Here is a 134,952-nt window from a genome sequence, read left to right on the forward strand (position 1 = left end):
TGGTTTCCGTTTCTCCTTAGTCTTTTAACCAGCTTGTATATTTGGCAGACGTGTTCCTGGCCTGACTGTTGTTGCGGGTTCCTCAGTGTGAGTGCGGCTGCTTTGTTGCTCGTGAGCAGCGTGATTCTGTAAAGTTTCGGTACCGGTAGCATCTTCAATACGTGTGCTATTGCTGCCAGCTCCCCTGAGTATGGGTTCTGCTCTGCTCTTATGCCGAGTGTGACGGAGAAGGACTTCAGTTTCGGCTTTCTATACTTGGGCGGCTGCTTCTGGATCATTCCGCCACACCCTACCAACTCATTCCGCGCCGAGCTGCTTACTGCGATCTGCATTGATCCACCGGTTTCTGTCTGTGTCTCTGGGGTTTCCCCAATATCGGCCTGCACTCGTTCCTCCCACGGTGCTAATGTAAATGGGTTGATAGTTTCCAGTGTTTCCATCTCTGCGTCCTTCAGCGCATCTGCCACCTGATATAACGGCGAGCGGTGGAATCTTCTGAATTTCTTAATACGAGCCGTATTCCTTCGGAGTGGGTTAGTTTCTGGTAGGGTGTGGATGTCCGTCCACATCTTCACTGCCCGTTTCCAGAACCGACTTTGTGCAGTGGCAATGTGAGCCTCTGCTTCTACCACGCTTGTTGCAACTGTGAGGAATGTTCCCACAATCGCTTGAGCTCCTACCCTTTGCACTCGGTTGATGGGTCCGATGGCCTTATCTTTGACAGCGTGCATCCACACATTAGAGGCGTAGTCCACCACTGGAGTAACAGTCGATGTGAATAACTGCCGCGCTGTTGACGGGGACAGACAGACCTCTGAGTCGTCTGAGCTCCATTGCTGCTTCTAGTCCCTTGGACGCTGCCCTCGCTATGTGTTCCTTGTATTTGAGTCTAGCGTCCATCAATACTCCAAGAATCTTGACATGGTCTTTGGGTTCAACGGCCTGTCCCTTGATGGTGAAAGTCTCCTGTTCTGATTTGTATGCTTTGGGGGTGAAGTGTATAATAGCTGTTTTCTCTGCTTCAGAAGTCGCTCCACTCCTCCTCTCCCAGTCGAGCGCTTCATTGATAATTGCTTCGATACCTTCCCGGTTACTCTGCGCAGTTGGCCCTGTCACCCATGCTGTAAAGTCATCCACAAAAGCAATCGCTCCTCCCTGGCTATCGATCTGTCGTTGGACTAGGTCTGCGTTGAAGAAGAGGAATAAGATCGGGGATAGGGGAGAGCCCTGAGGTAGTCCCGCCTGAGGGAGGCTTTGGGCCTCAGACGCTTGCCCATTAATTTGGATGATCGCCGTTCGTTCCGAGCAGAATGCCTCGAGCAGCTTCTCTGGTATGCCTCGCGCTTTCATCCTCTGGAGCAGTCTTTATTTGCAGACCCCATTGTAGGCTCCTTTGACATCGAAGCTAATCAAGCTCATGACCCGGCGGCCACGCCAGGCCGTGTAGATTTGCTCCTGCAGGAGCAGGAGGGCCTGTTCCGCTGATCGCTGTTTTCGGGCTCCAAAGTGGCTAGTTGGGAGCAGACCGTATGTCTCCACTGCGTGGGAGATCCTTTTTGCAACCACGGATTCTAGTATCTTGCCAAGTGTCGCGAGAAGTGAGATCGGCCTCCAGGCTTTTGCAGTGGTGTAGTTCTCTTTATTCGGCTTTTTGAGTGGTATGATCTTTGCATGTCTCCACTAACTTGGTAACGTGCCCTCTTCCAGCGACGCGTGGAATAGGTCAAGAACCCTGTGCTTGACAGCGGGCCAAGTCATCTTCCAAACTACCGCCGGTAGGCCGTCTTCTCCAGGTGCCTTCCATGATTTTACTGCGAACAGCTGTCGCTCTACTTCCTCCAAGGTGATGGCAGGCATCTCTACTGGCGCTCTTTGCGGTTTGGCCCCTTCTTCCTCAATATCGTCCGGTAGAGGAGGAAAGAATTTGGCTAGTAGTTCTTCGGCTTGTTCCTTGTGATCGGTGGGGGTGGTCCCATCTGCTCTGACGAGCTGCAGTACCTTCCCGAATGCTGCATCCTCTCCAGACTTCAGGTACTTGGTGGCCTTCCATATATTGTTATTGTCTGCAAGGGATTCTTTCCAGTGCTTTTTCTTTTGTTGCCGGATAGCATCGTGATATTGCTTACCTGCGCTTTTGGCTGTCTCTTCCAGATTTGCTGTGACTCGGCCTGCCCGTCGCTCTGAGCGAGCGTGGTTTCTCCAGTATGTGTATATATGACGGAGCTGTGTTAAGTCCGTTGTCCACCATCTTTTTGCGTATGGTGACGGTTTGGCCTTTGGAGTCAAAGTATAAACTGCTTCCAACACCGCAGCCATTAGTCGGTCGGTTCTCTGCTGCACCGTGCCTTCCGACAGAGTGGCGTCTAGGTTTCTCGCGATTCTGGCGTTGATCTCCTTCCATGGCGCGTTTTTGAGCAGAAGTCGCCCCGGGTGTTTTGAAACCGGCCTCGGGGCTTCAAACACAGTCTCAATTGTGTGGTGGTCAGAGCCGTGTTCTGTCTCATGTATTGCACACTTTACCATAGAATCTGTCAGATTCTCAGAGGCAAGGACAAGGTCAAATCGTGGATTCATAATCTCCACCCTGTCCTCCACCATGCCATGTCTTTGTGCCTCGTTTAAGTAGACTGTTGAGAGCAAATTCATTTATGAAGTCAATGATTGGATCCGCTTCTCCCTGTCTTTCCAAAGGCACGCCGTCTCCTCCCCAGAGTTGATCATGTCGGTTAAAGTCCCCCACAATTATTACCTCCACCACTGTGCCCGTGTCTCGCCTTACCTTTGTAATTGCCTTGCGTAAGCTATTGCACGTGTCATGCAGAGCCTGGGCGTCTCCCCCTTCTACATAGACTGATGCCATAAAAATCAGACGCTCCGGAAGCCGGATGACGGCTGCTGTCAGATCCGGGGATTCTATTGGCACTTGTTCCGCTTCCACATCCTTATTCACCCAGAGCATGCTTCGAATTGCCCATCTCCCTTCCCTCCATGTAGACGGGACTATCTTTGTCCATTTGTGATGTCCCATTGGCGTTGTCAAGAGTCGGCCTTCAATTCTTCTCGCTTGAGGTTCTTGGATTGCTATTGCCACTGCATCCTGAATTTCTTTGTCGTTCATTAAGCTGTCATGTACTGCGCCCTGTTTCCTTACATTTAGCTGAATTATTCGGAGTGCTTTATTCATGTTGTACGGGATAGAGCTTCCGATAGTTTTTGCTATACGATTCATGTGGGCCTCCGCACGAAACGCACTGAAGGACCGTTTCGTTGCAAATACTATGGTGGTGGCCTTCCTTGGCGCATTTCGCGCACTTCTGGGCGTTCTTGCATTGGAATGCCTTATGGCCAATCTCTTGACAGTTATAGCATTGTGCCGGCCGTGGTCGATATTCGAAGGCTGGTTACGCCAGATTCTCCCCCGGCGTGAAAGAACCCATCGGCCAGGAGTCTCCATGCGTCCGTGCCTTTGGTTAGATACACGACCATGGATCCGTAGGCCTTCATACTCTCTTTTCTGCTGAGCCATGAGATTTTGGCGACCGTGGTCTCGTTCTCCTCGCTAAAGGCTGCTGCGGCTCCAGCTCTGATCGCATCTTTTTCGTCTAGCACTGCGGCCTTCTTGACGCTGTCAACTTTGATCGGGTAAAGCTCGTCCCGCAGCACCCGGGCTCCCGCGCCAATCTTTGCTTCCGCAACTTTCTTAACTAGTTGGTGTTCAGCTTCATCCCGGCACGCAATTCTAATCCGATTGGTGTTCCTTGGGTCCACAGTGACCGCGCGGCATCGCCAGTTCATGTGGTTTTCCATTGTCCGGATCTCTGTCTCCACTGCTGCCCTGATTGGGCCTGCGGACATCTTATCATTTTCGTTGTCTGCCATTCTTGAGGTATCTATCGTGCAATACAATGTATCGGTGAAGGTGGTCGGTGTCGTGTTAAACGATAAGAGAGTCCGTATATTGCTCGGTTGACTGGTTGGAGGGGTGCGGGCAACATCTGCATAGGACGGGTTGTTTGTGAGACCTGCGGAGGTGATTGAGGTGCGCAGGGATTGGATTTCGCGAAGAATTTCTTCGTGACAGTTTTGTGAGCATGACTCGGACTGGGATTGCAGTGTCAGAGTTTGTAGCTCATGTCGGACCTCTGCCAGCGCAGCACTAAATTCTTCCTTAACTCTCTTTAGTTCATCCCTGTGCATGTCATCTCGTCGTCTGATCTCTCTCCTGAGTTTGGTAAGCTCTTCCACCAGTTTGACGGTGTCCAGGTCTTCGCTCTCCGTCGAGGGATCATCCGAAGTTGGTTCGTCATGCTGAGTAGCTGGCCTGCCTTGCTTTTCCTTCCTCTGTTGGGGGCGCGTATTTTTCTGCTCGATTTCTTTCTCTTGTTCTCGAGCATACTTGTTGGGTGGTTTAATGGTCCGTTTCGGTCTTGACAGCCGCGGTGGTGAGTCTTCGTGTTCGTCGCGGTCCGGTGGTTCAGGGGTTCGCGTCGCGGCTCGTCCCGTTGGGAAGTGGCCCGGAGGCATTTTTCGCGCAATCGGTCCGAAGACTTACAGTTGGATGCAAAAATGGTCCAAAGTCCTTACAGTAGATTAATCCCCGCCTGTACACGCTCTCTCAGCAACACATACACTGTGCTTTAAAAAAAGCCTTTCGCGATTAAATTGCGATGTATTTGGTTGAGTATGTACAGATATACAGTACAGTACTGTTCTATACATATGTGGTAACGACGCAGTAAAGCGACAGCTTCCGCAACTCTCCGCGTGTCAAAAACCGGAACCTCAGTTGACGAGTGACAATGGGCCGTCTCCAGAATCCATTGGAGGTGCGGTTGTTTTGTTTCTTTTTTTTCTGTTTGGGGGGGTTATAAACTTTCCAAGCTGTCTTTTATGCCATGCTGGCGATTTTGCCCTTTGCAAGGCCCATTTTAGCCGCCAATACATCTGCTATATCTCTTGCGAAACCCTTATCGTTAACATCCCGCTCATCTTCAACAATCTCCACACCGCTGCCCTCAATCCCCTTTCTGATTACGCCAAAAAGCGCATCATCTGCCTCTGCATCCGCAAACGGTTGCCCAGGCGTCGCTAGCATGCTAACACCGCCCTTTGGAATCCACAGCTGCGTCACGCCAGGATTCTTAGCGTTTCGGATCTTTCGGGCAATAAACTCCCCAATTTGCCTGCAGTCATCCGGCAACGTCCTAACAAGCGTAACAATGGGATTGTGCTTAACAATATTGCGATGCTTGAACTCATCAGGCAGAGTGCCTCGAGCGCCAAAGTTGACCACGTCTGTTGCGCCGAGTGATAAAATGTTTGGTATACCTGCCTCGATGGCGGCATCCAGGCGATCTTGCTCGGCGGGAAACACACCTCCGACGACGAGGTCAGCAATCTCCGTCGTAGTTAGGTCAATGACGCCGTCTAGCGTTCCTTCGCGAATGAGTCGCTCCATGGCTTTGCCGCCTCTGCCTGTTGCGTGAAAGACGTAGGTTTCTACTGGGTAGTTTGCTTCCAGATGTGACCGTATCGCATCGGCGCCTGGCGTGGTTACCCCGAACATAGTGATGCCGACTCGCTTCTTCTGTGATGATTTCGGCTCAGCAGTTGCGCTCTTTTTGCGATCTGCGTATGAAAGTGCAGCTGCGGCGATAGATGCCCCCGCATTGCTGAGAATGTTCCTCAGAACGTGGTTGAGCCCTGCCACGTCCACGACAGAGTACATTAAAGTAATGTCCGTCTCCCCGATAACGGGTCCCGTGTCGCCACTTGCAACAGTCGAGACAATCAGCTTCGGGAACCCAATAGGGAGGACTTGTCGCATAACGGCAGAAACAAGCGACGTCCCCCCAGAGCCTCCAGCCGATACTATGGCGTCGATTGAGCCGCTCTCATAGAGGCGCCGGACTTCTTTTGCCACGCATTGTGAAATGAATTCAATAAACTGACCACGGCTCAAGTCGGCTATATTTTGGCCGGAGCCATGCTGGGAGATGAGACGCACTTGCGGTACTGTTATGGCTTCGTGCTCCGTAGCCTTCCATCCCACGTCAAGCAGGATTGCGGAAACCGACGGATTCTCCTCAATGCGGTCTTTGAGAAAGAGAAGCTCTTGCAGTTTTGTGTCACAGGTACCAATGATTGCTACCGTTGCCATGGTTATTAGGTTAAGAAAGCCCGAATAATGAACTGAATCACCAGTAAAAAGTCAACGCAATTCTGCAGGAGGCTTCGGTCACAACTTCCACAGAATTGTCTTGTCCCGATGTCCGGGTAGGTAAGTGAGTGCTTCAGTTACGCCATATCACATGACCGTTGACGTCACATTTTGGCCCGGCAATCTGGCCTACAATCGACGGCGGCATCGGCGGGTCACAACGAACAGCACTGAGTCATATCATGAGGCTGCAAAACTTGTTCAGAACATCTGATTTTGTCATATTATATCTTCACAGGAGCTTGTTTTGGTATCAAGTCTTCCCATGGGAATATCCTATTCACTGACACCGTTGTCATCTCACCGCACGCGCTACACTATTACTCCTCGTCCCAGCTCCGCTCACAAACAAGTATCTACGCATCATGGCTCCCCCAACGGACCGAAAGCAAATTCTTGCCAACTTGAACGCTCAGGTCTCGGCCAGGAAGTCCATAGTAGGCGCTGGTGCTGGAATCGGCCTGTCTGCTAAGTTCATCGAGGCTGGCGGCGGCGACTTGATCATCATCTACAACAGCGGCCGTTTTCGCATGGCGGGCCGCGGCTCGCTGGCTGGTCTTATGCCGTACGGAAACGCCAACGACGTGGTTGTCGACATGGTGAGACTAGTTTTTTCTCTTCTTTCGTTTTCTCTTGACCCTCTAACTGACCATCATTTACCAGTCGAAGGAAATCCTCCCCGTTGTCAAGCACACCCCCGTCATCGCCGGCGTCTGCGGTACGGATCCATTCCTCAACATGCGCCATTTCCTGGGCAAGCTACGTGATCTCGGCTTCGCGGGCATCCAAAACTTCCCCACCGTTGGCCTCGTTGACGGACAGTTCCGCGCCAACCTAGAGGAGACGGGTATGTCGTACGACCTTGAGGTGGAAATGGTGCGTGCGGCGCATGATATGGGCTTGCTCACAACTCCCTACGTTTTCAATGTTGCAGAGAGCAAAAAATGGCGCAGGCTGGTGCGGATATCCTCGTTGCCCATATGGGCCTGACGACCAGTGGGTCGATTGGCGCGTCTACTGGCAAGACGTTGGATGAGTGCGTTCAGCTTATTCAGGAGATTCGCGATACGGCTGTCGCTATTAACCCAGATGTTCTTGTGCTGTGCCATGGTGGACCGATTGCTGCGCCGGAAGATGCGGAGTATGTGCTGGGCCATACAAAGGGTGTCCACGGATTCTACGGCGCGAGCTCAATGGAGAGGTTGCCGGTGGAGGGGGCCATTACAAACATTACCAAGAGTTTCAAAGATTTGAAGCCTACTGCGTAGATGGATATAAGTAGCATATCTACTTCTTGCTTTTTGGTGGGCCGTGTTGTCATAGTGACTCGGCGGCTGATACACGGGCGCCCGGGCGCCAATTGAGGAACCAGTACTTAAATCTTAACAAACTGATATCATAAGACAGCTGTTGCTGGAATGGTCGCCATAACGGATGAGGAAAAGGATACCATTGCAATTCAAGAAGCGACATGGGTCGGGACACGTACAAACGTTGTCGACTCCAAGTAGGAATAACTTTAGCTAGAAATTAGAGTTTTACTTGTGGCGCGTGGTGTTGTAGCAGTGGAATGCCGTGTCACCAGCTGCAAAATTGTTGTTCTCTTAAACTGAGATCTTAACACACATAGGAACGAAAGTAGTCCCACCATTGCATAACTGTCATGCCCATTCCACTCTCATATGTATTGGCCTTCCTTCCTATAAACTCTGAACTGTGAAGTAACCGCATCCTGATCTATATAAAGTAACAATACTATCGTTCAAGCTCTCCCGTCCATTGCCCGGGCATTCTGGCGAGCCTTTTACCGTACAAAAGTGTGCCAACGATCACCTTGGCTCATATTTTTCCTGTTTTGGCCTATTGACAAGGAGCCGATCATTTAGTTTTCGGCTGGTGATTTGCACTATTCAGACTATGGAAGGGTGGCTATTTGCTGCGCATTGTTTTACTCCCTGGGCGTCTGCCCAAATACCCTCTCCATGTCGTTGCGCGTGTACTAGGGACAGGTCAGGGAGCACATTCGTGCGCGACATGGCCAGCCAGTACAACGAAAGTGACTTGCCATCGCCCAATTTTTCTTTTGTTTTTTTATATTTTTTCTTGGGGTTACATACATAGTGGGCAATGCTTACGCTTAAAGCGCCTCCAGGGAGAAGACCCAATGTACAAATTATACAAATTTGGCCGTCATCCTGACGATATTGTAGATGCAGTGCTCCTAAATGTCTACAAATATAACTGATTTATTGGAACCGAAACAGGGTGTAAAGCGGATCTTAGCTTCCTCAAGCATTCGTAGACGACTGGAGACGTCTTGGTTTGGATTTTCTCCCTATTGGGCGATTTATCAATAGTTCACCTCCAATAAAAGCCAATTTGACCGGCGGGAAGAATGAGTTAACCTTTTATTGGCTAGTGCCGGGAGCTGAAGCGCCAACACTCAGCAGAAACCACATTCTGATTTGAATCGAAATCGTCTCGGAACACAACGGAATTAGGGAATGATACGGTCACATTATTATAATCCATGCCTCATACGTCGCTTCTCGCGCTCAAAACAGTCAAGGCGCTTGTTTGGACTCTTCTCCCAGGAGCAGAACCCCCGTTTGCGTTTCTGATTAGGTGAAATGCCACCCAGTGGTATTCGTCGGGTTTGCAACGTTGCTCGCTCAAAATCAATGAACATCACCCGTCCATTTTCCTCAACCATATTGCTGGGTATTGGATCACCCTGAAGCACACGTAGATCGTGAATCGCCTGCAAGGATTTCTCGGCTTGTTGAATTAGTCGACCGTGATCGAGATCATGTCTGCTTGCAAGCGTCCTTCCAGCGTAACCCATGAACATCAGATGGACCATCTCAGCAATACCATCATAATAGAATGGGCGGCGAAGTCGTAGGCTACCAAGTAGCACTGGCACGGATACCCCTTGGATTGGAGAGAGATGTGAATACATGAGCTCTTCGTGCTTCGAGCCCCCCAAAAACTCGACTGGCGCACCTTTACCTACAAAGGTATATCCGTGTGACCATAGTATGATTTTAAAAAGAGCCCCGCAAGTCCCATGAACATGCAGCGATTCGCACCCCAGCTGCGAATCAAGCTGCAAATTATCCCTTGAGAGCTGCCGGTCCAGCCGATGAATAAGAGTTGTCTGATTTAGTCGGTGTCGATTAATTCCATGGTCTAACACGTTGGGACATTTCTGATCTAATTCCCATCCCTTAATTAGGCCTAGGAGGCACTGCTGTGTGCAATACTGCCGAGACTTGCCTTTGGAGCGTGAACCTTGCGATTTTTCCACTGCCGTTAATGACGAGGAAGCCGACGGTTGAGGAAGGCGGGGTTTTTGGGGTCGTCGACTAGGCGTGTTAGGATCAAAGCCATCCCCGGCGTCATCATCATGACTAAACAACCTCGATTTTTTGCGAAGAACTACAGGACGCAACGGTAGCAGACTTTGACCTGGTCTTTACTGGGGATGCACGACAGTATTCGTTCCGACTCTGTGTCGATGGTTTAAAGTCGGAAGAAGGAATGTCCTTCTCTGCGATTTCATCCAAAAGATCGTCGTATACCATCTCCCAGGTCTTGAGTCTGCGTACTGCCGAGGTTGTCAAGCGATGTCCCGTGTCGGTACTCGTAAAGCGCGGAGAGTGAAAGCAAGTACCTGACCGAGCGCAGTTAAATGCAGACGGTTAGCGCCGCTCGGATCGCCTGTCCATCCTGTTGTTTGTCCAACATCTTCTTCTGGCACTGACAAGTAGTAATATACGGTGGAAGGGTTATCATAAAGCACACGAAGAAATATAAACGCTTCACCACCAGTACACGCATAGCCATACTCCAGGCCTCCATGAATCATGTAAGAAAATGTTTGGGTGATCACTGCCGCCACAACACGTCGGCAGATGTCTTCTGGTGATTCCTCTTTTTGTAAGCGGAGTACTTCATCAAGATCCATGTCTTGAAGTCCAGACTTAATATGGGCGAGAGAAACTTTATGGGGTGCCTTGTATTCAATAATAAACACCGGGACCTTTCCTTCTGGGCCCTTATTATAAACACAAATCTGGTCGGCTCGGGGTCGGGACTCCTCGGCTGTATAGCGTTCTTGCTTCTTCCTATCAGCTGAGCTGAGAGCCTAGCACTGCCCGGTTTTACGGCCAAGCGACCAGAGCGTCGTGGCTGCCTTTGAGTTAGGCTCAGAGAATCCATGTCTGCCACTATGTTTGACTCGTCTGTTAGGGTATTGGCGTGATTTTCAAAGGTGACGTCTCCATTCAGACAAAATGTTTGTCAAAGTCGTGGATTCGCGTAGTAGCTGCTTGATGACTGAAGCGACGCGTGATTCAACGGTCTGTCGTTGAAAGTAGCCCAAATCCAGCTCCGAACTTACCATCCTCTCTCGGGCCTCTTTTCCAAATTCCTTCAATGCCAATAATGGTGTAAAATGGCGTTTGGTCACGAACTCGGTATTCATTAGGTCCTCCCATATTGAAGTCTGTTCGTTTGGAAAGTTGGTCCACTCTCGAATCTTGGTCGGTCGGAGTTTACGGTCGGCGTTTGCCGGGTCGCCTTTGTGGACGAGTCTTTGTCTTTCTGGATGGAGAGACCGAGAAATAAGTGCACATGGCAGGCGTCGAGAAATTCGGGAAGCGTTGTTTCTTGTGTCTGGAGCTTCAGTTGTTCCTCAGCTTGCTCTCGGAGTCGCTGTTCTTCTATCTGTGATCGCTCAGCTTGCTCACGTAGTCGCTGCTCTTCTTCACGTCGTTGCTGCTCTTCTTCTCGATGTCGCTGCTCTTCTATCTGTGACCGTTCGGCTTGCTCACGTAGTCGCTGCTCTTCTTGTCTGAGTCACTGCTCTTCTTCAAGGCGCCGGCGTAACTCCTGTATCTCCTGGAGGGACATTCTTGCTGCCGTCAGCTGAGTGTCCATCAAACTGGTTGTGATGGGATATTATTTGTTTGGGTGGCTGCCCACGAAACTTTAATAAGAATGGTCTGTGGACTACAGCCAATGATTTTGTTTGATCTACCGCCTATTAGTGGCGGACCCACCGCTGGGGCGTTGCTATTGGGATTTGCACACCATAGCTCAATATTTGCACATGTCACTAAACCTAAATAGGAATAGTGTTAAATATAATGTCTTGGCAAATATTATTTACACATGTGCATTAGTCATATCCCAAATAGGAAATGGTTATCTTATCGCAGCAGGGTGTGAGAAACAAGATTAGCGGCCTTACAAGCGCCGAGACTGTTAGGGACCTACCATATGTCCGATATTCGGCTAGTACCGAATAGGAAAGTAGACACTATTCTTGAAAAGGTGCTTAAATGATTGCTTTAGATGGTTTCTTGATTATATTGATCAACATATGATCATTCTTGTGATTATTATTATGGATCATTAGGTTGCTTCTTCTGCTAGGTGTAGGGGAGTTCGTTTTACCCCTCTTTTATGACCTTGTTTACGTCACTATTACCACCAACTTATTTGACAGGGCCAATGGCCCAAAGGGCCAACAGGGCCAAAAGGGACAGTAGGGACAGTAGGGGCAACGGGGACAGTAGGGACAATAGGGACAATAGGGACAATAGGGACAACGGGGACAGTAGGGACAATAGGGACAACGGGGACAACGGGGACAGTAGGGACAGTAGGGACATTGGCCCGAGAGGTCAAACGGGCTCTAGCCCTTTACAAATAGGGGGCCACTTGGAAAGCTTCACAATATTGTGACATATATTCGTGGTTCAGCTAGTTATACAAAGAAGTTTAAAGATCTGGCTGGGAGATTAATTCCACTTGACAACCGTACAAGATGGAATAGCTGGTATCATATGCTTTCTGTGGCTCTACAGTATGAAGGTGCTGTAGATAGCTATACAAAAAAGAACTTTGATACTCTTCAAACAGAATACCTAACTCCAGTAGACTGGGACAAGCTTCGCACAACAAATAAATTCCTAAGTCTTTTTAACCGAGCAACGCTGCAAACTCAAGGAAATCAAGCAACAATTGACAATGTGCTTTTTATTATGGATGTTATTATAAAGCACTTTAAAAAGGCTTTGGTAAGTCTACTTTCTATAAACTACATTGATTAGTATATAAGAAGATTATTTTAATATATATGGCAGGTTGAACATGCATTAGATAAGGAATTCTGTACTTAGATTTAAAATAGCTGGGATATGTCACGGCTCAGTCTAGGCCAGGAGATCTTCATATAACAAATGAATCTATTCCCGCTAACTAGGCAGCTCTTCGACGAGAATATCAAACATGGAGAGGAAGAAGAGATAAATCTGAATGACAACATCAGTTGCGGGGAAACCAGCAGATCACATGACCCAAGGTGACAAGGTCGTCACAATGACAGGGCAGGTTTATCTTATATATAGTCACTTATTTACTAATTTTTGGTGTTGTTTAGAAAAAACCTCTCGTACGCTGCAAATACTGCCAGAATAAGCCCTTTTGCGCCAATACTACTCGTCAGCGAGATCATCTGAAGCAGTGCCACCGATTCCTCATGGCAACACGAGGAGGTTTATTAATAACACCAGCCGGTACACCAGGCGGTGTCGAGTCAACGCCTTATAACCAACCGAAGCTAGATTTCTCAAAGGCGCATAAGCAACAGATAGACTTTCTGCTTGGGATGATGATATTCGCCGGTGCAAGGCCATTCTCAATGGTTGAAGATGAGCCTATGAAACAATTTATCCATGCACTTAATCCTCAATATTCTATCCCCTCACGCTGCACCGTGAGTGAATCAATTCTTGCAGATTGCTACAAATCAACGCTTGACCAACTCCTTAATGTCCTTGCCAAATCTCGCTATATTAATATCTCGGTGGACGAGTCTACCAATATCTCAAAACACCGGATTATAAACCTTTCCGTTACCGATGGCGTGAAGCGGTATTATTGGTGTTCTAAAGAAATACCAGGAACGAAAATGACTGCAATGGCTATGACAGATTGGATTGTTGAACAGGTATAATTTCTCTATTTTAACCTATAAATACACCTGACCCTGAGTATTATAGGCTGGAATCCTTGTTAATCATCGATATGGGAGATTAAACGCCCTGATTACTGATACATGTTCAACAATGAGATCTACCTGGGTCGAACTGCAAAAACGGCCTTCAATTCTCTCACCTTTTAATAGTGGGGTGCGATTCGCACGGCTTGCAATTATTAGTTAAAGACCTTCTCACTTTGCCATCGATCAGCACTGTATTTAAAAAGTGCCAGGCTATTATCACCCACTTTAACCACTCGCCTCTTCAGCTAGCTCTCCTAAGAGAGATCCAGGTTGAGGAGTACAGGCAGGAAAGATCATTTTTAAATGCAGTTGTTACAAGATGGGGCTCCCAATATGCCATGTTACAAAGTGTCAAGCGATCTGAGGTGGCATTATCCAAATTGTCACTGCGACTAGACATTGACATGAGTGATACGCTTAGGACGATCCTGCGAGATAATCTTTTTTGGGCGCACTTGGGCAAATTAGTCCAGATATTTAAGCCTGTAGACGAAGCTATTAAAATGTCTGAGTCTGCTCAATCAGACCTGTCCAAGGTTGTGCGCGTTGGTTCTCAATAATGCATTTATTAATTGCCAGCGATTAAAGCATTTGACGAGGATCTAACTCTATTTAAACCACAACTTTTACCAACGAATAAACAAACAGGTGAGTGAGGTCCATTGGCAATATTCTACCTAGCCCGAAAATTGCAACACCAAGATGCTTCCCCTCTTGCAAAGAAAAGTTAAAATATTATTTTAATACTGCCCGAACCCGGCTGCTGCACTTGAGGAATTCACCGGTTCCGAGCAAAGACGGTCCCTTCTTTGAGGCACCGTGTTGGGAACACATAAATAACCCGGAACTGTTCTGGAAGATACAGGTGAGCATATTAACCGGGATAAGGTCTTTGCTAATAATTTACTAGCGATCTATCTCTGGGTCGTCAAGCTGTCTGCTGATCTGGCTCTTCGACTGCTAAACACAACAGCCAATTAGTAGCCTGCGAACAGGCTTTCTCGGTACAGAATCTCCAGATTACCAAAACCAGGAATCGAGTCTCTGTTGAGATGGGGATAAGTTATCTTTATCAATTAATAGCCGGGCGTTAGCGAATGTTGCACACAACCAACCAAGTATAGAGGAGGTGAAATGCAGGAAATCCAGGCAGAGAATAACCTAATGGAGACCTGGAGCCGTGGCAGGTCTATTCTGGAGTTGCGATATCACGATGAGGAAGATAAAATTGAGGATACTGGCCCTACTCCTGTTACTCCGCTTCTTTTATTAAGTTAGTGGCAAGATATTGTAGTGGAGGAACTAGGGGGATTGGTATGTGACAGTTGTATGGATAACTATTATCTTAAGTCCTTGTTCAAAGAGGAAATAGACAATCAACAACCTTCTTGCAGACCTCGGAGCGCAGTTGCGTAAAGGGAATGTTGTCTTCTCTCCTTCTAGGAAGTTGTGGGCCCTGAGCCCACAACTTCCAAACTGTTTAAGAGTGTCTCCTTGACCTACTCCTTTGGAGTGTAAAGGGCTGGAGCCTATTTAACCTCTCGGGCCAATGTCCCTATTATCCCTATTCCCTACTGTCCCTTTTGGCCCTGTTGGCACCTTTGGCCCATCGGCCCTCGATCTGTCTGGGGGAAATTTTTTGATAAATATTAATCACGTGATTAAAAATCTTTCAGAAAAATAAAAAAGTTTTCAAAAAATTTCAAATTTGGCCGAAAATTTCGAAATTTGAAATTTTTTTTCACATCTCTAGTCCGACTCGCTTTCCGATTACGTTAGTAACTAGTTAACTAGCGGCCACCCCGGCCACCCATTCAATAGAACAAGCAATCGCTTCCAACAATCTCTTCGAGGTCGTGGGCCCCGGGCCCACGACTTGACCTTGCCGTGACAAAGGCAGAGTCTCATCTCACTCCACCATCGTTAGGTAACATAGAGCATTCAGATGAAGAGTCTACCAAGTCATAATCTGTCTCATCGACCTCGGGAATCGCTTATTGCAGCCCCACTGGAAACCTGGGCCGCTGAGGTAAGGTTAGAAGCTTAACTTAATCGAAAGACTTGAGAATTGTTCTGACTAGTATTTCTAGTGACCAGTCGAATGGCAGCATAAAAAGGACTGAAACTAATGGTTGTACAGGTGCCCCACCGCAGACAGTATGCATTTTACACCAGTGCTACGGCCTACACGCATGCTTCCGGGTCAATTATGCTTGAGCAGACCGTGGACCATGGTTCCTCCACACGCGTGGAAATGTTTACGCCTCGCGATTGGCCACGTACGAATTGTACGTATAGTTTCGCTGGAGGCAGATGCCGTAGGAACCAACAAAATGGTCCGCAGAGACTGCACTTCTCAATTGCGCAGATCCTGCTAGTCCATACAACTATGCAAAGCCACCTGTAGTGTCCATGATAACAAAGGCAAACAGACCTCCCTGGGGCGGTAGATAACAGGCCGCCCTACTGGGTCAGGGAGTGGAACACCCGAAGACCTACGTTATATATTGGGGTGACGCGCGCTCTGCAAGCTCGCCAAGCAGTTACCCTGAAACGTAAGCCGGAAAGACAAAAGTGAAAACTTGTGGGCATTACTTTCACTTCGTTTGTTTCAGGGAAGGGAAGGGCATGGGGGTGATTCTGGTACTACGGTAACACAAAACCAGTATCTTGTTTTGATCTTTATGACGCGTTGATTTATCATTTATGACCTCACGACTATTATCTTAATCTTATCTATGGATTTTCTATATATTATCTTGACCTAGTCCAAGGAGAGATGAAAAGTTAGTCCAACATACAGTACTTTTTACTATCTTACCTGGCTGACCGGTAGTTCTATCCGGCCAAATAGATTCATCACGCGTTCATTATCATACCACACCCGTCACTCTAGAGGCTAAAAATTCCAAGTCTCGCAACAGCCCGCATACTTCATAACCCAGAATCCTTTGTTTTGGCAACCATGGTTCAAAAACAACGAATGGGATTCTTACTCGCGGTCATTGGCTTAATTTCCGTGATTGCTTTTGCTGAAGATAGTGTTGGCCGAGATGCATCATACAAGAGCAAGAGTTGGGATAGTAGGAAAGCAAAGGGCATTGTTGTCGAGGAACTTGTTCAGGGAATGCAATTGGGACCTGTGAATGTGCATGTCGATGGAGGCGGGGTTCAAGTTAACATCCGAAAAATCACCATTCCACCAAATGGAACCACTGGCCTACACTGTCACTACGGGCAGGTGATTGGAGTTGTGCAGCAGGGAACGCTAACCCTACGCGCTCCCATATTTCCTACTAGGGTCCATGAATACAGGGCCGGCGAATCAATCGTGGAAGGAAGGGGTTATATACATGAAGGGCGAAACGAAGACGCAAGTGTTGACGTCGTGCTCTGGGCGGTATACATAACACCAGCTGGAAAGCCGCTCGCCGAAACGGATCACTCTAGATGCAAGCAAACCGATGTATTTGGTAACAATTAGGAGGCCTACACCACCGGTTTGAGCACTTCAAAAAGCATATACATTTGCATTTCCAGATTAATTTACTGTGATTTTAGCCAAGAAAGTTGCTAAATCTAATTGCCAGGGCGGCAGGCAGGCTATTAGGTACTAACCTTAGGACAGGCAGGATAATAGGGAGATTTAGAGAAAACAAGTCAGCTAAGAATACAAGACGTAACTCGAGGTTCAGAACTAGGATTAAACAGTGTAAGCCTCCAATTAATGACGTCTTCTGCGGGGAGCTTAATTTGTATCTGTTTTGCCTTTTTTTATTTTCTTTTTTTTTTTTTTAACCATCCAGTTATGGCGGCAGACGCGGGATAGAAAACATATCGACACATGTTCAATGGACTCGTGGAATACCACACAAGAGCTCTTGGCCGAGATCTCTCGAATCAGGAGACGGCTCGAACCATGTACCTACGCCACTGGAGTCTGTCCTACACCAGCTAGAGCGGCCGTGGACATTAATCTCGGTGCAAGAACCGGCAGGTGTATCCTACGAGGCAGACTGAATAAATTGGTTGTTCATGAACATAGCAGGGAAAGATATTTCGCCCCCCAATAGCTAGATATGCTGGTATAACATTATATGCGTACAGGACTTCAGCAGCATATCTTCTACTTGATGGCTGTCTGGTTCTGGTACAGGTCGCACGCGTGAGGATGCTGAAGACAGTATTTGGGCACCAAAACAGTTGCCATAATCCCATTCGCAACGAGATACTCGCGGAAATTGATAATGCGCTGCGTCATTTCAGTCGTGCGCTTCCGACCCTTCGCATCCCGGTTGCCAGACCACACCAGCTCCGCCAGCGCCGCCGCGCGTGGCCAAAGGAGGCTGGAAACGGTCACGTCGTCGGCCTGCTCCGTCCATAGGGGCGCCGTGGCCCCGATAATATGCTTCGCCTGCGCATCAGTGAGATTGAGGGTGAAGTCGTAGTTGTAGATGCGCTGCCACGCCTTGTACGGGGCGCACCACGATCCTCCATTTCCCAAGTAGTTGGAGTTGGGTGTGTTCGCGTCTGGGTTGTTCATCACGTTGTACCGAGGGTCGTTAGTCACCCAGCCACCGTGCCCGCAGTCGAGGTACATGAAATCGGCCGAGGAGACAATCACGTCGTATCCCCGGGCTGTCAAATTGGAGATGTACTCCAGGCCATTGTTCCAGCTCTGCATCACAATGTCCTTGGGCACCTCATGCGCATGCTCTGCGGACAGGACGACATCTCCCACATGATCAGCCGACGGCGGTCGCTGTAGCTGCGGAAGATTGGGGCCGCGCGGTCAACCCAGTGCTGAAGAAGGTCGTGGTAGGTGCGCTTGGGGTCCTCGGCAAACCATTCCCTAACATGGCTGCTGAAGTTGAAACAGTTAGGCTGGATCTCGCCCCCCCCAACATGGAACCAGTGATCGGGGAAAATGTCGGAAAGCTCGTTGTAGACATCCCGCACCACCTCGTACGTCCCGTCGTAGATGATGTCGAGCTGACCCGGGTTCGGCTCGACAGCGGTATGCAGCTCCCACACGTCGTTTGACCACCACGAATCCGTGCAGGTTACCATCTCGGGGTCCACTTGCCTCCAGCCCGCGGACGCGTGGCTCGGCATGTCTATCTCGGGAATGATTCGGATGCCACGAGCGCGCGCATACGCGGTGATCTTGTGCAGATCGGCGTGAGAATAAATCTCGTGGGCGGAGTAAGCTGCTTGTATTATACTCGCACGGCCGGCGTCATCCTCGCTTGGTGGCGGTAGAGCTGTTGATGTGGGCTTCGGATTTGGAGTAGGTGTACTTGAAAGGGGCGATTGACTGCGTTGAATTAGCTCCATTATTTGCTGCATTTGAGTTTGCATTTGACTCTGCAGTTGCGTTTAGAAATCCCTAAATTGATCCCTTGACACATAATCCATGCGATCATCCTCTTCCTCCTTCGACGCAGTATCTCGTGGTAATGGTCGTGTTATCGCAGGAGAGGATGGCCCAGGTGTACAGTATGGAGATTCATCCCTAGCAGGCGCTTTTCCCTTCTTCGGGCCCATTTTAATTGAAGTTATTATCAATTCCTCGAGGGGCAATTGAATAGACAAAACAGGTGGTTTAACACCACGTAATATCGGCTCTAAAAGGAAGATATAGAGGGTCTCATAACCTGTTCGCGAGGCACAATTCTCTTCAACAAGCCTTAAAACCCTCGCTTCGCTCGGCGGCTTGAAGTCTGCCCGACGCTATTCCTATTATGGTCTACACATGACATTAATTCGGACCGTATTAACACGAACACAAAGAACTGTGGACAATGAAGCTGTAAACAGGCCGTAATTAGGGCGAAGAATAATAGGAGTAGTGGATTTATATATAAAAAAAACCTATCCAATAACATGCAAAGGGCTTATTCAGAGGCTTATAGATCGGTAGAACAATAGAAAGGCCCGAAATATATAAAGAACTATAATCCCCCTGTAGATTTAGAACTCGGATCCGCAAAATTTTTGAGTCAAATATTTTAATTTTTTTACGGACCCAACTATGGCCCACCGAGTTAATGGACCTGCCCCCGGGTTGCTGGCGGCCAGGCACCTCGACCTTAGTAATTTTACGGGCCAGACCTTCTCTGCCATGCGGTAATTATTAACCTTCCCTGCTGTCCGCGAGCCGCAATTCTAGGCCGCTGGGGCCAGACCAAACTTCCGCAAAGCCGTGAATGTAGAAGCAGTTATGGGCCAGGCAACTAGTACTTTAAATACGACCTAATGCACGCATTGTGCGCGGGGATATAGGCCCTTTACCCTGTGCATTTCGTCCACGGGCTGCTTTGGTGGTAGTTGTATAAATTGCCACTACAACAGTAGTGGAAATTGTTGTTCCCTGTGCCGTTTATAAACCCTATTCAGTCTGTAAGGATATCAGCTAACGACCGTAACAGCCTAGCCGGAGGAAGAAGAAGTGGAAGAAGAAGAGGAGGAAAAGAAAAAGAAAGAGGAGGCAGAGGAGGGAAACTGGGGGGGAGTAGGCTGTTTAGGGGTGTATATAGTTTATTGCGCTGCTCCTGCTACTAATATCTTCAATGCCCGCTGGCTACACCGGCTTTTTATTATAGCCGCAACAAATTTCGACGCGGCTGCGGCTGGCCTTGCAGCCGTTGCCCGGGCGTGCATGTTAATTACGGACAATTTTATAAAGAACACCGGTTTCAAGCCGGTGGGGGATCTAGACCTTGATAGTCTGGACTGTGAGATCCTAGGGGATGATAAAGACGGGAGTGAGTAGGGGGGTTTTAGGTAGGGTTTTACAGCCTGTAATTAGTATTTTATAAAGGCTGCGGCCTGGGGCTGGTCCCTAAAGTTAACAGTGCAGAGGAAATACTAACCGTAGAATCTTATAAATATAGAACTTTAGGCTATACTATATTTTCAGTTGTCCTTGCGTACGGTGACAATAGGATGCTTAGATTTTTAATATCTATAACTCTGGAGAGGGCCACATACAGCTAACCGTGGGAGAAAGTAAAAACCTGTAGATTAATTCCTATAGTCTGCAGTAACTAGCCCTGTGACTTATTTACAGTAATTGCAAAGTATAGACAGACTGGAAACTATGTACGCGATAGTTTAAACAGCAGCTTATTAGTATTTAAATAAAGTATAATACACGGGATTACATACTTTATCCCATAGTAGTTGTGTTATGCGTGGGGGTCGGTAACGAGCTGAATGGGGCGCTACGGTGCGAAAGGGAGTGTCTATATGGGAGAGAAGATAGGACCACGTATATTACAGAACTAATCGCTGCCTTCAGGAGTTCAGGCGGTGCGAATATAACTAAACACTTCGCACCTGACTAAGCATCTTAGCTAAGGATCTGTCAGATATACCACTAAACCACAAAAAGTAGCGCTGATTCCAGTTTGCATATAATAATGGTATATCTGCTTATCCGACACACCCCCTCAGCATGTACATATTTGTACATGCTGAACATATTTTTATGCCTTTTCTAGTCTAGCCATCTGGATGCCTCGGGGATTGTTTCCTCTTCGGGCTTATTACACCTCGGGGATTCTTTCCATCTTCGGGCTTATCATCTGGGTCTAGTTCGTTAGAAAAGTAAGGTGGTCAGACCTGGATTCGAACACTCGACCTCCAGAGCGAATGAGACTCTTAATTGTCAGATATACCACTAACTTAAACCACAAAAAGTAGCGCTGATTCCAGTTTGCATATAATAATGGTATATCTGCTTATCCGACAGGATCTAGCTATCGCGCTTCCGAGCGCTCCTAACAGCTCCTAACAGTTATCCTGATAGCGTTCTTTCTCGCTATACAACTGCTATTGATGCTGCACGCAAACGAGCCGATTCCTTATCAAAGTATGCCTTATACTTTGACTATCTACACCTTAAGCTAGAGAAATAGGACGTACAGCCGGAGAATATATACAATATGGATGAGAAGGGATTTCTTATCGGAATACTCTCTAAAGGCAAAAGAATCTTTTCAAAGCAAGTATATGAGAAAGAAGGCTTCAGGTACAGCTTGCAAGATGGTAATTAAGAGTGGATAACTACAATTGCCTGTATCTGCGCCGACGGAACTGCTCTACCACCAGGTTTAATATATTAAGCAGTATCTGGCAAAGTACAAGATACCTGGCTGCAAGACTTTAATCCAGCGATGCATGACGCTTATATTACCTCTTCTCCTTCTGGCTGGACCAACGATGAGCTAGGATTTGCATGGCTTCGGGATATTTTTGATAAAAGGACAAAGGCTAAAGCCGGGCGGGGATACAGGCTTTTAGTCCTTGATGGCCATGGATCTCATTTCACTATAAAGTATCTTAACTACTGTGATGCTAATAGGATTTTACTGGCTACTTATCCTCCTCACTCTACGCTTTCTCTACAGCCGCCTGATGTTGGGATCTTTGGACCGCTTTCCATGGTCTACAGCAGTCGTTTGGAGGAATTTTTGCATCAATCTCAAGGCCTAAGCGCTATTAGCAAGCGGGACTTCTTTGCCATGTTCTATCCAGCTTGGGAAAAGGCTTTATCTGTGAAAAACATCACAGGAGCTTGGAAAGCAGTTGGTTTATATCATTTTAATCCTGACATCGTTCTGGCGCGTTTTATAAATAAGGAGGAGAAAAGACCTACCTCAAGCGGTTCAGCCCACTCTGTTCTACGCGCAGAACGATGGAGAAGGATTAGAGCGCTTGTAAACGATGCTGTCGATGATATTATTGATGAAAAGGTCGGAAAGTTGAATGAAACGATATACGCACTCTCTACAGAGAATATCTTGCAAAAATCAAGTGCGAAGGCCTAGAATTCGCCCTCCAGAATGAGAAGAGAAAGCGACAACGTGGGAAAGCTCTTACAATCGATTTCCGCGAGCTAGAACATGGTGGTGCAATATTCTTTTTCTCCTGCGCGGGTACAGCAAGCTCGGGACATTCAGCAACAAAAGGATGAAGAACTACGGCTTGCTAAGACCTTAAAGCTAGAGGAAAAGCTTCGTCGGTAGCAAGAGAAGGAGGAAAAGCAACGGCAGCTTGAAGAGAGACAAAAAATAAAAGATATACTAATAAAGAAATACGCCGTCAGGAAGCGGAGGCAAAGAAGCGCCAAAAGGAGGAAGAGCAGCTAGCAAAGGCCGCCTCTCTGCAGCTTCAAAATGATTTCAAATCGGGCAAGAAAGGCAAGAAGAAGACCTCTACGCCTTGTACAGCCCAAAATAATGAAGTTGCGGTTGTACAGACAGGGTGGTTTTCAACAAGTCGATACAAATCGACACAATTCAACAAATTGCAACAACACCATGTTGATTCATATCGATTAGTTATTATTGTATTTGTAAAGGGGCGAAATGCCTTGCTATCTAACAACTAGATATACACAAAGAGGAATCGCTGAAAGGGAGAAAGTAAAGGGGAGGAAGTGTGCGTTCTCATACTACAAGGAGTCATGTGACTACGATAAGCGGACCAATCATATGTGTCAATCGCAGCGAAGGTGAAGCCGAGCAACATACAGGCGTAGCCCGTGACAAGAAATGATGAATAGTGGTATAAAAACTATTGATAAGGTAGATTTTTTATCTATCTTTTTATTAGTTTACTCAAAAGCAATGTCATCGGCAAATATATTAAGTGGATTTAAGGCTACTGGCCTTATTCCTCTTGATTCTTCAACAGTGATATCAAAGTTGAAAATCAAGTTGAAAACACCAAGTCCACCATCTTCTTCAGGCAGTAACCAGTCATTTTACTTGGGAAAAACACCTTATAATCTCTACCAATTAAATCGACAAAAAGAGCAACTTCTTGAGATTCAAAACCAATGCTTTTTTCCATCGATTGCTGATACTTTGCTTGAGAAAGCTATGAAAGGCAATGAGATTGCTATGTAGCAAATGTCTTTGTTAAAGGATGAACTTCATTGACATCAGGCAGGTGATGAGTACCAAGAGCAAAAAAAGGAAGAGCCTAGACAGTTTATTCAAGATGGAGGCAGTCTAACTGCTGATACAGCACATCAAATAATCAGCGAGAAGGAGGCAACGATTCAGGCCGAGGCCCAGGCACCTAGGCAGCGAAGGCCTCCCACATGCAGCAATTGCAATATTCAGGGCCATAATCGATTAAAATGTCCTACCAGATAGTTCTACTGTGTATTTTTTATAATATATTTCGTTTGTACGGAGATAAATGGTATGAATATTATCTAAAGTAAGATGGAGGTGAGGGAGAGCCGGAGCGGTGAGCGGCGCGCCGCTCGGTGTCCAACTGCTTTATATCAAGAATACTAAAGATGGGGAGGAAAGGAAGAAGGCAGAAGGGCGTTGTCATGGCGAGCGAGGATATGGTGGGAAGCTTCCCAGCCCTAGCCCTGTGCCCTCAGCCCTTCCTTATCCCAATACGGCCTACGTGCAAACCATATAAACATCACGTCACCGCGTTAACCTGAGCGCGGTGTTCAAGGCCAGGTCGTCACAAACATTACGTTATTTACGGTTGGCATTGGAATATCATAAAATATGTCTTTTGCGTACTAATTTGCCAATGAATAAACTCAACACCGTGCCTCTGCGTTGGCACCAATAGTGCCCTAGGTAGATACGGCGCAACAGCATTAGAAAAAACCCCACATCATGGCTGGCAAGGAGTGCGATAAACCGTCCAAACAATAACGCATAGATCAGCGGATAAAAAGCAGAGTAGTTGGCAAGGTTGTTGCACTGGCAATGATGTAGAAGTGGATAAACCCTGTAACCGGTGCAACATCCCCATTTACCGAGATCAATGATTGGGGTGGCTTTTCCATGCCATCAGTAGGATGATGTTCAGCTCAAGAATAGTAAACAAAGGTTAAAGCAAGAAAGAGCAAAAACAATAGAAGGTAAGGGGCCTTGAGGAATATGTATTGTAACTTGGCCTTGTTGAGCCGGAGCTGATGGTCACCGTGCCTTACTATAAGCGAATTCACATTAACAAAGTGGTTAGAAGGTTGACCGCCAGCCTTTATATGCAAGTAGATTGTGGACCTAGCCATTATCACTTACCAGCTCATTTACCATACGCATTTGCCTTTCCAGGCTTGCTGGCATGCCACTGACTGTCGTCCAGGTTCCATGTTTTGCGCGGTTGAGGTTCCGAGGACGGGGCGATCCATTCATTTATTGACTCATATTGCACATTATTGTACGAAACACCACGTTCGTTGTCGGTGGCGATCAGGACAACTCCTAGTGCAGTTGTTAATGTCTGGCTATATTTCACAAGCTAGAATATGCCGTACCTTCTAACTCAAACTTCAATCCTTCGAAAGCGTCAAAAGCGTGACCATTATGGTAAGCGTAGATCTTCAACTCTTTTAGATCCGTCAGGCTGATTTTCTCTGCTCCAAAGTAATCTGCAGCTTTTAATGTGATAGTTTGATGCGCATTAACGCTCGGGCTAACGTCGCCTTTAAATGCTGGAACCCTTTTCTTATCGTTAACTGTAATGGTGATATCGACATCTGAATTGGTTCCAGCCCAATCTTTATTAGCCAATTTTAGGCTAACCGATAGGGTGTCAAATTGCGCTGGAAATTCCCTAGCCCGAAGGCAATGGCTTGGGGGCCTTTCGGCGCGTTTCATCGCAGCTGAGGGCGCTGAAAAGGATGTGCCCAAAGATTGCGAATCTTTATTTGGGAATAAAGGATGGACGGGAGGTATCTTCTGTGATATTTTAAAAGCATCCCGCTGTACGTCCATTTGCATTGGGGCTTTATCTTGGGCTGACACCATGGCAAGGGACAAGACCCCTATTTAGGCCAGTCAGTCTTGAATACCAGCAATTGTTCTTTTAAAACAGAGGCTCTTACAGAGGACAAAATGTAGAGGCTTCATTTTGAACTCCCAGGTGGGTGGAGGAGAAGTTGTAAAGTCTAGAATTAAGAGGTGTAAGGTACTTCTACCCTAGTTGGCTTCTGTCTAGATATGTATAATAATTTTCTACTACAGACTGGGTTATATTTATATTCCTTTCTATACCCCTTCTGCATTTCAAAAGTGCCGTAAACTTGGTTATCCACCTATCATGCCCTAAAGCCACAGATCCATGGAATAACCGCTACAAATATTAGGCCACGCCACCACTGTGGAGCCACGAGATACGTGTAACTTGCTAAGTAGTATTCCATAGGGAGTAAACCTCTTAACAATTACATACTATTGCTGTACCTGGGTGTCAAGCCATCACAGCAATCGTGGCAGTCCAGAACGTTCTGTAGTGTTTGGCAAGTAAAGAAGCTGGGTGAAGACCATGCATGGCCAAGGGCTTGGGAAACCTTGGGACTGCTCCACAGGGCTGTGTAAACAACATAGTTGGCTTGCGGAGGTATAAAAGGTATGAATCACATAACTCTACTTTAAATTTAGCTTGACTCTCAGTTTAATTAGCCTTGGCACAAATGTTATGATAACTATAGATAGACATAAGATTTAAAATCTAAGTCAGACGAAGAAAACATCATCCATTTTGGTCTGCGTTTAATTAGTCTTGGCACAAATGTTATGATAACTATAGATAGACATAAGATTTAAAATCTAAGTGAGATGAATAAAACATTATCTGTTTTGGTCTGTGTTTAATTAGCCTTAGCCATGTCTACACGGCAATTCAAATTAATTGCATTGGTGTGTGTGAGTATTTGACTACAATATTTGTTACAGATTTCGCCAGAATCGCATCTATCGGTCTTGGCTTTTTAATAGCCGGTGGGCCCAGAATCGCCAACGTTTTCCAAGGACCAGGAGTATGATGGACACCAAGAGCATTAGCATCCAAATGTATTCTATTGAAACGTAAATTCCTCGTCTGCATATAAAAACCCCTAAAACTCCAGGTGTTCGGATCAGGCTTATCTGCTATCTGTCGATTCAGTCTTTCGGCAGAACCCTCGCTGAATCGTTAGCTGAATCATTAGCTGAATCATTAATCTACTAGTTTCATTGGCGTCAACATTGTATTTGGTTTACAATTTAACCATGAAGCCTTTTGTTGGACTCCAAACTGCACTTCTCGTGCTGGCGGTCCAGAGCACTTCCGCGGCTCCTCACCCCCCCCAGAAGATGCACGACTGACGGAGTCCACTGGACTCTTATCGTATGAACCTGCTGTAGCTAGTATGTTGTATACAGATACAGCTGTACCGGTAAGGACCAAATTACTCAGTGACCTATTGTACATAAAATCCTTACTATATATTGAGCAGGAAGTGCCACATGGAAGCCCAGAAAAACGTTCTACTTCTAAGGTCGCTGTTAACCCATACTACAAAGGTAAAGGGATTGCTATTGATCTCCTGCCGATTGCCCAGTCCCAGATGCTTCTTGGTGGACAAATGAGGAATTAAGAGAAGAAGAAATAAAGAAGGATTCTAAAGAGACGGCTAACCCGCTTAAGGTGAGGTTTATCCGGGATTATACTTTGATAGAGACCCCTGGTTAACTGAAATAGGAGTTCCTCGATGTCATAGAAGCACCGTTCGAGGTCGTGGAAGAAACGGTAAAGACGTTTCTACAGGGAATAATGAACTTAGCCAAGGGCAACACCTGTGAAGGGGTGTCGGAGACGTTAATGCCGGTTATACACGCAATGGTCAAAGAATTCATCAAGGTATCGGATGAGACTGGTTTCAAATCTATTCTTAACGAAATCGGAGCCGAAATAACCAAGTTCTTAAACTACCCAGTTATACGAGAAGGATGGAAGTTCCTGAACACACGCCTGGAAGACATTCCAGTGGTAGGACTGTGGTTTAAAACAGTCGGGAAGGCAGAGGGTTGGACCTACGAGCATTTGGTGCCCAAGTCTATAAGGGATTCCTTGCAAACTTGTGCCGATGACGGCATCAGGCATCCGGCTCAAAATCCTCTTGGATTTTTTATTGGCCCTAGGCATCGATACAATAGAGCACCCAACCATTCTCGATATTCTGTTGGCCATTCCAGGAGTGGGAGAGTTTGCTGAAGCTGCCAAGGCTGCCGAAGAAGGCATTAAATTCGCAGAAAAAGCAGCCAGAACTGCAGAAAGTTTAGCCAGTATTACAGGAGAGAATAGAGCCTTGGCCGAAATTGAAGCAATCGCCAAATATGCAGATAAAGCAGATGCTGCAGCAGATGCAGCAGATGCTGCCGCTAACTCAGCCAAAGGCACCGAATATGAAGCCAAAGCTTTGAAGCAAGCAGTTAAAGCTGACAAAGCATCTAAGGCTGCGGACAAAGAATTCAGTGACGAAGTGGAGAAAGCCAAGAAGCTTTGCCGACGTGGACCAGTTGTGTCTTGGGTCTGCACGGGCGAAAATGCTTCGGGCGAAGAAGCTCCCGGAGAAGGTGCTAACCGGAGCCAGGCACGCCGAAACAGGAAGGAGAGAAGGACCAGGCGCATGAATAAGAAAGCAGAGACGGAGTCAGAGACGAATCTGGCTAAGCCCCAGGGGCAGAACAAACCCACAGGAGATGGCTACGAGAACACGGGCAACAACCCTACAGGAGATGGCCACGTGAACACGGACAATAAACCCACTGGAGATGGGTACGAGAACACGGGCTTCAACCCCACTGGAGATGGCTATGAGAACACCAAAACCCCCACTGGAACTTCTATAAGTAGCGCTGCTGAGAAGGTTGACTTTCATCGGTTTAAGTTGGTGGATGAACATACCGACCCAAACCACATACTCGCCCGCTCCTCGGCACCGAGCTACATTGATGAGCTAGAAAAAGACGGGACGCAGGAATTGAGCGTCCGCCAAGCCGATTTCCTCAAGGAAAATGGCTTCGATAACATTATTAGCCTAAATTCGCAACGTTTGTCAGAAGCGGAGGAGGACCTCCTGAAGAAACGGGGAATAGATTATACCCATCTTCCTGTTAAGGACTTCCATCCTCCTACACTTGATGATTTACGTACAGGGGTGGCTGAATACAATAATCATAGAGCTACACTTGTCTGGTGTGGCTTTGGGCATGGAAGGACAGGAACAATGATCAGTGCAATCCAGATCGAAGTCAACGCTAAGAGTGGGTTAGAAAGGTTAACAGAAGACCTCTTCAAGAAGAACCACGTTGAGAAAGAGAGCCAATTCAAAATACTCGAAAAGTTCCAGGAGGAACGGTTCAGAGCCGGACGTGTGTTTTAAAAGTCATGAGCTGGCACCAGTATTTTTGCTGTCTTGGCGGTAAGGGTGTTTACAGTAATTTATATGGGAAAGCTCTTAGATTCATGACAGGTTATAAAGCCATATTTCCCAACAAAAAATGCCTTTTTGCCTTCCTGCCTGCTCACATACCTACCTACCCCGGACATCTAAGACCGTGCAGGGAAAATATTATTTAGTTGTGTAGTGAAGAGTCTAAACCACGATATGCAGTGAACCGAAGAGGAGTTATGCCTGCCCTCCGGATGTTGCCTCGACAAGTTCGGATTGGTGCCTTGTCAGGTGGCGGAAGTAGACTCTCTTTCCCCATTTCCTGACACGATCCTAACCTAGAATGAATGAAACGAGATCTATTCAGAATGTAGGGCAACTCATATTCGGTGTGACGACCTGGCCTTGGACACCGCGCTCAGGTTAACACGGTGACGTGATGTTTATATGGTTTGCATGTATCAGTGGCGGTTCCGACCACCCACCGCCTTCCGCCGGTGGGTGGTCGGCAGCGTAAAGGAATTTTCACCGTAAAGGAAGAAAATGAAGCAATTCGCATTATTATCACTAAACGCCTGTAGAATCAATAAAATAAAGTTGATCGCCCGATTCCTCTGCCAATACTGTATTTGAATCTGCAGTTTTATTTTCTATATAGGGCGCTGGTGGGGGTGACCGTACGCCTTCAAATACGCCTTATTCGCCGCTTTCCTATTCTTTTCATCATCTTTGGCCTTCCTGTCCGCGATAGACCGATTCGCATCCTTTACGCGTAGTATGCCACTATCCCCGAGGCGTTGAACCTCTCGCTTAGTCTTTTTGCGCTTTCGAGGTGCTTGCGCGGCCTCAATTCGCTCAAGAGTTGAATTCATAACGGCAAGCTGTTCGGATTGAAGTTTTTGCTGATGAAATAAGCGCCCGAGATAGCGCTCAACGCGAGGATTAATCGGTGTATCGCTATTTAAGAGTTTAAATAGCTTCTTCTGATTCTTTTCGACTTGCTGAGCGCTTTTTGAGGCGTATTCTCGCTATACGCGCGAAGATCGGGTGCAGAGATTTCTGGTAGCGGTGGTAAAGCATTTTGAATAGCTTCAATAATTAAAGATCCATCTGTAGGGAAGATACCGCGTTCTTTAAAGGAGTTGCGAATAAGGCGTGGATTAAAGGTCTTCTCACGTACGGCAACAATATCGCGTAGAAAATCTGCTTTATCTCCCGGAACTCCACACCACTGCGCGATGAGGTTATTCGCACTGCGAAAATGCGTTTTATATGTGAGAAAGGGCTTTCCATCAAGTGGTTGGCAGAGATGAGTTGTATGAGGCCGGAAGCAAAAGGGGAGGATTTTATAGGTCTCGCAGAGTTGAAGAAATTCAACCGTTTTATGAGCTGTATGGCCGTCAAAGATAAGTACGCGTTTTTCTCCTTTTTTTTTGTACGATCTTTGGTCTCCTCGTGAAATTTTTAAAGCCATTCAAGTGTGATTTCATCGTTTATATAGCCTTTATCGGTGACTGCAGTATAGTAATTGGGAATTGCTTTATCATACCAGGCCTCCATAAATTTCTTTCCTTTAAAGATAAAAAGCGGAGTCATAATCCAGCCATCTGCAGCAATACACTCAAGCGCAGTAATATTCTCTGCATGCTCGGCTTCAGGAAGATCAGAAACTCTCCCCTTTGTACCGAGCACTTTTTGAGGCTTTCCACTGCCTGGTTGAAAGCCGCATTCATCAAAATTATACACGAGGCGAGCGGGGACATCTTTAAGCAAGTTGGCAAGCTGATTATACCAGAACTAAAGCTGTCCGACATCCTCTGCATCCAAGCGCTTCTTCTCCTTCGTCCTTTGAATCACAGGACCCAATTTAAGGTCAGGAGGAAGCCTTTTAGCGAAGCGATACGCCCACGATCGGCTAACGCTCTGCGTATACGGCAAGCCATTACGTCCACTCCGCAACAATCAAATTTCTCGCTAAGTTCTCTTACCGCACCTTTAACCGCCTTCCTACTAAATCTAGCTGCATAAAGATAAAGTATATTATGAAGATGTATATCTACTGCGTACAGGTAGGTCTTTTTCTTCTGTTTATCTTTACACTACCAGGCATTATGGGTCGCAAATCCATTGATCTTGAGCCGTATAAGGCTGATATTCTTAATCTTTATGAAGCAGAAGAAACAGTTGATTTTATTCTTTCTTATCTTAAGGATATGCACAGTATTCAAATCAGCAAGCGTAGACTGCGGCAAAACCATGGACAACCGCGGATAACCAAAACCGCAACCGCAAATTTGCGGTTTTGGGGCTGATTTAAAAACCGCAAACCGCACTGTGGGCGGTTGTGGTTTTCACTTTGGAAAACCGCGGTTTTTGCGGTTATCCATGGATATGTAAACATTACAAACATGCTGAAACTTGTGACTTTCCAGTGAATGCATAAATTGTGCACTTTTCGCAGTATTTTTGGAGTATCTAGTATGTAATAGATTACTTATATCTCTTAATTTGAAACCTTTAGAATACACTTTTAGACCAAATTCGATTTCTATATTCTAAGTCTCTAATATTACAGCTTATCAATCTCAAATCCCTCAGGTAGCTTAGGCCTCTTCCGAACCCTCCCTGACCGCGCCTGCGTCTTCTCAATTGGCATATCAGGAAGTGGGAGACCATTATCAGCATCATCTATAGCCTCAGAGGTGTTACTTCGGCACCGCTTCCGTTGTACCTGCTTAGTTTGAGCTACAGGCTGCGTGGTAGATAACCCTTCTTCTGCCTTGTTATCAGATTCGTCTGTATTATCCTCAGATAAATCCTCTGCTTCGCAACCCTCTTCTTTATTATCACTAATTGGTTTGAGTTTATTAAGCAATGGAACAGGCTGTCTTGTCTAATCAAGCATAGCAGCCTCTCCGACAGAGAAATACTCTTTAATCATCTCTAGCTCGCTTTGTTCAAGATTAAACTTAGATGAGAAGAGATGGAGTATTAGATCTTTAATTGTGCCTGGCTTTTAACTGTCCCCGACGATAGTGACAGATATCACACGAGTATAATTAAAAGCCGCTTAACACCAGCACCACTCGCAGGAACTGAGAGGATATCTCGTGCAATCTTTGCAAGGACTGGATACTCGTGCTCATGCTCCTTCCAGAAGAGCCGGGGATTACCTTTTGTAAGCCCTATAAAATTAATTAACTTTAGAATAGTATAGAAATAGAGAATATTTACCTTTTACTAAATATTGTGTTATTTTATCCTCCGGTTAATCTACTTTAGCTTGTAGAGCTGTCTGTGATTTATATAATAGCTCAAGCTTATTTTCAGCAGGATCAAAGATTGCTTGGTTATTAACTGGTTCTGTTTCCTGGATAACCTGCTGCTGATATCGCTTAAACTCCTTCTGTAAAACCTCCTGGTAATGCTTTATAAAATCGACTTCCTTTTCTTTCTTATTTTTTCCTCTCCAATCTGTATTATCAAAGTATCAAAGCTTTTTAATAAACAGAGAATTATTGCAATTGCATAGACTATGCCATATAACTTATTGTCTGTTTCAGTGTAGTATTTTAAGAGCTTTTTTTACTAACTAAAGTGCCTGAAGCATTCTCTTTTTTATAGGACAGCTTTACGTTTCAGTTTCTTCTTAATGTCATCAAGATAATTAAATAGCCGATTGTAGATACTGAAGACATGGTAAACTATAATATTTCTGGTTTTTAATAATACACTAGTAAAATCAAAGAAAGGCTTAGTAATTAAAAGCAAATATTCAACTTGGCGCTATTCCTCTTTATCTAGCTTAAATTAAATATGTTGATATGTTATACAATACTGATTAAAAACTAATTATAATTTCCTGGCACGATTAAGTATTAGAAAGGTAGAATTCCAGCGCGTGCGAACATCTTGGATCGGAATAAGCTTAGGCTTAGTAGTTTAAAGGGTAAAAAAGCTTCCCTGCGCTGTGGACTAGCATTGATAAAGACAGCGAGCTCTCGAATCTAAGGATATTAGTATAAGTATAAAGAGAGCGCGAAGATATACTTACCTTTTTAAGGTTTCTATAATATTCCTTGTAGGCTGCCAAGAGCTAGTTTGTAGTAACTGTGTACGTGTATCAGACCACTTAGTCTCTGCTTCCTTATTTATTGGATTTGCTTTTATCTTTCCAAGTAGATCCTTTAGGCTAAGCTGGATAACATGCGCAATACATGGAATTCGGAAAACAGAAGTCCCACTTAGAGCTTGCAATTAAATCATCTCTTGGATACCTACTATTATAGTGTTGTTATTTGACATATTATCTGTAGTAATTAATAATACACGATTATCAATATTATGTTCCATAAGTATTTGAATCACAGTCTGACTTAAGTGAGCACCGGTATGCGATCCTTGGAGATGCTTAAAACCAAGAAGGACCTCGCAGTAATTCCATTCTTGATCAAGAAAATATCCAGTAATTGCCATAAATGCCTGGGAAAAGGGAGATGTCCAGCAGTTAAGTGGAACTAAGAGATAGCTTTCTTTTTAGAAGTTTGCTAAGCATATTTTGTTGCCTTTCCTGGACAGTGTTGTTTAAAAGTCGTTGGATAGTCCACGCAGAAGGAATATCAAGCCTTGATTCAGAGAGTTGGGCAGCTTCGAGAAGGTCTTTAAACTCTGGGTGTTCAACAATACGAAATGGGAGACGGGTGGTGGTAATAAAGTTAAGAATTCTTCGCTGGAAAAGATTATTAGTAAAGACCTTCTTTGTTAGTGCACGCGGCTAGATAATACTATTATTAGTGATCTCTCTCTATATCTTTAAAACAATATTTAAAACATACTAAATCACGTATTAACTGGTTAATCCCTTGCTTTTTTTTTTTTCTAAGCGACATGTACCGCTGTTTAGATGTGCTTTAAGTACAAAGGTTCCTGTATACTTATAACCTGGATAAGTAAGGGTTGCAAAACACTGCTTACACATAACCTTGGGCTCGCCAGTCTTCTCGTGTGCAACCTGTTCAAAATGCTCCCAAAGTACTGATGTTTTTTTCCCATTCCAATATAAGCTATCTCGGCATTAAGAGTTTAATCCAAACATAGTTGTTAACCACTATTCCACAAATTGTTTCCGGGAGTTGTCCATCTCAGGTTTAGTAGCATAGAGAATCCAGAATTTTTAAAGTGTAGATCCGACACACTTAAGTAACTTCGGCGTATAAGAAAATCGCGGAGGGGGAGTAAAAGGAATAGAAGTCACAGTTAGTTAACTGCTTGGTAAATTAGGAAGGTTATCTAATTGAAGAAGATCGGGATTAATAAAGGAATTAGAATAAAAGGATACTTGGGACTGAGACATTATCGTAAGTTCCTAAAGATTAGAAACTAGAAATAATAAAAAGAGACATCAGGAGAAGAGAGAGGGAGAGGGACTTACAGGAATTCCCCTATTATTTAGGAGATAAACAGGTTGCAACTACAAGTTTGACCTGTACAAAACTATACTCTATGTTAATTGGGTGACTAGCGATAGTAGTGCGGTTTTAATAACCGCAATAAAAAAAAACACCAAATTCAAGCAATTTGAAATAGAAACCTGGTTTCTCCTGAATTTTTAAGTAAATATACTAAATTTAGTAAAAAATATAAATATAATAGGCTCTTCTCTATTCTTCAGTAATAATTTTAATCTATAATAGCCTGATTTAGTTAACCTACGAAATCTTATAAAGTTTATTTAGAGAGTGTACTAACTTCTATTTGTATAAAATATATATTTTTACAACAACATCCTAAATTCCTTAGTAATCTTAAAATCTCAGACAAACACCACTTACTAGCTACGCAAAATAAGAGGTGATATATCAATATTCGGCTTGTTATTTAAGAAAAAGGATTAAAGTAAGCGATAGGGTGGATATTTATATATACTACAATGCTTTATCACCCTCCCACAACCAAATATAAAAGATAAAATAAGCAAGAAACTACACAAACTAATATTACAAACTAATGCTACAATAACTCATGCGTTACAAGGAAGCAATATTACTATCTAACTTTAGTGAATAGTGATGCTAGGATCGGGCCAGGACCTCACGGCAATGATATAATACCCAAGACTATCTTGGTTACTTATAATATACTAATGGTCTAGTGGTAACGCATTAGATCTAGTAATCTAGAGGTACTGGGTTCGATTCCTAGTAGGTGCTTGAATCGATGTTAGACCATTTGTACTGCAGCTGGCTAATATCAACTCGTCCAGTGCCTAATCCTATGGAGGACCTCTAGATATTTTTATTGTTTTACATGCTTTTTATTTAACTTTTAGAGTAAGCAAACATACTTTAACAGGGGCGAAATGCCTTGCTATTTAATAACTAGATATACACAAAGAGGAATCGTTAAGATAATAAAAGTAAAGGGAAAGAAGCATGTATTCTTATACTACAAGAGGTCATATAACTGCAATAAGCGGACCAATCACGTGCGCCAATTGCAGCGAAGGTAAATAGGAATAATATACAGGCATGGCCTGCAACACATTCCTTGTCTTCAAGTTTTTGTAATAGCTTATTATCGTACACTCCCGGGAGCATATTGCCTGGGTACACGTATATAAAACGTTAGAGGAGCTACAACCAATAGGGGCAATAGGGACAGTTGGGACAATAAGGACAATTGGCCTGAGAGGTTAACCAGGCTCACTGTATTAACCAGAACAGGTGTATTTTCAAATTAAAAACAAGAGTATGTAAGCCGCATAAGTGTTACCTAATATGCTAGAATTGGTTAAAAAAGCGAGAGTTATGCTAGTGCGGTTTTCTCACGGTTATCCATGGGTAACCGTGGTTAAACCACAAATCTGCGGTTGTGGTTGCGGTTTTCAAAGTGATATCCAAAACCGCAAATCTGCGGTTGTGGTTTTGACTATGATACCCAAAACCGCGGTTTTGCCGCAGTCTAAACCCGACCCAAATCCCGCCAAGGAAAGTAAATACGGTAATATATACAAGTATTATAAATCTTCATGCTAAAGAATTTCATATTCATTACCGTAATATATTAGACTTTAGGTTTCTGGGTAGAGCTCTTCTTACTAGGATCCACTTCACCCCTTCCTCTTCTTAAACAGCTTCGGGAATTGTTTCTAGGAGCCCCACACAAAAGAAGCGTTTTTAGCCCCCCGCACTCAGGCTGCCCTAACAACTTGTGTATAGTATTTATTATATTATAAATACAATTGGTCAAATAGAATACGACTATTTTTATATTATCACCAGTCCTAGAGCCTGGCCTATGATCCAACCACTTAAATCGTGAGTAACCATACCAAGAATTCATCTCTGCCAAACGTTCCAGATATTTACAGCAATCTTGGGATTGGATTCTTTCTCTGCTAGGATGTCTTTCTGTCCCACATAGTATGAACTCCACAATTTTAGTGTAGGGTCGATATGGTAGTTATGTCACGGCCCCACACGCATATACATAATACATGGACGTAGTTGACTCCTGAAGGATTCCCTCCTTCCTCTCTTCAGTGCTTGTTTTTCTTTCTAATATCAATCAGTATATTCTACATTTGATCCCTTATAGGTTATTGTAGTCTGGGCATCTCTCAGGCGATAGCGGGAAAAGCTGGAATAGAGCTTGGCAAATATCTGCATATATCTTAAGTTTAAATAAGTTTTTGTCCTTTTTACTTATATACATGTAACTGGTGGGTCCTTTCCAGGAGTTTTTTTTTTTTTAAGAGATGTATATAGATATATTCAAAGACTCTGAGCAACTGGAAATATTACCCGAGATTCCGAGAAGTATTTTTGCTCCCGGGCTTATAACCTGTTAAGGTTTGAGAAACATTTGTAAAGGGCTAGAGCCCGTTTGACCTCTCGGGCCAATGTCCCTATTACCCCTGTTGTCCCTATTGTCCCCTGTTGTCCCTATTGTCCCTATTGTCCCTATTGTCCCTACTGTCCCTACTGTCCCTACTGTCCCTACTGTCCCTACTGTCCCTACTGTCCCTACTGTCCCTACTGTCCCTACTGTCCCTACTGTCCCTTTTGGCCCTGTTGGCCCTTTGGGCCATTGGCCCTCGATCCCTGTCACGTGACTCCCCATCTTGTTTGTTTACCGCTCATTTTCCTCTTCCTTTCTTCCCTCCTTCAACGATTCCTTCTTGTACATAACCTATCTGTAGGTTCTACGGGTTCAGCCCTTGACAACATTCAGTTGTTCTTATATTCTTATCGTAAACTTGAGGGTTTGTATACAACATCAACATCAGATTAATTTCTAATTGTTTTGATTCCGTACGGAATTTATTCCGCATGTAAAGCTCTATAGTTTACTTGATCGGGCCTCGATTTACAACAGATAGAAAACGGATAGATAGATGCCCTTGTACTAGGCAGGGGCCCGACAGACACATGCCGCATGTTCCCTGCCTACCAGGCGGCCGGGACGGTAAGAATGAGTTAAAAAACAAAAAAGAAAAAAAAAAATTATGCTGTAACATGCCGTCTTGCAATTCATGTATAACACCTTGAAACACTTTGGCTGTACATAAATGAAACCCAAGCTTCTTAATTATCCAGTAATGTAACCAGTAGTTGTTCGTGTCAAGCCCTATCTATGTACGTACTAGCATTATAAGGAAACTGGTCTTAGGTAGTAACTAACAAAGAGTCGACTCTCAATACCGTCGCCTAGCTAAGTTACATAATGCAAGTAAGAATGAAGCCTTCCTCCTGTGTGGTGTTGCAATACATCCGCAACATTCACCAGAAGGTGCCCTTCCTTAGGTTTGACCCAGCCCCACGCATTGGTCCATGGGACTTGAAACTGACTGGACCATTGTGGACACCACAAAAGTGTAAGTAGGCTGCTATCCGTACGGGTGGTATCAGGAGCGTTCCCAAGGCAAGCACTTGTGGGGGCTGATATAAGTTTCATACCTGAGAGACTCAGTTTTGCATCCGGATTTACTATTTCTCGTCGGTCTTCGTCCTGCAGGCCTAGACTGTTGGAGAGGCTGTGCAGGACAATTTTTGTTATTATGTTGCACTGCTCTGTAAAGCTGGCTAACACCGCTTTATGTTCGGCGAAAGTACCAGGGAAAGCAAGATCCTGGTCCTTCAGTTCATCACATGAAATCTGGCTATAGATGTCAGTGCTAGTTATATTTACGCACGCATATTCACCAGGAATATGGTATCTCAAGTATACAGACATTTTACCTCCCTATAGGGGAGCGCGGAAGGGCCCTCTTTAACGCTACTCTCTAACATGTTACTCGTGAGACCGCAGCGACAGGTGACTTGTTGCGGCCAAGCCATACAAACACTGTCCCTCTTGACTGCGTGAGGCCACCAATAAACGGGCTATATGTTACCTGTCTCAGATATTTTTAGGTGCTGCTACTTAGTTTCTGCATCTCCCGGCCTCCCAGGGATACAAGTATAAGCCTCCTAATGGGCACGACTGGGTCTGAAATATATACCATGCCATCTAGTAGTCAATACCATACATACCACAGTAGCATCTGGAGTAGTGCAATTTCGGAATCTTAATTTGCTGAAGCTATTTCTAGTTTTAATACAGACTTCATCTTAGTACTTATACAATATTAAATAATATGCTACCATAAGTAATACAAAATAGTTATATACTGCTAATAGTGATTTAAATACGGTCTAATAGTAGTCGGACTGTTTATAAATAGCTGTATGGTGATTCAGAAATTTATAAATAGTCGGCCGATTGAACACCGGTGTCAGGGCCTAGGTGGAACCCTGCCTGAGGCACCAAGTCTGCTTTATTCACTGTTGGTCCCACAATGTAGAGATTTCCCACATTTCCTGTACGATAGAATTCTTCCTTCCTTCCTTACTTCCTTCCTTCTCTACGTTTGATGTTTCGTTAGTTCGCCACCTTAGATGAAATCCATCCATTATACCAAGGTGTATAGGATCATCACAACCGGATTGCTGTGGTGGGCTATGTATTTCCCTCCTCCACTACATTACGAACAGACAATTGAATGATTCTTTAAAGACATTCACATTACAGTAATAACTCTGTCACGCGAATCATTCCTCACATTCTGGTTTTGAATAGACAAGGACTGTTGATCCGTTGCAGGTCTGGATCTTTGAAACAGCCGAGAGTAATGGTGTGAGGACCTTCGAAGATACAATTAAGGTTTTCCGAGAAGGGGACAATTATCGACCGATTTAGCCTAGTGTCAGGGGCATTAGCGACAAAACAGGAGCCGTGTTAATAAATCTGAATTAAACTTTACAAGTTCTGATGATAACTATATAAGCGGGAAGAATACAGGCTGAGGTGTGTCCTTAGCCTTTTCTTCATTATTGTCTGTTATTTTTTCGTCACCCCTATCCTTTTTATTTCTTCTCACATTTTTCTGCAGCACTCCTCAGCATGCAGTCATTCATTACGTTCCTGTGTTTATTTCTGGGTTCTGCAGAAGCAGCAAAAGAGGCCCGCCATCACCGCCTTAACAGCCGCTATGACGGAGGGGAGCACAATTCTGTGTTACCAAAACTTTCGATTCCTCACTCGGTTCTTGATAGTTATCAGTTAACATGGCATGAAGAATTCAAGCACAGACCGGGTCATTATCTACCATCATCTGAGAACTGGATTTTCGACGTCGGAACCTCCTATCCTGGCGGTGCACCGAATTGGGGAAATCATGAAGTCGAGACATACACAACGTCGCCAGCCAATATCCGCGTGACTCGAGATGATACCCTGACCATCACTCCACGCATATCATCCAACCGTACCTGGACATCTTCGCGCATTGAGACCCAACGCACCGATTTCGCTGCTACACCTGGTGGCCGACTTTACATCGAGGGCCGTTTGAAGACCGGCTCGGCTCCTACGTACAAGCAACAGGGGATCTGGCCTGCATTCTGGGCACTTGGGGCTGATTTCCGCTCCAATCATACCGCCTGGCCCGCCGCTTCAGGATGGGACCTTATGGAAGTGGTCAATGGCTTACCAAAGGTATACAATGCACTTCATTGTGGGGTTGCGCCTGGTGGGCCATGCAATGAATATACCGGACTTGGAAATGGTGGAGTGGGATGGACTGGTGGCCAATGGCATACTGTTGGATTTGAGGTTGATCGAAGTGCAGGAGTGTGGTATCGGGAGCAGTTGAAGTGGTATCTTGATGGGCAGCAGGTTTTTCGGATTCCAGCGGCTAGGATAAACAGCTCGGCGACCTGGGAAAATATTGCACACAAAGGCCATTTCCTACTGCTTAATGTGGCAGTAGGTGGAGATTGGCCAGGTCAGCCCAACGCGACCACTGTTGGTGGTGAGGGTGTACAGCTGGAGGTAGACTATATTCGAGTGTGGAATTATTATCAGTGAGTATTGAAGATATCGTGTATTAGTCAGGGAGCAGACGGGATGAAGGTGGGTCTGCCAAGCCGCTGGGAAGCTAAACCATTTTTAGAGGTCATGTGAGGACCCACCTATGAGGGAAATATTTTTTGGGTTTAGTGGCTCTTTTCTCTTTCATTCCTCTTACCATCTTTCAAAACATTTTTGAATCTTGGTAACCAGTTTTATACCAGTATTTGACTAATCACCATGGAGCTTGTCTTGAATCTACAGGATGGACTCTCAACTGAAGTCCCCAGCAAGAGGATGCCCCACTAGAGTCAACACTTGAAGATCTAGCAAATGAAATTGCATCGGTAGGTACACTATCAGTATGGTACTAGTTATATACCAGTTACTAACTAGTACTAAGGGAGATTTTCCACGCTATCTTACAAATGGACATCAGACACCACTGATTAGTTATAAAATGGAGTATGCACTTGATGTACCAGAATATCCTCAAAGCAATAAGCAGGGATATACATATATTATCCCTGTAGATCCTCAAAAATTGAAGAATGCTCCAGTACAGACTTTTCAAAAGGTAGTACTGGTAAGGAACTAGTATACTACTAGTAGCTAACTAATATACTAGGTTTAGTATGCAACAAAGCAGTATTACCGTAATATAGAGATAACATGTCCTTTTCTTGGTGTTAGGGCCTGGCGAGCAAAGTATTTTTGCCGTGGATTACAGATCTGTCCCTATCTTCCATCAAGAATCAAAGAGTTTTATCACTACAAGGTAGATAATAAGCTATGGTCTACACTACAAGCACTCCGAAGAAGTGTTAAACTAATAGGGGGGAATAAAAAAAGGAAACAGGTATATAGGTATAGTACCGGTTATATACTAGTTATATATTAGTTTTCTACCAGTTGACTTTTTAACAGGATACTGTACTAATATATATTAGGAAGTACTATGGTATTTTAAAAGCATTTCGTCGTGGAACTATATGCCGCCAACAGAATTCAACCTGTCGACCAGTAGTTATCACTATGTCTGAGCAGGTAAGTCTTTTAATAATAGTTTTACACTGGTTTCTAACTGGTTTTAACCAGTATCAACCTCCCTCAGGAACACGTTCACGTGTTCTTGCTTGTATTAATCGTCAATCCGGGCCTAACGTAGATGACCATATGATCAAAAATCTTGAATTTTCTAATAATACAGATATTGGTCTACTAGTCAGTCTGATTAACCAGCGTGTCCATAATAATATTGAGGAGTGTGGAGTAATGGATGCAAATATAACACGAAAAGATAATTGTGGTAAGTAGCTATTAGTATACTACTAGTATTATACTACTTACTTACTAGTACAACAGGTTTTGATCACCCATCCGGACCTCAAAAGCTTATCCATTTGGGTTGTAAAGTGGTGTTTAATCTTATTGTTCCAAAGAATCTCCATGAATGCCCTTATATACTCCTAACATCACATGGAAAGCATGAGCATCCTCCTCCACCACCAATAAAAGCACCACCAGAGCTTATTGCAGATATTAGAGAATTGATCCAAAGTCTGCAAAATCCAGACCTAACACTGTGTAAGTATACTCTATTACTTACTAGTATACAACTAGTTTCTAACTAGTAACTAACTAATTTCTAGCTTCATTTCTGCGCAGTCCAGAGCTCCAAGCTCTATGCCAGAGATATGATGTTAATCATATTACTGATCTTCATCAAAGCTTTGTGAATATGGATCGCTTTGCTCTTATTATTCAAAAAGCAAAGCTTATTCTATACCCAGAAGGACAGGGCCTTATGGGCTTACAGTGGATGAGAAACCGAAGGCCAGAAATAAAAGTATATTATCAGTATAAAACTAGTTTGGAACCAGTTGCTAACTAATTAGGACTATGTTCGAGAGGTCTTTCAAGATGGGGATACTATTATAATAATATGTGCCCTGGACTCACAACTCCATCTTCTTCAATCTGTCTCTTCATTTGAGATAGATATGGGATGGAAGCGACTACGTTCAAATAACCTTAAAGAGGTTGTATTTGCGATCATGTCACGAGATCATGGAAAGAGTAAGGTACCCTACTACTAGTACATAACTAGTATATTACTAGTAAATAACTAGTACTAACCAGTTAAATCTAGTTATTACTTTACTTCGTGTTTTATCAATCGTCAAGATGCTGAAGGGTATCAAATAATATTTACTAAAGTATCTCAGCTTCTTGAACAGGTAACAGGACAGCCTTTAAGATTTAAATATCTTCATGGCTCAGGAATTCGGAGTATTATTGCTGATATGGACAGAGGACAAATGGAAGGTAAGTATTAGTTTAAATCCAGTTATTAACTAGTTACTAACTAGTACCTTTCTAGGACTTGGCTATTTTCTGCAAACCCTTTCTAATGGTAATGAAGATTGGCAGTGGCATGTTAAGCATGTTATGATCTTCTGTCGTATTCACTTTCTACGTGGAGTTGAAGAGGTTGTTGGAAAATGTCAACAGCATACAGAGCTTTTCAAGCGAATGATGGCTTTACTAGACTGTAAGAGTGAGGAGGATTATATTGAGCTGGTCCAGCATCTACTACGTAAGTATTAGTTCCCTACTAGTACTTTACTAGTTATTAACTAGTTCACAGATACTGCTGATCCTGAATCAAAACACGAGGGTTGGGCTCTTCATAAAGCTGACCCAGTTATAGCTGCAGGACTTAATAAATCCCGCTCTCGCATGGATTCTGAAGACTTTGATGAAGCTACAGCTCATACTAATGCAGCAGAGCAAACTCATGAGAAGGGGCTAGCAATGGGAAGAGCTTTAAGTATTGTGAAGGCGGTACAAACGTAAGTAACTACTAGTTTTATATTAGTACCTAACTGGTACCTAACTAGTATATAGTGGCTATCACCTTGATAAGCGAGACATGGCACAATATGATACTCGAGATCTCTATAGAATTCGGCATTCTTATTCTAAGCGAAGTGGGTCCGACCTATTCGCAGAGAGTTTAAGAAGAGGTCGTAAGTAAATACCGGTCATTAATTAATTATATACTAGTTACTTATTAGTATACTATTAGAGCGTAAACGTGAGCGGGAGAGATCACAATCTCATCAAAGACAGCAGCACCCTACAGAACGTGCAAATGAGACTATTGAGACTGCTAACGAACTATCACAATCTCAAAGAGTCTCATCTTCAGGGTCTCCTCGTCCAGAAAATTATTCGAGCTCTCAAGGCAGAAGATCACCACGTGGACGAGGGCGCAGACAACAGCCCCGAAACAGGCAATCAAGAAATTCAAGGTACTAGTACAATACTAGTTATTTACCAGTTACTAACTAGTTTTAGTCCTTATAGTAGTACTAGTACTTCTTCATCTCTTCATCAGCGAGCAATGCTTAATAGTGCCGAAATATCTCGTCAGCAACAACAAGCAGATTTACTTTTGCTACAGCAACGAGCCCAGCTAGAGCGGTATCAGTTATTGACAAGCCTAGTGGCAAAGGGGAGGCTAGACCCAAGTGTCCTGCTAAACCAAGGGCCTACTAGTATAGGACTGGTCCCTAACCAGTTATATACTAGTACTGAACCTGTATTATCACCTCTTCAGGTCTCTACACAGGCTATTATGAGTCAGCCACAAGTGAACCAGGCACAGGCTACATCTCCTACAGATATTGAACTAGTCAGGGGCCCATCTAGTCAATTTCCGAATATCTAACAAATATGGTCTTTTAATTAGAGGAATAAAAATTTATATAGAGTATTATTAATTACCGTGTATATTAACTATATATAAATATAATCACATCAGGGAGTGGGTGGCTGGTATAGAACTAGTTATTTACTGGTTTATAACTAGTGGGAAAATTCTTATGATATATATTTTATAATATGCTTGTTATTATTTTAAGTATACTATATAACCTCGAAGGTTTTAATATTCTAAATAACAACAACTAGCTTTCAGCTAGCTATTTGGCAGTAGCTATTAAAATCCACGTATTTAACTTATTTCTGAATAAACCAACTAGCTTGCAGCCAGTTCCCAAGCAGGCAAATTGCAACATTAGTGCTTATAAAGTGGCTGACTGGTTAGTAACTAGTTAGAAACTAATAGCCCTTACTCATCCCCTGCATCTAGACTGCGGCAAAACCGCGGTTTTGGGTATCATAGTCAAAACCACAACCGCAGATTTGCGGTTTTGGATATCACTTTGAAAACCGCAACCACAACCGCAGATTTGTGGTTTAACCACGGTTACCCATGGATAACCGTGAGAAAACCGCACTAGCATAACTCTCGCTTTTTAACCAATTCTAGCATATTAGGTAACACTTATGCGGCTTACATACTCTTGTTTTTAATTTGAAAATACACCTGTTCTGGTTAATACAGTGAGCCTGGTTAACCTCTCAGGCCAATTGTCCTTATTGTCCCAACTGTCCCTATTGCCCCTATTGGTTGTAGCTCCTCTAACGTTTTATATACGTGTACCCAGGCAATATGCTCCCGGGAGTGTACGATAATAAGCTATTACAAAAACTTGAAGACAAGGAATGTGTTGCAGGCCATGCCTGTATATTATTCCTATTTACCTTCGCTGCAATTGGCGCACGTGATTGGTCCGCTTATTGCAGTTATATGACCTCTTGTAGTATAAGAATACATGCTTCTTTCCCTTTACTTTTATTATCTTAACGATTCCTCTTTGTGTATATCTAGTTATTAAATAGCAAGGCATTTCGCCCCTGTTAAAGTATGTTTGCTTACTCTAAAAGTTAAATAAAAGCATGTAAAACAATAAAAATATCTAGAGGTCCTCCATAGGATTAGGCACTGGACGAGTTGATATTAGCCAGCTGCAGTACAAATGGTCTAACATCGATTCAAGCACCTACTAGGAATCGAACCCAGTACCTCTAGATTACTAGATCTAATGCGTTACCACTAGACCATTAGTATATTATAAGTAACCAAGATAGTCTTGGGTATTATATCATTGCCGTGAGGTCCTGGCCCGATCCTAGCATCACTATTCACTAAAGTTAGATAGTAATATTGCTTCCTTGTAACGCATGAGTTATTGTAGCATTAGTTTGTAATATTAGTTTGTGTAGTTTCTTGCTTATTTTATCTTTTTATATTTGGTTGTGGGAGGGTGATAAAGCATTGTAGTATATATAAATATCCACCCTATCGCTTACTTTAATCCTTTTTCTTAAATAACAAGCCGAATATTGATATATCACCTCTTATTTTGCGTAGCTAGTAAGTGGTGTTTGTCTGAGATTTTAAGATTACTAAGGAATTTAGGATGTTGTTGTAAAAATATATATTTTATACAAATAGAAGTTAGTACACTCTCTAGATAGAACTTTATAAGTATTTCGTAGGTTGACTAAATCAGGCTATTATAGATAAAATTATTACTAAGAATAAGAAGAGCCTATTATACTTATATTTTACTTTAAATTAGTATATTTACTTAAAAATTCAGGAGAAACCAGGTTTCTATTTCAAATTGCTTGAATTTGGTGTGTTTTTTTTCTATTGCGGTTATTAAAACCGCACTACTATCGCTAGTCACCCAATTAACATAGAGTATAGTTTTGTACAGGTCAAACTTGTAGTTGCAACCTGTTTATCTCCTAAATAATAGGGGGAATTCCTGTAAGTCCCTCTCCCTTTCTCTTCTCCTGATGTCTCTTTATTATTTCTAGTTTCTAATCTTTAGGAACTTACGACAATGTCTCAGTCCCAAGTATCCTTTTATTCTGATTCCTTTATCAATCCCGATCTTCTTCAATCAGATAACCTTCCTAATTTACCAAGCAGTTAACTAACTGTGACTTCTATTCCTTTTACTCCCCTCCGCGATTTTCTTATACGCCGAAGTTACTTAAGTGTGTCGGATCTACACTTTAAAAATTCTGGATTCTCTATGCTACTAAACCTGAGATGGACAACTCCCGGAAACAATTTGTGGAATAGTGGTTAACAACTATGTTTGGATTAAACTCTTAATGCCGAGATAGCTTATATTGGAATGGGAAAAAAACATCAGTACTTTGGGAGCATTTTGAACAGGTTGCACACGAGAAGACTGGCGAGCCCAAGGTTATGTGTAAGCAGTGTTTTGCAACCCTTACTTATCCAGGTTATAAGTATACAGGAACCTTTGTACTTAAAGCACATCTAAACAGCGGTACATGTCGCTTAGAAAAAAAAAAGGCAAGGGATTAACCAGTTAATACGTGATTTAGTATGTTTTAAATATTGTTTTAAAGATATAGAGAGAGATCACTAATAATAGTATTATCTAGCCGCGTGCACTAACAAAGAAGGTCTTTACTAATAATCTTTTCCAGCGAAGAATTCTTAACTTTATTACCACCACCCGTCTCCCATTTCGTATTGTTGAACACCCAGAGTTTAAAGACCTTCTCGAAGCTGCCCAACTCTCTGAATCAAGGCTTGATATTCCTTCTGCGTGGACTATCCAACGACTTTTAAACAACACTGTCCAGGAAAGGCAACAAAATATGCTTAGCAAACTTCTAAAAGAAAGCTATCTCTTAGTTCCACTTAACTGCTGGACATCTCCCTTTTCCCAGGCATTTATGGCAATTACTGGATATTTTCTTGATCAAGAATGGAATTACTGCGAGGTCCTTCTTGGTTTTAAGCATCTCCAAGGATCGCATACCGGTGCTCACTTAAGTCAGACTGTGATTCAAATACTTATGGAACATAATATTGATAATCGTGTATTATTAATTACTACAGATAATATGTCAAATAACAACACTATAATAGTAGGTATCCAAGAGATGATTTAATTGCAAGCTCTAAGTGGGACTTCTGTTTTCCGAATTCCATGTATTGCGCATGTTATCCAGCTTAGCCTAAAGGATCTACTTGGAAAGATAAAAGCAAATCCAATAAATAAGGAAGCAGAGACTAAGTGGTCTGATACACGTACACAGTTACTACAAACTAGCTCTTGGCAGCCTACAAGGAATATTATAGAAACCTTAAAAAGGTAAGTATATCTTCGCGCTCTCTTTATACTTATACTAATATCCTTAGATTCGAGAGCTCGCTGTCTTTATCAATGCTAGTCCACAGCGCAGGGAAGCTTTTTTTTACCCTTTAAACTACTAAGCCTAAGCTTATTCCGATCCAAGATGTTCGCACGCGCTGGAATTCTACCTTTCTAATACTTAATCGTGCCAGGAAATTATAATTAGTTTTTAATCAGTATTGTATAACATATCAACATATTTAATTTAAGCTAGATAAAGAGGAATAGCGCCAAGTTGAATATTTGCTTTTAATTACTAAGCCTTTCTTTGATTTTACTAGTGTATTATTAAAACCAGAAATATTATAGTTTACCATGTCTTCAGTATCTACAATCGGCTATTTAATTATCTTGATGACATTAAGAAGAAACTGAAACGTAAAGCTGTCCTATAAAAAGGAGAATGCTTCAGGCACTTTAGTTAGTAAAAAAAAAAGCTCTTAAAATACTACACTGAAACAGACAATAAGTTATATGGCATAGTCTATGCAATTGCAATAATTCTCTGTTTATTAAAAAGCTTTGATACTTTGATAATACAGATTGGAGAGGAAAAAATAAGAAAGAAAAGGAAGTCGATTTTATAAAGCATTACCAGGAGGTTTTACAGAAGGAGTTTAAGCGATATCAGCAGCAGGTTATCCAGGAAACAGAACCAGTTAATAACCAAGCAATCTTTGATCCTGCTGAAAATAAGCTTGAGCTATTATATAAATCACAGACAGCTCTACAAGCTAAAGTAGATTAACCGGAGGATAAAATAACACAATATTTAGTAAAAGGTAAATATTCTCTATTTCTATACTATTCTAAAGTTAATTAATTTTATAGGGCTTACAAAAGGTAATCCCCGGCTCTTCTGGAAGGAGCATGAGCACGAGTATCCAGTCCTTGCAAAGATTGCACGAGATATCCTCTCAGTTCCTGCGAGTGGTGCTGGTGTTAAGCGGCTTTTTAATTATACTCGTGATATCTGTCACTATCGTCGGGGACAGTTAAAAGCCAGGCACAATTAAAGATCTAATACTCCATCTCTTCTCATCTAAGTTTAATCTTGAACAAAGCGAGCTAGAGATGATTAAAGAGTATTTCTCTGTCGGAGAGGCTGCTATGCTTGATTAGACAAGACAGCCTGTTCCATTGCTTAATAAACTCAAACCAATTAGTGATAATAAAGAAGAGGGTTGCGAAGCAGAGGATTTATCTGAGGATAATACAGACGAATCTGATAACAAGGCAGAAGAAGGGTTATCTACCACGCAGCCTGTAGCTCAAACTAAGCAGGTACAACGGAAGCGGTGCCGAAGTAACACCTCTGAGGCTATAGATGATGCTGATAATGGTCTCCCACTTCCTGATATGCCAATTGAGAAGACGCAGGCGCGGTCAGGGAGGGTTCGGAAGAGGCCTAAGCTACCTGAGGGATTTGAGATTGATAAGCTGTAATATTAGAGACTTAGAATAGAAATCGAATTTGGTCTAAAAGTGTATTCTAAAGGTTTCAAATTAAGAGATATAAGTAATCTATTACATACTAGATACTCCAAAAATACTGCGAAAAGTGCACAATTTATGCATTCACTGGAAAGTCACAAGTTTCAGCATGTTTGTAATGTTTACATATCCATGGATAACCGCAAAACCGCGGTTTTCCAAAGTGAAAACCACAACCGCCCACAGTGCGGTTTGCGGTTTTAAATCAGCCCCAAAACCGCAAATTTGCGGTTGCGGTTTTGGTTATCCGCGGTTGTCCATGGTTTTGCCGCAGTCTACCTGCATCTGCATCTGCATCATCAGGGCCCTCAGACTCTTTGTCGCCATGACATTCAGTATCACCTGCAGCACCCTCCTCACCATCGTCACTTTCAGCATTGTGTGACTGGTCAGGAACTGGTTTGCTACTGGTACCAGACTGGTCAACGCCCTTACCGTTAATAGATGAGGTGACCTTGAACAAGTTCCAGTGTTCACAGTAGGGGCGTTGGCCACATTCTAAACTAGTTAGCTACTAGTATTAAACCTGTATTTATAACATACTAATTCCAAGCCCACTGTTTCTCTTTCGGCAGACACCACATGGGGAACGCTTTCCATGATGCAAGCGAGCATAACGACGAATAGCATCATGATCAGGCTAATACTAGTTAGCTACTAGTATATAACCAGTTACTAACTAATCACATACCTCATTATCCATCAAGAGTGGGAGCTCAGGTGTGACGACCTTGTCACCTTGGGTCATGTGATCTGCTGGTTTCCCCGCAACTGATGTTGTCATTCAGATTTATCTCTTCTTCCTCTCCATGTTTGATATTCTCGTCGAAGAGCTGCCTAGTTAGCGGGAATAGATTCATTTGTTATATGAAGATCTCCTGGCCTAGACTGAGCCGTGACACATTGGCCCGACTTCTCGAGAGGTCAAACGGGCTCTAGCCCTTTACAAATATCGCGTCCAAGACATATTAAAAAATGTTCTTGATTAAAAGAGTAGGTAAATAATACTAGAAGGCAAAATTATTAGGTAGTGTAATATATTTATTTATATATGTGGGAAAATACGCGAAATATATTTTGTCCACTAGTCTATTTTAATGAGTATAGCCCTATCTTATTGATTATAATACCCGTCAACTCTGACCCTGAAGGCGGTGTGGGTCAGAGGTGACGGGTATTAATTACTACATTGACTTACTTGGAATAGTTCGATAATGACTAAGCATTATTAGGATTCGGTAATATACTCTTAATTAGCTTTAGCCTTGCACACAAAAAATATGAGATATATTATATACTTTAAAAAGTATATTAAAAATATTGTCACGGCTCAGTCTAGGCCAGGAGATCTTCATATAACAAATGAATCCATTCCCGCTAACTAGGTAGCTCTTCGACGAGAATATCAAACATGGAGAGGAGAGGAAGAAGGGATGAATCTGAATGACAACATCAGTTGCGGGGAAACCAGCAGATCACATGACCCAAGGTGACTGTTGGAAGCATGAAGGAGTCTGGGATTCAGGGGTACGGAGGCACCCACGAACGAGGCTAAATACATAACAGATGCTGACTAAGGCAGTGCAGACCGGCATCCGGAGCAGAGGGATATCCCGATGTTCCAACAGTGACAAGTGACACGGTCCTAACCTAGAAAGAATGAAACAAGATCTATTCAGAACGTAGGGCGACTCATATTCGAAACAACTAACGTAAGGGAAGAACTACGTGTAGAGGTGGTGGTCGGGTTGAAGAAGGTGTGTGATCACGTGTCAACATAGGGTTGGGGCTGAAAAGTCTGGTGACTGAGCCATGACAACAAGGTCGTCACAAATATTTAGTTTTAAGTGACTACCTTACATATGGCTGGACGTCCCTCAATTAATCTTGATCCTTAAAGGATATTATTATTGGAAAGTTAGACGGAGTTTCGAGCAAAGATTTCTAATCTTTAAATACATATAATATTTCAGTTGAAACAAAGACAATCCGCCGGCGTTTTTAGACTGGGAAATCACAATCCGTTCTAGAATACCAGAGCTGATATAGCACATCTTCGGGCTCGAATTGCAATATTATTTATAACTGTTGCTTGTCAGATAAAAAATATTGGAGGTTCTTCAAAAGGAAGGCTATCAATTACATCATGGCAGCTTTTCGAATTCGCGAAAAATGGGATTATAGAAGGTGGATTATCGAAATCAAAAGAGGCTGATCAAATCTTGATAAAATAGTCCAAGAGGAATTGGATAAAGGTACAATTGAGGGATATGGCCGTGGTCACTTTATACATACTTCCGTACACAAATGCATCTTGTTTCCCGGTATGTTAAACTGATTACTACATTAATTATTTATATTATACTTATTTTATTAGAGACCGTCTTTTTGCATTCATACGACGGCTTGATCCAGCAGGGTTACACGCGTTTAATGATCTTCAACGGCACCGTGGAGAATATATAGTGCCTGGCCTAATATATTTGGTCTATAGATGGATACTGCAAACTACAACATTGGGGAATTGAGATTTAGCAGCATTGATGCATATTCTCGTATATTACTGGATTATGTTGGAGTATCAAATCGTACTGCTATTAGTGTTCTTCAGCAGTATATTATACTCTTACACGCAGAAAGTTTTACCTCAGATTATACGAGCAGATCGGGGAGTTGAGACACCATTAGTGGCTCAGCTCATCATCAGTTTATTCAAAAAATCGACCCGACGCCTCTTTAATGGCTGCTTTCGCTATGGAACTAGTACTGCAAATGTACGGATTGAATCTTGGTGGGGCCAGCTTTCCAAAAGTGAACTTTTCGATGGCGGGTAAGTATATAATAGCTATTATACTAATAATTAACTAATATAAATAGGATTATTTTCTGGATTTATCCATAATGGTCTTTATGATCTACTCTCTTTCTGACGGATTGCTATTATAGCAATTTATATGCCAATTATTCGAAAACAAGTGCATGCGTTTGTACGTATGTGGAATGTACATTCTATTCGCCGCCAACCAAAACGCCCAAATTCTGTATCTGGTCAACCAGTTAAGCTTTATCACTGGCCAGATGAAGAAATTAAAGACTATGGTTTATCTCCTAATCCTGATCTACTAGGGGAGATTAAAGAATGTACTGCAGATTATAGTGAGTATAAATTTTAAACATTTTAAGACGCGATTGCTAATATATTTAAAAAATATAGATGTTGATGAGTATCTACCTTTTGAAACACAGACCAGGTGTAAAATAAAACTTGACGAGCTAGGATTTGGCAGAATTAATGCGCGGGATAGCTATGATAACGGTACACGAAATCATGTTGAGGCATATAAACAACTCCGGCATCAACTTCGCAGTCATATACTGTCACAAAAACACCAAAGTTAGGTTTATTAAAAAACCCACTGGTGCCTGGAATTGAACTGGTTCAGTACAGACTGAAATAAATCCTGATGGGATAGATATGGATATGCTTATATATAATGAGGGGCCGGATGAGATGGCAGATAGCAACGCATTTACTTTAATTCAATAAATAATTAAAGTTAATGTAGCAATCAATGTAGTAATCAATTTATATTACTTTTTAAAGACAACTAGTTCAGTCTGATGAAAGATAACCTTATCAAAGTCCCTAGGCATGCATTTTATAAACCATTTAAATCAAGCGTCTTCCCCGAATCCACTCCTTTTTATCATTTTATTATGCTGAGCAAAATGTATTTGTCCCACCAGAAGTCCGGACCAGGCAATGTAATCCAACCAGTAGGATTAAATTTTTGGTGTATTGAAGAGTTCTGAAGCACGCCCAGTCTTCCGAAGTAAAAAAAATACCAGGAGGGTATATGGCTGCTACGTTGACTAGTTCATTGCGTGAACTATCAATAACTCCGCCGTATGTTGACTTGGGCAGCCCTAGGGCTGAGGAAAAGCAAAGAAACCTCCGTCCCTAGATGGAGGTCAGACTAATGAAAAAAGAGGAACATTTTCATTGTATGACAAAAAGACCAAGCTACAAGGCATCACGAATAGAGATAATTGGAACCGTGTAACGCGACAGATGATGGTCGCATTTTGGACCTTCGGGTGGCCACAGCGAAATAACAAGCGGCCATGACGGCTTGATGACGGTGACTTAGAATGACACCATTTTGCCGGTATCTTTTCATTGGATATCAAATTTTTGGATAACTTGGCATTGAGGTTGTGGAGATATTCTTGGTTGGTTCAGGAATGCATTTGCGTGTAAGCCCGGCAGATCCCCGGATCCGGCGCTTCACCGTAAGAACCTTAGACTGTCATTTCGAATGGAGCCAAGACTCACAGCTTATTCAACTGTGCAGAGGCACATGTGAAACTTCATTATACGAGACTTTAATATTTCAGTGAATGTCGTTAGAGACTATAATTTTCCAGCCAGTTACTCCTCAGATTGAAGATCCGAAGGTTCTGCCTTTCAACTCGTCTATGTCTACTGTGTCGCCTGTCTGAATTGCTCTTTTCACTGCGTTACAAACAATCAGTGCCGCCAAACCATCCTCAGCAGTACAACTTGGCTGCTCCTCGCCTCTGCAGACTCTCACAAAGTGGGCCAGCTGCAACTCAAAAGGTACGCTCTCCTTAACTTCCAATCTCCTCTGCGTTATAGGCTCATGCCATGATTTTACGACCCCATCATATGACCATCTAGTCATATCAGGAATACTCAACGAAGCGTTGGTGCCGAATATGTGATAGAAACTTGCACCCACTTTTGGAATGAGAGGGTTTTCGCCTGTTCCAGCCTCGAAAGAATATGGAGACGGAAGGTTATCTGAGAACAAAAAAGTACCCACAGTTCCAGATAAAAATTTAAGAGTGATGGCAGCTCCTTCTTCGACTTCATAGCCGCGCATCCGCTTCATTTGTTCCGCGTGAACTCGGACGATTGGGCCAAAGAGATGATGCAGTAGGTCAATCTCATGTATGAAATTTATCAAAACCACGCCACCATTTTTGCCTTTCCGCCATTCCGTTGGCGCTTCAAAATAATCCACCGGTTTGAAAAGGGCCCAGAGGCCATTAACGGCGATAATGTCCCCAAGTGAGCCAGATGCGACAGCGTTTCTGGCGACGGCAATATACGGATTATGCCGACGATGGTGGCCAATTAATACGTGAGTCCTAGTCTTCTGCGTATGGTTCACCAAGTCCCTGCCACTTTCGACGTCTGGGCTGATTGGTTTCTCCACTAGTACATGGATGCCTGCATCTGCGAGCTCCTTCGCGATGGGCACGTGGGTCTGATTGGGCGTACAAACGATGGCGGCGTCAGGCTTCTCTGGAGACATCAAAAGGTCTTGAATTGACTTATAGTGCTTCGTACCGAGCTCCTCGGCGAGCTTCGCACCCTGCCGAAGTGGATCGACAATGGCAGTGAGAGTGGCGTCGGACGACGTTATTATCGTTCTGCAGTGTCTTGGACCGATGAGGCCAACCCCAATAACCGCAATCTTGACCTTGGAGGACTTTGCAATCATGACTGTGATGCTCAGACAGGGACTTAATAGTAACCAAGAGTTGACAGGGCACGAGAAGTGTAGTGGTTAGTTGAGTCTATGAGAATGTTTCGTAAATCTAACGAACCTCCAACGAAATGGATCGAAATGTATACCGTCGGAGACATGCTATTATCAGACAGATATAACTTATCCCTTCTTTTAGAACCGTTGGGAGCTTTTATCCAAGCAACTGAAAACTTCAAAAATGCAAATATCTATCTGATGTGGACAAGAGAGGGTGCTCGAACTCTTTTCCGGAAACAGCAAGCCTTCTACCCGTGTGCTGCAAGCCCTCCTCATCTTCGTCTGCGAACCAAGGTCCTCAAGCGATTGTCGGTTCTCAAAATCCATTCATTATCCGTTAAGTTATGAAGCTGCAATTTGATCACCGATTTGCCAATGTATCGGATAGCCGTCTGTTGTATTACCGGTAATAGTCGTTTACAAGTACAGTAAGTACAGTATGTAAAAGTATTTCGGGTTTGAATGTGGATGCTCGGTTAATTGCTGGCAAGTTTGCCACGCAATTTACACGTGCATACGCAATTGCTGGACGGGTAAGCTTAACGCGAAAGTCATAAGCGAAAACTAGACTCACCGGTAGAAGACTATACCGGTGAAAGAAACATGCTTTATCTTTTCACCCCCGCTTCTTACCCCGGCTTCTTCCCCGCATCCGTCCCCGCATTCTTCCTAGTGCATATGCTAATGTAAGCTATATTAGGGGGGTTTTAAAGTCAAACCTCCGTAGTACTCCACACATACCGGGGGAACACTGAAACAATGGTCAGTGATTCGAAAAACTTAAAATACATGGGACCACATACTAGCCGACATTCCCACATTTTCATATGTGCTAAGAAAGTAGGAGGTTCAAGAAGTACCATGTTCGTTTCCTAATCACTGACCATTTTCCTACTCAGTGTTCCCCCGGTATGTGGAGTACTACGGAGGGTTGACTTTAAGACCCCCCTAGTATCTATCCACTTCACCGTTAACTTCCAGCCGTCGCTGACCCATTAGAGATACCACTTCACAGCATTACCCACTCCAGCAACCCGGGCTACATATAACTTTCATTGGCAACATGCAGGGTGACATCGCAAGATACAGCATCACGGCGGCATGTTACTCTGGGTTTCTGCTCTTTGGCTACGACCAAGGAGTGTTCGGCGGTCTTCTCAGCAACCGGCATTTCCTCGAGACATTCAACTACCCTAGTCCAACAATACAGGGACAGATAGTAGCCACATACGATATTGGCTGTATCATAGGCACGCTATTGTCTATTTTTATCGGTGACAAACTCGGTCGAAGACGTTGCATTCTTGTCGGCTGTGTTATTCTTATTATTGGTGGCATTTTGCAGGCTTCTTCATATTCCCTTCCGCCCATGATCGTCGGGCGTGTCGTTGCAGGGATTGGTAATGGTATGAATACTATTGCCATTCCAATCTGGCAATGTGAGACTGCTAAGGCTCATCATCGGGGCAAACTGATCGTCTTTCAGCTTGTTACAAATACTTTCGGAATTGTCATTACCAATGTATGCCAGAACCTTTCCCCCCACAGGAATAAAATATTGTACTGCGAGCTAATGCGCACTTCTAAGTGGATGAACTACGGCTTTACATACATCCCGAACCATCCAGTCAGCTGGCGCTTTCCTCTTGCCTTCCAGTGTTTCTTTGCTATCATAGCCATCGCTATGGTGCTTGTAGCGCCAGAGTCACCGCGGTGGTTGGTGATGCGAGACCGTGTGGAGGAGGCACAAAAAATCCTCGCTCGACTTGCAGGGAAGCCATCAAATAATACCGAAGTGATGGACGAGATTCAATATCTCGTAGCGACTGTTCTTCATGAAGGTGAAGTACAGAATTCTGTATCAGTAAGAGAAGTGTTCAGCAGCCGGGAGCAAATGACTATCCGACGTATCCTTCTTGGAGCGGGGACACCTTTTTTCCAGCAGATGGGAGGGGTCAACGTAATTGCTTACTATCTGCCTGTTGTGCTCGTCAGGTCTTTCGGCATGACGGATCGAATGGCGTTAGCTCTCTCCGCCTGTGATTCTATTTCGCTCATGTTCTGGGGCGCGATAACAGCCTTTCTCATTGACCGCGTCGGTCGCCGGAGGCTTATGCTTGGTGGCGTCGCCGCTAGCGGTATCTGCTTCGCTCTTGTCGCAGTCGGCTTACGATACGGTGGGCCAGGAAGTCCTAACAAAGGCATGTCAATCTTTGCCGTAGTATTTATTTTTATGTACTACGTCTTTTATGGCATGTCTATGCTATCAATCCCATACATGTACCCGGCGGAGATCAACTCGCAGCGAATGCGTAACATCGGAACGTCAATCGCAACGGCGGTGAATTGGATATTCGTGTATGTGGTTGTTGTTATTACACCAACTGCCATTGAGAATATTGGGTGGAAGTACTATCTCATCTATGCGGTCTTCAACATAAGTTTTGTTCCAGTTATTTGGCGCTGGTACGTCGAAACTGCCAACCTATCTCTGGAACAAGTCGATCGTTTATTCCGCATCAAATATGAGGGTGGCAAGGGTATAAGTTGGAAGGAAGCTACACGATTAGCTGGCGTGGAAAATCAAGAGGTAATTGGGAGGAAGATACATGATGTAGAACATGCAGAGTTCGTGCAGAATGCGGAACAGAATTGAATAAAGGGTTGAGGACTTCGGAGGTAATTACCATATCGACTAGATGCGCATCGGCAGCCCTGCAAACAAATAAATCAACTTAAATTAGGCCTTTGATTTGAGTTGATTTGGAAATAGAGGACTCTGATCTGAGATGATTTGATTTGGGTCGGTACGGACTTGGATTTAGTTGGATTTTTGGATACCGATAACCCCATTTTTTCCCAAGATGATATACATTAAGCAGCTCCTATAAGATCAGCTTTGAGGCGGCCTCTCTGAGCAGTAATCATCTGCCCTGTAAGACTGAAGATGCGCTCTGGCTTGGAAGACATGGCTGGCACTGAGAAAAGATCAATCACCATCCGCGACAGGCGCGGATACGGTACTGGCGCCTGCGGAGAAGCACAAAGGTGCGCACGACTCAATTCAATCAACTGAATGTTTCAGTTGCGTTGAGTTGGAGATTTTCCCGTGGAGTGGATCAACTGGGGGCCAAATTGAGTTGACATTTTACACAGAGCGAACGTATTTCTAACTTACCTCTCCCGCCATTTTGTCTTCTAATTTCCTAGCCACATCATTTCGTCCGTCCCATCGCCACTGCCTTCAACAGCACTCTCCTCAACGGGAAGAAGTAATAGGTACAGGTCGTCGATCACCCCAGCCCGTACCCAGAACTCCTAATAGTGCGCGGACCAACAACTGTACTAGTGCACGCTGTAGTGCACACTATTAGTGCCTGCACTATTAGTTCGGTGTACGTCTCTCGCACCAAACTGATGGTTCAGTGCGGGGTTGGCACACTACACTGATAGTCCAGTGTAACTCGACCAGACGGACGAGAACTGGTTCAGTATGAAGGTGGCTGACAATTTAGGGGTATGAGATCAATAGTAAAATTGATGTAACGCTTGGTAGAGGTAAAACTGGCCTAAAATCTCTATTTCTAGTAACAGTTAAGGTAGTAGCTTCCCAGCTCCAAAAAGAGAAAATCCATATCTAGCATTCTACCCTGCAAGGCACCAGTACATCGGACTTTGCTGGATCAAAATTCTCGTCCTGGTACCATTAATACCAGCCTTTTAAGTCACCATTGAATCCAAAGAGATTTCGCAGTTTGCTCTAGATCTGCACCTTCCGGTGAGTAGGTATTCTCTTTCATAAAGAATTGGATAGAACTTACGTAGTTTCCTCCATCCACACGAATTAGAATGCCGCTGCGACCGCCAAATTGGAATTAGTAAGCTACCAAACTTCACGAATACAAGTGGAACGTACGTTTGGAAGTCGTTAAAATAAGGCGTGGCAAAGTAGAGCGCCGCTTTGGCGACATCCATAGGAGTGCACAGCCTGTTCAAGGGTGCCTCGGCTGACTTCGACTGCCTGATCTGATCAGTCGGATCTTTCCCGAGGAAGTCACCCATTAGAGCCGTATCGCCCATTGCAGGCGAAACGCCGTTTACTCGGATCCCCTTGGCCGAAAACTCCGCCGCAAGACAACGTGTAATCATATCAACCGCTCCCTTTGTGGCGCCGTACCAGAGAAGACCAGGACCGGGCTGAGCAGTAATGCAAGATCCAATATTGATAATATTGCCACTACCTTGCGCAAGGAAGTGCGGTACGATAACGTTGACCGAATAGAATATGCCTTTAACATTGATGTCGAAAATGCCTAGAGTAATGTAAGCACTTAACAAAGTGTACATTCTATCCATATCACTACACTCACGGTCATATTCAGCTTCGGTGACGGTCAAAGAATCCTTGAGACGGTACGTCCAACCAGCATTATTGACGAGAATGTCGAGGCCGCCGAACTTGTCCTTAGCTACGGCGAGCACGTTTTCCCAATCTGTCTCAATCGTGACATTGGTTTTGACAAACTCAGCTTGACCCCCGGCAGCAATGATCTCAGCGGTGACACTGAGCGGCAGAATGTTAGTCTTAGATTAAAACTTCAGAATCGAGTGCGGGACGAGTATTCTCACCGTTCGCCACCCGTGGCGTTGATATCTGCTAGAAGGACTTTGGCGCCTTCTTCGGCAAACAGCTTTGCGACACCTTCACCAAAGCCTACCAATATTCACGTTAGCATCGTGCGTAAGGGTATCACAATGAAGATAGAAGTTACCGCTGCCAGCTCCAGTGATGAGCGCGATCTTATTCGCAAGAAGATTGACAGGAGCCATGTTGTTTGAAGTGAAGTGCAGTCAGAATTCTTCTTTGCATGCAAAACCGAGAAGGGATATTTCAAGTCTAGAAAATGATATCATTTTTAAGGGTCAAGAAGAGGGGCGGAAGTTAAGTTTACCTACCCGATTTCAAATCTACCGGGTTAACGTGTGGCGATCTATTCATTCTGGCAGAAGACTACGAGATTAATAGCTCGAAAAAGGCTGGCGCGTCAGCTGTCAGTAAAATATCCGCTGCACCATTGAGCAAAACCGCAACCGGACACTTCTGTCGCGGGGCCTCGTCGTGGTGTATGTGGCCAGAGAGTGGAGCGGCTGGATTTTAACACTCTGCCGGTTCCGGGAGAAGTCTCTTGCGTCGGAACAAGTTCGATTTCACCTGATGTGCCCTGCAGAGCCTATCAATTATGGAACTCGATCTAGGGCGATGTCCAGCCCCCACCATATAAAAGCTTCTTATGCCGGCAATTAAAACCTCCTCTTCTATCAAGCTCTATCTGCTCTACACCCTGCATCGTAGTCCTCTACAACCTCCTACCCTGTGCTCTAGAATATCCAAGATGTCCAAGTACGAAAGTCGGCTCTTCATCGATGGAAATCTTGTCGACGCCAAGTCAGGCAAGACTTATGATCTCTTGGTTAGCCCTCTTCGTCTCTGCTTTTGCTTTTGGTGGTGGGTGTCAAGCTAATGGTCGTGTTAATATTGCAGAACCCGGCTACCAACGAGTTCCTCGCAAAAATACCGATCGCGCTCAGAGAAGATGTCGATGCAGCGGTTGAAGCGGCAGGAAAAGCTCAACCTCAATGGGCAGCTTTACCGGCTCACATCCGAGGAGATGTGCTTAGAAAGTTCTCCAATTTGATGGCTGAGAACGTGTCCAAGCTCGCCGAGGTATAGCAGAATCCATTGCTCTTGGAGCCCAGTGCATTCTGACAACATAATGTTTGCCAGCTTGATTCGATCTGTATGGGTAAACCTGTCGGCACTCACCGTGCTGACGTTGAGGAAGCCTGTAAAATTACAAATTTCTTCTCTGGCCTCGTCGAGACGGCTTCCGGACAGACCTCGCTTAATACGCCCCACCATATGGACTTGTCGCTGCGACAGCCGTTCGGAGTTGTGGCAGCTATTGTGGCGTGGAACTTCCCCACCTTGCTTGTAAGCCCCCCACCTAAAATCCAAGCAAAAAAACACGCTATCGAGTATTAATTAATGGGCATGGCGCTTCAGTGGGTTCATGAAATCTCAGCCGCCTGTGGTGCAGGAAACGCTATGATTTTGAAGGTAATATGTCGTCTTGGTCCACCATTACCTTATGACTTGGCTGACCTCTTGTATCCTATCGGTGCAGACTTCCGAAAAGTCTCCCCTTAGTGTCAGTCAGAGACTCCCTGCTCGGCCCTCTTGAGCCTCACCTGCTCATATTACTACTACGATGCAGGGTATTCTTCTCGCTCAGCTTGCCACGAAAGCAGGTTTCCCTCCCGGCATTGTCAACATTGTTTCGGGAGCTGCTGAGACCGGAGAGCTTCTCTCATCTCACATGAAGATCCGGTGGGTTCGGCTTTCTGATTGCCTTATAAGTGAAGGACTGTAATGCTGACGTTAGGTTTCTATGGTACAGTAAAATCAGTTTCACTGGTTCAACCCGAGCTGGAAGAGCCGTCATGCAAGCAGCCGCCCGTTCGAATCTGAAGAATGTTGCGCTTGAGCTCGGTGGCAAGTCACCTCTTATTGTTTTTGATGACGCCAATCTGGATTGGGCCGCTGCAGATGCGGTTAACTCTATCACGCTTAGTAGGTCTGTCTCCAACGAGCTACTCTTCCAATGAGCTGACCGAGGTTGGTCAATATTGTAGACTCAGGGCAAGTTTGCACTTCATCATCGCGCGCTTACGTTCAGAAAGGAGCTGCTGCGACGTTTAAGAAGCTGCTTATCTCTTATATGTCGAAGCTCAAAATGGGCGAACCCTCAGCCGCTTCGACGCAGCTCGGTCCTCAGGCAGATGCGAGACAGGCAGCTTCTGTCAAGAATTATATTGCCATTGGAAAGCAAAGTGGACATGTTCTCCATGGTGGCGGACAAGTCGACTGTGGCGTTAACTTTGTCCAGCCTACAATATTTACGGATGTCGCAGATACGAGCAGGCTCAACGTCGAGGAAATATTCGGGCCCGTCTTGGTACTCCACGAGTTCGAGACCGAGGTGGAAGTCATTAAGCGTGCCAATGATACTGAATGTGAGTCATGAAACTAAATATTATTCCCAATTGTCTCTGAGCTAACTTTCCGTACCCATTCAGACGGACTGTATTCATCGGTCTACAGCTCCAATATAAATACAGCCCTTCGCGTTGCTAGCGCTCTGGAGGCCGGCAACGTCGGTGTCAACTGTACCTCGCCTTACGGGGCGTACGACCTTCCTTTTGGCGGCTTTAAGGCATCTGGAATCGGCCGTCAGAAGGGTTCCAACGCAATCCAGTCGTGGTTAGAAGAGAAATCAGTCTTTATTAGGCAGGAAGTAGCATAGATCTTACACGAGTGCGACCACAATCATCTTTTTCTATATCTGCTGTAGTGGAGGAACTGGGGGAACTGGCACGTGACATTTGTATGGATAACTATTATCTTAAGTCCTCGTTCGAAGAGGTAACACAATCAACGACCTTCTTACAGACCACGGAGCGCACCTGCGTAAGGGGAATGTTGCCTTCTCTCCTGCAGGAACTTGTGGGCTCAGGGACCACAACTTCTTGAGCTGTCTAAGAGTGTCTCCTTGACATACGCCTTCGGAGTTCTACCATTTCCCTCTCATTCACTGCGAGCAAGAATAGAACGTTCGTATCAGGCTAACAGCTGCGAACCCTAAGATAGGCGGCGCAATCCTGATTTGAAAGGCATTTCTCCATTTTTGTGCGCGAGCGTTAACCCTCGAAATTTCTTTAAGGTTCACATTGTGTTCTCAAGTTTCAGAGAGGCCCTGTTTTCTTTGTTCTGGGTCAAACTGTTGGCGTTAGAGTACCCATGCTGAGAGTGGACGGCGTCGCGTGGAGTCCCGGACCACTTGTCGACGTACTGACATCCTAATCGAGGGATTAGCGTAATAGTGTCGCGTAATGCGTGTAAAGGGCTGAGCCGTTGACGTGCACTCGGCTGATGAAGATGCTAATAATGCCACCAAATGAGGCCAATCTCTACCACGGCCCCTGAGCATCAACTATGTAACTAGGTAGCCAGGTCCTCGAGAACTTCTAGTTCCTCTTCTCTGCAATACAATCAACTTGTTGGTTTCCAAGCACGCTTCTGGCTGAATAAGCCCCGTGCCCCTTAACGTTAATAATTATGTCAAGATTAAGTCGCTGACTCATAGCAATCAAGCAATATCAGTAGGCAACAGCTGCTGCCTGAAAGGCAGCAGCAGTATCTAAGTGTACTTAGTTCAGCTCAATCTCGCTCCTTTGTTGATTGAACAAGCAGACTCGGTGTAATTATTGGATATCATGAAATCATAGATATCGGAAGTTCGGAAGCTGGCCAGTTACCCTAATTAATTACGCCTACTCTAACAAAAATAAATGGCATGATTCACATGAATCCCTCTGGAAGGACAGCGAATTCATAAGCAATAGACTTGTCTGTGCGTTGCATTATAAAATTACAGCTAACTATGACACCCTCATAACGTAACAATTTCAGAGGCTTTCTCTATTTAATGTAAAGCTTGGACTACAGAGGGCGTAGGTAGTATGATTATTTCATTTAATTAGGATTCACTGATCTTCAAATATCTACATTTCGTCCCTCGACCCAGTCTTTACATTGCCAATATAGCGCATCGTGTTTCTGTCCATTCAGGTTATCACCATCTCTGCGATGACTGGGCATGTCCAGCATCACTTTCACGCCCATGGTAATTTCTTGACAGTATGCTAAGTACCTGTACCCGGTAGGGTACTCCTTCAACTTTTCATCGTCTAAAGTTGGAATCATCCTCGGGTCCACCGGAATCAGTTTGTCCTTCTCATACCAGTGCTTGACGAATCGAGCTCCCCATCTTCCACCTGCCTTTTCCCAAAAGAAACAGAACCGACAGTCAGCATCAGCGTCAACCTCACAACCGTCAATCTGGAATCGCTGTGTTATAGTGGTCTTCATCTTTGTAACTGCGCGAGTTGCTTCGGCATTGATATCTAGACGTTTGCGGAGTTAACACGCTTGCTGTTTAGCGACTGTGGAATGTGATCCATTGAGTTGGAAGACTTATTCGAGGGACAATATTCTGTCTCGTGAGACTGGGCGGAATGGGAAAGAATCACTTCGTATCACTTACCAGTTGTGCTTCCATGGCATCGATGCATGATGAAAGCTCCATTATCCATTCCCTGCTGCGATGCTGCAATGAAATCCTTGTAATGAGTTCGTCCGGTCCACGTTGTGTATATATGGGCATCGTCATGGAAAATCGACATCATGTTTTCCCATTCACATGCATCTCTAGAAAAGTGATATAATGTCAGTTAAGGTATTCTGCCAAATTTGCTGGAAGGTTTCCCTATCTATGGACTCACCTATAGCATGGCCAGCCTTCTGCTAGCTCTCTAAGCTTGTACCTTTCCAAAGCCAAGCTGTCAGAACCATTATTGCGAATTGCTTGGCTCGGCCACGAGCCGGACGGTAAACTATGGAGGTCGACCATTACTGTAGATTATTGTTTCACAAAAAGCTTCTCAATAATAGGGGTGTTAAGGCTTCAAAATATATGTGTCGAAAAGTCAAAAGTGACTATGCATAAAACGTGCGCTACTGTATCATATGCGTGGCCAGTGGCTAAGGAGAATTTAGCCGGTATGGCCACTATGGAGTCGGCGTGAATGCAAAACTTTTAGTGGTGCTTAACAATCTACCGAACTTCTGACGGGTGTGCAGCTTCTGCTACCGCTTAAATGTATTGCCGGCTACAGGTCACCCGTTAGAGTATTTGAACGTCACGGGAACCGCACTCATTTACCCGCTGCAACAGGAATCATGACTACAATGTGATTTTGTAAGAGAGTACATTCTGCCAACATCCATTGGGACGCATCATCTCAGCGCCCTATAACCGTGTAACGTACCTTACAGTTGATGTCACTTCTCGTTTTCAACATCAAACCTTAACTTCAGCACGCCAGACTCCCTAATTTTGGAATCTATAAGATCGAGAGAAGTACATAGACAAGCACAGCGTCACTCTTATTATTATTTTCAAGATGGTTCAAAAACTGGCAATATCCAGCATGTCTCTAGGAAGAGCTTGGGCGCACCAGCTTCCGGAAAAGCTCAAACAAGCAAGCATTCACGGGTTCAAAGGAGTGGAAATATTCTACGAAGACCTCGAGTACCTGGCGAGGGACCTCTCCCACGGCAGCGACGCCTCACCAGAGGGTCTGCTCCTTGCCGCGCGAACCGCTCGCCATCTTTGCGACCAAAACAATCTCACAGTAGTCTGCCTGCAGCCATTCTTGTCCTATGAAGGACTCCTTGATCCCGTGGAACACCGAAAACGGATCGAAAAGTTGAAGCTATGGTTCCAGATCATCAAGATACTGGGCACGGACATGATTCAGATCCCAGCAAATTTTATGACCAAAGACATAACTGGTGACCTCGATGTCATAGTTGCAGACATGGTCGAAGTTGCGGAGTTGGGTCTGCGAGAGACGCCAAGTGTGAGGTTCGTATACGAGAACATATCCTTCGCTACATACGTCGACACCTGGGAAATGGCGTGGGACGTGGTGCAAAAGGTCGATCGACCGAACTTCGGCATTTGCCTGGATACGTTCAACATCTGCGCCAGGGTGTACGGAGATCCGGCTGTAGAGTCGGGCAAGACACTTAATGCGGAGAGGGATATGCAAGCATCAATCGAGCGCATGAAGCAACAGATAGATGTGAAGAGGGTCTTTTATGTCCAAATTGTGGACGGAGAGAGATTGCGCGACCCCATTACGCCGGCTCATCCTTTTTACATTAAAGGACAGTCGGCTAGGATGGGATGGTCACGGAATGCAAGGCTCTTCGCGTATGAAGAAGGAGGTTATTTGCCCATACTGGATGTTGCAAGGGTAATCTTCGGGGACCTAGGCTTTGAAGGCTGGGTGTCATTGGAGCTTTTTTCGAGGACTATGGCAAGAGTTGACCCCGCGGTACCACGCGAGCTTGCTCGCCGAGGCTATGAATCTTGGAGGAAACTGAAACAGGATTTGCATTTGAAGGACGAGCCTGGGGCTACAGACTGTGTTCTGTTACCACAAGGAGCATGAGTAAACTTACGCACAGTGTAACGTAAGCTATGGCGCCGCGTACGTACCATTATTTCGGTTTTATTACCATTTACTACAAAGGAACTTAGAACACTAATCCACATCTGGTACCGGCAAATGGTTCAACATCTTCACTCTCTTGCCAAGTTTCTTTATCTCAGCCAACGCATTCTCATCCCGCAATTTCTCCGCCTCTTTGTCACTCACCAGCACGAAATCATGCCTGAGCACCTTGATTCCTTTGGTAACACCGTATTGTTTGGCTGTTGCTGTATCGACGGTGTCAAAATCTACGATGAGCGATTGTTTGACGCCAAAAACCGCATCAGAGCTCTCGTATGGGTCGCCACGAATGTAGAGCGCTCTGACCATGAACTAACGCGTTAGTGTCGCGAAATAGGATTGTGCAGAGGGAGGGAAGGGGAAGGAAAATAGAGGTACATACGTAATCAAACGATCCCAGCCGGGCTTCTCAAATATAAAATGCATATGAGCTGGCCTCCACGGATGTCTTTTTAACAACTTAAGTAACTGTCCCACAGGACCATCATGCGGAATCGGGTATGGCACTGGCACAATGGCCTTGAACCAAAACACGCCCTCTTTATCACTGTACATTACGCACCTGCCATCAGGCCCACCCCTCTCATTGTATTGCACATCGTAATGTCCCGTAGAATCAGTTTCCCAGATATCAATCTTGACGCCTGGGATGGGGCTTCCGGAGACGTCATGAACGGTACAAACGACGAGACAAGGCTCTCCTTGGGTGTCGGACGACATGCCTTGGCCGTTGGAAATGGTGTCTGCTTCATGAGTGTGGAAAGGCCCGAGCACGCTGCCTTCGGTGGATGCGGGGGGTTTGGGATGGTTGATTGAATCGACGAGGAGGGAGAGGCCGAGTATGTCTGAGAGAAGGATAAATTCCTGGAAAGTGGGGTTTGTCAACAGTTCTTTCCCGCTCCCTTCAAGGAAACGTAAAATGAAAAAGCAAACGTACATGTCGCACATCACTAGATATTTGCCCAACCTTAACAAGGAAATTGAGTGCTGCCATCCATTCACCCGTACTTAATCGCGTCTCACGTGCGAAGTCATGCAGGTGCGTAACTAAGCACTCCATAAGGTACGTCAGCCGCGCATCGCCGCTTCGGGAGTTTATTAAGACGGTGTTTTCGGTGATGTTATTGATGTTCAAGTCCTTCAGCGGAGGAACTTTGATTATTGAGGGGTTCATGGTGCACAATTGGATCTTGTTAGTACTATGGGAGGAATTGGACGGGATCATATAGGAGAGAACTTGATGCGATGTACGGCAGGGTTGACAAAGAGTTCACTCAAAAGCTCGAAACTTGGCTACATAGCTCAATTGAGGTGCAGTTCCAAATAAATTATAAGGAGGAAGGACAATGGCAAGATCTTTTATAACGTTTATGTATGGCCACGATTGATACTATGATTGACCCCTGAATGCAGATACTCAGCCTTGAACACGTGCCAGACTCCTACTTGAATTATCCGAAGCATTGACCAATCGCAATGCCATACACAAAGTGGCACAACGAAAACCATTCTCCGGATGAATACATCTCGCTATAGTATTATCCCTGCCGGTAAAAGATTCATCAGCTCCTTTGCGGAGCTTGCGGATTACTAGGGGTATTCAACGTCACTTCCGCACTCTCATTGAAATGAGGGAAACTTCTTAATTCACTGACAATTTTACAGTACCCAATCTTTCAATAAGTACCCAGACTGTAGATTACAGGTTCGCATAATGGAAGCATTCGAATACAACGCATCCCCAGCCCGAGTCATCTTCGGCAGCGGTACCCTCTCCCGACTCTCAGAGGAAGTAGCACGACACAGAGTGAAGGCCCCCCTCATCGTATCGACACCACAACAAGTCGATCAAGCATCTCAGCTTAAAGATCTCCTCGATGGCAAAGTCGCAGGTGTCTTCACTGAAGCAACAATGCACACCCCCTACACCATCACAGAGAAAGCTCTGGCGTACACGAAATCCGTAAACGCCGACTCAGTCATCTCAATTGGAGGGGGGAGCACAATTGGGCTTGGGAAGGCGATATCCATAAGGACGGGACTACTACATATCTGTATCCCAACGACATATGCAGGTTCGGAAATGACGCCTATTCTTGGGGAGACAGAGGGTGGGCAGAAGATTACGAGGAGCGATCCTAAGATTTTACCTGGGGCAGTCATCTATGACGTTGATCTCACAATGACTCTTCCTGCGGGTATGAGTGCTACAAGCGGTGTCAACGCAATTGCGCATTCAGGTACGCCTCCTGTCTCTTTGTGCGTCGATATTTTCCCGTGCTAACAACGACGCCCCTTCAGTCGAAGCTCTCTACGCCCGTAACACCAACCCCATCATTTCCCTGCTAGCTATCGAAGGTATAAAAACTTTGGCAGCCTCACTGCCCAAGATCGTCGAATCACCTTCGGACATTACATCCCGCCAATCCGCCTTCTTCGGTGCCTGGTTGTGCGGCACCTGCTTAGGCACAGCCGAGATGTCTTTCCACCACAAACTATGCCACACCCTCGGTGGCTTCTTCAACATGCCGCACGCGGAAACACACACAATCATCCTACCTCATGCGTTAGCCTACAATGCCCCTGCTATACCTGAAGTTATGAAGAGGTTAGCAGATGTATTGCCAGGCAGTGGTGGCGACGCGATAAAGGGGTTAAACGCACTGTTAGAGCGGCTGAAGGTTAAGAGGGGTTTGAAGAGCTTTGGGTTTAAGGAGGAGGATTTGGATAAGGCTGCCGAGATTGCGGTGGAGAATCCGTATTGGAGTCCGAGGGTGATTGTAAAGAGGCCAATCAGGGAACTCCTGAGGAGAGCGTGGGCTGGGGAGGAGGCGAGAACAGATTTGTAAATTTCAGTCAGGGGCATAAATCTCGCCTGATTGTGAGAACAGTGTTTGCGATATGCCTTATTTAATTGTGACCGCCGCAACTTGTCATACAGAAATCTTGGTGTAGTGTCGCTTAAAGACTGCAAATTAATGTACTCAAGGAATTTTCCGAGAAAGAAACTAAGTAGTTAAGTTATGCCTTCCACCGAGGGTGGCTGTATCGCTGCGAGAAATCAGAAGAAATGCATATTTTCGTCGTTATTGGTCCAAAAGAGACGTACATACATGCTGTCGGATAAATATGCCTCTTTGATTGAACATGCGGAACTTGGTTAACTACGGACCGAGTCACCTGACGCCCGAATCTTGTTCGCGAGGCACAATTCTCTTCAATTCAGGAGCTCGGGCGAGCTGACTAGTTATCTAGGTGGGTGACTAAGTAAGGCCACATGACCATACCGAATATGATAGGTCCCTAACAAATCTTAGGGCGTTATTAAATACACAGGCAAAACTCCTAGTTTCACAGGTGACTATACCTAATTGGGAAGTGCTTAGTGACACAGGTTTGATTAACGTAATCGGACACCGAAATTGCAACGACACCGAGTTAGCAGCTGCTCACCGCTCCTTCCCGCCTCCCTAATTTAGATAATATTGGAAGTCATTTATCTCCATACAAATGAAGTATATTGTTAAAAAATAAGTATAGAGCTATCTAGTCGGACATTTTAATCGATTATGGCCCTGAATATTGCAATTACTACATGTAGGGGGCCTCTGTATCCTTGGTGCGTGAGCCTCTGCCGGAATTGCCTTCTCCCTTTCCTGCATTATTTGTAGTGCCTTATCAGTGGTTAGACTGCCTGTATCTTGAATAAACTGCCTAGGCACTTCTTTTTTGTTTTCTTGGTAATTATCAGCTGCCTGGCGTTGATCAAGTGCGTTTTTTAATAAAGCCATTTGCTGCATAGCAATCTCATTGCCTTTCATAGCTTTATCGAGCAAAGTATCAGCAATCGATGGAAAAATGCCTTGGTTTTGAATCTCAGAAGTTGCTCTTTTTGTCGGTTTAACTGGTAAATTATAGGGTTTTTCCCAATAAAATGACTGATTACTGCGAAGAAGATGGTGGAGTTGGTGTTTTACTTATTTTTAACTTTGATATCACTGTTGAAGAATAGAGGAAAAGGCCGGTGCTTTAATCCACTTATATATTTGTGATGACATTGCTTTTAAGTGGACCGATGAATAGATAGATAGAAAATCTACCTTATAATAGTTTTTATACCAATATTCATCATTTCTTGCACTTTTTGCCATAAAAGCGCTTAAAGGTGCAAAACAGCTAACATCAAGCGGTTGAAGAAGGTGAGATGATGAGGAGGCATATAAAGTGAAAATTAAATGTTCCATGCAGTACATCAAATTCAGCAGTTGCATGGCTCCCATGGCCATCCAAAATAAGCAGTCGGTATTGACCAACGGTGCGGGGTTTTGTATGCTTGTCGAAGACTTCTTGTAGCCATTCCAGTCCCAGGTTATTATTAGTCCAGCCATTCTCGCTAAGACTTAATCGATAATCTTTAGGTAGAACGGAATACCACTGAGATGATGTTTTTTTCCAGCAAAAATAATCTGTGGGGGCAAAACCCAGCCACTTCCTCCAACAGTTACAATTGATGTAACCCATTCTCTATTACCTGGTTGGATTGATTTAGCATCAGATCTGCGTGTTTCTGCGCCGCAGACAACTTTGGCTGTTGATGTTACACCCATTTGGAAGCCAGTTTCGTCCATGTTGTAGATATCTTGTTCTAAAATGCCATATTTTTGTATGGTATTTTGAACCAATTAAACAGCCTTAATAACCTGTGGACTCGTCTTCACACTTCGCCCGCTGGTAGTCATATCGACAATTATATCTTGACTTAATATCATCATGGCGGGAAATAAATCGAGTAACCTATTTACTACTGACTAGATCAGGGATAGAGGCCGGGGATAACAACGAAGTCTTTTGACGTGCAGATATTAAAAGACCAGCAAGATATTGAATTTGGGAGATCCGTTGAGGCAGACCACGGTTAGCCATATCAATAATCCATCTTTTTAATGTATCCTCTTCAAGATTGGACAATTTCCGGCTATTAGCAATAATATTATTGCGGTTGCTTCTTCCTTTAAGTCGATAAAGAAGAGTTCTTGAAGAGACATCAAATGCCTTGGCACAGGCAGTTCTGGATGAAAATTGGTTATTATTCCATGCATCAACAGCCATTTTCATTCTCTCATCCATTGATATGGCACTCATTTTGGTATATTAATAAAATACTGATGAAAATCAAGATAAAAAGGCTTCGAATACTGAGATGTTTGAATATTTCCAGGAAGAGCGGTGAGCGGCGCGCCGCTCGGTGTCTTGCGCCGCTCGGTGTCCAACTACTTTAGTCAAGCCTGTGTTACTAAGCACTTCCCAATTAGGTATAGTCACCTGTGAAACTAGGAGTTTTGCCTGTGTATTTAACAACGCCCCAAGATTTGTTAGGGACCTACCATATTCGGGGGCGTTGTTATTTGCACACCATAGCTCAATATTTGCACATGTCACTAAACCTAAATAGGAGTCGCTTATTTACACATGTCGCCCTATTCCTAATATAGTAATATCATGTGACCAAAACCTTAGTATTTTGCCTTTTTAATAGTTTCCCATACAAAATAGGCCATGAGCATTGCGATTAAAAAAGAAGGGACTATTAGATATTAAATGCAACATCTTTAAACCAGGTTTGACTAGCCAATTGAAATTCAGAGATTAAAATTCCACTGACACCCATGTTAGCTCCCTGGTCTCTCTCTTCCTTACCCCGTCTTGAGGCATCGCTTGGGGCATCGCTTGAGGCATGAACATGGCATCGTTGGGGGGTATTTCTTGCCTTGAGGCCTTGTTTGATGTTTTATTCGATGCCTCGTTCGGTGTCTTATTTAATGCCTCGTCAGATACCTGATTCGATGCCTCGTTCGATGTCTGAAGCAATGTCTTGTTTGATGCTTTATATACTATTTGACCACCTCCCTGGTTTACCGAAGCTGCCTTTGCTGCCTCACCCTCTCGAATAGTTTGGCCATACTGAGCTATGCGGACTGCACGGTCAACTTGCTCCCAATATGACAGCTGTCGTCCTGGGTGCTCCCTATTTTGACGACCACGAGGCCGTATAATTGCTGGTTCCAGGACTAGAAGGCGGGGATCTAGTGGTTTTATTTGACGGCCTTCAATCCACCACTGACGATGAAAATGATCCATAGAAAGCGATCGTGAGGTCTCTGCATATACCTGTATTGTATGAATGCAAGGAATCCCTAGTGTTTTGTTTACCACTCCTGTGCAGGATCTGATTTGCAGCTTTCCAGGTCCTGCTGGCAAATATTTCTTGTAAATATTATGAACTTTTAGAAGGGCATAGTGTGATATTTTATACCGTATATCCCGGTACAATAACCCTTCCAAAGACACCGGCCATTTTACCTTGTCATTAGCAACCTGCTGTGTAATCTGGGTATCTCTATCTGTAACTGTACGTCCAATAGATCGCACAACAGTTAAAAGATCGCCTGTAGAGCTATCCAGGTCACTTTTAATACTGAAATGGGCGCCTTCATTCCGGGATGTGACTGTAGTCCCACCATGGAAGCAGTTATTGGTGTAGCAGCTAAGATAGCGTTTTGCAGTTATAAATTGAAGCCATTCCCACTCCAAATACTGTATTAGTTCTGGAAAATGGGCATATTTTTGCTTGAATAAGTCCCATTTTTTATCCTTCTCTTCTATAGTTCCTGCATTGACGATCTCCATCCAATTTGCTAGAAGATCTCCAGCTATTGTATCAATTTCGTCATTCCTCTTCTTGGGATCTTTTTTGTACAATAATCCGGGAGATTAAAGGCTTTGCTTTAGCCACAATGTTCTTATTCATATGCCAGATACAGAGAAGAGCTGCTGATTCCGGAAATAACTCTCCAATTGATTGAAAAAGTGCCTTTTCTTTATCTGTCACAATTACAGATGGAAGAGGAAGCCGTAGAACTCGATAGCAGGACCGCAGACAAGATAGAATAAAGGAATATGTGTCTCCTTTTCATCACACATAAAACCAAAAGCAACATAGAATGTCATTCCTGTTGAGGATATACCTATAATATTAAGAAGAGGCATCCTAAAACGATTGGATTTATATGTACAATCCATACAAAGAATATATGGATTTAACTGTAATCGCTCAAGGCAGACTTTGTGTGTGAAAAAAAAAAAGTGCAGATATCTGCCCATTTTCAGTGCAATATTGCATTATCCAGGGCCCTTCATCGGGCAGTAGTGTAATAAGGGCCTGAATTGGGCTTCTTCCCTGGAGAAATTTGCGGAATATTGCTTGCCGAAGGTTGTAAATATCCTGCCGTTGAATAAGAGAACTCTTATCCTCATCATGGAGTATTCGGAGTATTTGATATTCCTTGATTTATTAATGGCTTAATTCGATTTTCCTTCCAAGTCATCTCCTTCCTCCGGTATGTTGGATGGGTACTAGAAGGAGAAGATGCATGGTTATGGTTTTTGTTTCGGACTACTAAAGTCCATTTGGTTGTAAGCTTTGAATATCCAATTCGAATGCTGAAAGGACATCCAATCCGTCGGGATTTGGCCTCTCGAATACCATTAGATTGGGAAGGGCGCTTTCCACCTCGGTCACAGCAGAGATATAATGCATATTCAACTCCTTTTGAATCCTTATTTCTCCTTTGAATAACAACTGCATATCCATATTGTTGGGCGTGTAATTCAGCAGCAAGTTTTGCCTCCTCAGCAGTATTGTATTCCCTACCAGATTCCGGTGGAGGAATACACTCAGTAGCGTTAGATTCAATGGGGTCTTCGTTAGGTAGGTGGTCCTTTTGTTGCTTGTATTTTATTAACCTTATCCCTAGATTCAACCATTTTCAATATAACCATTTCCTATTTGGGATATGACTAATGCACATGTGTAAATAATATTTGCCAAGACATTATATTTAACACTATTCCTATTTAGGTTTAGTGACATGTGCAAATATTGAGCTATGGTTGCAAATAGCAACGCCCGGTGACAAGGTCGTCACAGTATAAACTTTCGGGGCGGGTGGGTAAGATAGCAATTAGTTAAAGCGTCATTATTCCAGTGCCCAGCGCGGCGGATTTGGTTTTCTGACACCCCGTTTAATTCCGCCCACCTCGCTCCTTCAGATTGGCCGATGTGAGTCTTTTTTACTGAGTTAAGGCCAATCTGGGCAAACACGCGGTTGGTCCAATGGAGCTGGGTATCGTACGAAAGCGGTTTCCCTGCCGATTCCCCTTTAAATAAATGTATGTTGTACCACTGTGGCCGCCGGCGGAACTCAGGCACCGGCTCCCGTACGATATTCCACCGGAAAAAAAGGTAAAATGCGGTGTGAGCCAGTGTACAGATCATCGGGTTGCGGTGCCGCATTACCGAGTTATATTCCAAGCGGCCCATCGAATTTGTCTTGCCATTATCCATAATCATAACCATTGGGAAACATGGCGTAGGACCCTCGTTCTTCAAGGGAATAGTAAAAAGACCTGCGAATTGCAAACTCCGGCGCGACTGGCCCCGTATAATCATATGGTGCGAGAGAAGGAAATCCACGGCTGTACGGAAGTGAGATTCAATGCCCTGCGGCTTTCTGCGCTGGGAGTTTTCTGGTATATTTTGCGCCCAGCCCTCCCAGCAGTATCGTACAAAGGCCTCTATTCTTTTTTCATCGTAGCCATCCAACAAGGTTCCTGCTGCTCGATCGAGATATTGATCCCGTTTTCGTATATATTCATGGCGCGCGTGGTCATCTAACAGCGCTATAACAGCCTCGCCGCGAGGATTTGGGCTTGGATTAACCCCGCTGCTCTTTTGATATGACCAGAGATCTATAATAGCGGATACGTAGCCCTGTACAGCACTCTTCCCTAGAGTGCGGATAATCGGCTCCCCTTCTTCAGTCGTACGCGGCTTTTTATATTGACAGGACCGGACTTCACGGCTGAGCACTTCTTCTTTAAGAAACCAGACGAGCTTGTGTTCCGTCACCAGTTCACAGTCTGGAAACCCGATTCGTTTAGCCCACTCTATCCATTCCTTCTGCTTTGGATTATATGCCTTTGAAGTATTCTCAGGGCGGTTAATTCGAGATAGATTTAGCGCCTCTTCGCCGTACGAAGCTAGCTGCCTTACTATAGCCACATGACGCTCCGTTACAGCGGCCATGTCTGAAGACGCAGACCTACCAGAGGTAGCAAGGCCATTGTCACATAATTAAGGTAAAAGCCGTTTTGAAGCCATAGTTAAATATCTATTTATTACTGCAGAGATTTCATTACCAAGAGGGATAATTATGCTATAATAACAAATAGTTGTTGTGGAACTCAGGGGAAATGGGGAGTAGGGAGCTATTCTATCAGCTACAGGCCAACTAGCCCAGTTAGGAAGTAGATGTCATTCAGTGGAAACACCAGGAATCGTAGTATCTCAACCAACTGAGCCTACTAAGCGGTTTCCCTATATTCTCATTGAGGTGTTCAACTTTCTAAAGGATTCAGGGGTAGAATGGATCGGTAGATATAATCCGCACCGCCAAGTCGGGCGGATTATAGTGTTTCCGTAACAATAGTAATTGGTAAAAGTAAAATTTAAACGCGTATACTGTCCCAACGCGTAGATACGCATGTTTTATGATGTGGGAATGTTGTAGAATGCAGGGTTATCTGCCCCCGGGGTATTTCAGCATATTTGGGAGGGCGGTTACGCCATAGTAACCTACGTAATCACCCACCGCGCCGGCCCCATATATATCACCTATATACAGTCACATGACAAAAGTCTACGTAATTCCGCGTCACCCGACGCGCCACCCAATATTATGCTTCATTTTTTCAACCATCTGGGTCATGCCTCGCACCCTTTACGGTCTACTAGTTCTAATAAGACTAGTAGACAGGAACTGGAACCATTTCAGCGAGGAGTTGTAGTTGGTCGATTTCTTGCAGGCCAGAAAAAGGCTGATATTCAACGTGCCATGAATTTACCATATACAACTATTCAAACAACCATTGAAACATATCAGACTTCCACCACTGGGACTAGTTCTCCTCGCTCCGGACGGCCAGAGATCCTTTCTGCTGCTGATAAACGATATATTTTTTTACAAATCAAGCGTGATCCCTTTATTAAAACAGAAGATATCTGCAAATTACTTAACAAGCCTATTTCTGCACGCACTGTTGCGCGCATGTTGAAAGAATCGGGGTATGGCCACTGGAGAGCGCAAAAAGACCTCAATTAACTGAGGAAACAGCTAAACTACGCTATCAATGGGCATATGCGCGCAAGGATTGGACTTACGAGCAGTGGAGCAAGATTATATGGAGTGATGAATGTTCTGTTGAGCTTGGCAAAGGAAAGAAAAATCAATGGGTATGGCGGCTCAACTACCTTAACGAAAAAATGGAAAAAAAAAGCATATTATTCCATATACCAAAGGCAAAGGAATATCCATTATGATTTGGGCAGCAATCTGGGGTAGTGGCCATACAGAAATCTACCGAATGAGTAGGGATGAGGAATCTGCCCGAGGGGGTATTTGTTAGGAGCGCTCGGAAGCGCGATAGCTAGATCCTTAGCTAAGATGCTTAGTCAGGTGCGAAGTGTTTATATTCGCACCCGCGGGCCTGAACTCTTGAAGGCCAGCGATTAGTTCTGCAATATACGTGGCTCTATCTTCTCTCCTATATAGACACTCCCTTTCGCACCGTAGCGCCCCATTCAGCTCGTTACCGACCCCCACGCATAACAGTTCTAATCGCTCACCCCAACGGTAACCCGCTGAAAGGAGCACTATGGCACCTCGACGCGTGCAGCGTGCTGGCTCCCAAGTCACCCGAAACACCGAGAATTCTGTCAACCCCGTCTCAGAGAATACCGCATCTATCCAAGCACAACCTGATGCTTCGATGAATCCGGGCCCAGCTGAAGAAACAGTTGAGGAAACAGCTGTGTTGCAAGGCGATAGCCCTCGAAAAGGGGCTACTGGGTCCACAACAACAAACGATTCTTCATCGGATAATGAATTTGCCGAACTCCGGGACCAGATACGCCAACAAAAGCAGGAACTCAAGAGATTACGCATGGAAAATAAAAGGAGGGCATTGCAAGAGCTTATCGATTATGAGAAACGCATCCAAGAAAACCGAAGTGCAACAATTTCGCGGCCAGAATCCAATATAAGCACACCCGACCATGGAATACCACAAGAAACCGCACCCCAGCCTATGCCAGAGCCCACGCACGCATTGAAACCGCCAGCACCCCAGCACATGTCTCGGAATACATGGGAAAGAACATGCAGGAATATCAGACATTTATCGCACGCATGGAAACCCATTTCGAACGAAATCGCTACTACTTTACTAATGATACGACGAAAGTGGTGGAAGGTACGGCACATCTATGCGCAACATTTATCCGCCTATGGAGGCAACACGAGGAGGAAGTCGCCGATAAACCTACCTGGGAGGACTTTCGCAAATTTCTACTACGCCAATTAAACGACCCTGTTAACCTGCGAAGAGATGCGAGCCAACGCTACCATGACGCCAGACAACAGGATCACCAAAACGTGCGGGAATTCGCAGCTTACCTTAACCAATGGGAAGTTCAGCTCCCAGAAGCATACACAGAAAATCAACGAAAGGATCACCTCCGGACAAGAGTCAAGCAAGACCTGCGACATGAAGCGCTTAAATACCCCAACGAACCAGAGACATATGAAGGCTATATCGCCCACCCTCCAAACAATTGAAGATTCCATACCGGGTCGACGCAAGGAAATATCGCAAGCGAAGAATAGGAGAAGCCAACACAGCTTAGCTATGCGACACCGGACGACGACCCCAGGCAACACGGAAAGACAACAACCTTCCAGTCAACGGGGCCCAGACAAGCCATGGAGAGGCAACAATCGCGCCTTTAGAGGAAACTCTAATAGGTCCCAAGGTCATAAGCGACAGCAGTCGCATAACCCTGATATTGAATGCTATGTCTGCGGAGAAAAGGGACATATTGCGCCTCAATGTCCCAAACGTGCGAGAAGGGACGACAACCAGGCAAAAACTAGGTGGCCCAGTGATGCGAGCAGCTGCGGCTCTGGGCCTAGAGGAAGAAAAAATCCAAAAGATAATGCCATTGAGACTATGGTTGAGCTGCAAGCACAAGAGCGCACTATTCCAACTTGTGCGTTAATCGACTCGGGGTGTCAAGCCCTTCTTATCAGCCGAAGGTTCGCAGATGCGCACCTCCCGGAGCCTGCAATAGGCCCGCGGAGGATAGTGGCCCTAGATGGTCACCGCATCCGTTGCTACGGACGCTACAGGCTGAGGGCAACCACCCAAGATTGCCACGGTGTTCGTAGAACGATTGAAAGAACATTCGATGTGGTTGATATGGACCATTATGATGCGATTCTAGGATACCCTTGGTTGAGAGAGGCGAACCCAAACGTCGACTGGGAACTAGGAACATGGGAATACCGGAAAATACCTCCGGAGAAAGAAGTCGAGATAATCAACGAAGCAGAGGTGAATCGCACTTTAAGAGAGGGAAAACAAGTCTACGCAGCGTACGTATCCACAACCGAAAATAACCAGGTCGAAATCCGTGTGGGTTCTGCGACAATCGGCGAAGGAGTGCGAATACCCGCAATCTACAAGGAGTTCGAAGATGTCTTTTCGGAGGAAAATGCAGGGATTCTACCTGCGCATGCAGACCACGACCATGCAATTGATATACAACCGGGAAAGGAACCCCCATACCGACCAATTTACCCCTTGTCCGAAAGTGAGCTCGCAGTTCTGCGCAGATATATTGAAGCAGCGCTAGAAAAGGGATGGATTCGTCCCTCGAAAAGCCCAGCTGGCGCACCTATTATCTTTGTACCGAAGTCCGACGGAACACTGCGACTCTGTGTGGATTACCGCGGTTTGAACGAGATTACTGTCAAAAATCGTTACCCCTTACCACTTGTTAGCGAGACTATGGATCGCTTGGCTGGCGCTAAGATATATACCAAACTTGACCTGAGAGACGCGTATCACCGCATCCGAATTAAAAAGGGGATGAATGGAAAACTGCATTTCGCACAAGATATGGTCACTTCGAATACACTGTCATGCCATTCGGGCTAGCCAACGCCCCAGCTACGTTCCAGTCCTATATTAATCGCGCATTAAGCAACCTACTAGACCATTGCTGTGTTGTTTATCTGGATGACATTCTTATATACTCGCAGAGTGAGGAGGAACATGTTGAGCATGTTACCGCAGTTTTGGAGAGACTGCGACAATTCGGGCTATACGCCAAGCTGAGCAAATGCTCATTTCATGTGAAAAGTGTGGAATACCTGGGATTTATCATCACGCCTTCGGGCATTCAGATGGAGGAAAGCCGTGTGGCTACCATCCAGGCTTGGCCGGAGCCAACAACCGTGCGAGAGATCATGATATTCCTGGGATTTGCAAATTTTTACAGGCGTTTTATTGAGGGTTATTCCCGCATTGCATTGCCGCTGACCCAGCTCACCCGAGGGGAGCAAGGGGAGGAGCAAAAGGCAATGGTTCTTGAACCAGCGCCTTGAGCTGCCTGAGGACGCAAGAGTTGCGTTTAATAAACTAAAAGTGCGTTTTCGAGCGCACCATTGCTATCTCATTATGACCCTAGGAATAGGACCAGGGTAGAGACAGATGCGTCTGGTTTCGCTATAAGTGCGATAATCTCCCAATTACAGGATGATAACGAGTGGCATCCTGTGGCATTTTTCTCACGAAAGATGACCGATTCTGAACGCAGGTATGATACGCATGACCAAGAGTTGTTAGCGATCATTGAAGCATTCAAAGTTTGGCGACATTACCTCGAAGGGAGCGGGGAGCCAATAGTGGTGAAGTCTGACCATGCCAACCTAAGCGGTTTCATGCGGCCCACATTGAAGCGGCTTAATGGACGTCAGGCGAGATGGGTCGAGTTGCTGAGCGCGTTCGATTTTCATATTGAGCACCGACCTGGGGTAAAGAACCCTGCAGATGCGCCAAGTAGAAGGCCAGATTATCTGCCGAGCGCAGATGAAGTAAGTGATGCGTCACTGCTTCCCACATTGCGATCAAAGTTGAAATTGGCCATGGGCAAGAGTCATTGGGATGACGCACCCAATGAGTTAAAACCGCATGGGCGGGAATAATGGCGCTGGACACCGAAGGCGGGTCCAAACAATTAAATAAAATGAGCTCTGATGCGCATATCTCCATGGGGAGTATGCATGCCCACGTGGATAAGAACGCACCCGTGGATGAGGACTGTGCTGCCGGCGTTACCAGAATTCTAGACACCTGGGTGCCACGGATCTATGTCCGCAAGGTTATTGGATCCGAATCAGCTTACTCCAGCATTGAGGAGTCCATGGTGGACTATTTGTGCAAATTGCACCAAGAGAATCGCGAGGTACGCGATATTAAGCGAAAAGTTGATCGCAAGCTGGGGACTATGGCAGTCCGGCCTGGGGAATTGGCGAAAATGGCCTACTCAGGTACCAAGGTCGCGTTTATGTACCCAGAATTCCTGCGGTAACACATGAAATTATGAAAGCAAATCATGATGATCCTCAGGGAGGACATTTTAGAGGAAAACGCACCTTGGAAGCCGTCGAACGCAAATACTATTGGCATGGTATGCGTGGCGATGTGCTGGATTATGTGAAAACCTGCGATATTTGTCAAAGAATTCAAGTGCATAGACACGCACCTTATGGCAAGCTGGAGCCTTTGCCGGTGCCAGAGCAGCCTGGGGAAGTGCTGACTCTTGATTTTATTACTGGACTACCGCCCAGTTCACCGAGTATATCTGCCAGCCCAGGGGCACAGAGAGTTATGATGCGATATTAGTGGTTGTGGATGCCCTAACAAAGTTCGCACTTTATATTCCTTGCAATAAGGATATCTCGGCGCCAGAACTCGCACATTTGGTTTATCAAAGGTGGTACCCATGTTTGGTAATCCAAAGCGATGGGTGTCGGACAGGGGCTCGCTGTTTACCAGTAGCTACTGGTCGACACTGTGCTATTGCCTAGGATCGAAGCGGAAACTGTCTACTGCGTTTCATCCGCAGACAGATGGTCAGACAGAACGCCAAAACCAAACATTAGAGTATTACCTGCGAGCCTATGCGAGTTTCTTGCAAGATGATTGGGTTGACTGGCTGCCAATGGCACAAGTTACATATAATGCTGCGATTCATTCATCCACAAAGACAAGCCCACATGAAGCATTGATGGGCTTCGTCCCTAGCCTGAGAATCAATGTCGATCCTGATCCCACTGGCCATGCGCCAGCAGCGTTGGAGCGCGCAACACAGCTCAAGGAAAAGCGATCCTTGGTCAAGGATGCGCTTGAAAAGGCGCAAAAAGCCATGGCAAGGCAATATAATAAGCGTCGGATCGACAGACAATTCAAGATTGGTGATCAAGTCATGCTACGGGCGAAGAATGTCTCTACAGTGCGACCTAATGCGAAATTAGACCACCGCCAGCTAGGCCCATTTTCCATTATTGATGCATGGGGAAACCAATCGTACAAGCTTCAGCTACCACCAAAATATCGCCGTCTGCATCCCGTTTTCCACGTGTCTTTGTTGGAGCCATACCATGAACGACCGGGTCAATGGAGCCGACCCCGCCAATACCAATTAATGGCGAAGAGGTGGGAAGTTGATCAAATTCTGGAGGAAAAACGCGACAAGAGTGGGTAACATAAGCTATTTGGTGCGATGGAAGGGCTATCCACCTGATGACGATACCTGGGAACCAAGATCGCACGTCGAAGACACTGAAGCCCTGGACATCTGGCTTACTAATACAGCACCTGTTACCCGACGACGTACGCGCTACATGGCTAAAGGAAAATAGCATTCTATTTAACTAAGACAAGATGGCGCAACGGCCCAATAACACCGACCTCCCACCCAAAGAGACAACTCAACCCTTGAAGGGGAAAGGACCGCATCAACAAAACGACCCAGGCGACTGGGAGTCGCAGGAACGGGAGCCATGGGCGAATGCGATGGAGTGCGTTCAGGGACAGGCACAGATGTACTGCTATCCACGCGTGGTATTCGAGGTTTTCGAACCGCACGTCTATACTCCCTTACCAGCCCAGCCGCCCTCTCCTGCGCAGCAGGGCGACGAGACTGGGGAAGTCCAACAAACGTGCGATGTTCAGTAACCATAGAAACAGCCAAAGGACCAGCGGCCTCCCGGAGCGACACAAGGGTGTCGCTGGCCAGTACAATAAACACAGTTTAAACGACCTGGCAAGAAAACACACGCTGACGCAGCATCTCGCTCCAAACGAACAAGGCAACGGTGGCACCAGGGACTACCCCCTGGGCCAAAGGCAAACCATTCGTATCAACATGGACCGGCGCAGGGGTAGTCTGCACCTGGACGACCGAAGCCGCCGATGGAGACAAAGGGGCGATGAAACTTTCGCACAAATTAGCAATATTACCTTACATAAACGCACCGGACTTACCAGACACGTCCGGAGAGGGCGATTCGACTCCGTCCGGCTCCGCCGAAGCAGGAGAGGATGGAAATCCCTCCCATTCCGGCGAAACCGAGCGGGGCGCAGGTGTGAAAACGACATCGTCTTCAGAGGATGAACGAGGACGAACTCCACGGAGAAGGCGACGGCGTCGTGGGGCGGATTCTCCCGATGGAGGCGACGAAGCTTTGCGGCGAGCCATCTGCGAAAACACCCATATTAGTAAGCTCAAAACATGCGAGAAAGCGCTGGAGGAGCCGTTACCCTTATTAGCTGAGGCAGAAGAGTGCGCACGTACCGCAAGAAGTTTGGTGGTTTGAGAAGAGAAGAGGAGAAGAAAAAGAAAGAGAGAGAGAGGAAGCAAAAAGCTCAGCGTCAACAACAGAACTAAGCTCAAACGGGCGAAAAACTGCAGTGAATGAAGCAGAACTGTTGCCATGGAGCGACTACCTGCGAAAACACACCTACACTCACCCAAGCTCCAAGACATCGTACCAAACATCGATCAACCGCACAAACCATTATGGGAAGGACTCAAGGGATTGGAATCTATAACACATTACCCATCATAACGCATATATTCATACTACAGTCTTTAAGGCTTCGAGGGCGAAGCCTCTTGGGAGGGGAAGATAGTGTTAGGAGCGCTCGGAAGCGCGATAGCTAGATCCTTAGCTAAGATGCTTAGTCAGGTGCGAAGTGTTTATATTCGCACCCGCGGGCCTGAACTCTTGAAGGCCAGCGATTAGTTCTGCAATATACGTGGCTCTATCTTCTCTCCTATATAGACACTCCCTTTCGCACCGTAGCGCCCCATTCAGCTCGTTACCGACCCCCACGCATAACAGTATTCTTCACGCTCCTATTTGGAAATTATTGAAGATTATCTGCCTGCCATATGGGAATTTGGTATGGAGTTTATGCAAGATAATGCTCCTATTCATACAGCCAATATTATTAAAAACTGGTTTGATGAGCATGGTATTTCTCTTGTTGACTGGCCACCATACTCACCTGATTTAAACCCTATTGAACACGCCTGGGCTAAGCTGAAAGAGCGTATTTATATGCTGTATCCGGACCTTGAATTATTTGACGGGACCAAAAGTCAATTAAAAGAGCAATTTTATAAAGCAATGGAGGATGCATGGGAGAGTCTAGGGCAGGATTTTTTGATTCGTTAATAAGGTCTATGGAGAGCCGTGTTAATGCAGTTTTAGAGGCAAAGGGGTGGTATACAGCTATTAATGTAAAAAAAATATATTTTTTTATTTGTGTGCAATTTAGCTATGACATATTTAAATATCTTGCAATAAGATTAATGTTTGGTTGTTTTGTGTGCGAATGTGATGTTCTGACTATTATATATATTTTCATGGTTGCGGGAAATTACGTACACTTTTGTCCAAGAACTATATATCTTGCAACACAAAAACAATTATATTGATTTGAATGTAGTATATGCTAAATAAATGGTAAAAATTCATAAAAATATGCAAAAAGAGCAGAAAAATCGCTTAGTATTTTGTATACCACCCTTTTGCCTCCAAAACTCCTCAACTCGATCTTTCATACTCTTTATTATTGCGCTTTGAATATCTTGACTGATCAAGGTCCATGATTGCTCTAAAGCTTCCCATAGAATCTCTTCCTTCTTATCATTCGATCCCTTGCAGTTTTCATTGTCCGGATTTAAGTCGTAGACACCTTCTTTAAGTGGAAACCACATGTGTTCAATGGGGTTCAGATCGGGCGAATATGGTGGCCATTCCATGCAAGGAATTGCATTATCTTGCAACCAGTTGGTAATCTTTTGGCAGAATGAATGGGAGCGTTGTCGTGCATAAAAACATAGCCTGGTTCCCAAATAGTAGGCAACATCTCGTCCAATAGAGCAAGATATGACTTTGCAGTATACCCATGCTTTTTAGCTTCAAAATCACGCTCCAAACGTACAAGATCACTGCGATTTTTGCCCCAAATAGCTGTCCAGACCATTACCCGGATAGCCTTGCCCTTCTTGTATGGCTGAATGTATTCCTTTTCCACTTTTCACCATGTAATTTAAGGCGAAACACATATTGGTGGCGCTGGCCGGATCCAAGCTCAACCGAGCACTCATATGACCATACAATCTTGTCCCAGTCGCTGTCGGTATAATCTTTATATTTTAAAGCCCAATTATACCGTAGTCTCGCTACTTCCGGTGCTAATTTGGGGCGTTTTTGAGCTCTCCATTTACTATATCCTGACTCTTTAACAATCCGGTATAGCGATCGGTGCGGAATCACAACCCAAGCTTTTCTTGTACCTCCTTATAGGTAATAAAAGGATTTTCTTTAATTAACCGGATCACCAAGCGTTTGTCTCTATCTGTATAGATTTTCGGCCGACCAGATCGTGGGTGGGAGTTAAAATCCTGCCTTGAAGATATTCGGTTCAGCGTGGCATAAATGGTTGGGAGGGGTCGATTCAAGCGCTTTGAGATTTCAAGAGGTTTTACTCCACCTTCATAAAGGCCCTGTATATAAGCTCTCTCAGTTTGATCTAGCTCCCGATTGCGCTTAATATTATTGCTAAAAGGACTCAAAGGAGTCCTTTTTGGGGTCATGGTTGGTGTTTAAAAGAATGAGGTTTTTTGACGCGTTGGTTGACGCGACCGGGTGCTTAGCGCGATTATGAGGACTTTTGGCCAAGAACTATAAGTAAGTTAACTAAGTTAGTTAACTAGTTCTATTTAGACTAGTTCGCGGGTGCCTCCGTACCCCTGAATCCCAGACTCCATGCTTCCAACATATAATACCTGTTCGAGTATTTTGGTGTAATTCTATAAGAGCTTGAATATTCTCTATATTGGTTGTCGTCTGTTCCCCTTACTCTTCTGGAGGCACGGCTTATATAGCCACGTCACTATATTATTTCACATGATGTCCCAGTATGGACTAGCTTTATTCTGACAATACCCAATATCTCTCAAGAGGGGTTGGACAGAACATCTTTCTGAATACATTCAATTCAGACCCCCCACTAGATCGAACAAAACCCAGCCTTTGAGTGACGTGGCAGTAGTCCAGGCAGCAGTCGATGTGAAGCTTCACCATGAATCCGACCGTGACAGGTAAACCGGAAGTCCAAATTTAATCTGTCCTCAAATGCCTTTCCCAAGATTGTATGAACCTAAAAAGAAATTTGCTGTATGATACAAACTTTTCCCTACCGTTTTATATACGTCTCACCCTGTGCAGCACCACGTTGATGGTTTGCGAGAGTAAAGCACAGGCTCAACCCGGGTCCCGAACCGCTACCTTGATGTGCTCCACACTCTGCGTTACTCTTATCTGCTTTAATTTTTAGATACTCACAGTAGTCACCTAGCTAACTGTTAATATACTCAGCTCGGACCGTTAACACTACCAACCCAAGGGTCTGGAACTTATAGGATATTAAGCGTCCCAATCAGCGACATGCTGGAGATGTCGCAAGCGCGCTTCAATATATGCTTGCTCATCGTCCGTTGCTCCTTGCTTGTAAGATCGTAGTACCTCCATCCTCATCAGCCGCTTAGGTGCTATTCGTCCAGTGAAGAGCTCGAACTGAGCAAAGCCTTGTTCAGGCAACACGTCGAGGCCATCAACGATAACCCAACCTGCCTCGGATTTCGCCTGCATTTGGCGGAAAAGCGGCGACTTGACAGGTTCATATGCAAACTATAGTTCGTTAGCATGCAGTTCCTTAAACGTTGCAGCATCCGGAACCTCTCCGTCAGTAAAGGCAAGACCTGTATATACCTCAATGAAAGCTCCTCCCGTTGAACTCTTGAGCCACTGGTCGGGCAAAAGAAAATCAGGTGCTGCATCCCTTCCTGCCCCATATCCAGGAAGTGTGGAAACAATGACAGTGGGAAGGCGCATAACGTCTGGCCAAGGGTCACTCCTCGATTTTAGCACCACAACGCCCATAGCCGCCTCGCGTACCCCCCCCAGAACCGAAGCCATGGTATGCTCGACGGCTGAATCTGGCCGACAGAAGTCGGCGTTATTGAAGTGTTCAGCAACTTGTTCTGCTTTCTCCAAAGTCCGATTATAAATGGCGATGTTCTTGATTCCCACTTGCAACATTGCATATACCGCCGCGCGTGCCATACCACCGGCACCTATGACAAGGCCGGTTGTCCCATGCCTTATTGCGTTAGCCGGTGAAAGGCTGTGACAGATGCAATTGCGAAAGCCTATCCAGTCGGTGTTATCCCCATAAAGAGCTTTGATATGACCGGACTGATGCTTCCGAAATCTTGGATCGAGGTGACAGGGGATATTCGGGTCCAACTCGAATCGTAGCGGCACAATCGTATTGACTGCTCCTATAGCTGCAGCGGCCGGACTAATGGAATGAAGATAAGATAGAACCTCTGACTTGTAGGGAAGGGAGATCATAGCCCCGCCAAATACTGGACTATTGACAAGTTCATCCAGCGCGTCTAGTGATGACCCTTCCTTCGGCGTCCATTCGTGGGGAATTCCCCACGCCCGGCATGCCGCGCTATGCATTGCTGGCGCTAGACTATGCGACACTTTTGCACCAATGACACAAAAGAGCATCGGATGGAGGATAAACATTGCATAGAGCGCTCTCTGCGCCTCTGTTGCTGTTATCATCGTCGAAGCGGCAATGCCCTTGTCATAAGATGCCGGTTGGACGACAGGTGTAAGAAGGGAATTCAATATAGTGGACGTTCGTCCGAGGAGACCGGTATTGTACGCAATCAATGGAGGATGAGGCCCAGATAATGCGTTAATTTTCCTATGGAACTGTTGTACCCCGAGGTTATCATCGATGGAGATTGCATGTTGAACAAGTCGTACCATGTGGCAACCCATATCCCAAGCCGCAAGATATTTGGCAAAGCGACTCTTGCTATTCCAACTGTCCTGAAACGGTTCAGGATCCATATAGTGTCCTAGTATCTTTGTCGAGCCGCAAGCATTCCGAATGGATTGAAATACTTCTTTGTTGCAGCGCAAATCCACACTCAGATAGTCGGGGCAGAACCTAAGCCCGTAATGAAGCAATTCGAGGTACAGTGGGTTTGGTGCGCACTCGGGGTCGAGCTCTGCATGGAAAATAAGGGGCACACAACTTTGTCGTCTCATAGATGCAAACGTCTTGCTGATAGAGTCTCTTATCGAATTGCTAAGTATGCCTGATTCCTCGCTCGGACAGGGATCTTTGAGGACAAATTTCAATTCGTATGCGTCTAGACTGGTCCTTAAGAGATGATCACTGATGAATGCGTCTGGGTTGACTGTATTCGGAATCGTAAGGACATACGTGTATGGTCGAGACTCTAGAGGAGTGGCTGCCAGCGTGTGGATTCCGGCTCTGCAAATTATGTTCTCGTTGGTGTCGTGTATGCCACGTATAAAACGCAGGAAGTTCTGTTCCGTACTCTTAAGTGCCAAGAATGAAAAAGACGAAGTTCCTCTGTATGGCACATATGCCTTCGACGTTACACCAAAGTTGGCATCCTCTGACATAATAGGTTCTGTGACATTAAAGAACTCAAAATTTGAGCAGGCGAGATACCAAGGTTTGCTGATACTCAACAACCGCCCGATCTGTTCTCTATCCTTGCTTTGCAGATATTCTTGGATGGCTTCCGGTTCTCTGTGTACGTATATTATTGGGTGGGTTTTGGCATACTCTTTGAACAGTAACTGCACTGATCGTTCGGCACAGCTCGAATCGCATGCAATCACATACCCAGTCGCGTTCTCTTTCAGCATTTTCTCTAGCACTTGAACCTCGCGGAGTCGACATTCCGTCTTAGTATGAATCTTTCCGTAGTCAGACCTTGATTTCCCGACCACAGATTCCCAATATTCATCCGTATCTAGGAGACGTAGCCCGAGGTTACTAGCAGCCATCAAAGCCAATGTAGACTTTCCAGATCCTCGGAAACCAATCAAGACGATGGAGGCATCGACGGCAAATTGCCGACTTGGTCGTTCTGCCAAAAGTATCGAGGGTGATATTGGCGAGTATACTGAATGCCTCGAGGTAGGTTCCGAGCTCAATAGTATTTGAGTCTGGGATGTATTCTGACGTTTCCCACACTCCGCCGTGGTCGTTCCAGATGTCCTCTTAGCTGGCATGCACGGCTGTGTCCGCACACCGGCTGGGTTCAAATATGGGCCTGAGACAGCAGTCAGATCAATTCTTGGGAGTTTGAGAGTCGGCTCAACCTGACCAAAGGTCCGTTTCATCCTCACAATCGTTCAGACCTGATTCGCTAGAGAGTGGACGTTAGGGAGTTGTAAAGGAGACCTGGTGTGGTCGAAGTGCTGATTGTCGTCTGTGGAACGGTGTTGAGTACCTCCGGTCTGGGCACATAAATTTGGTGTTCAGCCGCGATACGGTGGTTAAATCTCCTCTTACCTCACTCCCTGCTCCACAGGTCGGTCGGATTGGCCAGCCTTTCATGCGGATGTACCACGCATATAGTCTTTGCCGTGATACTCTTAGCCATGGATGGAGGATGTGGGGCTGCCCCTTGATCTGTCCAGGGCTATCCAGCTGATTCAACTATCGGCGCTAGGGTGGAATATCCCCGCACTTGCAACATACCCCTCGATCTGGAACAACGGCTGTTTGATCACCTGTCGGATATTCACAGCTTCAAAGGAGGCGCACAGCTATAAGGCGGACTAGCACATCTCATCAGGCAGAATCGCTCTCCTAATACAAGACTGTACCATCATACCGTGCAATGCCACGTCAAAGGAGCGAAGATACCACCAGCATCACCGGCGGAAACAGCAAGAAGAATGACAGCCACCATAGCAGAGTAAAGAACATTCGACAAAAGAGGTTTTCACGGGTAACTAGAGCATGCTTCCGATGTCGCAGCAGGAAAGAGAAATGTGATGGCCACCTTCCTACCTGCTCGAATTGCGACTTGGCCAATGAGGTGTGCTCCTACCAGAACAGTATACGAAGACGTGGATTGCCTCCTGGCTACGTGCGCTTGCTGGAAATGTTGTGGGGTTGTGTTCTGAGCACAGTCGAAGGGAGCGAAGAAGCAGCGACTGCTTTATTGACAGAGAGAATCGCAAAACGAAGCGGGAGCTGGCGGTCATCCATGTTAGAGCGGTGGAAGTCTAGCACGCTCTTCAAAGAGGTGGAGCGTCTTTTGCCGATCGTGGAGCTCCTGAACGAACGAGACTCGAGTGATAGGCGAACTGTACTGCAGCAGGACGAAAGTACTCCCAGCGACCAAGCACCAGAGGGCTATTCGAATGTTGCTGCTCCTTGGCGAATACAAGAGCACGGACTCGATGACGAAGAGCTGCTGCCAAGCCATTTTCCTAGTAATAGCGTTGAGCAGAATATCAGCACAGAGGGTGGCTCGTTGGTGGACGAGCCGTCACAAAGTCCGATACCCAACACACCCTGCAGTGAATCACGAGCCAAGTTGGGAACTGCGAATGTTGTCGGGGGCAGAGCAAACTTTCCTAGATGTCAGTCAGGAACAGACATCATATCAAAAGCAAGCTTTCTGTCACTTCCGCCAAACGCATGGCGACTTTTCGACGTCTACTTTGCCTACACTCATTGTTGGCTGCCCATTATCGACAAGGGTGACATATATAAGCTTGCCCATTCTTATTCGCGTCGATCTCTGTATGTAACTGGAGATTCGGCAGGCTCGGGAACACATTCTGCTTTGTGGGCAATTCTGGCCCTTGCGTCCCATCAAGCCTCTGCGCAAGACAAAGAAAGCACACGGAACAAGTCTTCGGACGAAGTTGAATGGTCTTGTACAAGGCTCTACAATGCTGCCAGAAATCTGGTCCCGAAAGAAGGACAAAAGTATGAGCTCGGTCATGTACAAGCATTGCTGCTACTTAGTCTTATTAAATGTGGAGCTGGTTCGTGGTCTGCTGCTTGGTTTCTGATTGGTCAAGCAGTGCGCATTGTTTTAGTTATTGGAATGAAAGATTCACTGGAGACATCGGAAGAACAAGGCACGGCTCATCATCCACACCCACGGCAGACTCATGTATTTCTTAGTTGCTTTATTCTCGACACATTTATTTCGGCCAGACTTGGAAAGCCATCCCATCTGAAGACTGATGCCATTAGAGAGCTTGGCAGGTTAATGGAGGACGGCATAGAAGAATGGGGTCCATGGTCCACTGGTCCTGGCTTTCCAAGCCTGCATCATCGAGAAGGGTGGCAAAATCAGCCGGCGCATACTGAGAGCACATTCAATCAGCTCCTCGAATTGGCCTCTATACTCAATGAGTATACGGGTAATGTTTCAAGTAGACCCATGCCCTCGGCTCAGTATTGCAGAATGCTTAGAGACTTACAAAATTGGAGAGAAAGCCTGCCGCCCCAGTGCCAAATTCCAAAATTTGGTAACATACTCTTCCAGGGGGGCATTTGCCCAGTACCGCAAGTTTTGATCTTGCACACTTTGTTCGCCACCGCCCTTGCCATACTCCAGTTACGAGCCAATATTGGAGGGTCTTGTACGATGTTGCTGTCTCAGACAAATTCTGCTGAAACACATGGCACATTGCCAACTCACATTCTACGCCTGCTTCAATGCTATTCAAAAGCCTACAGTGTGGCCACCATCGCCCCTGTGCTAGAGATTTCAGCCACGTCTGCTGCTCGCCATTGTGCACTACTTGGAACCTCACGAAACAAGAACTACGAGGCAGATTCCACAGTTCTCGAGGGCCTGAAAACAATGGTGTCTCAACTTCAGAGTGTTTTTACTGACAATAGGAGGTCGATGACAAAAGCTCCTGCTGTAGCGCCCTACTCCGAAGAAGCTTTGAGAGACCGGATGCCGGGAACCACCAATGCCCTGAATCACCAAGGCTCCCCTTTCCTGCTCTCCCATGAGGCATTTCCGACTGTGGGGACGACTCAGCCTCCTGCGGTGCATTGTAGTGGAAACATGGCATCAGAGTCTAGCCAGACCGGTTTAGTAGGGCACGAGTCTTTTGTACACCCATCGCTGGCCAACGCAATGCCACCCAAACCAGCTCGTAGCGGCATGTCCTCCTTCATCCCGGGCATAGACACATCGACAGGGCTTCTCAGGTCGCCGGCCAACTCAACTGGGCCAGAAGAGCTCGACGAAGAGCTCATGGGAGACATGGATTGGTTTTTCAGTGAGATAGATGGGCTGGGCGGGTCTGAATTGTAAGGCCACTCCCTATAGTGCATTGGCTTCGCCACCAGGGCTGACAAAATGTCGCTTGACGATTCACTTAGGATTGACAAACAGCCACAATTCTCACGTAACCTGGGGTTTGCTCCCAGCGCTACACCTGCCGAAGTGAGACGCCTTTTTAATCTGCCGGACTTAATTTTGAACCCCGGCTCGGGCTAGGATTCCCAACATATAAACTGGAATATGTCTCTACTTGCCTTCGTTCGAACACAATTTTAACCCTCCTATTAGAAAAGAGTCCGCAGTTATATAGACCGCCAATATTTTCTGTGCAGTCTTGTAGATGTTGCCAACCGGTTTCCTATTTTCTCAATGATCATCCATCACTTTATTCGAAACATAATCTGCGTGCCGATAGTCCTGCCCCTTAGGGCAGCCATCTCAGTCGTATTTACTTACTACCTCTGCTTTGCAGTCTTCTACATGAAGATGACCTTTGATTTGAGTGTGCAAGAAGGGATTGGAGGCCATGCTGGATAAGGCTGAAAGGCACAGACTCGTTTTATGATCTAGCTAGTACTATAGAGATCAGCATTGGAAGCATGCGTCGAACAGAATGCCAAACAATGCAGATTTACCAAGATCTTGGACTTTGCTAAGCTCAAATCGCGAAGTCGGATATACGGACGGGGTAATGTCACGTTATGAGAGTCATAGTTAGCTGTATTTTATAATGCAGCACACAGGTAGTGGTTCGCGATCAATTCATTGTTCTTCTTCTAACCTTCCAAACGGGCTCGTGTTGTTTATCTTAGTTGGCGAAGGTGTCCCAGCCTTTCAAACTTTTGATATCTATGATTTTATGATATCTATCAATTACGTCAAGTCTGCTTGTTCAATCAACAGAGACAGCTTTATCCAACAGGTAAAACAGCGCACGACTCATTCCATTTTGTTACTAGACTTGATCGAGGGGTTCAGCTGCGAAGGAAGTAAAGATACCGTTAACTGATACAAGTCCACAAAACATTCCATCAAGTGATCCGCCGGAAGGTGTAAGCTAGTAAGTCTTGTAAGCTGACCCAGAGAGAGGAAGCACAGTTTTGATAGACCCACGGGACAGTGGTTCTTATCCCTTTCGCTCCAGTGTAAATGTGGACTGCCTTCAAGAGACTTTCAACCTTGATGCACTGCAGATAGAATTCAATCAAGAAAGTCTGTAATGGGCTTGAGGTTTAGGAGACATTCTACTTCGTTGCCGTCCGACATAACAATCAACAGCGGATTGTAGCGGAAGCAACAGCTGCCCTAGTTTGTTAAATGTGAAGCTGATCTGGAATTTGATCCACATCACTCGCCATGCAGTGATGGACCATTCATCGGGTAAGTAATGACCGAGAAATAATTTTTCCGATAATTAAGCAAAATTATATTTCCGATATGTACACCAAGTAGTCATCGGCTGCGCTTCTAATAGGCTGGGAGATCTGATGGTAAACACTCTTACACAAAGCAAGCGGATATGTCTTCTTCCTTTAACCTCGCCAACCATGTAATATAGTTTGGAGCCATAAACGGTAGAAAATTCAGAAGTAGGATTGCACAGCCATACACAACATTACTATTTCTTTTTAGTAGACCGCCGATAGAGCTTGACACTCCCCATCCGCTTCCCCTAAGCGTTTTTCTCCAGCGTCAACCAGGAAGAAGTGGAATTGACAATATGGCGAGAAACATACTCCTTATCAACGGCCCAAATTTGAATCTCCTCGGGATCCGGGAACCGCACATCTACGGGTGCACCTCACTTGCCGACATCGAAACCCGTGCACAAACGCAATGTCGCACCCTCAGCATCCAACTTTCGACTTATCAATCAAACCATGAAGGAGAAATAATTGATCGAATTCATAATGCCCGAGAAGACGGTGTCGAGGCGATTATAATCAATCCCGGGGGGCTGACGCACACGAGTATATCCCTACGCGACGCATTGTCTGGTGTGAGTATCCCATTCGTGGAGATACACGTTACAAACACTCATGCAAGAGAGGCATGGCGACATCATAGCTATCTAAGCGAAAAGGCTGTCGCTGTGATCATTGGCATGGGGGTTTTTGGATATTCCGCAGCAATCGAGTTCCTAGCGAAAGGCTTCACGGAGAAGAAACCGCGGGAAGCGGAAAATGGTACACAGTAGTAGGGTGGGCATAGGAGAAGAGTGGGTGACAATGAAGGTACGAGATGGGAGATCTTTCACAGCATCATATCCATATCCGTGTGGTGAAACTTCGTTGAGGAGATGCAACCGATGCTAGCCCATGGATGAAAATTGTGTCATTAGCAATACAATTACGAAATCCTATGTCTATCCGTAGCTCTGAAAAAGCCATTCGCCTTCACAATCCCGTAGCTTCCATAACCGGCTTTGCGGGCCACTTGCTCTCGAAGGCTCAACGGTTGCCGTTATCAATTTGTGCCTTGTCATTGCCTTGAGGAACAAAAGGCTGCTATTCCCGCGCCCCCTCTCCCAACCCTTAGTTATATACAACTTTAATCTCCGTCTAGATCCGAATATCTGGTCGGTCGAACGTCCCTGTTTATGGGAGCAATGTGCACAGCCAGGAGACAGCGCCATCAGAACGGATACCGGCCCTTCCGATTTCTAAAGGTTACCGGCGACTACCCCGCCATCACCTGCCTCTTTGCACTTCACTGGGTTGACCCAAGCCTCTTTTACTAGACCGGCCCGGACATCCTGTCACCGCTGACCTCTGCCAGCGACGTCTTTGGCCACCTGGCAGCTATTCTATCCACTGAGCTCGTGACCCAGTTGGAGATACATCTTTTTAGTCGCACAGAAATGGACGAGCGAAATTGTTTCTGTGGCTCCTTTCTTCCTTCCCCGGTCTCCATTGTTACTAGGCAACCTCGTTCGCCGCCAAGCATTGATCCATGGCTCGATACAAGAATCGACAATCCGGAAATGTCAAGAGATTGCGCTTTCAACTGATCTTGCGTCCAGGAGTCCCGGGACTGCGTTCGCCAATAATGGCCGAAAGGTCAAGTCTGGGGTTAACGAGATCCGAGGAAGCACTTGATCCGGGACGATTCGTTCACAACATTCCACCCTTGACTTGAAGAGAATCGGGCCTCGCGAACATGAATAATACGAATAATTTACGAATAATGAGAAATTTTGTTCGTACGAATATTATTAAGCAGAAATGTTCAATTTATTCGTATTGACCTTATTCGTGTCCAGCCCTAGATATTGCTGTGATCTCCTTAAGAAGATGAAGCCATCAAGTTAAAATACCCGTTAAAACCTTCACCAAATCTAATAACACTATAGTTGACGTCGCCGAATTCTCAGGGGTAGCGGTCCGGGAACCAAGTTGAAATGCTCATAGCGATGCTGGTCAAATGCCGGAGACTCTAACTCCAGCTCGTACCGATAAATAACGGAAGCGATAATGATGGTTTGTTCCAGGTAGCTAATGTTGCGACCAATGCAACCGCGAGCGCCAGCACTAAAGGTTATGAAGTATGGCTGAAGCTTCTTGCCTTCATCTCCCAGCCACCGTTCGGGCCGGAAAACTTCCGGGTCGGGGAAAACGGATTTGTCTCGGTGAGCGACATAGGATGACATAGAAACGGTCGTATTTCCTGGAATCCACTGGCCAAAAACCTCGCAGCCTTCCGGGGGGGTCTTGCGAGGAAGTCCAAAAGTGGTCGGGGGAAGAATCCGCATGCTTTCATCCAAGCAAGCACGGAGGTAAGGGAGATCCTTGATTTTGTCATAAGAAATAGCGATCTCACTCTCATCTGCTACTACGTCAATCTCGTCTCGGAGTTTGCTGAGCTTATCAGGGTTCCTGATCAACATGTACATAGCGTTGTTGATTGCGATCGCAGTGGAGACGGACCCAGCGTTCACTGTCAATATTTTATAAGCTTTGTGCCTTTTCAGTCTGAAAAAGAGATGTACTCACACATAATAGAGATCTCAGCCACAATTTCTCCAAATGGAAGGTGATTGGCTATTCCGTCTTTCGATTCCATCAGGGCCTGGAAAAAGTCTTCCAATTTCTCCCCACTTTGATACCTCTTGAGTCGCTGGCGGGTTTGGTGGACAACAATGCCGTTAAACCCGTCACCCTTGCACAAAAGCCTGCCATGGCGTGTCCGAATACGCCGACTCCACTTGCAAAACAATTTGTACCATTTATAGGACCAAACAAGTTGAGAATGAGCCGTCATTTGACTGTGCAGACAGTCGCGGTAGCTCACATCCCGCGTAGTGCCGTCAAGCGACTCGGCAATCGTAATATCATTTCCTTGATCAAGGAATCCTAAAGCAGCGCTTAATCCAATGTCAACAATAGCATCCATTGTGAAAAAATTAGTCCAAGCCCGCCAGTCGACCGTGTTCGCTTCTCCCGGAGTTTGACCTGCTGCTGGGCATCGCTGATCAAACTGCTTAACGAGCCTGAAGATTTTGTCTGCAACTTTGTACTCCCATCCCTCCAGGTTTTTGATGGCATAAGCACTTGAAAGAACCTTCCGCTTCCGTTGGTGTTCGCCTTTGTCAACGACATCCGCAAGATGAAAGTGACTCCCCGCAAGCAGTGAGTAAAAATCGTCTTTGATGCACTTGGTAGTGTGACCATAGATATCCTACACAAGTATCAGTCTCATTGTCAGGGTTCCATGGAAGCTATGGAGATCTTGTGGGGGAGGGGAAATTCCTTTCCATTTGTCTACATACCTTAATTGCACGGACATCTCCATAGGATAAAGAGTTAGGGCCAATTCGAATTACTGGGTACTTCTTATGGAGCTCCGCTAAATGCTTGGACCGGAAACCCCGTGCAGCTTCGATCATGAAGGGAATGTCGCTTACTCCAGAGAGGAAACTCATATTGGGATACCTCCGGAAGCCTTTGGGGTCCATGAAGTAGAGAGCCACAGGATAGAGAACCAGTCGGGCAAACAGCAGCAGCGCCGCCACACCAAGCATGAGGAATCCGTACATACTGATGGTTCGTAAGTTCATATGTTCAAATATCTCTTAACCTGAATCGTATTGAACCTTGAACACGAGATAATTCCATTTATATTAAACATTCTTCTGAATCAACCATGCGGTGCGGGGAAATGAGGTCAGGTTGACAGGGGCTGACAGTAAAATCTCACTCATGGCGGGATTGTTGCCCTAAATAAAGTGAAAAATCCCGGCGCAGGACAAATACATCACATAGTCGATCCAAATGGGGCAATGGAGGTGGGCACAACGGAACTTTCTCCGAATCGAGTAAAAGTCCCCGTCTCACGGAGATCTTGCCGAGATCAGGAAGTATCTCCTTACCCCAGGCTAAAGGTTGGCCCGTACATTATCCTCAACACTGTGAAGGGATGGGAAGCATTACAACATTTGATGGTGATCCAAGTGTGTGCTTGTACTTAATACCCCAGTGGGGTATGTCGTTTTTTCCAACATCTACAATCTAATCGCCGTTTAGTCAAGATTCAATCATGAAGCACGTATCCATGCTGACACATCTCGATGGCCCTCAAACTTGGGATTGGGCCGAATGGGATTTGGTTTTGGCCGTTGGGCTGTTCACTCTTGTGTTAGTGATTGTCCTGCACGATTCATCCCTTTTCAACAAAGACCCTTTTGCGCACATTTGGTATGAATATCCTCAAGGCGAAAAGCAAGCGCAAAACGAAGCAGAGACTAATATTGCAACGGCCTTGAATGTTCAGGTTTGTAATACCAGTATTTTTCTTCCCATGGTTGGCAAAGCTAATTTTATTCTCCGGTAGGGGAAGGATATAGTTATCTTCTATGGCACACAATCGGGAACATCGTACGAACTTGCAAAGCTTCTGGGCCGGAACATATCTCAGCGATTCTCCAAGCCTGTCCTGGTCGCAGACCTTTCTGATTACGACTGCAACTCTTTAGCTGAGATTCCTGCAACAAAGGCTGCTCTGTTTATTTTGTCGACCTACGGCGAAGGCGACCCTCCAGACAATGCGATCAAATATGACGAGTGGCTGCAAGGTCTTGCCGGAAAGAGCTGCCTGGTGAATTTGCGTTTTGCTATACTGGGCCTGGGGAACAGCAATTACAAACATTACAATCGATTTGCCATCAAAGCACATAATGCACTTCAGAACGCCGGAGCTGTGCCGGTGCTTGACTTGTTTCTAGCGGACGATGCACAAGGATTGACTCAAGAAGGGTTTATATCTTGGAAAATAAACCTTTTCGGGAAGTTTGTTCAGGAGCTTGGGATCGTTGAGCGTCCAAAGGCATATGAACCTGTCTTCAAGATCGAGTCTAGTAGTGATGTTCAGGGTGAAAAGGTAGTCATGTACCGGCCAATCGATGTACAGATCCAGTCCAAGTCAGGCAGCTCTATGATCTATTCCGCTGCGGTTGCATCTCTCTACAACATTACACCAAAAGCAGCACGCACCACCCTTCATGTTGATGTTGATATCACCAATGAACCGAAGCTCAAGTACAGCGTGGGAGATCATCTTGCAGTCTGGCCAGAGAATCCTGCTCCCGAAATCCGCCATCTTAGCGAAATACTGGGACTTAGCGAAGCTGAGATACATCGGCCGGTCACAATTCGCAGTGAAGATACCGATACTCAAATACTATGGCCACAGCCAGTGACCTTACACGCGCTTTTTAAACATCACCTGGATATTGTTGGCCTCGTGTCACGAGATCTCATTATGGGCTTGAAGCAATTTTCAGATAACACGGCTGCCAAACATGCCTTGGATGAGATGGCGCGTGATTACAGGCGTATGTGTACAACGCGCCGAATGACTTTGGCTTCTGTACTACAGTCTACAAGCTCCGATGTACCATGGAATGTTCCGCTTTCGTTCGTGCTGGAGAATCTCCGACCTCTCAAGCCGCGATACTATTCAATTGCGTCTACGCCAGCTGTCAACCCACGGAAGATTTCTTTCACAGTCGCGGTGAAGCACATCGACTTGAGCAGTGGTGAGATACTGCGAGGATTAGCATCCAACTACTTCCTGGGGATGCAGCAGCCGAGCGAAGCAATTGCCACCGCGCAAGTCGGTCTATGGTGCAGCGTGCAAAAGTCCAAGTTCAAGCCACCAGTGTCACCTTTGCAACCAATGATCATGGTTGCCAATGGTTCAGGCATTGCACCCTTCCTAGGTTTTCTCCGCCATCGCCTGCGAAGTTTTCAGCTTAGGGGGGAAGTGGGAAGAATGATGCTCTTTTACGGGTGCCAGAATGAGGACATGCACTTGTACAAGAGCGATATTGAAGATATCCAGGCAGTCTTTGGTGGCCAACTGCAAGTCATCGTGGCTTACTCCAGGACTGGAGGCGGGTACGTACAAAATCAGATTAGGGCTCTGAATGCGCCAACCACAGAGTTGCTTTACAACGCCAAGGCGAATGTGTACATTTGCGGATCCACTGCGATGGCTCGAAAAGTCCGGGAGGAGCTTCTGGCAATGATTCGAAGCCATGAAGGATTAACAGAACAACAGGCCCAGCAGTTTGAGGCAACACAACTCAGAATGAAGAAGTGGCAGTTGGATGTATGGGGTTAGGTGAGGGAACATGGTTGGTAGTCTCATACATCAAATATTTTATTTAATCATTTTTTCTGTGATTTTTCTGACACTGGCGCCTTTTTGAGAAAAGGAATTTAACCGTGTATAAACTTTTCAAGTCTCTTAGCTTCCACCCCCCAAAAGCCTTCCTTACACAGTCAATCCAAATAGGGCGTCACCGAGAGAACCGAATAGCGATGTCATTCCATAGTAGCCTGCGGCCAACATGCCAGCGGAGTTATCAAGCGTTATATGATTTGAACCAGAGCTGATGGTGCTGTGAGTCACTAGGGGGTCAAAACCAAAGTTTCAGATCCGGATGCATTTTCAAGATGCCTTGATAAGGAGGCGGCTTTGTCTTCACAGATTGCCATGGCCCATGGCACCGACGAGAATTGACAATAACAATTGAGTTGAAGAGTGTTCAAAGAAGAGTATCTTTATCGGCGTAGCTCGAGAATTCTGGACTTGGGCACGCTTTCGTATTTCCTCTTGAACTGATAAAGTAGTGATCTGCATCTTATCCTAACGTGCGGGGATCACACCCCCGAATACTTAAACCCTCTTCATGTATTCTAGGTGCGAGAGTCAACCATCCAAGGAAGTATGGTAGTTATCGTGGTCTAGGATATCAATGATATATCGTTCCCTATAGCCGTAGCACACCTACCCACACCGCTTTTCAGCGTTGTGGGTAGGCCGCACCCCAACGCAACTTCGCAGCCCAAGGCAACTTTTGAAGTTATTCAGCTATTTTCATCACTACCAACATGCCTGAGCAATATATCGAAGTGGAAAAGCGTATTACTAAGGCCTGCGAAACACTCAGGCGCTCAAAAAAGCCCAACATCGCAGCTACTGCGCGTGAGTTTCAAGTGCCAGTCACGCGGCTTCGGGCACGTTTTAACAGCCGTGACTCTCGATCAGCTCGTACGATCACTACTAAGCGATTAAATCAATCACAAGAGGATGCCTTAGTTCAGTGGATTCGGCAGATTGATTCAGTTAATCTTTCTCCCACTGCAAGCACAATTACTCAATGTGCGAATGCGATAATCGCCCGAAACACGAAGCCAAATCAACTCCCGCCACCACCAGTTGATAAAACATGGGCTATCGCTTTATACAACGCCTCCCTCCTGATTTAACGCTTGTTAAGCAAAAGCTAATCGAGCGTAAGCGAGTGGAGGCCGAGGATATTGGAATTCTCTCTATTTGGTTTGATAAACTTCAGCCATTTGTTGAGAGAATACCACCAAAAAATATCTATAATTTTGATGAAACTGGCCTTCAAATTGGTCAAGGGAAGGCTTAAAAGGTCGTTACTAGCTCGGCATCTTGTAAAAAAGCATCAAAGATAGCTACAGGTGATGCCGGGCAAACAATTACAGCTATTAAGTGTATCTCAGCGGCCGGCGAAGTACTTCCCGCATATTTTATTATTATTAAAGGGGAGCACCACTTAGAGAGGTGGTATCGTGACCAGCCAACTATTCCTGATAATTATCGATTTGCGCTCTCGCCAAAGGGCTATACCTATGACGAGATTGCCCTTGATTGGCTTCAGTTTTTTGATCTTCACACGAAGAAAAATGTTATTAAAAATGAGGAGCGACTTCTTTTTGATGGCCATGGATCACATCTTACATATGAATTTCTACAATTTTGCGAGCAAAAAAATATTATACCCTTCGCCTTTGTCCCACATACTACTCACATTACTCAGCCACTTGACGGCAAGCCATTTCTCGCATTTAAAACACATTTCCGAAATAAAAATAACCAGGTGGTTCGGTGGGGGGGATCAGTTAACGATAAACGTGATTTTTTTCGCGATATTGCAGAGGTCCGAGATAAAACATTTAAATCTCGTACAATCAGACATTCTTTTGCAGATCGAGGCATTTATCCGTGGGACTCATCAAAAGTCATCCAGCCACTTCTTAACGCAGAAGGTCTAACTCAAGACCTTAAGTGGCCTGATAGCGAGCGTAATACACCTCTACTAAGCTCTAGTCTCACAGTATCTCCAGTTCTTACTCCTCGAAGCGCTCAAAAAAGGGTTGAGAAAACCAGGAAACTTCTTCAAAACGAGATTAATCCTCGGCTTAGGCGCCGACTCGAGCAGCACTTTCGACGTGACCAAATCGCAGCCGAGCTTATCGCTCAAAATCAAGCTGATGTAAAGCAGCTTCTTACTCTTCCTGAGGCTCAAAAAATGCCTAAATCAAAGCGTCATGTCCAGGCATCAGGTCCTATTAATAAATCCGACGCTACACATAAAATTGGGCAGCGAGACGAAAAAGAATCCCGGAGGGGCACCAAACGAAAGGGGAAGGCTGCAGCTTTGCAGCCAGCTCACGCACAACAAGATCCCTTCGCGAATCTTATACCGGGTCAGTGGGATCCTACAGATCCACAGCTTATCAACAATGCTATTTTTTTTGTAGATAGTACAGGAGAAAAGCCATAGGACAGCTGAATAACTTCAAAAGTTGCGTTGGGCTGCGAAGTTGCGTTGGGGTGCGGCCTATCAGGACTATATCTCTGAGCAGCCATATGCAATTTCCGGATCTTCTCTTCTGTGGTGGTCTCAGTGTCACGGCCTTATCCTAGGTGGGCTTCTAGGATCTCAACCGCTTGCGCTTAACCACTGAGCCACAAAAAGACCAGAATATCAAGTACAGCGTACTTGATATGCCCATCGCCTTATATAGCAAACCCCCGAAGGGTGCCAAGCCGTCACACTCAGGATCAACAACAAAATCGTTGGCCAAGACTCTATCTAATGGCAATGGATATTCTATCAATCCCAGCAATGAGTGATGAACCAGAGAGAGTATTTTCAGGAGCGAGTCGTACAATTTCATGGGAAAGAATGCGTTTTGGACCAGAAAGTATTGAAAAGGTTGAATGTGTAAAAAACTGGCATCATAGTGGGATCACAATTGATGAACTGGAGATGGAAAGGCTTGATATAGAAGATAAATATTAAATTTTTATTTTCAATCAGATTTATAACAATTTTATTAATTAAAAATGGTTTAATATATAGTAGTGTTCGAACTCGCAGCACCTCAGCATCTGATTATGATATTTTGCCAAGCCTTTTAGTCGTTTGTTGAAAACAATCGACAGACAATCAACAAACACGGGTAACAATCCATGCCGTATCGAGCCTTATCGGCTTATCGAAAACCACCCTGTTGGCTACTAGTCCGTGACAATAAGATCTTGAAATCAAGGGTGGTAAAAAATTCGTTATTCAAACTTTTGGCTAGGAACTTTATAATTGAGCTGTAGCAGACCCACTGGGATCTGCCGAAGCGGTGAGCGGTGATCCGTGTACACACTTCCCAGGCCTGGACCATGGTATGCTCACTCCACCAGAGATCGGCGAAGTGTATCATGGTAGACCGCGGTATGTTCATGAGTTCGGCGGAGTGTATCATGATACCAATCTGCCCGACTTCCGCCCACTTTTAGGAACGTTATATTTGGCCCTCCTTACCAGATGCAGTAAAACCGGTCTAATTGCAACTCCAATTTCTGCAAAGCGCTAAGTGGGTCTTAACTTCCAACTGTAAGGCAGGATTTGTTGCATTTATCACGATCAATGCAATTTTTTGTCTTTTCTCAGCGCATATAAATTTGTGCATACCGAGTTATGGTCACGTGTAGTGCTTGTGATTGGCTAGAGCATTCCTCTACTCCGTAAGTGCATCCAAAATGGCGTTCCGGATTGACTCAGGTTAACCGGGTTTTACTCTACTACGAATAACTCAAGCCACAACACACAATCCGTGCCATCCAGTGCCCCACCGCCTTAATACGCTGAGCTCGATGACCGAACGGTCATCGATTTGCGCCTTTTGTAGTGGTAAAGCTCAGCACCACTTGCGCACTCGGACTTAGACCCTCACAGTAGGGCCCTAACACTCGTGACTCAACCATATCACAACTGTCTCACAACCACCTATAACTAGAAAATAATTCTTAAATATTATATAATAATATCTTTTCATGTATATTATATCAATATCCCCTTTATAAGTGGTCTGTAAAAGCCTTTCGGGCCTGTATGTATGGAGAAGGCAAGTATGGAGAAGGTGTGATTATCCATAAAGTCGTCGCGATAAGGAGAGTGGAGAATACCCAGCACGGAAAGCAAAGAGGAAACAGAGACATGCACCCGAGTGTAGTACGTAGGTAGAGGTACAGAAAATGAGTTGCCAAGCTACACTAGAGCGAAAACGAAAGGCAGAAGAAACCAAAAAAAAGAAAACCAAACGAGAAGAGCGCGTTGCAGCAGCGGACCGTATGGTCGTAGGCACAGGCGGGTTTAAAGTTTTTCCCTTCCTCTCACTGTGTTTGTTTCAGGGCGCACTTGTCAAACCCCGATTTAGCATTGAAACTATGTCAACCATAAAATTACGCGTATTTGCAAGTATCGATCCTTCATTTAATTAGGTCTCTGATTCAACTAAACTACCAAAATATCTCGCATTTATAAAGGCGAGGTAAACAAATGAAGAATGCAAACTAACTAATATAGGAAATATACGCGATCCGATGATGTTTATCATCAACAATATTCAACCGAGAAAGGTGCTGAATAATCAATATTACCATAACTAATTGTCGACAAACTGAACTATTCGGAGTACACAGGTCAGGTGGACCGTAAAAAAGATGACTTAGGCGCCCCACATATCTTGGCGCTCCGAACGGTCCACCTCAGCTTTTAAATACTGTACCACATACGGTGAAATTCATTTTCAGCTTTTCCATCCACAAATATTTTCGAATTTCAAGTTGTATTATTTAACTGGTTTCTAACTGGTTTCTAACTGGTTGGAAATCAGTTAGAAATTACTTGAAGGATATATTTTTTTTTCACAAAACGGACTGTGACGATATTTCAATATATTGGAGAGAAGATACTACGGAGTCTGTTGGGGCAGAGGTAAAAAAATAAGCAGTTTCTGAGTGCTTGTTAACTAATTGTAAAGTACTTGTAAACTACTTTAAAAGTACTTAGATATTCCTTTATTGTAAATGTGGATATGCTGGTTATAAACGTGAAAGGGTCAGATAGGCTCGTAATTAAAACATGTATGGTACGAGCCGGTTGGTTCACGAGCCCTATCACATGACTAGTTTCGGCCCACCTTGGCATTCGAACGCGCCTATGTGACCTGTAACCTGAACTATTCGTCATGGCATCTTTTTTGTGGCCGAGCGGTACTCAACATAACTTTATGTCAACCTAGAAAATTACTGTATTCTATTGAAATACAAGTAGCCTCCCATCAGTGACTTCGCAACCACATCCCACATTCCGCCATGTATTATTGATAAGCATGGCCAGTGATAAACTTCCAATATTCCTCTCGCCAATTAAATATAATACAGTGCTACATTTCACTATCCCCAAAGTTGACCTGAGCGAACCACAACTTCCGTACACAGTACGGAATATTAGAAATGCTCTATGTTTAAAGCAACCGAAAATAGCATTCGCAATTTGTATTTTTCCACACAATAATTAGTGCACTACTTGACCTGTAAGTTTACGAAAACAGAACTTCGCTCGGTGGTTTTGGTACGTCCGCTGCCCTCTCCCCCGGACGCGGGATGGTATATGCGTTAATTGTGCCTTTGTGTCTCGGTGTTTCGGCCGCCATGGAGGGTACCAGCTTTTGAGTCCGGTCCCATTCCTCTCCCAACAGGGCAGGGCCAAGATGGTTACATACCAGTGCCCAGAAGGTGATAATTGGTGATAATTGCTTGCTAACTCTTCCTACGGGAAAGTCCGCTGGGTGGCTTCTCCAATCATAGCGATGTGAGAAGGACGTCAACCTCGCGTGCATCACCTAGGTCAATGATAGGCGGCGAGTGCCAAGTATTTGCCAGCGGGTGGACAAATCCGGAGCGGATCCGCGCCGAGCACATAGAGTTTCAATGGTCCCGCCAGCGCGACACTGCCTCTCTCCGCTCGACGAGTTTCTCGACATACGCTAGTGAGCGCTAACCTGATCGTTTGTGTTGGCAAGACTGGCAATTCCACCGCAACGGGCGGCTGCTTTCCTGCCTGGCATCGCGGCAGATGTTCAAGTTCCGATGATACAATTTAATTGGATGTTCCTTGCCGTAGTGCACCCCATTGGGTTGTAGGATCAATATATCAATGGGGTATGAAAGTTTACAGGTTGCATTTAACATATATACGTTGAATTGCATACAATGGACTAAGAAAAATTGTTTAGTCTGGTATGTTCATGACTGTTCGGTGAACCTATTGCAGATAGTGGCTATGTGCAAGACGTTTTTGTCCTCCCGTTAATGCATATTTGCTGATACTGGAATCGCTGGGGGCAATATAGAGACACTTTACACCCGCGAGCATCACCAATATGTTTACTGGGGCCATTGATCTGACCAAACCATGCCTACGATATTAGCAGGCTGTATGGTCTGCAGCTTTTAAGGGACACTAATACAGTCGGATTGGGTCAATTCGGATCAAGCAGGAAAAGAAAGCATATGGTTAGTTGTAAATCTAGCTGAATAGAGGGAGATGCGCCAAAAGCAACCCTCTAAGTTCTCGATAATCATTTGTTGGAGCCTCTGTTAGAAGCTTTTGCTCCCTGATACCCACAACACAATACAGTGAGCACTCAAATTGTTATTTATCATAGTTATCGGGTATTTAGTTCAAATTCCAATAATTGCTGCCCTGCCCTTGTTTCAGAAGCATATCAGCCCGTGGTTAGGTCTAAGGGATCCCGAGCTTAATACTCGATGGCTTCCTCGAAGGGTGGCCGCAAGGTTGGCTCCCAGTTACTTAAGGCTCCATGCCCCACCCTCCGAATGTCGCTAGGAGCACCAGTATCTCTTCCAACACTGGTTTCAGGTGCACTGTTTTACTGCCATCCATCCAGATTTATAGACCAGTCATCTAAATGTCCCCACGAAGTAAGAGCCCTTACCCTTCGCAAGTCCTGCACGACAACAAGCACCCCTTGAGAAGGAGGAAGCCAAAGGTGTGCGACTACTGCTGCCTTAGGAAGGTAAACTCCTCCCAGTGTTCCAGCTCGTTTCGTTAAAACAGGGGAGAAATTTCTACCACCCGCAAATAAGAAGTTGGTTTGTAGCTGAGGGCTTTATCTAGGTAAAATGCAACAGGGCGCGGCCCAAATGCAACTGGTGTATCATCCATAACGTCTCCTGTACGTTTGAAAGGCACAATCAAGACAACTCAACCGAGTGGGAGAGAAGGTATAACCTAATGCAGGGCTATCCTACAGTATCTGTATGCTTCGCCTGCTGACCGCTGTAGACTCCCGAGACATTCGCACGCACGACGTCGAATCGATGTGAATGCAGACACCATAGAAACTGATTCTAGCAAATTGTGTTTGTGGAGCCTCCCGTACACATGAAGCTCATTACTGATCAGGAAAGTGCAATGCGAGTCCACTTATGAGAATCTGAGCGACTACGCTGTGCCAGAGAGTGATTCTTCCGAAGCCGCCAATGGAAGTATTAACCCCGCTAACAATAGCTCTGACGACACGGGGTTCCTCTCAGAAACCAAGAGCCTCTGGAAAAGAGTTCTCTTGGCCACTTCTGGCAGAAAACCTTGCGTAAATATGCGAGCTAGACAGACCACAGTTTATAAGCAGCTTCAAACAAATGCGCTCAATCAGCCAGAAGAGCAGTTCACGAGGACACGGTCACAGTCTGACATAGGTCTTCCAGACAAGAGGGTCGTGGACGAGAGCCTTTGGATATACAGCAGCTCCCATATAAAATTTATTTTCCCCATTATCGAGACTACCATGTTCCAAGATACAATTGTCACTGCGTACAGTACGTTGGATGATGGCCGTCTCCTAGGGAAATCGAGTGCACAAGCCTGTGTGTTTGCTTTTCTCGCTTTTATTTCCGTGCTTCGTACACAGGTGGAGACAGTGCCTCTCGACAGTATACAGTATATGACTGCGGCACAAAGTCTCCTTCCGCGGATTCTACTCGAGACTGCCAGCGTGGAGGGACTACAATCTCTATGCATGCTGGTACGTGTTCTGCCTACTTTCTCCTCCTATTCATCGGATACGGTGCCGTGGTATATTCACATTTAACGTCCGGACAGGCATTCATTGAGCAGAAGTTGGGGGATGTCCAGGCTGCAATGTATTTCACTTCTCTCGCGGCGCGGCTTATATTTGGATTGCGTGCATATGTATTTTCCGAGCCAGACTTATCAACTGCTGGCTGGTCTGCTAGCACAAGGACATCGTCGGTACAACCACATTTGCGATCCCTCTTCTGGCTTTGCTTTGCCATCGACAAAGAGCTGTCCCTCCAAACTGGGGAGCCTCCTAGCATTAATGATGATGTGTGTGATCTCACGCTACCACCAAACTATATCGAACGTCTCTATGCCTCCGACCCATGCGTACAGTCTAGGCTTCCTTCCGATCTATTTGCCAGGCTACCTCCTTATCCTGTAGATTTGCGATTGAGCATAATCATGTCCAGAGTTAATAGTGCTCTATGTTCCAACAGGCGGGTCCAAGTTAATGATGCTACGATTATCAAACATGTTCGGGAGCTGGATGAGGAACTCGAACAATGGAGAATCTCACTACCACCACATTGGCAACCAACATTATCCTCTCCTAGTGACAATCCTAACATCAGTATGCATGCGCTTTTTTTGCAGCTAGTATATTACTTTATTTTGGCCCGTATTCACCTCGCCTCTAACCAATACAATGAATGGATGGTTGCCCATAGCGAAATGCCACAAGGAATCAGTTCCAGTTTGGCTCTATCTGTTGCCGCAAGCCGTTCGACGCTCCTTTGCCTTAAGGTGTATGAACATCTGCTCAGGGATGTGGCTTTATGGTACGTATATTACTATCCTAATCGTGCCGTATTTTTACCCCACGCTAACACATTATAGCAGGCCCATTCTGTGGTACATTTTGACTGCTCTCGGGGTACTCTACATCCATGTCCTGCGCAGGCCGCTTGACCCAGAGGCCGCTAGTGATGTCGACTTGCTCAAGAATATATCACTTATAATCCATAGGCTATTTATACAACAGAATCCTCTTAATCACCCTAGAGATACGGACATTCCGCACATTACTGGTCTTGCTATCGAGATCGCCCAACTGGCTTAGTGTCCCGGTGCGAAATGGCAAGATCGGCCTGCGTCTTGAGCGGCTATATGTTATTTATTACTTTCCATATTACCTCTATAAATGTTCCAGCGATATTCCAGTATGTTAGAGTCAGCTGCTTTTCAGGCGCCAGATTTTTGTGGGTATTAACCCTTCACAACACCCCGACCAACCCATGTTGCATTTATTGGGCGGGGAAACATGACTGTTGCATGATACAGAATCTTAAAAATGGTGCCTTAATGTTAATAGCTGTTACGTACGGCAAGCCATTACGTCCACTCCGCAACAATCAAATTTCTCGCTAAGTTCTCTTACCGCACCTTTAACCGCCTTCCTACTAAATCTAGCTGCATAAAGATAAAGTATATTATGAAGATGTATATCTACTGCGTACAGGTAGGTCTTTTTCTTCTGTTTATCTTTACACTACCAGGCATTATGGGTCGCAAATCCATTGATCTTGAGCCGTATAAGGCTGATATTCTTAATCTTTATGAAGCAGAAGAAACAGTTGATTTTATTCTTTCTTATCTTAAGGATATGCACAGTATTTAAATCAGCAAGCGTATATTAGAGGCTCGCCTTCAAACATGGGGTGCTTAAAAGCAAGACTGTACAAAACCTTGGATCCTCGCCTACATGCTCGTATTCAGGTGCTTTTCTTTCAGGTTGGACTAGAGGAAAAAGAGCTTCTTTATGCATTGCAAAGGAATGCTTTACAATAAGTCCCTGTACTCTTCGGAGAGTCCGCATAAAGCTTGGTCTTCTACGACGCGTACATGGTGCTTAATAGCAGCAACTTCAAACAGAGCAGGTTCTGCAAGCGCTTCTTCTTGAGGCAGAAAAAGGAATTATCCAGGGATATGGAAAAGAGCTTTTGCATCGATATATACGCAGTCAGGGTCATATAATTGCTCGGTACGAACCTTTTTTTTTAATAAGTATTATAGCTAATATTTTTTTTATTAGTGATCGTCTTTTTTCTATTTACCGTACAATCCTTCCTGATGCTATTGATCGTCGGAACAAAGATATGCAAAGACAACGAGGAGAATATATTGTACCAGGGCCAAACTGGATTTGGTCGGTGGATGGATATCTAAAGCTTGAGTTGTACGGGATTAAAATTTATACTGCAATTGATGCCTATTCTCGCTATATAATCTGGATTTACTGTGGGATTTCTGCTCGTACGGCAGTTACTGTTCTTCGACAGTATCTTAATACTGTTCAAACTATACAGATTCAGCCGAAGTTGATTTGATCAGATTATGGCTCGGAGATTAATCTTTTTAAAGCAGCACATATCCAACTTCAGCAAGCACATAATCCTACTATACAAGAGAATAATTGTTGGATCACCGGTGTAAAGGGGCGAAATGCCTTGCTATCTAATAACTAGATATACACAAAGAGGAATCGCTGAAAGGGAGAAAGGGAAGGGGAGGAAGTGTGCGTTCTCATACTACAAGGAGTCATGTGACTACGATAAGCGGACCAATCATATGTGTCAATCGCAGCGAAGGTGAAGCCGAGCAACATACAGGCGTAGCCCGTGACAACCGGATTAAGTACAGAGAATCAGAGAATAGAGGCCTGGTGGGGAAAGCTAAGTGAATCAGCTATGTACAAATAGAGAGTATGTTTTTATCCTTTTTTATAAGAATATACTAATGCTTATAGAATGCTCACCGTGCACTTAAAGAAAAAGGTCTTTTTACAAAGGATTCTATACCTGATTAGATTGCTTTGTACAGTATTTATATGCCTATTATTCGAGCAGAGGCATATAATTTTGTCCAAGTATGGAATGTCCATAGAATTCAACGCTAAACAAAACATCTAAATTCTGTTGCTGGCAAGCCGTACATGCTGTATCACTATCCGGATGAAGATATTTCTAATTATGGACTACCAGTGCAGAATGATACCGTACAGAGACTTCAAAGAGATGTCCAGGAATATGGTATGTTTTGCCTAGCTATACAAAACTTCTACTAATAGCATTTAGAGCTTGATTAATATCTTCCTGCAGAAACCTTGCAATTTTGTCGTACACAGCTTCGGGGATGGGCTTTGACCCTGAAAATATATTGCCAAATGGACTGGATGCCGATCCAATACCGTTTTGTACTGAATATCTGCAGCTACGTGAGGCTATCACCTTGCATATTAATATGCAGTCTGAGCCCGTACTGGGATTACTAAGTCGACCGGTTGGGGCGCTTGACTGGGAGCCTGACATGGCATAGCAAACAAAGTATCTTTTTTATATCTTGTACAGATTCCTATTCTCTCTGTTTCTCTTTTATCTGTACAGACTTATAATTCTCTTTGCAAATGCGGCCACCTTGGTCAAGGTTTGTGGCCTGACCGGTCAGTTATCTAGAAGGTGAAGCATGTCTTGATTGTGGCGCTTTACCTTATTTTAATTATTTAACTAATTCTCCTCCTTCCTGTACATCTCATGCATTATCTATCTCCCAACAATTCTCTTCTTATCCCCGTACATCACAGCGGCAGCCAGTATTTCAACTATTATCTAGACGGAGCAGACAGCAACATATCACCCGTCCAACCTCGTACAAAGCTACAGTGGCATATTATCGTCGGGTCATTAATATGGACGATCCAAGAGCATCGAAAACACTAAGTGAAATTGTTAGTATAAAGATTATAAGAAAATAGTCAATGCTAACAAAATAAGATAGGATTTAGATCCGAATTACTGCGCGTACGGTTGATAATATTAAAGAGTTTATCTCTGAAGATCTTTTACCTCGCATAATTAAACATCCTCTTTATAGAAAAGAGGAGGACGAGACATTTCGACTAGCTACCAAAATTAAAGGACGGGCACCAACGTTTATTAGCTATACACTATCTGGACGTCTAGCAATTGAGGACCTACTTACTTTGGTTTGAATATTGTACGGTCAATGGTGAGAGAGACTACTAAATCTTCTTGGTAATTAAGCGCTATCTTGCACCGTACAATAATAACATTCCTATTAAAAAAGAGGAAGAGAAGGTTAAGGTCAAAAAAGAAAAACAAAAAAAAAGGAGAAAGATCCTCTTTTTCTAAGAGAAAGCTCTGAACAGACTTTTACTTTACCTATCTCTTGAAAAAGATCTATTCAATCTTCATCACCAGGTAATTCGTTTTTTTGTACAGAAAAGGATTCGTCTCCAAGTGAGCTGGCTTACCGTACAAGAAAGAAGTATGCACTAGGTGAGAAGGATAAGGAGAGGATAAAGGAATATGGCCCTTTTTTTGAAAATAAGTGAGGTATTTGAATATATACAGCCTTAGGCAGAAAAAATATAGTGAATGTTTTGTACAGAATTGTAGAGACCCTCTAAATTCTCTTACCTTTCTACATAAATCCCACTACAATTACTACCTCTACCACCTTTACCCCCTTTTTACCCCCACCAGAATGTTGTACGTACATAAAACTTGGCGAGATGATTAAACTTAGCATAATAAGTGTTTCTTGTTGAGAATCTTGGGGAAGAAGCTATGTCGTGAGGTGCTAGGATAGCGGTGACTGGATAGTATATTGAAACTATCGGTGCGATCTAGTATCGCATGGTGAGTATGTTCTATCTTGGAGAGGAAGCGTAGATAAACGCTTCCTTATGTCTACGTGTCCTTTAGCCCCTTGCGTGCGATATATCAGATCCCTACGGAACTAGGATATACGAAGGTGCCTTAGGCATCCTGATTTCCAACATTTCTTTAAATTTTTATAATAATTAGACAAGATTTTGTTGGCTAATTTTAATGCTTTATATAGGTTTAATAATAACAACCGTCGCTGTGTCCCCCTCCCCTCCAGCTTTTACATTGGATGGCTGGTTTCACTATATGTACAAGAGCCTGCCTGCTGGACAGAATCCAGTCTTGCCAACAAGCCAGTCCAATCTCTTGGCCAACTACGTACATACTGATATAGGTCAGCAGCTGCTGGCCCTTCCAGGGCAAGACATTATATTTATCCGCGGCAGGATAACTCCTTGTTATCTTATGCAGCATCGTCCGTCGTATATTAATGCCTTGCTTATTCAATCCCGTGGGCGGACACTGCCAGTGCCTTGTGAGAGATGCCGCACTCCACAAGGTATGCGTCCGTTTACCGAATGTCGCCATGTACCAGGTGTATTCGGTAGTGCATGCGCCAACTGCAAATAGCCGGATCTGGCTGCCCGCTGTACTGTACGGGATGAGCTCTGGCGGTCCGTAGCATATCCACTGGATAGACTACAAGAGCGGGCTGTTGGCCTGGGTACTGGAGGAGAGCATCAGCAGGCAATCGGTTCCTCTTAGCAGCATCCAATTAATTTAGACGCTGAAGAAGGTGAACAGGAGAATCCGATTACTCTATTAGACAACGAGGAGGAGAAGGGAGGGAGGGGGATAAGAATCATCCTATTCTTCTTTAGGTAGGTATAATGATTTATATACATGCACAAGAATTAATACCAGCACCTGCACGCCTAGTTGTACAGGCCCTGTGTACAACACCTAAGCATGACTTGCACCTTTACGTGGTGCTTAGGACTAGTAGCCATTTATATGGTGAAACCAAGCAAGTCACATGGGATGGTTCTGCCGGCAGAAAATGAGAAATTATTTTTGTTGCGGAGTGGACGTAATGGCTTGCCGTAGTTACGGAAACACTATAATCCGCCCGACTTGGCGGTGCGGAGTAATCGATTCAACCCCTGAATCCTTTAGATAATTAGTTGAGCACCCAGATAGGAATGCAAGAGACTCAGTTGGTTGAGATACTATGATTCCTGGTGTTTCCACTGAATGACATCTACTTCCTAATTAGGCTAGTTGGCCTGTAGTTGATAGAATAGCTCCCTGCGCACCACTTCCCCTGAGTTCCACAACAATAGCAATTGGTTAAAAGCCCTGGTTCTTATGCACAGCGATCTTACAGAGAGCGCCAACATCAGAAACTAGGGCAACATCGCCAGCATTTACCAGAATTCCGATGAACTACTGGTGTCAGGAAAACTGATGGGTACGTAAAAAAAGGCGGGTGTGATCTGGAATTTAGCGGAAATAGAACACGAAGACGGAAAGCAATATATATTGTTGTACTTCAGAAGATTAATAATTTCTCGTCTGTAAACTTGGGGTTTATATGCAAGATGGAAATCAGATGGTTCTCAATAAATCTCATTTTGTACGGAATTTATTCTGCATATGAAGCTCTATAGGTTACCTGATCGAGCCTTAACGTTGCCGCCCATCTGCCGCCCGTTCCCGCCTGCCGCCCGATTTCAACGTTCTGCACCACCAACAAAAAATGAAGCTTTTGAGCTACATAGTATTAGTATATTAATTAGATATCCTAGTATAGTGTTTTTGAGGTTCTAAAGTTGCTACATTCAAATTTTAAGCATCGCGAAAGCGTTGTGGGAGGCGGATCTGCCGGCCTCGACGGTTTGTAGGCGTAGGGGTCTGTACAACCTCATCAAGCAGCGTAGGAGCGATATCTGCAGTATTTTGAACTGTAGAACGCTTAGCTGTCTTAGGCTTGCTCTTTTTAACAGATCTAAAGTCATTTTGAAGCTGTACAGAGGCCTCCTTAGCGATCCGCGCTTCCTCTTTCTTCCGCTGCTTTGCCTCCATCTCTTGCTGCTTTTTTACACGCTGAGTTTCTCGATTCTGCTTTCTCTCTTGAACTAAGCGCTGTTTCTCCTCCTTTTCCTGCTGACGGCGAAGCTTGTCTTGCTCTTTTGAAGCTTTAGCAAGCTCTATCTCACGATCCTTGGCTGCCTGAAGTTCCAGCGCTTGCTGAACTTTGTTAGGTGAGTAAAACACCGCATATCTATTTTCAGGAGCGCGAAGCTCAAAGAGTAAAGGCTTTCCTCGCTGCCGTTCTTGTTTCATTGACAAGGCGTTCTCGAGGCCGCTGCATTATTCTTAAGCAAGATATTCTCTGTACAGAGGTTACGCATCGTAGCAATAAGCTTCTGGGTGTTCTTATTAAGTACATTAGCAACAGCTTGCTCTAGCTTGTTTCAATGCGTTGCCAGTCATTGCAGCTAAGATAGAGCGGGTTGAAGAGCTGGTGATGGCCTCACTTCCTCTTTTTGAAATCGCTAAAACAATCTCCGGGTTCCATGGTCTAACCGCAAGATTTCCATGCAGATTCAATATTTTTTGGTGAAAAGCTCTTTCCCAACTGGGAAAGAACAGGCGGAAGAAATCCCGCTTGCTAGCTGCAGAACCTTGAGATTCATATAAAAATGCCTCCAGATTGTCACTGTATGTCCGGGCAAGCGGTGCAAAGATACTGACATCAAGAGGCTGCAGCGTATGCGTAGAATGAGGTGGATAGGTCATTACAAAGATCTTGTTGTCCATGCAGTAATTAAGAAAGCGTGTATTGACATGAGAACCATGGCCATCAAGTACTAAAAGCCTCCAGCGCCGCCGCGCTTTACTTTTAGTCTCTCTATCAAAGATATTCGTAAGCCATGCGTATCCTAGATCGTCATTTGTCCAACCAGATGGTGATGATGCAAAAAAACAGTGGTGTTTCTCTATTTGAAGTCTTGTACCCAGGAATCTTGAATATTGCCTGAAGCAGCTTGATATATCAATCCCGGGGTCAGCGAGGTCTTGTCAGCGCAAATACAGGCTATACAAGTAATCCATTCTCTAGAGCCATCTTGTAGGCGTCTCTTGGAGCCATCTAGCTCAAATTGGCGACGTGAAAAGATTCTTTTGCCTTTCTGCAAGATTCCAATAAGAAAGCCTTTTTCATCCATATTGTACATATTGTGACGAACTCACCATGTAGCCTCTTTGCATTGTTTGTATCTAGCTTTGTTTATCTCCCCGCATAGTCCCCTCACCACCTTTCTTCCTCCTCCCCACGCTTGAAATTTTCGTTAGATAGCACCAATTTCATCGAGTTGCTTGGCCGTCACACATATTTTCCGGCTGAATTTGATATTGTGCAATTTTTTGAGCTAGCATCTTGAAATATTTGTCATATTTAGCTGCAGAATCGGCGCGGAGGCGTGCCTTATCCATGCTTGATGTCATATTGCTGTCAATATCATCCTTATATCGCTTCAGAAATCGCTCCGGCCAGTGGTTTCCCGGCTTCTTTCCTGTAATATCCTTTGCAAAATTTCGTAGCATTTCATGTGAGATATAAAGGCCTCGCTCTGTCAATTCATTGATATATTTAATAAGAGCTTTGGCCTGCTGGTTGTTGAGTAGTTTCTGGTCCTCATATTGCTGCTTCCTTGACTGCTGTTTTCCTTGATGTCTTCGCAGTGTATGTCAGTCAATATCAAACTCTTTCGCAACTTTAGTATAATTGATCGTTTCTCCAGGTTCCAACGAATTGATTGCTTCTATTGCCGCTTCAATTGGATCCATATTCGTTGATATATGAGGTGTTGAAAACATGAAGTCTAAAAGTCGGTGAGTAAGTGTCAGAATAAAGCTAGTCCATATTGGGACATCATGTGAATATATATACCCAATACTCCTCATAGAGGGGTTGGGCAGAATATCCTTCTGAATACATTCAATTCTCACCTCCGTACCAATATCCCACATAATCAGACAGTAAGAGCAATCGGGCGGCAGGCGGGAACGGGCGGCAGATGGGCGGCAACGTTAATTCAAACCAATTGAGCTTGAACGTAGATCACGGGGTCATGCAACGCACCGCGTAATGCAACAAACTACCACCTTTCAACGCCGTTGTAACTCAAAGATTAATTGTCGTATTCTCATTTAAAACCCGAGGGCTTATATAAAAGGTGAACACTGGATTAATTTCCAATCAATCAGGTTCTAGAATCTATTTCATGTATGAAGCTCTTCTACAGATCCGGTCTTGATTCACAACATTCCCCCTCAGGATTACTATGCTCGCATTGTGATGATCCTATACACCTTGGTAAAATGGATAGATTATATCTAAGGTGGCGATCTAACGAAACATCAAACGTAGAGAAGAAAGAAAGAAAGAAAGAATTCTATCGTACCGGAAATGTGGGAAATCTCTACATTGTGCGATCAACAGTGAATAAAGCAGACTTGGTGCCTCAGGCAGGGTTCGACCTAAGCCCTGACATCTAGTTGCTCAGAGTCTTTGAATGTATTTATACACACCTCTAAAAAAGCTCTTGAAAGGACCCACCTGTTACATGCATGTAAGTGAAAAAGACAAAAACTTATTTAAGCTATCTTAGATAAGTAGAGCTGGGAATATCTGCAGATAACAGATAACCTGCGGATATTTGCCGAGCTCTATTCCAGCTTCCGCTATCGCCTGTGAGATGCCCAGACTACGATAACATGTAAGGGTTCAACCGTAGAAGATATTGATTGATATTAGAAAGAAAACTAAGCACGAAGAGAGGAAGGAGGAAATCCTTCAGAGATCAACTCCGTCCACGTATATGTGTGTGGGTCCCGTGACCTTGGTCATGGGGTCAGGACCGTAGGTCCACCACCTCATCGGCCATACACTAAAATTGTGGAGTTCATGCTATGTATGTGGGACAGAAAGACATCCTAGCAGAGAAAGAATCCAATCCCGAGACTGCTGTAAACATCTGGAACATTTGGCAGAGATGAATTCTTGGTATGGTTACTCACGGAGTCACAATTTAAGGGGCTGGATTATGGGCCAGGCTCTGGGACTCGTGACAATATAAAAATAGTCATATACTATTTAACCAATTGTATTTATAATATATCTACTATACACAAGTGGTTAGGGCAGTCTGAGTGCGGGGGCTATGTAATAACGCTTGTGTGGGGCTGCTAGAAACAATTCCCGAAGCTGTTTAAGGAGAGGAAGGACTGAAGTGGATCCTAGTAACAAGACCTCGCAATATTGCTTTTTGGGTTACCCAGAAATCCGCCAAGAATCCAAAGCCTAATAAATTACGGTAATGCATATGAAATTCTGAAAGTTTAATGTGAAGATTTATAATAACTAGGTGTATATATTACCGTATTAGTGCCGCACCCCCCCGCCTCCGAATATTTATTTTTTTTGGCGGGTTTTGGGTCGGGTTGCCGAAACCCAACCCGCGATTTGGCGACGTCTAGGCCCCGGCTCGGGAGAGATGGCAAAATATCATGTTTCATTGTTTCGTCGAAGGTCGAGACCACAGATTACCAAGCCGAATTAAACATGCTCTGCTCAGGCTCAGGCCTGCTGAGGCCTAGAAGGGATGGAAAGAAATTTTAGACACTGGATGCTGCACCGTGCCAGGGCCTAGTGTGAGGACCTAAGTCCGACTGCATAGTAGTGCTGAGCTTTACCACTACGCCACAGCCAAAAAGACGCAAATCGATGACTGAACGGTCATCAAGCTCAGCGTACAGAATGGATGGAGGATGGATGGATGGATTTCTTACCCTGACCTCTCGCCAAAGCGATATGCAGGCTACCTCAACTATGTATATCCCTGTATGTACATGTAGAGTGCACGACTTCCTAAAAAACGAACTTAGAGCCTTGTCAAGGCCTGTCGTGGCCTAATTGCCGTTCCCATTGTTAGGCTGCCCTCGTGGCGCGCGACTTCAGAACCGCTGTGACACCTCTGCGAAGTCCAAGACGGCCTTGACAGTCCGGGCCCGTGAGACGGTTGTCTGGTTTACATTTCTTACCTTTTTTTAAGCCTCCCAGGAGATTCGACGTGCAATTAAACGCGTCCCCAACTTCTCTCCTCAACTCCCTTCGCAATTCCCTTAATTTAGGGCAGTCCACCAGCATATGGGTAACCGTCTCTTGCGCGCCGCACGCGCAGTGATTGTTGCCACGAAATTGATGAGCCTTGGCGTCGGTGGACAACCAGCTGTGGCCCGTTCGTAGCTGCATTAGCAGGTATGCACGTTTCCTCGGTAGGTTCCCATATAGTCTTCTAGTGTAGGTGGCTGGGAATGTGTTGTCGATTCTCCGTAGGTGACTACCCTTGGCTGTAGATGTCCATTCTTGCTCCCACTGAGCGAGGGTCTTGCTTCGGATAAACTCCTTCCTCCTTGTAAGCAGGGGACGGAAGGGGTGCGTTTTGCCTGAGTGTGCAGTGTTTTTGGCCAGTTGATCTGCTGCGTTGTTCACTATATTTTTACAGTGCCCCGGTAGCCATTGCAGGCGGAGTACAATATTCCGGGCTTGAACCTCTGCCGCTTCATGGAGGATCGCATGGATAACTTATTGGCCTGATTGGTTTCCTGGGTTTTGGATTGCTTGCAAGGCGGATTTGCTGTCACAGAGGATCGTTGCTGTTGTTATTCCGCCACCTGCTCTGGGGCAGCTATGGGCGAGCTTGAATACCTAGCTGATAGCGCGAAAAATGCCTATTAACTCTGCTACATGGACTAACCATCGGTCCATCGGTCCTACCTGGACCTGTTGGATTCTATAATCTCGAGATTGTCTCGAGTGCTACGACGGCGGCTCCCTGGTAACCTTCACGCCCCGAGGCATCCGAGTAGACGATCAGGTCGGATGTGGCCCTAACAGTCTCAGCACGTTCTCTCGCGTCTCCCAGTCTGACTCGACCTAATTTCCGTGAAAGACTCGGCTCGCCACGGTGGCGCGGTGTTGGGTCGATTCTCCAGTGTTAGTCTTTCTAGATTCAGTCTTAGTGCTTCCGCTAGTGGGAAGCAAGCGTATGACCCAGGTTATTCTTTTCGGCTCGTGATAGCGCACTCCAGATAGGTGGTCACGTGGAGAGTATGAGTCTTGCGATAGTTTCTGGGCTCGTTGGCGCGACGAGTGCGTGGGAAGACGTGTCTTCACTCTAGAGTTGTAGTGCCACTGTCTAAATGCGACAGGATGCGAATATAGGTCCTCTGGATTGTTTAGTGTCGAAGGTGGGTTTTGTCCCGGAGTGGGTTGTGCCAGACTGTACCATAGTCCACGGCCGGGTGACACAGGCTTGGTAGACTGTCGCATCTCTCTGGGCGCAGATGCGTAGCCCGCTTAACGATGGTCACTTTGGTTGCCTGTTTAAAGCTTGCTGGACTGTTCTTTCCACCTAGCTCCTGGTCGAAGATCACGCCTAGCAGCTTAGCTTTGGTAGGGTTGGATAATTTCCACTTATAACTACCTGTCCCTGGAGCTGTTCGCCCTTTTCCTAGTGAGTGGATAGTTCGGTCTTCTGCTGCGAAGCAGGACCCGGTTCGTGGGCCCATGTTCAAGCGGGGGATATCTTCCGACTGAATCTTGGCTAGGTTCTCTTCGGCTGAGCGGCCTACTCGCCAGTGGAAGTAATCGTCAGTAAAGGCTGATGCGCCACCGTGAAATGTGATGGGTTGGTCGACCAGGTCAGAGTTAAAGAAAGCGGACAGAATAGGGGAGAGGGGTGAGCCTTGTGCTAATCCAGCATTTGCCAGTGGTGTTACCTCTGTGCGGAAGTCGTCGAACCCTATGCTTGCGTGGCGGTCGCTCATAAAGCTCGCGATCCACTTTCGTGCCACCGCTGGTATCCTTCTTGCCTGGAGGCGGACGTCCAGGCTAACTTTGTTGACTCTGTTGAAGGCTCCTTTTAGGTCGAACGCGATAAGCGTCACAACCTTGCATTTATACCACGCTCGGTCAATTGCATTGGCAAGAACTAGCAGGGCCTATTCAGTTGTTCTGCCTGGTCGTCCGAATTGCGTGTCTGGTAGCAGACCATGTTTTTCGGCGAGATACGATAGTCGTCGAGCCATAACAGCTTTAAGTAGTTTGCCAAGTGTGTTAAGGAGTGAAATCGGGTAATAGGCTCTGGGAATTGAATAGTCTGGTTTTCCAGGTTTCCGCAGCACCACGATCTTCGCACTCCGCCATCGCTTTGGGTGGTATCCTAGGTTGATGGACGTGGTGAAAATTTTGGTAATAATCTTCTTAAAAAACTTCCAAAGGTGCTTCCATACGAGCGTTGGTAGGCCGTCCTCGCCAGGTGCTGTAGAGCCTTTTGCGGGGTTGAGGGATCGTTGGATCTCTAGCTCGGTAATAGGTTGTCACGGGAGTTCCAGAGATGGCTGGTTTAGCGGATCCTTGTGGGGTTCGTCCATCTTCGGGAAGAAAGCGTCTAGGAAAGCCTGCGCCTTGTCTTTATTCTCTGTGAGCTGGTCTGTATCCACGTGCAAGGTCGAGATGCTCCCCCAGGCCTCTCGTGGTTTCATGCATGTGGCCGCTTTCCAGAGCTTCCCTTCCCCGGTTTTGTCCAGGAACTGATTCCAATGTAATGCTTTGGCTTTCTTAATTATTCGAGTCCATGCGCGTCATTTTTGTTGCACCTCGTAAAGAGGGACGCTGAGCGAGCATGCTTTTGCCCGAGCTCTGCACAGCTCTCTTGCCACTTCCGGCGTGATTATTAACCTCGGTCTGTGGATTTTAGATCTGGCGTGAACCAGCGCTTGGAATATGGTGTTGGTGTAGGTTAGGGGTTGTCTTCCCTGCCGCTGCGTTCTTCGTGAACCTTTCCACTACCTTGTCTAGCGCCGGTCTGGTTTTCACCTCTTTCCACGACCCATCTGTTGAAGCACCTCACTAGCGATCTCCCCAGTCTGCGCGGTTAAAGGCCTTCTTCGCCTTTCGAGGTTACGCTGGGTCTAGGTTCATCCAATAGTGGCACGGTATCTGACCGTAGTTGTCGTGGTAGAGTGGCACTTGATAGTAGATCTGGCCGGTTTGTTACGTCTGGTCGATGGTGGAGTCCTCCCTGGTGCTGAGAGACCAGAAGGTTGCCGTTCCTCGGGGGACAGCCGTGTAGGCTGTTCGCCTGGAAAAAATTAATTAATTCGCTTGCGTCCTCAGTAAACTGCGGCTGAATGTGGTTCCCCCCAGTCGGGTGGTGCGGTTAAAGTCTCCCGCGAGACTACGCTCGTTGATCTATAATTGTCCCGGAGAGAGTGGTTATTGTGTTCTGGATTGCGTAGTGCTGTTGCGCCCTTGTTGGGGTAATATGGGACGGGTGGAGTAAACTGAAAAGAGAAGCATCTGGGAGTCTGCCATCCAGATTTTGATTGCGGTTAAGTCGGGTGGTCGCAGGGATCTGCCGATGTGAGAGGTGGATTTCATTAACATAGAAGGTACGAAACCGAACTGCGTCAGTCTGATGGTCGGTGATATAGGCGCCAGGCGCTGTGATTACATGTGTTTATAGGTAGTATAGACGGTTCCTGGATTAAGAGATATCCAGGTTTTGGCTTTGGTGGTCGTTGATGAGTGCTTCCATCCTAGGTCCTGATTTATAATATTCAACTGTAGTATGCGTAGGTTCGTCTCTAACATTAATAGGGGTTGGAAGTGCGGGGTTGGGCACTGTCGATCCCGTTGGGTGTTCCCTGCATCGAGCATCGGGCTCTAACCCCTGGGGGGCATCTTGCCGCTCGTGTTGGCCGGCACAGTGTCCACACCGTGGTGTTTCCTTGCACGACCATGCTAGGTGTCCGAAACGTTGGCACTAGAAGTATCTCTTTTTCTTGATCTCTCGGCGCTCCACGCTGCCAACGTACCTCTGGCCGACTAGGAGGCCATTATTTAAGATATATTCGGCTCCTTCCGCAGTGTCGAACCAGATACCGAGCGATGCAAATTTCCCTAACGTCTTGTCCTTCTGCTTAAGCCATGCCACCTCTTCGATCTGGAAGCCATGTTCCACCAGATTGTTTCCTTCTATGATTTTCTCAATCGCCTGAGCGCTTGCATTCTCCAATTCGAAATCCTCTGTTGGGGTGCGGTGGACAACGACGCTGAACCTGGTTTCACTATTTTCGTACTGTTCCCTAGTTCGTTCAGCCATCCCGTATTATGGCGAGCCGCTTCGGCCGACACCTGATGTCCGAGTAAAAGAGTGAGTATATGTGCGACGGATTATCGGTGGCTATTGTTTGAAACGAATAACATAACCCGTCTTGGTAGTCCCAATGCCTGCGACCTCGGCGTCTTGCGTGGCGGTGTTTAGCAGCGCAGTGCGGATGTAGGTGTTGGCAGCATCAGTGGAGAGATACACCCGAAGGTGTTTCCGTCACTATTATCGTTATCTCTTGGGTCCACAAAAGATCTTTGGGTGCTGATTCAGACGCAATTCTGTTCTTTCTCGGGTCGTTGGTGGCTTGGCTGGAGGGAGCTATTGTTGGCGGTGGCCGCCACCTCAGCCCATGGCCTGGCTGGGGCCACCGGCGTCAGGGTTTCAATTTGCTCTCTCAGAGCTCTAATTTCGTCACGGAGCTTTCCATTCTGATCGTGGAGGATATTCTGATCGTGCTTGACCTCTAGGATTTCCACCTTGGTGGATTCGATAAGTCTGGATTGGTGATTGATAATATCTTTCAGGGTGCTGACGAGTCTCTACACCTCTCGGGTATTAACCCGACCCGTGCTTTCTGATGGCGTGAAGGTGTCACCGCTCCGTGTTTTTTTGGGGGACTCAGGAAGTGGTTCGATTGGAACCCGAGGCTGGAAGTTCTCGGCTGAGAAGCTGGCGTTGGTATCATGGGTGTGGTGGGATGGGGTTCGGGTCCTCCCATGGGTGGGTCCGCCATCGGTCCGGGTTGGTCCCGCTCGGTACACAATTTCGACAATTTTATATCGTAGGGAAACTCGACAATCACCCGACAATCAGGCGCCGTTCTATTCTATCTGGGTCTGTCGTGGTTATTGAATCGTACAGTAGAGTGAATCTCTCCGCGAGGCGCAATTCTCTTCAATTCAGGGGGCTCGGGCGAGCTAACTAGTTATCTAGATGGGTGACTAAGTGAGGCCACGTGACCATACCGAATATAGTAGGTCCCTAACACCCACCCACGGCCATATCATTTGGCAGATATCCGTCACAGTGCCTGCTCATGACTTTTGAAATACACGTCCGCCTCTGAACAGTTTCTCCTGGAACTTTTCAAGAATTTTGAATTGGCTCTCTTTCTCAACGTGGTTCTTCTTGAAGAGGTCTTCTGTTAACCTTTCTAACCCACTCTTAGCGTTGACTTCGATCTGGATTGCACTAATCATTGTTCCTGTCCTTCCATGCCCAAAGCCACACCAGACAAGTGTAGCTCATGATTATTGTATTCAGCCACCCCTGTACGTAAATCATCAAGTGTAGGAGGATGGAAGTCCTTAACAGGAAGATGGGTATAACTATTCCCCGTTCTTCAGGAGGTCTCCTCCGCTTTGACAAACGTTCGAATTTAGGCTAATAATGTTATCAAGCCATTTTCCTTGAGGAAATCGCTTGCCGGAGCTCAATTCCTGCGTCCCGTCTTTTCTAGCTCATCAATGTAGCTCGGTGCGAGGAGCGGGCGAGTAGTGGTTTGGGTCGGTATGTTCCCACAATAAACCGATGAAAGCAACCTTCTCAGCAGGCTACTTATAGAAGTTCAGTGGGGTTTTGGTGTTCTCTAGCCATCTCCAGTGGGGTTGAAGCCGTGTTCTCTACCATCTCCAGTGGGTTTTGTCCGTGTTCCTGGCCATCTCCGTGGGTTGTTGCCGTGTTCTCGTAGCCATCTCCGTGGGTTTGTTCTGCCCTGGGGCTTGCCAGATGTCTCTGACCCGTCTCTGCTTCTTATTCATGCGCCTGGTCCTTCTCTCCTTCCTGTTTCGGCGTGCCTGGCTCCGGTTAGCACCTTCTCCGGGAGCTTCTTCGCCGAGCATTTTCGCCCGTGCAGACCAAGACACAACGGTCCACGTCGGCAAAGCTTCTTGGCTTCTCCACTCTCATAATTCTTTGTCCGCAGCCTTAGATGCTTGTCAGCTTTAACTGCTTGCTCAAAGCTTTGGCTTCTATTCGGTCCTTTGGCTGAGTTAGCGGCAGCTCTGCGCATTGCTGCAGATCTCTTTATCTGCATTTGCGATTGCTTAATTTCGGCCAGGCTCATCTTCCTGAATATGGCTAACTTCTGCAGTCTGGCTGCTTTTCTGCGAATTTATGCCTTCTTCGGCAGCCTTGGCAGCTTCAGCAAACTCTCCCACTCCTGGAATGGCCAACAGAAATCGAGAATGGTTGGGTGCTCTATTGTATCGATGCCTAGGGCCAATAAAAATCCAAGGGATTTTGAGCCGGATGCCTATGCCGTCATCGGCACAAGTTTGCAGGAATCCCTTATAGACTTGGGCACCAATGCTCGTAGGTCCAACCCTCTGCCTTCCCGACTGTTTTAACCACAGCCTACACTGGAATGTCTTCCACGTGTGTTCAGGAACTTCCATCCTTCTCGTATACTGGGTAGTTTAAGAATTGGTTATTTCGCTCCGATTCTTAGAAAGATTTGAACCAGTCTCATCCGATACCTTATAATTCTTTGACCATTGCGTGTAAACCGGCATTAACGTCTCGACACCCCTTCACAGGTGTTGCCCTTGGCTAAGTCATTATTCCCTGTAGAAACGTCTTTACCGTTTCTTCCACGACCTCGAACGGTGCTTCTATGACATCGAGGAACTCCTATTTCAGTTAACCAGGGGTCTCTATCAAAGTATAATCCCGGATAAACCTCACCTTAAGCGGGTTAGCCGTCTCTTTAGAATCCTTCTTTATTTCTTCTTCTCTTAATTCCTCATTTGTCCACCAAGAAGCATCTGGGACTGGGCAATCGGCAGGGAGATCAATAGCAATCCCTTTACCTTTGTAGTATGGGTTAACAGCGACCTTAGAAGTAGAACGTTTTTCTGGGCTTCCATGTGGCACTTCCTGCTCAATATATAGTAAGGATTTTATGTACAATAGGTCACTGAGTAATTTGGTCCTTACCGGTACAGCTGTATCTGTATACAACATACTAGCTACAGCAGGTTCATACGATAAGAGTCCAGTGGACTCCGTCAGTCGTGCATCTTCTGGGGGGGGATGAGGAGCGGCGGCAGTAATCTGGACCGCCAGCGCGAGGAGTGCAGCTTGGATTCCAACAAAAGGCTTCATGGTTGAATTGTAAAACCAAATACAATGTCGACGCCAATGAAACTAGTAGATTAACGATTCAGCTAACGATTCAGCGGGGTTGTGCCGAGCCAAAGACTGAATTAACAGATAGACGAACCTGATCCTATCATCCGGAGGTTTAGGGGTTTTTTATACGCAGATGAGGAATCTACTTTTAATAGAATACATTTGGATGTTACGTAATGCTCTTGGCGTCCATTATACTCCTGGTCCTTGGAAAATTCTGGCGATTCTGGGCCCACCAGATATTAACAGCCAAGGCCGATAGATGCGTGCATTAAGGTAAAATTTGTAAACAAATATTACACTCAAATACTCACACACACCAATACAATTAATTTGAATTGCCGTGAAGACATCGCTAAGGCTAATTAAACGCAGACCAAGATGGATAATGTTTTATTCGTCTCACTTGGATTTCAGATCTCATGTCTATCTATATGTAGTTGTCATAACATTTGTGCCAAGACCAATTAAACGCAGACCAAGGCAGATAATGTTTTATTCGTCTCACTTGGATTTCAGATCTCATGTCTGTCGATGTAGTTGTCATAACATTTGTGCCAAGGCCAATTAAACGCAGACTAAGACAGATACTATTTTATTCGTCTTAGATTTTGGATCTTACGCCTATATAGTTATCATAAATTTGTACCAAGGCTAATGAAACCAAGAGTCAAGCTAAATTTAAAGTGGAGTTATGTGATTTATACATTTTATACCCTCACCCCAACTATGTTGTGTACACAGTCCTGTGGAGCAGTCCCAAAGTTTCCCAAGCCCTTGGCCAAGCATGGTCTTCACCCAGCTTGTTTACTTGCCAAATAATACAGAACGTTCTGGACTGCCACGATTGTTGTGATAACTTAGCACCCAGGCTACAGTAATAGTATGTAATTGTTAAGATGTTTGCTCCCTATGGAGTACTACTTGGCAAGTTACAGGTATCTCGCGGCTCCACAGTGGTGGCCTGGCCAAATATTTGTAGCGGTTATTCCGTAGACCTGAGGCTTTAGGGAATAATAGGTGGATAACCAAGTTTACAGTTCTTTTGCAATGCAGAAGGGGCACAGAAAGGAATATAAATATAACCCGCTCTGTAGTACAGTAGAAAATTATCATGCCTTTCTAGACAGAAGTCACCTAGAGCAGAAGTGCCTTGCGTCTTTTAATTCTAGACTTTACAACTTCTCCTCCACCACGTGGGAGTTCAAAATGAAGCCTCTACATTTCGTTCTCTGTAAGAGCCTTTCGTTTAAAAGAATAATTACTGGTATTCAAGGCTAACTGGCCTAAAAAGGGATCTTGTCCCTTGCCATGGTGTCAGCCCAAGATAAAGCCCCAATGCAAATGGACGTACAACGGGATGCTTTTAAAATATCACAGAAAATACCTGCTGTCCATCCTCCATTTCCAGATAAAAATTCGCAATCTTTGGGCACATCCTTTTCAGCACCGTCAGCTGCCATGAAACGCGCCGAAAGGCCCCCGAGCCATTGCCTTCGGGCTAGGGAATTTCCAGCGCAATTTGACACCCTATCGGTTAGCCTAAAATTGGCTAATAAAGATTGGGCTGGAACCAATTCAGAGTGATATCACCATTAAGTTAACGATAAGAAAAGGTTCCAGCATTTAAAGGCAGTTAGCCCGAGCGTTAATGCGCATCAAACTATCACATTAAAAGCTGCAGATTACTTTGGAGCAGAGAAAATCAGCTGACGATTAAAAGGTTAAGATCTAGCTTACCATAATGGCACGCTTTTGACGCTTTCGAAGGTGAGTTTGAGTTAGAAGGTACAGTACGGCATATTCTATGGAAATATAGCCAGACATTAACAACTGCACTAGGAGTTGTCCTGATCGCCACGACAACGAACGTGGTGTTTCGTACAATAATGTGCAATATGAGTAATAAATGAATGGATCGCCCCTCCTCGCTCAACCGCGCAAAACATGGAACCTGGATGACAATCAGTGGCATGCCAGCAAGCCTGGAAAGGCGAATGCGTATGGTACATGAGCTGGTAAGTAATAGCTAGGTCCACAACCTACTTGCATATAAAGGCTGGTAGTCAACCTCCTACCTACTTTGTTAATATGAATTCGCTTATAGGAAGGCACGGCGACCATTAGATCCGGCTTAACACTGATCTACAATACATATTTCTCTAGCCGCTTTATCTCCTATGTGTTTTTGCTCTTTCTTGCTTCAACCTTTGTTTGCTAATTCTTCAGCTGAACATCATCCTACTCGATGATGTGGAAAAGCCACCCCATCATTGATCTCGGTAAATGGGGGGATATTGCACTGGTTACAGTACAAGGTCTTATCCCCTTCTACATTATTGTCAGTGCAACAACCTTGCCAACTACTCTGCTTTTTAGCCGCTGATCTATGCGTTATTGTTTGGACGGTCTATTGCTCTTCTTGCCAGCCATGGTGTGGGGGTTTCTCTAATACTGTTGCTCCGTATCCACCTAGGGCACTATTAGTGCTAATGCAGAGGCAAGGTGTTAAATTTATCCAATGGTAAATTAGTACGCAAAACGGCATATTTTATGATATTCCAATTCAAACCTTAAATAACGTAGTGTTTCACATGTTCCAACAGGCCATTTATCTTGTGTTTTACTGTATAGATCCCTCCCCTTCCTCCGTTATAAATTCAGGGAAAGATAGCATCTAAAAGAAGACAAGACATGGATTGAGCAGTATCTTGTCTGAGTAATTACAGGGAAAGGGGGAAGACTTAGGGGTTAAAAACCCCGCATGTGTAAAGGGGCTAACTGCCTTACTATCTAACGACTAGATACTGTATACACAAGGAGGAACCACTGGGAGGAAGAAAGTAAAGGGTACAGTAAAAAGGGAAGAAGTGTGGGCTCTCATACTTGTGATCGCCATAAGTGGACCAATCATATGCGCCGATTGCGGCGAAGGCGAAGCCAAGTGATATACAGGCATGGGCCCCATTGGCTTGCCTCACTGCCTCAGGCCTCCCGGCATCGGAACACCTTGTACTGAGGCAGCCATTGGCCCTCGAATATGTTGGAACGTCGGGATATCCCTGCTATCCCTGCTCCAGGCGCCGGGTCTGCAGTGCCTTAGTCAACATCTGGGCGGGCGCCTCCGTACCCCCGAATCCCCCCCGGAATCATCCCAGATTCCTTCATGCTTCCAAGTTCCAAGTTCCGTCAGAATAACTAATCCAGTTTGGGACATCATGTGAAATATATACCCAATATCTCTCATAGAGGGGTTGGGCTGAAGATCCTTCTGAATACAATCACTTCAGACCCCCCCAGTATTCAAACAATAACCAAGCCTACAAAGTAATGCCAAGCATTGCGGTTGGGTATGGACTAGGTATTAGAATGGACTGTCCATAATATTAATCCATACCGAGTATGGATGGAAACGGGTATTAGTGTATGGAAAACCAGCCTGACCATCAGCACCACCATCCATAAAAATGCGTCCAAATGAAGAAAATATATCTCTAGCACTTAGAGATCTTGAAAATGGTATTTATTCTTCAATTACTGCTGCCTCTAAGGCATATAATATTCCTAAAACTACCCTTCTTCGAAGACTTGCCGGACACAAAAATAAGCAGCAAAGCCACCACCATCAACAAAGGCTAAGCCCTATACAAGAGGAATTTCTTGTTCAATGGATAATTGATCAGGATCAACAAGGATTTCCTCCCTTGTTTACCCGTGTGTGGAAGATGGCCCACCGAATTCTACACATGCTTGGAGATAAAACTCTTGGGAAGGAATGGGTATCTAAATTTATTAAAAGAAATCCACAAGTTGCCTCTATGGTTGGAAGGCGAATAGATGCCCCCCGGATTCAAAATACACAGCCAGATCAAGTCAAAGCCTTTTATAACATCTTTTCTGCCATCAAAACCAAATACAACATCCAACCAGAGAATATATGGAATATGGACGAGCATGGAATTGGATTAGGAGTATGTACAAACTCCCGGGTAGTTGGAAAAGCTGGAAGAAAGTATACTTATGTGCAATCTCCCGGATCTAGGGAATGGGTTACTGTAGTGGACTATCTCAGCATCCGGAGCAACAATTCGACCTCTTGTAATTTTTAAAGGAAAAGCCCCAAACTTCATGGTTTTCAGCCCAAGATGTGATGATCCTATACACCTTGGTAAAATGGATGGATTCTATCTAATGTGGCGATCTAACGAAACATCAAACATAGAGAAGGAAGGAGAAAGAAAGAATTCTATCGTACAGGAATGTGGGAAATCTCTACATTGTGGGATCAACAGTGAATAAAGCAGTCTTGGTGCCTCAGGCAGGGTTCGACCTAGGCCCTGACATCGAGCGTGGAGGTTAGCAATCATGTCCCTTGCTTCTTAAAGCCCTCCCAGGGTTGCCATGGCGGGTTGGCATTCCAATCATCCCATGCTCCCTCGAATAGAGCTTTGCACTGCACTCCATATCTGGTCTGTCTGCTGTCAACAATCTCCCGCACCTACCATTAGATGACGCTTAGAGGGATGGAACACAAACGTGATACTAGCAGCAAGTATGTAATTAGGTAGAGCGATCTCGTAAGCTTTACCGTCAATAATTCGGGTAATGGCCCAGGGCCCTAAGGCCTTTGGAGCTAGAGACTGGGACTCTCGCTGGAGGCGGAAATGCTTAGCATTAACATAGACTCGGTCCCCGATCCGATACGCGGGGTGTGGTTGGCGGTGGGCACTGGCTTGCTTGGTGTAGGCCTCCTAAGCCCAGATAAGCTCGGTACGAAGAAACTTATTAACTTGTTCAGTTCACCTGATTAGTTTGCCAGCTGCCTTTATTTCGGGATGGTTAGGAGGGTCAGTTGGCGGTTCGGCTCCAGAACGGGGGTGGTATCCGTGTGACGGCCAAACAATTTGATGAAATTGGTGCTATCTCAACGAAAATTTCATGCGTACGGAGGAGAAAGAAAGGTGGTGAGGGGGCGGTGCGGAGAAGTAAATAATTTAATAAAACTAGATACAAACAATGCAAACAGTCCATGTGCACCGTCACATTACCCCCCTGTGCCTGACAGGATACCATGTCTAATCGGCGTCATCAGATCCAAGCCATTTCGCACGGTAAGCAAGGCGCCCCAGGTGTACACGGCTTGCAAGGATCTCCTCCACCTCCCACTCGGTGTGGTCGTTCACTTGGATGGGCTCTGAGGCGTCCTGGATCTGCCCCGGTAGGGGGTCCGTTGTAGTCTTAAGACGTAACTTCTCGGGATGAAAGATAGGGTGTACACGGATATCTTCAGGGAGCAAGACCTTGAATGAATGGCCGATCTTATCAATAATAGGCACCGGGCCGTACCACCCTTCGGAGAGTTTTCGTGATGGTTGTCCCCAGCGCCAATTACGCGCATCCACAAACACTTCATTTCCCACTTTAAAGTTAACTGGCCGGCGCCGGCGGTTTGCCTGGCGGGTCTGTCGTTCCTGAGCATCGCGCATGTTTCCACGGGCAAAGTCCCATACTTGCTTCATTCTCTCTGCCAGGTCCCGGGCCTGTTCGCGGGTCACCGCGACTGATCCGGGAGGCCGCGGGGAGTTCCAGTCAAACGAGATACGTGGCTCATAGCCGCGTTCTACCATAAATGGAGACAAACCAGTTGTTTCGTGCGGCAGGGCAGCGGCGGCAAAGTCAATCAGCGGTAGTAATTCTGACCAGTTGTCTTGGAAGTGATTAACGAATGGGATCAAGCGTTGAGCAGTATACTGGTTAACAATCTCCGTTTGGCCATCGGTTTGGGGGTGAGATGCAGTAGAGAGTTTAAGCTTTACCTGAAGGATTTTACAGAGCTCGTCCCAGAATTCGGCAATAAACTGTCCCCGGTCTGACACGATCGTGTCCGGTGGTCCAGTCCAGGGGTAAACCCGTTCGTTCTATAAAGAGCTTCGCCATGCCCTGTGAAGTGGTTGTTTTTAAGCATGGAATAGAGACAGTACGCTTGCTTAACCGATCCACCACCACAAAAACAGTATCGTAGCCATGTTTGTCCTTTGGGAAGGTGCGGAAGTCCATAGAAATATGCTGCCAGGGACGCTCAGGGATCGGGAGTGGTTGGAGCAGTCCTGGGGAGCAAGTCCCGGCGGTTGTTCTTGCGTTTGCAGATCAGGCAGTTGTCAACATAGCGCTTGACATCGCGACTCCAGGTATCCCAGTGACAACGGTGCTTAACAAGCCCAAGCATCTTGGTACGTCCGGGGTGCGCGGTAGATGGCTGTCGGTGAATCTCGTCCAGCAAACGTACCCGTAGGTCACCGTCGTCAGGGACCACCAGGCGGTCTTGAAACAGCAGGAGGTTGTTAACCAGAGTGTATCCTTTCTCACTCCGGCGAGCGAGATCACGCAGGGTCTCCAGGGAGTTATGGGTGCGGTTCGCTGCGAGCGCGCGGTCAACAACTTGGATGGCCTCCTCCACGGGGGTGACTTCCACAAGGGCGACTTCCGCAGGGGTGGGAAGAATTCCGGGTTCAAGCCACTCCTGTTTAAGCAAGATCTGCTCTCTGTGATGACTGGTTGGTCGTTCATCCCCATCCCGACGGGTAAGGGCGTCTGCAAGGGTGTTCCGCTTCCCAGGACGATACTTAATAATAAAGTGATATCGAGAATCTCGCCCCAGCGGGCCTGGCGGGCGTTGAGCCGTTTGGTAGTCATAAAGTATTCAAGAGCACGGTGGTCAGTAAAGATCTCGAAGTGGTCCTTTCTCTGCAAGCCTTCAAGCTCGGGGCGCCACTCTTCCAGTGCTCGAATAATCGCCAACATCTCTTTGTCGTGGATGTCGTAATTATGCTCTGCAGGGGACATGGTCTTTGAAAAATACGCGATAGGGTACCAATTGCCGTCGACCTGCTGCAGAGAACCCCGGCAACTACTCCGTCTGCGGCATCGGTCTCCAGGCGTGTGGGGAGGTGCGGGTCGTAAAACGCGAGCACTGGTGCCGAGGTCAGGGCCTGCTTTAAGGTCTCAAATGCCTTTTACAGGCCGCATCCCATATAAAAGCAGTGGCCTTCCGAGTAAGCTTTATTAATGCCCTGGCGATGCGGCTATAGGCTTTTATAAAGCGCCGATAAAAGTTACAGAATCCCAAAAATGAAGTCGGACTCCGCGAACGGTGGTGGGGGTCTGCCATTCTTGAATAACAGCTATCTTTGCAGGATCCACGCGGATTCCATCGGTAGTGATAATAAAGCCGAGAAACTTAGTCTTTGTGACATGGAACTCACATTTATGGATGGCAACCTGCAGGCCTGCTGCTCTCAGCCGTTCTAGGACCTGGCGGACGTGCAGTTCATGTTCTGCCTCGTTCTCACTGTAGATAAGCACGTCATCAATATACGCGGTAACAAACTTATCAAGAAACTCCATTAACACTTCATTAATTAGGCGCTGGAAAGCTGCGGGACCGTTGGTAAGCCCGAATGGTAGAACTCGATATTTAAAGGTACCATAGCGGGTGCGGAATGTGGTGAGGTCCTCCGAGCCAGGATCCATGCGGATACGGTGAAATCCCTGGCGAATATCAAGTTTTGAGAAGATCTTGGCATGTTTAAGGCGATCCATCATTTCGTCAATTAGCGGGATAGCCCTCTGCCGGGCGTTTTCCGAGCCATAAGAATCGGTGAGGCAAACGGCGCTGCACTTGGAACGATAAAGCCCTTGTGGAGGTTCTCGATAATATAGAGTCTCGCAGCCTCGAGTTCTTCGGCGGTCATTTTATAGAGAGGGGCGGTTCCCAGGGGATTTTCCCCATTAAGCTCGATCCTGTAGTCACAGTGGCGCGAGGGGGCAACGTATCCGAAGCCTGCTTGGAAAAAAACGTCTACCAAGTCATGGTACTGTTTCGGTAGGGTTTTCTTAACCTCTTCCTCCTCAGAGGCCTTGCTCTCACCAGGAGTAGTCTTCTCTTCAATCGCTTTCTCAGTAGCACTTAGGGAAGTAATGAAGGTCTCGGTCCGTGTGTTTATTAGGTGTCGGTGGAAACCGGTGGCTCCAATTAAAGTGATCTCAATGGCGGCGGGAACAGGCCTCGTGGGTAACGTCTGCGGAGATGGCTTGCTCTTATACTTGTTTTCTTCCTTAAGATTTCGCTTCATCTTAGTCATTGCCTCCCGGTGATCGCTCTGGTAAGTGCGTGAAAGCTTCCACGGGGACTGGAGATTCTTTCGTGTGTCCTCGCGCTTAAGCAGTCTATCTCGGCGAACAACGTCTTGCTGATGTGCTCTGTTAACTGGCCTATGCTCTAGGACTTCCCGCGGGATCTGGGTAAGCAGGCCTGCCTTGACCTCATCTTGTAGGCTTAGCCGCTCTGGCCAGTTTAACTGGCGGTGCTCGCAGTCCAGTAATATACCATGCTTGGCGAACCACATCCGGCCCAGAATAACATCGTGCGAGCCCAGATCAAGGACCAAGAAAAGTGTATAAGGAAAAGGACGCCCGTCAACTGTTAAATTAACTCGCAGGGCATGTGATAAAGGGGTAGCGGCCTTGCCATCAAAACCAGTAACCTTTCTCACTGTTTTCAGGGGGATCATAGGGGTTTTAAAGAACCTGGCTAACTGGATAGCTAGTTTGGTGTCTATGCGTGCGTACACATTGGCTCCGGTGTTAGCTAGAGTCTGTGACGAAAAGGCAAAAGCATTCTGAGATAGCAGGGTCTTGATTGTAAAACTATCTTGGGGGCAGCCTAGCAATTTCCGCAGGTCCACAGTCTCTTGACTAACATCAACCTCGCCTAGGGAGGAGACTTCCCCTAGGCAAGGCCTTTTACCGGCTCTTCTGCAACTCTTTCTTCCAACGCCTTAATCTGAGCAATTTTATTGTCGGGGCAATCGCGCGCAAGATGACCGGGCTTTTGACAGCGGAAACACTTGCCCTCCGTTATAAGACGGCTGCGAGTTTCAGGGTCCACGGTTGACATGCGGCCTGGTGGGGGAGCTTTCAGTCTTAATTGCAGGAGTTGATCGGCTCGCAGTTCCAGTGGAGTTAGAAGTCTGCCGGCGGACGGATGAAGTAGTGGTAGTCCGGTTGCGACGCTTTACAATTTCATCAATTAAATCCGCTGAGCGCGCACACTCGCTGACGTACTGGTCGAAATTAACGTGGTCATCATTAAAGCGGGACATGGTAAGCTCCTGCAACTTAGATGGGAGAGGCTGGTAAAGATCCTCCTTCCAATAATCCTTGTCAACGCTAGCCTCCACTGCGAGGTAGCGGAAGTTCGAGATAAACACGTAGAACTTGTCTCCGGGGGCCATTTTCAGATCATTATACTGCCTCCGCGCGTTACGAGCCTTGTTCGGGTCGGTGAAAATAGTCTTAAGGTGCTCGAGCATGTCTTCAGCGTCATTGTAGGGGTCAGGGGCTTCAGGACGGAGACGGGGACTAGGTGGCGACGGACGTCACCCTCACAACGGCTGGTGACATATGCCTTGCGGAGAGCGGCGGAACTATAGTGATCAGCATTGGCGTCCCAGTTTCTGGTGCATGGCTAGGCTCCAGTCTTCAAAGGTTATATCTTTCCCGTCGCTAAACATGGGGGGATCTGGTATCTTCGTCGACTTACGGGGCTCGTTGGCGGCTCGTCCAGCCTGGGAACCAACGCGGGCCAACTGAACTGCGTACAGATCACGCTCGGCGGTGATTTCTTCTTTTTCCTGACTCAAAGTTTCTTTCTCGGTGTTCAACGCGTTAACAGTTATCTCTAACTCTTCGGCCCTGTTTTCCAAATAGTTCAAAACGCGAAGGATCACGTCAAACGCGCGTTCAGGGTCTCTGGTGTACATGCTGTGGAAATCTTCACGGGAGATGTCTTCTTCATTATCCTGGCCTGCAAGCAGCCGGGTCAGGCGTCGGTATCCGGCCCCAGGCAAGGGGACCGCTTCGGGGTTGGCTTCGCGAGCCATTGTCTAATCGTTCTGTTCGAGGGTTCGTATTTTCGTGTTTTGGCCTTTGTAGCGTTGCCAAATAACGCGGGGGCTCAAACACCGGCAGCTCGCTGTTTTGGTACAGCTTCCTGCGTACAGTGTAGGGAAAGGGAAGTTAATGATGAAAATGATGAAAGTGACGCATGAAAGTATGTGACGGCCAAACAATTTGATGAAATTGGTGCTGTCTCAACGAAAATTTCATGCGTAGGGAGGAGAAAGAAAGGTGGTGAGGGGGCGGTGCGG

At 45.5% G+C, this 134,952-nt stretch overlaps 29 protein-coding genes across 29 annotated transcripts; 14 read left to right on the forward strand and 15 right to left on the reverse strand.

Moving 5' to 3' along the window:
• Window positions 1-4,888: 4,888 nt before the first annotated feature.
• On the reverse strand, window positions 4,889-6,160 carry ATNIH1004_005351 (Tm-1-like ATP-binding domain-containing protein; the record flags this gene model as incomplete). Its single annotated transcript, XM_033570005.1, has 1 exon — window positions 4,889-6,160. One exon carries the CDS (start codon window positions 6,158-6,160, stop codon window positions 4,889-4,891), a length of 1,272 nt encoding a protein of 423 aa, XP_033426037.1.
• Window positions 6,161-6,585: 425 nt separating this feature from the next.
• Window positions 6,586-7,488, forward strand: ATNIH1004_005352 (phosphoenolpyruvate hydrolase family protein; the record flags this gene model as incomplete). The annotated part of the gene is made up of 3 exons (XM_033570006.1): window positions 6,586-6,819; window positions 6,884-7,096; window positions 7,174-7,488. The coding sequence occupies 3 exons, from the start codon at window positions 6,586-6,588 to the stop codon at window positions 7,486-7,488; spliced, it is 762 nt and encodes a 253-aa protein (XP_033426038.1).
• A 1,253-nt stretch (window positions 7,489-8,741) lies between these two features.
• On the reverse strand, window positions 8,742-11,137 carry ATNIH1004_005353 (uncharacterized protein; the record flags this gene model as incomplete). Its single annotated transcript, XM_033570007.1, has 6 exons — window positions 8,742-9,661; window positions 9,714-9,830; window positions 9,902-10,343; window positions 10,626-10,730; window positions 10,784-11,078; window positions 11,115-11,137. The coding sequence occupies 6 exons, from the start codon at window positions 11,135-11,137 to the stop codon at window positions 8,742-8,744; spliced, it is 1,902 nt and encodes a 633-aa protein (XP_033426039.1).
• A 5,123-nt stretch (window positions 11,138-16,260) lies between these two features.
• ATNIH1004_005354 (uncharacterized protein) lies at window positions 16,261-16,779 on the forward strand (the record flags this gene model as incomplete). Its single annotated transcript, XM_033570008.1, has 1 exon — window positions 16,261-16,779. The coding sequence occupies one exon, from the start codon at window positions 16,261-16,263 to the stop codon at window positions 16,777-16,779; it is 519 nt and encodes a 172-aa protein (XP_033426040.1).
• A 642-nt stretch (window positions 16,780-17,421) lies between these two features.
• Window positions 17,422-18,632, reverse strand: HEX1_1 (woronin body major protein; the record flags this gene model as incomplete). The annotated part of the gene is made up of 2 exons (XM_033570009.1): window positions 17,422-18,063; window positions 18,153-18,632. 2 exons carry the CDS (start codon window positions 18,630-18,632, stop codon window positions 17,422-17,424), a joined length of 1,122 nt encoding a protein of 373 aa, XP_033426041.1.
• A 5,736-nt stretch (window positions 18,633-24,368) lies between these two features.
• ATNIH1004_005356 (uncharacterized protein) lies at window positions 24,369-25,195 on the reverse strand (the record flags this gene model as incomplete). Its single annotated transcript, XM_033570010.1, has 3 exons — window positions 24,369-24,547; window positions 24,601-25,110; window positions 25,171-25,195. 3 exons carry the CDS (start codon window positions 25,193-25,195, stop codon window positions 24,369-24,371), a joined length of 714 nt encoding a protein of 237 aa, XP_033426042.1.
• Window positions 25,196-26,475: 1,280 nt separating this feature from the next.
• ATNIH1004_005357 (uncharacterized protein) lies at window positions 26,476-28,491 on the forward strand (the record flags this gene model as incomplete). The annotated part of the gene is made up of 5 exons (XM_033570011.1): window positions 26,476-26,502; window positions 26,563-26,629; window positions 26,668-26,753; window positions 26,808-27,132; window positions 27,206-28,491. 5 exons carry the CDS (start codon window positions 26,476-26,478, stop codon window positions 28,489-28,491), a joined length of 1,791 nt encoding a protein of 596 aa, XP_033426043.1.
• Window positions 28,492-38,943: 10,452 nt separating this feature from the next.
• On the forward strand, window positions 38,944-39,909 carry ATNIH1004_005358 (glycoside hydrolase family 16 protein; the record flags this gene model as incomplete). Its single annotated transcript, XM_033570012.1, has 1 exon — window positions 38,944-39,909. One exon carries the CDS (start codon window positions 38,944-38,946, stop codon window positions 39,907-39,909), a length of 966 nt encoding a protein of 321 aa, XP_033426044.1.
• A 1,017-nt stretch (window positions 39,910-40,926) lies between these two features.
• Window positions 40,927-43,376, forward strand: ATNIH1004_005359 (uncharacterized protein; the record flags this gene model as incomplete). The annotated part of the gene is made up of 12 exons (XM_033570013.1): window positions 40,927-40,938; window positions 41,379-41,478; window positions 41,544-41,740; window positions 41,790-41,970; window positions 42,044-42,088; window positions 42,139-42,219; window positions 42,275-42,490; window positions 42,542-42,746; window positions 42,802-42,923; window positions 42,983-42,991; window positions 43,092-43,208; window positions 43,255-43,376. The coding sequence occupies 12 exons, from the start codon at window positions 40,927-40,929 to the stop codon at window positions 43,374-43,376; spliced, it is 1,407 nt and encodes a 468-aa protein (XP_033426045.1).
• A 5,317-nt stretch (window positions 43,377-48,693) lies between these two features.
• Window positions 48,694-49,236, reverse strand: ATNIH1004_005360 (uncharacterized protein; the record flags this gene model as incomplete). Its single annotated transcript, XM_033570014.1, has 3 exons — window positions 48,694-48,986; window positions 49,032-49,128; window positions 49,180-49,236. 3 exons carry the CDS (start codon window positions 49,234-49,236, stop codon window positions 48,694-48,696), a joined length of 447 nt encoding a protein of 148 aa, XP_033426046.1.
• A 3,691-nt stretch (window positions 49,237-52,927) lies between these two features.
• Window positions 52,928-54,019, reverse strand: ATNIH1004_005361 (Gfo/Idh/MocA family protein; the record flags this gene model as incomplete). Its single annotated transcript, XM_033570015.1, has 1 exon — window positions 52,928-54,019. One exon carries the CDS (start codon window positions 54,017-54,019, stop codon window positions 52,928-52,930), a length of 1,092 nt encoding a protein of 363 aa, XP_033426047.1.
• Window positions 54,020-55,127: 1,108 nt separating this feature from the next.
• On the forward strand, window positions 55,128-56,720 carry ATNIH1004_005362 (sugar porter family MFS transporter; the record flags this gene model as incomplete). Its single annotated transcript, XM_033570016.1, has 2 exons — window positions 55,128-55,586; window positions 55,653-56,720. The coding sequence occupies 2 exons, from the start codon at window positions 55,128-55,130 to the stop codon at window positions 56,718-56,720; spliced, it is 1,527 nt and encodes a 508-aa protein (XP_033426048.1).
• Window positions 56,721-56,938: 218 nt separating this feature from the next.
• On the reverse strand, window positions 56,939-57,254 carry ATNIH1004_005363 (uncharacterized protein; the record flags this gene model as incomplete). Its single annotated transcript, XM_033570017.1, has 2 exons — window positions 56,939-57,136; window positions 57,243-57,254. 2 exons carry the CDS (start codon window positions 57,252-57,254, stop codon window positions 56,939-56,941), a joined length of 210 nt encoding a protein of 69 aa, XP_033426049.1.
• Window positions 57,255-57,770: 516 nt separating this feature from the next.
• ATNIH1004_005364 (uncharacterized protein) lies at window positions 57,771-59,063 on the reverse strand (the record flags this gene model as incomplete). The annotated part of the gene is made up of 6 exons (XM_033570018.1): window positions 57,771-57,824; window positions 57,886-57,919; window positions 57,981-58,377; window positions 58,435-58,628; window positions 58,694-58,778; window positions 59,021-59,063. 6 exons carry the CDS (start codon window positions 59,061-59,063, stop codon window positions 57,771-57,773), a joined length of 807 nt encoding a protein of 268 aa, XP_033426050.1.
• A 394-nt stretch (window positions 59,064-59,457) lies between these two features.
• Window positions 59,458-61,428, forward strand: ATNIH1004_005365 (aldehyde dehydrogenase family protein; the record flags this gene model as incomplete). Its single annotated transcript, XM_033570019.1, has 9 exons — window positions 59,458-59,535; window positions 59,607-59,789; window positions 59,850-60,056; window positions 60,129-60,182; window positions 60,250-60,273; window positions 60,340-60,452; window positions 60,523-60,695; window positions 60,758-61,138; window positions 61,202-61,428. 9 exons carry the CDS (start codon window positions 59,458-59,460, stop codon window positions 61,426-61,428), a joined length of 1,440 nt encoding a protein of 479 aa, XP_033426051.1.
• Window positions 61,429-62,678: 1,250 nt separating this feature from the next.
• Window positions 62,679-63,594, reverse strand: ATNIH1004_005366 (putative pathogenesis associated protein Pep2; the record flags this gene model as incomplete). The annotated part of the gene is made up of 3 exons (XM_033570020.1): window positions 62,679-63,088; window positions 63,229-63,392; window positions 63,467-63,594. 3 exons carry the CDS (start codon window positions 63,592-63,594, stop codon window positions 62,679-62,681), a joined length of 702 nt encoding a protein of 233 aa, XP_033426052.1.
• A 580-nt stretch (window positions 63,595-64,174) lies between these two features.
• ATNIH1004_005367 (sugar phosphate isomerase/epimerase family protein) lies at window positions 64,175-65,203 on the forward strand (the record flags this gene model as incomplete). The annotated part of the gene is made up of 1 exon (XM_033570021.1): window positions 64,175-65,203. One exon carries the CDS (start codon window positions 64,175-64,177, stop codon window positions 65,201-65,203), a length of 1,029 nt encoding a protein of 342 aa, XP_033426053.1.
• A 93-nt stretch (window positions 65,204-65,296) lies between these two features.
• Window positions 65,297-66,440, reverse strand: ATNIH1004_005368 (uncharacterized protein; the record flags this gene model as incomplete). The annotated part of the gene is made up of 3 exons (XM_033570022.1): window positions 65,297-65,567; window positions 65,829-66,130; window positions 66,204-66,440. 3 exons carry the CDS (start codon window positions 66,438-66,440, stop codon window positions 65,297-65,299), a joined length of 810 nt encoding a protein of 269 aa, XP_033426054.1.
• Window positions 66,441-66,980: 540 nt separating this feature from the next.
• Window positions 66,981-68,115, forward strand: ATNIH1004_005369 (maleylacetate reductase; the record flags this gene model as incomplete). The annotated part of the gene is made up of 2 exons (XM_033570023.1): window positions 66,981-67,506; window positions 67,568-68,115. The coding sequence occupies 2 exons, from the start codon at window positions 66,981-66,983 to the stop codon at window positions 68,113-68,115; spliced, it is 1,074 nt and encodes a 357-aa protein (XP_033426055.1).
• A 7,924-nt stretch (window positions 68,116-76,039) lies between these two features.
• On the forward strand, window positions 76,040-77,001 carry ATNIH1004_005370 (uncharacterized protein; the record flags this gene model as incomplete). Its single annotated transcript, XM_033570024.1, has 2 exons — window positions 76,040-76,394; window positions 76,469-77,001. 2 exons carry the CDS (start codon window positions 76,040-76,042, stop codon window positions 76,999-77,001), a joined length of 888 nt encoding a protein of 295 aa, XP_033426056.1.
• Window positions 77,002-81,752: 4,751 nt separating this feature from the next.
• Window positions 81,753-82,309, reverse strand: ATNIH1004_005371 (uncharacterized protein; the record flags this gene model as incomplete). Its single annotated transcript, XM_033570025.1, has 2 exons — window positions 81,753-81,989; window positions 82,307-82,309. 2 exons carry the CDS (start codon window positions 82,307-82,309, stop codon window positions 81,753-81,755), a joined length of 240 nt encoding a protein of 79 aa, XP_033426057.1.
• Window positions 82,310-85,230: 2,921 nt separating this feature from the next.
• ATNIH1004_005372 (uncharacterized protein) lies at window positions 85,231-88,267 on the reverse strand (the record flags this gene model as incomplete). The annotated part of the gene is made up of 4 exons (XM_033570026.1): window positions 85,231-85,494; window positions 85,576-88,029; window positions 88,090-88,167; window positions 88,223-88,267. 4 exons carry the CDS (start codon window positions 88,265-88,267, stop codon window positions 85,231-85,233), a joined length of 2,841 nt encoding a protein of 946 aa, XP_033426058.1.
• A 658-nt stretch (window positions 88,268-88,925) lies between these two features.
• On the forward strand, window positions 88,926-91,196 carry ATNIH1004_005373 (uncharacterized protein; the record flags this gene model as incomplete). The annotated part of the gene is made up of 3 exons (XM_033570027.1): window positions 88,926-89,304; window positions 90,241-91,006; window positions 91,079-91,196. The coding sequence occupies 3 exons, from the start codon at window positions 88,926-88,928 to the stop codon at window positions 91,194-91,196; spliced, it is 1,263 nt and encodes a 420-aa protein (XP_033426059.1).
• A 1,504-nt stretch (window positions 91,197-92,700) lies between these two features.
• On the forward strand, window positions 92,701-93,177 carry QUTE2 (type II 3-dehydroquinate dehydratase; the record flags this gene model as incomplete). The annotated part of the gene is made up of 1 exon (XM_033570028.1): window positions 92,701-93,177. The coding sequence occupies one exon, from the start codon at window positions 92,701-92,703 to the stop codon at window positions 93,175-93,177; it is 477 nt and encodes a 158-aa protein (XP_033426060.1).
• Window positions 93,178-94,326: 1,149 nt separating this feature from the next.
• ATNIH1004_005375 (cytochrome P450) lies at window positions 94,327-96,036 on the reverse strand (the record flags this gene model as incomplete). The annotated part of the gene is made up of 3 exons (XM_033570029.1): window positions 94,327-94,916; window positions 94,973-95,657; window positions 95,749-96,036. 3 exons carry the CDS (start codon window positions 96,034-96,036, stop codon window positions 94,327-94,329), a joined length of 1,563 nt encoding a protein of 520 aa, XP_033426061.1.
• Window positions 96,037-96,515: 479 nt separating this feature from the next.
• ATNIH1004_005376 (NADPH cytochrome P450 oxidoreductase family protein) lies at window positions 96,516-98,600 on the forward strand (the record flags this gene model as incomplete). Its single annotated transcript, XM_033570030.1, has 2 exons — window positions 96,516-96,749; window positions 96,810-98,600. The coding sequence occupies 2 exons, from the start codon at window positions 96,516-96,518 to the stop codon at window positions 98,598-98,600; spliced, it is 2,025 nt and encodes a 674-aa protein (XP_033426062.1).
• Window positions 98,601-106,447: 7,847 nt separating this feature from the next.
• Window positions 106,448-107,800, forward strand: ATNIH1004_005377 (fungal specific transcription factor domain-containing protein; the record flags this gene model as incomplete). Its single annotated transcript, XM_033570031.1, has 3 exons — window positions 106,448-106,684; window positions 106,762-107,519; window positions 107,581-107,800. The coding sequence occupies 3 exons, from the start codon at window positions 106,448-106,450 to the stop codon at window positions 107,798-107,800; spliced, it is 1,215 nt and encodes a 404-aa protein (XP_033426063.1).
• A 5,416-nt stretch (window positions 107,801-113,216) lies between these two features.
• Window positions 113,217-113,714, reverse strand: ATNIH1004_005378 (uncharacterized protein; the record flags this gene model as incomplete). The annotated part of the gene is made up of 1 exon (XM_033570032.1): window positions 113,217-113,714. The coding sequence occupies one exon, from the start codon at window positions 113,712-113,714 to the stop codon at window positions 113,217-113,219; it is 498 nt and encodes a 165-aa protein (XP_033426064.1).
• Window positions 113,715-124,162: 10,448 nt separating this feature from the next.
• Window positions 124,163-124,717, reverse strand: ATNIH1004_005379 (uncharacterized protein; the record flags this gene model as incomplete). Its single annotated transcript, XM_033570033.1, has 3 exons — window positions 124,163-124,243; window positions 124,298-124,422; window positions 124,579-124,717. The coding sequence occupies 3 exons, from the start codon at window positions 124,715-124,717 to the stop codon at window positions 124,163-124,165; spliced, it is 345 nt and encodes a 114-aa protein (XP_033426065.1).
• Window positions 124,718-134,952: the final 10,235 nt, after the last annotated feature.

Source organism: Aspergillus tanneri, assembly GCF_003426965.1.
Source record: "Aspergillus tanneri strain NIH1004 chromosome Unknown AapTan_4_pilon_pilon_pilon, whole genome shotgun sequence".
Classification (NCBI taxonomy): Eukaryota; Fungi; Ascomycota; class Eurotiomycetes; order Eurotiales; family Aspergillaceae; genus Aspergillus; species Aspergillus tanneri.